At 37.1% G+C, this 110,386-nt stretch overlaps 3 protein-coding genes across 6 annotated transcripts; all 3 read right to left on the reverse strand.

The window, feature by feature from the left end:
• Positions 1–1,063: 1,063 nt before the first annotated feature.
• akt2 (v-akt murine thymoma viral oncogene homolog 2) lies at positions 1,064–34,718 on the reverse strand. The gene is made up of 14 exons (XM_077248307.1): positions 34,134–34,718; positions 18,674–18,829; positions 18,375–18,503; positions 12,610–12,721; positions 12,079–12,226; positions 8,838–8,969; positions 8,689–8,754; positions 8,526–8,594; positions 8,301–8,423; positions 8,002–8,130; positions 6,239–6,453; positions 6,069–6,156; positions 5,153–5,255; positions 1,064–3,459 (listed from the first exon to the last, which is right to left on the reverse strand). The coding sequence occupies exons 2-14, from the start codon at positions 18,717–18,719 to the stop codon at positions 3,380–3,382; spliced, it is 1,440 nt and encodes a 479-aa protein (XP_077104422.1). The 5' UTR covers positions 18,720–18,829; positions 34,134–34,718; the 3' UTR covers positions 1,064–3,379.
• Positions 34,719–37,261: 2,543 nt separating this feature from the next.
• On the reverse strand, positions 37,262–92,661 carry vaspb (vasodilator stimulated phosphoprotein b). 4 transcript variants are annotated; one of them, XM_077248275.1, is made up of 14 exons: positions 92,060–92,661; positions 60,833–61,004; positions 55,067–55,247; positions 54,925–54,985; positions 50,822–50,964; positions 49,776–50,026; positions 48,019–48,167; positions 45,016–45,073; positions 44,405–44,432; positions 44,289–44,328; positions 44,029–44,085; positions 40,302–40,374; positions 38,482–38,539; positions 37,262–38,397 (listed from the first exon to the last, which is right to left on the reverse strand). In XM_077248275.1, exons 1-14 carry the CDS (start codon positions 92,062–92,064, stop codon positions 38,360–38,362), a joined length of 1,314 nt encoding a protein of 437 aa, XP_077104390.1. In that variant the 5' UTR covers positions 92,065–92,661; the 3' UTR covers positions 37,262–38,359. The 4 variants fall into 4 exon arrangements, with proteins under 4 accessions (XP_077104390.1, XP_077104392.1, XP_077104389.1 ...); XM_077248277.1 differs by lacking the exon at positions 44,029–44,085 and having other exon boundaries at positions 92,060–92,599; XM_077248274.1 differs by lacking the exon at positions 92,060–92,661 and having other exon boundaries at positions 60,833–61,012.
• An 8,371-nt stretch (positions 92,662–101,032) lies between these two features.
• On the reverse strand, positions 101,033–103,847 carry snrpd2 (small nuclear ribonucleoprotein D2 polypeptide). The gene is made up of 3 exons (XM_077248278.1): positions 103,737–103,847; positions 103,067–103,246; positions 101,033–101,541 (listed from the first exon to the last, which is right to left on the reverse strand). Coding segments are annotated over exons 1-3 (357 nt in total). The 5' UTR covers positions 103,739–103,847; the 3' UTR covers positions 101,033–101,366.
• Between the last annotated feature and the right edge of the window lie 6,539 nt (positions 103,848–110,386).

The raw sequence follows: 110,386 nt of genomic DNA on the forward strand, positions 1-110,386 counted from the left end.
TAAGGTTAGGGTTTAGTGTAGGGTTAGTGGTTAGTATTTGTTGTGTGGGAAATCAGCACTGTGACGGGCATGACCAAAGCAATCTTTAAAATCAACTGCAATTCCAAGACTCTTCATTATCCAGGACAATATTCAAATAACCATAGGCCTATAGGTTATTTTACTTGAGATGTAATGACTGTCAGTAGATTTTCATACAATAAGCAAATTTATGTTTAAAATAGAAATTTCCATAATTTTTTTCAATTAATTATTTTGGGATTTATTATTTTAAACCACACATTTAAAATGACAAGTTTGCCATGATCGTGAAACCGTTCTTAAAAATGAGTTGCTGATGGTGACAAAATTAAAATTAGAATGATACAAGTTTACATTTTGATATTTTTGTTTTACTTTGCTTGTCTAGTTTTATTTATGCCATCTTACGGGCCTCTAGTGAGCCCCCGTACCCTGGATGAGATCCACTGCTCTACAGGAACACCCACCAAAATATCACTGGTTTATTAAGGAGAGTTCCAGTCCGATCAAAAGCAAAAACTATGTCCCTGTATTTTTAATTTATTGGCCATAAAAGCTTTTAGGTAGAAATTATTATCCAGACCCCTGCTGAGGTAGAATTATCATGCAGTCTCATTGTTGTGGGACTAATCATGGTCAATCATGATCCCTCTATAAAGATTTTTTTTAATCATTTTGAAGGGCGTATTTTATCTCCATGTACAGGTAATTTGGCATGGTGATGGCGCAATGGATAAGACGCATGCCTTTGATGTGAGAGACCCAGGTTCGAATCCACTGTGAGACACCAATGTGTCCCTGAGCAAGACACTTAACCCCTAGTTGCTCCAGAGGCGTGCGACCTCTGACATACATAGCAATTGTAAGTCTCTTTGGATAAAAGCGTCAGCTAAATGAATAAATGTAAATTTAAATGAATACTTTTAAAAAATATATGTTTGAAGTTGAAACGTCTTCAATATGATAAATATTTGAATGATTTTGCTGTCCATTAGGTTAATTTCACACACTGTTTGGGTTAGTAAAAGAGGCAGACATACAGTTTTTGGTAAAAGAATTTACTTGCATGAATGTCCTAATAGCAAAGCATAACCCTTAGCACTCCGTGGCAAAAAAAAAAAAAAAATTTGCTGACATATTTCAAGTTTCCCCTAACGTTTGCATCCCCAGCACTAAAAAAGCAAACTGTGCATCAATGATGACATTCGTGATTGTTCATCACATTCAGAACAGAACAGTCGATGGTTAAAGTTGCAAAATAATTTCACTTCAAAGCTGATTTGTCCAACAGGTAGGTATATACACACACAAGAAAGATGGATGAAACCACTACAGCAGACCACTTCAGATCTTTGCCCCTCATGTCTCACCCAAAAGTTTCTTTTAAAAACTGTATTTGAGCATCATTCATGGTGTGAACGAGAGTGCACAATTGTTATTTATGTACGGAGCAATGTATTATTTAATGACACAGGCAAATGGAGCATCTAGCGGTCTCTCTCAGTCAAGGCAACAAGGGCTGTTTCAAAACCTAGACGGCCAATCGGGCATGATGCGTTTAAGACCCGTAGAAGCACTTCAGTTCGGCCCTGCTGTTGAAACCAGATTGTGGACCTTCCTGTATGAGTAAGTCTATGGAGGAGGGATGGTAATATATATCATGTTTAAACAAGAAGGATCGTCATATCTTAAAGGAGGTTTTTCATTTCCCGTTGCAAATATATACTGTGACAACCTTATTACACACCCACACATGCACAAATGAAGCACACACTCACACAAAATGGAAGAATGGACAAAAGAAACGAACAAACAAACAAACAAAAAGAAAACTTTACTACTGTAATATATATTTTATATATATTTTATCGAGACAATTTAATTTCAGGGAGTAGGTGAATGAAACAAAAAGATGAAAGGAAAAAAAAAATGATCCAAATAAAATAATGAATAAAATAAAAACAAATAGTTTGATGTTCCTTACATGAAGAATCTTTAAAAAGGCAAAAGAAGAAAATAACACCTCACACATCTAAGCGGTGTGTTGTGACAGCTTCTGTCTGGAGAAGCACGCCTACATTACACATCTGGAGATCAAGTAGAACATTTCCTCTCAGACATCCTAACCATTTTTTTTTTCTTTTCTTACTACACTAATAAAAAAAGGAGAAATGAAAAAAGTGTCAAGGCTGCGACAACAATGAAGTGGCACACAGTTACGCGTTTCCACCGTTTGCTACTTTAAGCAGTCAGTCACGCTGACGCAGTAGCTATTGCAGTTAAATAACAGGACAAAGGACATTAAAATCCTCTCTTTTTTTTTTTGGTTGTTGTTGCCTGTACGTTTGTCTCTAAACTTCAACATCAATGCCTGCGAAACTGTTGAGAGAATGAAAACAACATGATGGAGAGTTTCTATGATACACTGACCTTGGAACATCAAGCCTCTGGGGCAGCGGATGAAAACTGGAAAAAGGCCGCTCCAGAAAGCCGGTTTCAAGGTTCCCGCTTGGGGAGGAAACCACAATCTCCCTGTTAACATGCTAGAGATGTCTTCCTCTCTCTTCCCTTTTAAGCACAAACATTTTCACATCTATAGTGTGTGTGAGCCTCCCAAACCCCTAACAATCCCACCCAGGTCCACTACTCAACGTTATGCCCATGTACAAAAATTGAAACAAAAAGACACAGAGTTTAAGAAGTAGATTTGAGAACACACATCCGTCCGTCCGCACACGCACGCACAGCATTCGGTACGCTACCCAGGCAGAGAAACAGCACTATTACTTTCGGTGTTACCCCATCATCGGTCCTCCCGCTGTAAAAACACTATTGGTAACAGCTAGTTCCAGAAAGAGCACTTGTACAATTGCAGAAATATGGCTTTAAAACTGTAACAATCAGTGGGGAAAAAAGTCCAAATTGTTTGATTTCTTTTGTCCCCACAAGATGATTTAGAGTATGTTCAATATTTGTGTTTACAAGAGGCTTTAGTCCTGTAGTCCAGTGTTGAGTGTGAGCGTGTCCTGAAATCTGCTGGTGCTGAGCTGTGTTCTCGATGGTACTTGATTGGTTGAGATTTATTCAGTGATTGGTGGATCGTGTTGCAGTGTGTAGTGTCAGGCTACGATTGGCTGGATGGAAAGCCAATCGTAAACCAGGACTGACCAGAGGGTACCACCTGTTCGGGATCATTCACAGATGCCGTACTCCCACCTAGAACCCGCTTCCTCAGAAGGCTTGGGTTGCTGGTGGACGTGTCCTTGTACAAGATTGCGTTTGTGTATGTGAGGGGCGTCCGGTTTGCTGGTAAGGGTGAGAAAGTGGTGGGGAGGGGAAGGGAGGGGGGGTGGTGTGGTCACTCCCGCACACTGGCTGAGTAGGAGAACTGCGAGAAGTGTGTACGTGTATCTGGGTCCTCCGCATCAAGACTGTCATCTGCAAGCAACGGAGACACAGGCCAATGGAAAAAAACAAATCTGTTCAAGTCATTTATTCTATTCATTATTATCCATCACTACTATTATCTCTGTCTAAATGTAAGTTATTGATCTTGTTGTGAACAAATCATCCGTCCAGGTTTCATTTTTTAAATAATGTTTAACCCTATAAAGCCTACAATATCTTATTTGATACGCAAATTTCGAAGGCCTCAAGAATCAACATGATTGAAACTGCTGAAAAACCTGTTGTACACAATCTTCTACATGCTTAGTTTTGTCTGATTAATAGTTTATATTTTAACAACTAAAAGGCTTTTAGTATAATAAACAAAACTGAGTTGTAAAGGTTTTTTAATAGACCTATATTTCTACACCTTTTTTGTTTATGTTTGTACACTTATTTGTTGTTAAATAGTAACATGGTGAAATAGTCTATAAATAGTCCATAGTTATTTTATTCTAGCTATTGAGCTATGCACATAGCACAGCTTTCCTGAGGTAAACATGACACAATTTATTGACTTCTTTCCGCTTTTGATTACATGTGACCAGAAACATTTCAGTAAGTTGTTCTGTATCTTTCAACATGCCTTCTGAACTTCATTCATGTTTATTTGCTTTTGAATCTCAGGAATTTTTCTGAGGACATGTCATCACAACATCCAGCATGATGCGTGTTTTGAAACCAGGGAAAATATAAATGTTGTATATAAATAAGTTAGTATTGTGGTTTTATGTAGGAACGCATGAACGTTAATGTAAAAATTCAGATTCTGTTCGGAGTGAAATCAATTGATTTTTTTCTCTCCGTTTTTTACGCCCCCGACAGCGAGTGATCCATTACACCATAAAGAGCACCAAAACTACATTTATTCTTTGAATTTCGTGATAAAAATCAACAGAATTTGAAAGCTGAGACAGACCTTCTATCTGCATTATCTAATGGGATATTTCCGATAAAAGGTAACATATAGCCTATAAAGCGTCAAGGAGTACAGGAGGTGATGCAAACAATATCTTATTCATTACAAATATTATTAGGAGAATATATATTGTAAGGAGTGACAACTGATATTTATACACATTTTATGCAAGGAGTGTATTATACTGTTATAAAGATCTAGCTGATTTACATAGCAAGGTATCAGAATTGCATCTTAATTTTTGGCCATAAAAATATCAGCAACTGGACCAAATTCCATATTTTTGCTTCGTTTGGGTCTCTGAATAAAACTGACGTGTTTATGAATCTGACCAAAAAAAACTATAATTTGGGTTGGGGTTAAAGATTTAATAAACCATTCTATTAAAAAAAAACAAAATAGGTAATTTCTGACCTAATTCATATGTCAGGGTTAATTAAATTGTCATAACTGGATCTTCCGGTGAAAACGACAGACTCTGTTGATGTATGCTGGACTTCTCCAATCAAATAAACCCTGCACCTTTAACCCTCCACTTTTGGGTGCAATGTCCACCTCGCAAAATCCAATAAATAACCACCCTACATTTTTTCTTTTTCGATAATTCATTATACATATAATACGTAAAATAAAAATTTATCTCCATCACTATTTGGAGTTATTTTCCAGAGTGTCTCCTCCGATGTTACTCCTTTTCTCAAACGCACTGAAGAGTTGTGACTCCTCTCATGCAGACAGGCAGTGAGGAAGGACTGAGGTACTCACATTGGTCAGGTGGCGTGACAGTAATGGTCTGTGCAGTGAACTCGTCGTCAAAGTAGCGTGTGTCTGTCTCTGAGGTCACTTGTGGCTTGAAGGGTGGGATGAGCTGCAGTAAACAGGAGGAGAGAGGCGAGTCTGAGAAAAAAACTCTAGAGAGCATTGGGTTTTCTCACATCCCTCATTAGCCCCATGCAAAAATCAGCATAAATGACTGTTCAATGTTAAATGTCTTTTGAACTACAAATAAACATGTTTGGTTTGAGGGTAAAGCTCTTCTGATCACAATGCAATCAATCACGCTGATGCACCCCATTTGAACACCAACACAAACAAGATTTGAGAGCATTTGTCAAAGACGTTGGGTGAGTCTCAATCAGCTCCCTAGTTCAGTAATCAGGGCACTGAAAAGGGTGTTGGGCATTTTAAGGGCAGTCTCATTCCTTCCAGGGCACAGAAACATTCTCTCCCTAAAAAGTCCCACAATGCACCGTGAAAACCAAAGAGTCAACTCACTACACATAACGACACGCGACAGATGTTTTAAAAAATACAAACCATTATTTTTCAGCATAAACATACATCGGTAGACAGATAATGAACATAATCTAGCTAACTTTTTTAATTTATTTACAGCTGTAATGTTGCAGGTAATTGTACAAGCAAAGTATTTAACATAAAGTTCTTTAAATAACATTACAAGTTATGTCAGAAAGATGTCGCTGGAAATGGAGTCATCAATGTCCCAACGTGTAGTGAGCCAGCTTCCTTTACTGTCCTTACCAGTGCCTGAATTCATGAACACGATATACTGATTCACCAGTTCGGGAGCTGACTGAGATGCACCCATTAACAGTGTACTCTTAACTTGTGATGAATTCATCCGATGAAACGGTTCTCTCACTGTCTTAAACTCTTTTACCTTCTTTTGAAGGACATCTTGCCAGTTCATGGAATTGAAGAACTTGTGTGTCATCACTTCTTTGGCATCTTCAGGACTTCCTCCAAGCCTTGAAAAAAAACAAATTCACGTTATTAAAACATACACAAAATCTTCTTTACAACAAAAGTAGAAACAGGCGCTCTTCTAACCTCTGTTTGGGGTCTTTCTTAAGCAGGCCGGCCAGCAGGGCCTTAGCCTCGGGCGAGAGGTTTCTAGGAAAGCGAATCTCCTCCATTAATATGAGCTCAAACAGACGCTCGTGGTCCTGGTTATAGAATGGCAACCGACCACACATCATTTCATACATGACCACTCCCAGACCCCACCAGTCCACCGCACGGCCATAATCATTGTCTTCTAATACCTACAGCAAAGAATGTAGAGGAGATGAAAAAGGGAGCACACACACATATACATATATACACACACACACACACATATATATATATATATATATATATATATATATATATATATAAAAAGAAGAGAGAGAGAGAGACATTACATTAAAGTATTACATTAAAGGTGCAGTTTGTGATATTGACAGCTAGCGGTTGAAATGGGTACTGCAGTTCAAATTCTAAATATTGGAGAGAGTTGTTTCCCCCGCCCCCTCAGACTCCACGCTCATGCGGGTTGCCAGTTTGATGACACGTGATGGGAGCGAGCGCACTTGACAGTGAAAGCAGAGGAGACTTACACACTAATTTGAAGAGTTGATTTATCCACGTTTTGATATGCTACCGCTCGTAGAGATTTTTAGATGGATGCCGAGGGTTTTTTAGGTCTGGTAGAATTTGCGATCTCTGACCCAGCTTGTTTGCTGGCTTCCATTGCTGCATTATGCTGTGTTTTCCACCAACTGGCGACATAGTCGAAATACTATTGGGCAAACTGGCAGTGTGAGGTAACGCACAGACCAAAACAAAAACAGACATTCCAACACGGAACGCACATTTCAAAGTAGAATAACTGCCTGTAGCATTGTTTTTCTGAGAAAAGATTAGTGTTGTCAAAAGTTGAAATTTTAAAACTGTGACGCTTTGAGCACTGTTGAGCAGAATCGTAAACGCCTCTAATTGGCCATTTTCTTCATGCGCACATCGGATATGTCTGTGATTGGCTACAATGATCAACGATGAGCACTGAGAAATTATAAAATGGGAAAAGGCCTGGGGAATATGATCAGGCAAGAGCTAGGACCCAAGTTAGCATTGGAGAAGCTTTCCGGCGCTGGAGAGACATTAGAGAGTGGGAAGGCCTGAAAACAGATGCCGAGGTTGCTTCTTTCTGCTCGATACTTGACTAACATTGGTTTTGCTATGATGATTAACAGAAACAAGATATGATGTTGTTATAAAAATATCTGTAGTAACGGGACAGTCTGATGTGCCAGCTGATAAGACATTGACTGTGCTGCATGGTGTTATTTTGGGGGCGGAGCAATAAAGGGAGGGTTGTGTTTGTTTGGGTGTTGAATTTCAGAATCAACAGTGTTTCTCAGAAATTGTATATTGCACCTTTAACAAGCGGTAAATTACTATGTCAAATACTGGAAAAAATTTTATGAAGGCTGGATTACTAAAACAGCACCTTAAACCATAATTTGCTATTTGGATATTGGTTAAGATTAACGATGAAAGCTTACGAAGATTACATTTTTTCTTTGGAACATGCACTGATGAACTGTGAACAATGAGAATACACCGGGAATGCACCATTTTTAAATATTTTAAATAAAACAAAATCAAACATATTGTGCCTTAAAAACACTAAAAAACATTATCATGCGTCAGAAAATGAGTGATTCAGAGATGAGCCTGATTTAGTGTTTTTTCCATTTTAATCTGGTACCAAACTATGATCTATAAATTGGTTGAGAAAATATGTTAATGGAGTGAGTTGGCAGTACCTCAGGAGCAAGGTACTCTGGGGTCCCACAGAATGTCTTCATGGTGGCCTCATTAGTAATGCCCTCTTTACACAGGCCAAAGTCTGTGATTTTTATGTGACCATCTTTATCCAGCATTAGATTCTCCAGCTGCAGAGAAAAACACAATTCAAACAGAATTAGGAAATCTGTCATTAGTGGTAAAAAAGGAACACAGACTTCATGCCTTTGTGGTTTATGACACAATTACATGACATCCTTTCCCAACACAATTCTAAACTATTTTCACAATAATTACACAGCACATAAAAGTAGAAAACCTTTAGGTCCCTGTAGACGACATCTTTAGAGTGTAGATACTCCAATGCTGAAACGATTTCAGCCCCATAGAAGCGAGCTCTATCCTCCGTAAACACACGCTCTCGAGACAAGTGGAAGAACAGCTGGGAACAAGTAAAAAGGAGACAAAACAGAATTTTAAAAGAGACCGAATGGTGAAGACTTTTTTAGTTTGTTTTTGTAAGGGGTGAGAGGATGTGACAAACCTCGCCTCCATTTGCATACTCCATGACAAAACACAGACGATCTCGTGTCTGGAAGGCGTATTTTAGTGTCTGTAGCCAAAAAGATTGAACATTTTTAATTAAATCTAAAACCAAGATAAATGTGCAATAAAAAAAAAAAGAAAAAAAAAAGAGATGGACATACTGTAAGGAAGGGGTGCCGTGTGTTCTGCAACACTCTGCTTTCTGTGATTGTGTGTGCGACCTCGTCCTGAAACAGACACACGCACACCACCATTATTATAAAACAAATAATTCATGAGCATTTTAAACTTTGATTTGTGAGGTGCCCACCTTAGCAATGATGACCTCTTTACGTAGAATCTTCATGGCGTAGTACATGCCAGTAGCCTTTTCCCTCACTAGAATCACCTTTCCAAAAGTGCCTTTACCCAGCAGCTTTAAGTAGTCAAAGTCACTCATTGTCTGAGGAAGAAAAAATAAATCAAGTTAAAGTTTATTTCATATGAATTAATTCAGTTATAAAACTGAATTGAATTACAGTGATGCAGATCTGAATCATTGCATACAAAAACAGTTAAATGAAATAAACGTGCCCCATTATGCTTCTTCGGATACTACCTTTCATGCAGTGTGTAATATAGCTGTATGTGAATTGTGAATGTAAAAGGTCAGCAAAGTTTCAATCCTGAACGAGCTGTCAGTAATTCCAGTCTTATGGCGCTTTTCCATTACCAGTATCAGCTCAACTTGGCTCGCTTTTCGCTCCGTTTTCCATTACAGATAGTACCTCCCCAATAGTAACTGGTCGTCATAGCGACGCCACAGGAACTACCCGCTACCCACACACACACACAGGACAATGGAGTGTATGCTGTTTTTGACCCTCGGGATGTGGCTATTTCTCACAGCAAGAAGACAAACGTTGTTTCAGGAGAGGCTGAGGGCAGCAAAACGAAACACTGCTGAGAAAAATAGCTCCGTCTGGCACGTGCAATGATGAAGCAGTGAATAGTGACGATTCTCTCTGACCAATCAGCAGTCTGCAGTGTTTCACGTCACATTTTAGTGTCGCCTCAGCTCGCCTCAGCCCGCTTAGAACCTCGCCGGAGGTGATACGAAAAAAAGTACCCGAAAGCAGATACAGGTACAACTTCTACACAGTGGAAAACCAAACAAAGGGGAGTCGAGTCGAGCTGGTACTGTGTAGTGGAAAAGCGCCATTACTTCTTGCATGAACCTACATAGGTTTGTAACATTTGCATAATGCTAGCCTTAGGGCTGTGCATCAGCAACAAAGTCCCGATACGATACATATCCCGATACAGGGGCCAAGATATGATATTTATCACGATACGGGTCTGAACAAAATTTTACCTCCTCTTTCTCAGCAAGGATTTGGTAACATTACTGTTTTTGAAGGACTAAAACTCACCGCTTCAGTTAGAGAAACGCAGCACAGACTGAGGTAATTCTCTCTCTCTTTAAGGCCCGTAATTAAACACGGACTTGAAGTATTACACTTTTCTGTGAATAGAATATCGAAATGGAAATCAATAAACTTCAAGCTTACTGGTGTTTTCAGAAAGCCGGTGCTTTTATCCACAGTGGAGACAGAGCGTATGCACATGGTTGCCAGGTTGAGAAAAATAAGTAAAACACTTAGCAGATATTTCAGTATTGCGCAAGTGTGAAGCTCTGATTGTGGGATTACGTCTCTTTATATCAGGCAAGCCCAGTTATGTTTCTCTGTGGGCCGGATTAAACCTTGTTCTAGCCTATATATTATATTATATTCATTAATTTCAGCACATTTCCAATCGGTTTCAAACACTACTCTTGTATTCAAATTAAGCGCAGTCCACTGCTGTACACATGCTGCGGAATTGATACAGAAGCAGCTCGTATCGACTAGCAGTATGTGACGATACATCGTTGTATCGGTCTTTACACGCATGTTCTTCATTGGCTGCCCGTGAAGAACGTCTACTTTGACCTGCCCTCAAACACTGTAGATGTAGATGACGGCTAGAGGTGTTTGGTTTATGCTGTAGACATGACGAGACGGTGCCGTTTTCTGCACTGCAAATCCACGTTGCACGCACTTCCAAAGAATGACAAATCATGGCAGTTTCACACCACAAGTTTGCGTCAGCGTAACTACATCACTGCAGCTGCAGACTCGCGAGAGTATGCACAATGGAAGCATTTGTACAGCGTCACAGCAGCGGCTCCAAAGCTGAGCATTTCTTTACAAAGACCACTATAAATTTGTTTTTAGAAGTTGGTCATTTATAAACTTGATAGTCTTGAAAGTTTGTTAACATGTGTACAACATTTGCATGTAAATGGTAAACCTCAAACACCCAAGAAAGCAGCTCCGATCATGTCGTTTATTGTCATACTTCAATATAGAATGTGCTGTTCCTCTTGAAGGCAGACAAAATCACCATTTCAAACAATGGGCAAGTTCTCTCAACGTTTTTTGTTTTTAATCATTATATATATTCAACTTGTAGAATATTTGTAATAAAATTGACATGACGATTAAGCCATTTCAACTTAGGTCTAAATTTTCTATTAAAAATATGCGTGTAATGATCACGGTTTTCTTTTCTTGTATGTTTTGTAAGTGATCTTTTGTAGTTGTTGTCATAAAATCCTATTAAAATACGATCAGAACAATTGACACTCCAATTCTTGTTAAAACACTAGACATGCTTATTCCGTGCATTGATCACTTTTTGAGTGAAATCATATTTATTTTGTCGATCAAATGTGTGCTTTCACTTTAATTGAGTGTGAGCAGTGGAGCAAAATTAGACTTGGCAGCGAAACCCTTGCTTCACTGCTGCACACGCGACGCTACTGCTTCACGCTCACGTGTTGCTCCTTGTGTGAAGGCACTCATTTATTAACATGAACGTCTAAAAAATATGTGCTGCTCAATGAGCTTGAGGTGAGAAAAGTCTGTCACGCTCGAAATGATACGGTAAAATCAACGCCATTGTTACTGTTCGCATTACTATGTATGCTAATGCTGAGGAAGCCTCCGGAGCAGAAATTCAGATATGGTAATGGCCTCTCCATTTCCGAAATGCACTGTACTCTGAAGAGTAGACCAATCACAACAGAATGGGCCATCTGACCAATCAGAGCAGAGTAGGCTCCCGAAAAGGATCTGGATCCTTGATTGAACCGTTTCAGACACTGTGAGAAAAGAGATGATGCTGCAATGTATATTATAAAAAAGTGTTTTTTTACCTCGGATGCATGTAAACTTATTGTAGGAGACTTCCAAAAAATTAGGAACTAATTTTTACTTAAAAAAAATTATATATCTTGTGCATTACATGGCTTCTACATGATGATAAATGGATATGAAATATTGATATAAGATAAAATTCTATTGTTTGACAAGAGAGAGTGCAAGGTGACAGACATGAAATTAGCACAGCTATGCAGGAAATTGGTTGCTTGGGACAGCATTCAAATGAGGCAGTTACTTAAAGAAAAGTGAATCATGTTACCCAAACAACCAGACTGTGGCTACACGTAGAGGCACGGCACTCACCACTTTGGTGCGGGATTTTGCGATCGCAGCCTCCATCCCCTCCAGGCTGTTGTCTCCAGGGGAGCCAAAGTTGATGTCCATTGGCTCCTCCTCTTCCCGGGACTTGAGCCCATTGGCCACAGCCTGGATAGCACGAATCCACTCCTCTCTGCATAGACATCAAGATGAAATCATATTAGTCATTCATTAAATCTAAGTAGCAAAGTAGGTTAGATTTCCTCTTGTTATTTTGTGTGATCCTACACTATTCTCATGTACCCGATTACTATCCTTTTGGAAGACTTGGGCTTTTTAATGACCTAAACAACTCCTATTTCCACCTAAATGTTTTTCACCTACTTTACGGTTAATTTTAAGCAACGGGCAGAGAGTAATATCCTGTTTGGATTGGCAAAAATCCAGTTAATACAACCAAATATGCTTTCCCAGTAAATACCATTCAACATATCCTTAAGCTTTTCTCTCTCTTCCATTAATTCAGTCATTCCAAAGACACTGATTCTAGCAGGACGCTCCATCTCATCTCCTCACCTTTCAGCATTGCTATCCACGTGGAAGGTGCGTTCAATAACAGTGGTCCACTGCAAGCAGCGGATGACAAACGTGTTCGGCCGAGGTCGTTCAGTCTTCATCAGCTGACACTCTGCAAAGGATTTTACATTTTTAAAAAGTTTTTTGGGGGATTTAAATTTCTTGAATGGGTCAAAAAATTCTAAACACCATACATTAAAAGTGAACTGTGATTTGAGCTGTGCCTCTTGCCGTCTTAATTGAGAGGTTCTTTTTGACTGAATACACGGTTTTCCAGGTTTGGGAGATTTAAACACCAGGCCAACCAACATTGATTGAAAAAAATAAAAAAAGGTTACACTTTATTTTAAGATATCCGTCTTACCGTGTAATTATATATTTAAGTACTGAGTAATAATAATTAACTACAAGAACTTACTACAGGGTTAGGATTAGGTTAGTTCCATGTAATTAAGCACAATTTATAGTAATTACTATAATAACTAAAAGTGTGTAACAAAGACTTTCAAGAAAAAATATAATAATGAAATAACTAAAACAAGTAATTTTTTTTTAATGAATTTTCATTTTTGGTCAAATTGTAGTTTATAGTTTGTTTTTATACTTTTTCAAACATTCGTATTTACACTTTAGTTAAATGTGTGATTTGTATGTTAAATGTGTAATTTCTGTGCCACTTTTGTCAAATTAAAGTCTATAAAAAGGTATTGTTGAACACTGACTCCATTTCCTATTGGCCAGACAAACTAATAGTTTTTGCCATAATATACCACTATCCTGTTAAAGTCACCATGAAATCAAAATTGACCATTTTGAAAATACAAAATACAGCATTTACTAAATGAGTTATTCATGCACATTTGTTTTTTAAATTCGTGTGCCCTTGTATTCTTTTATCAAAATAACTTCCCCCTCTCTTTTTAGGTGCATATATATATATATATTTAATCGCTGGCAGATTAAAATGGCTCATTTGAATTCTGTCGAAGGCATTCAGAATATGTGTGCTACCCAAATAATGACTAAAAGTAAGTCTTTGAGAAAAGTTCGCCACGCATAGCGATGTGAATTTCTGCCAAAAATGCCATTCGACAATAGAGGAGCAAAAGTCAAATATCGTTCGGGAAAAAAAACGAGAAGAAAAAAAAAGCACTCTCACAATGACAGAAAGGGAGGCCAATTTCATCTTTAGCGATTTGTCATCAAACAAACTGTTTATTAATTGAACAAGTAACATGTTTTCGTTGTTTTGTTTTTTTTACATAGTAGGCTAATTGGAAGAAGGCAAAAACAATAAGCACGACGTATAGGCTGCAGGCCGTTTTTGCATCGCCAAACCAGATGCTCGTTAGATCAAAAAATAATGTCATATGTCATAATGATTTTATGTGAACCTGCCTTCTCGGGATGGCGGGTGTTCATTTCATAAACTGTACACAATGGTAACGTTATCTTATTTAACCTGTTAACCTTTGCCAATGCCCCGACACTCTGAAGTGTTTTTTGTAGCCTATAAATTAATGTATACGTCCAAAAAATGGATAATGTCATACTTTTTAGTAGTGCTATCGTGGCGTAATAATCTGTTTGGTTGTAAAAATTTATTACCTGAATGAAATGAAATCGAATGTATCGTCCTGTGGAATCAGTCATTCACAGACAGCATACGAAGATGTTCAACTAATAAAGATCTTCATCGCTGGCAAAAATATGATGCATTTGCAGATTTGCTTTCACTAGACTAAACTAGATCCACGGTCACTTCATCCAACGCTCTTGATGTACTTAAATCTTCCTGTTACGAATCCGAGTCGAGTGTGATTGAACGCCCTTCAGACGATTCAGTTCGCGAGGAAGTAACGAGTAACGAGAGGAACGTCACCCAACGTAACATGTAAAAGTATACACCTTGTGTCCCTGACAGGAAAATACCCTGCTGCGCGATCTGTAACAGTAGGCGCGGCATCAATTATGTCAAATAGCCTATACTAGGCTACACATGGAATTGCGCGAAAATATAACGATATTCGAAAAAGCTATTTTATGATCCCAAACCAACTTTGAGAATAGATTAACAGCGATATTTTTATATATATATATATATATATATATATATATATATATATTAATGCGTTCTTCCGCAGCGGCGCCAAGCACGTCAGAACAAACAGAAGACAGGGTGTGTGTGTGTGTGTGTTCATCTGAGCCTCATTGGTCTGTCACTGCTCGTAAATGTCAGAATATTTGAGATGACCAATCAAATCAAAAGTAGGCGGGCTTTATGTTCGCAGCGCGAATTTTAGCAGAGCGACTCATAGACAGGAGCGACTCGACGCGCTTCAGTTTACAGTTCGGTCAAGTGCGAGATAAGATGTAAGTTGCTAAACTAAACATTTCCTACTTGACAGTTTTTTTAGGTCACAAATGTTAAACGAATCACAAAAATAATCAGGCAAACTAATAAACTTTGGTCTATTTTTGCCATTTTGAACTGAAAATACACCACTATGTGACGTGACTCATGTAATGTGACGTTAGCCTAATAATTAGTTTACTGTCATTGTGAGGGGACAAGACACATTAACCGGGTACCCGCCGGATCTTAAAAGCATTGAAAAATAATCTCAAATTAAGGCCTTAAAAGCCTTGAATTTGGTATACAAAGTCTTGGATTTCGTTACAAAGTAGGGCTGGACAATAATTCAATATCAATATATATCGCGATTTTTTTTTTTTCGATAACAGTGATATGATTTTTAAACACATTTTCGATATTTCAATATACATAGCAGCATTTGTCACTGACTGACGTTAGGCGCGCAGCCGTCAGAAAGAGCAGAACACAATTGGCTTCTTTCCTGATGACGTACACCACAGACGCGCAGCCACTGCTCAGAGCAGCGGATCTCCAACGCGGCAAGTTTCAGCCACAGAATGAGCGCCCCTGACCGCAATGCAAATGTGAGTGAACGACAAGTGAGGAGAAAGCAGACGAAATAGTTGATAAGAGAGGAAAGACTAATTCAGTGGTATAAATTCAGTGGTGTTTCTGTGTTTCAGCGTGCTGCAAAATGTGCAGGAGTGTGACTGCCGAGTCCGACTAGCAGCGGGAACACATCAGACGAGAATCAGGAGATAGACTGTGCCGATGCGCGCGTCCGCGACCAGGAACGTCGCGTCCACACTCTAAAAAAAGCTCACCGAAAGTTCTAATGAGCAGGTATCGCTCCCTGTGAATGTCCTGACGCGCACACACACACGCACACGACGCGCAGAATCCAGTTCTCTTTCTTTAGCGCTTGAATAATAACACACACATTTATGCCAAAATGTCGGTTTTGTCAATTGTATCCTCACAAGAACAGTCTAAATGAGTTAAATAAAATCTTAAATGAAAGTTAAGAGTAGCCTAAATGAGAAAATTAAATGCGTAAGATCCTCTCATCAGCGACAGATCTTAAAGGGACAGCAGCCAATTCTGTCTGTCAGTTAAGTTAACCGAAGAACAAAGGGGAACAGAGCAAATTACTCACTGATCTTGTCTAAAGAACGTGTGTAGCTTTAATAAGGATTAATCTATATTTAATTTATAATTTATGCAGTTCAGACTATTTGATAACCTTATTCAATTTCTGTATACTTCAGTTTTATTTACACACAAAACATTAATGGTGAACATTTTTGACTTTATAAAATGATTATCTCAAGTCTTGAAAAAAGTAAGACATATTTTTGTTATACATAGTTTAGTAGCCTACTTTTATTTTTGGCAGAATTTATCATTATAATCAACTTAATTATTTCCTGGATTTTGTAACACCATAGTCCCTAAATTTATGTAAATGCAGGAAATGGGATTTAAATCCGAAAAAAATTCCCCCATTTTGTGTACCAAATGTTGCACAAATGTTATGGCTAATGTAAATTTAAAAACAGAAATGCATTGCCATTTTACATATTACATTGTCATTTTGCATATTACATTTCAAACTGAATATTGCTACCCACATGCTTTCATAGTCTTGTAGCAGGTATTGAGAAGAGAATATTATTGTTATGATGGGTTATTTCATTGCTTCATGTAGTTTGTTATGGTGCAGTAGCGAAAGACTCCAGCAGATTTCATAGACTTGGCAAATTCATTTTTCAGAAGATTGTAGGTACAGACATCTGTTATGGGCGTTCTTGGCAGTTTTTCTGAGGCTTTTATATTGTTCATATCGATATCGGAATTATCGTATCGACCGAAATTAAGAAATATATCGTGATATAAAATTTGGCCATATCGTCCAGCCCTATTACAAAGGTATTATATATTTTTTGCCTTTACTAGGATTTACTAGGATTAAGTTCAAACCATAACAAAATTAACTGTTACAAAAAGTTCATGCAACGTTGAGTGCACCTCGCACTCCACGTCATAGCAGAAAGCGCGAACGCGTGCGCACCGTTACTATCGTTACTAGGCAAGTGAGTTACAGAACAAGATAGTAACGTTAGCCAAGCGTAGTTTGTCGTCTGAAATAGGAAAGTTTCAGTTTAATCCGCTGTGGCCACAAATGCCAGAATTCAATATTTTAACCCCCAAATCAGAGCTTTTTTAAATTGAAGTGTCATTCAGTCGGTCTGTGTTCTGTCACGAGCCGCTTGCGCTGTTTGTGCGAACCAAATGCAGGCTGATATCCAGAAGTGTTTTTAATGTTGATGCAATGTTTCCCGAATTTCGCAATTTCAAATGTGACATTGATTTTATACAACAGTTAAAAAACAAAACAAAAGGGTAACAATTAAGTGATTTACTACATTTAAAACAGTATAGTCAGGCTTATTGCTCTATTTTGCAACGAAATCTGTGGCTTTGAATGAATCGTGAGATTCAATGGATGACTCGCACATAAAGACAATGAGTTACCGCCTTCTACTGGCGATTTTAATAAAATATTTTAATAATATTAAACGATTTTTTACATTGCCTATTTTTTGAACATTGTTTTATTTAAGGAATTATTTATTTTTTAAAGGTATTACAAAGGTAAAAGAAATTAAATGGAAAAATTGATTAAAGGGGGCAAGTATTGTCCCTTAATGGAAAAGGTGTGACAGCAGTCTAAGTGGAAGAGGGGTACGGCACTCTAAAAAAATTGGAGAACCACGGAACTAAGGAAAAGGGATATGTAGAATTGGTGCTACTGCTAAAGAGTTCAGTGTCAATAATTTCTCATAGTCTTAATTGAATTGGCCTAGAGAGAATAATTATGACATTTTCTATCTAAAGACTACATATAAAATAGCTACCAAAAATACTTAAAGCTTGGCTAAAAGTAATGACTAAAAGTTGACAAAAAATGCAAAGACTTTTCGTCAACTAAAACTATGAAAGACAGAATGACTCAAATGTGACTAAGACCAATAAGCATTTTAGAAGATTAAATCAAAAATGGCTGCCAAAATTAACACTGGCCTACACACACGTGCGCGCTACAAACTATACTACATCATTAAAAAGATATAAGACTCAAGTTTCAGTATTTGTCTTAATTTGTGTCAGGAGTTATGCAATTCCAAATACCCCCCCACCACCACCTTAACTAACACATTTTCTGCGGGAAACCCTGTATACATATACATATATACATCCCTTGCCTTAGCAACAGTTTCTGAAAATGATAATTGGCAAGTAAGAAATAATAAACCAACTAAGGGAGCCATATTTTAGAAAAGTACAGAATCTGGTTTGCATGAAGTGAGGGAGCACTGTGACAGACCTGCGACAGAAAAGTTGTTAAGAGGCGGTTGATTGTGGTCTGACGTCTCAGGCTTCTCCTTGTAGCCGATGAAAGAGCCATCACTCTTTAGGATGAAATACCGGGGCCTCCAAGTCTTAATATATTCACCTGCGGACAGGAGGAGGAAGAGATACAAGGAAGTAGATGGCAAGAGGATGAAGTCATCACAGGGGAGAAAATAAAGAAAAAGACAGACAAGGAAGACAACAAATCAGTGTTTACAATTCAAATATATGATACAGAATGTCCTGATGAATGAGTAAGCAAGCAGTGCTCACCTCTCTTGTGGAGCCAGCCCTCTCTGACGATGCTGACCTCGTTCATGCTGGGTTAGGGGTGTGTGGGGCGTAGGGCAGGGTGGCAGGGAGGTTGGGGGAGGGGGAGCGTCGAGTCTCGGGTCAGGCAGACGTTCAGTACCACAGAGCCAGACTCACCTAGGATCAAGGCAAATAAACTAATGTCAACCATAAAGTATGACAGAAAGCACCACAGAAGCACTTCTATTGCTTATGTATAGCAAATAGAATTTATGAGCAACATTATACCCCATTGCCTTTCGTTCTATGACCGTCTTTATTCCACAGAATAAAGAAAATTATACAGGTTTGCAACACCATTTGGTGAGCAAATGACAGAATTCTCCTTTTAGGGTGAACGATACCTTAATAAAAGCGTGAATGCGAATTTATGTTTGTTATTATTATATTATTAATGTGTCCAACATGGTTTCTCAACTGGTTTGGCCATGGGACCCATATTTCCCCATAGTCATTAAGCTACGCCCCAAATTTTGAATTGAAACATAAGGACACTGATCCTGATGAATTGAATAAACACCATACCCAAATCCTTCCCAGCTAACACACGGCATACAAGTTAGGTCATTTATTGGTACTTTTTGGTAATTTTATGACTTACTACATGCTCGTCATTTCATTTGGTCTTTTACAGTACACTGTGCACCTCAACATTGGCGCGCAATTAAAGAGTGCGTGATTGAGTACAGTATAATGTCTGACAGGAAAGTTAAGTTGTTGTTTTTTAAAGGCCCTGTTTAGACCTGGTATTGATGCGTTTTTGTTGATCGGATCACAAGTGATTGATGCTAAAGACAGGTGTAAATGGTCAAAAAACTTGTCCAGTTTCGATCCACTTCTAGAGGTAGTCGAAAACACATTTGACCGAATTGCTTTCGTAGTGTAAACTCATGTGGTCAAATATGTAAAAGAGAGACTGACCTAAACATTGTGAGAAGTGCACTTGCCAGACGCACAGGACTTAAACTTTGTTGGTGGTCCGATCGACCAAAGCTCATCTTAACACCAGATGTAAACAGGGCCTAAGGGTGAGAGACTTTCTTTTGTAACAAATTACGAAAATAACATTAGAATAATGGCGCTGACATACAATATAGCCTGACATCTCATACTGAATCAGGACAACGCATTTTTCTCAAACGCTTTACTTAAACTACAATTGAAAGAATCAACAGCGTTCACACACATCTTTCAAAATAAAAGTTTTGCTGCATCAGAAAATCTTTTAGACTTATGGGTTTTTTTGTTGTTGTTTCTTTGACTACACACTCCGCGACTCACTCAAAACGGTCTAGCGACCAAATTTTGGGTTACGAAAGACTGTAACTAAAATTCAAAAGACTGTAAAATGAAAGATTTTACACAAATGGTCACCTGACTACAGCTACAGGAATGCCACCTGTTCAGAAATGTTTGTAATGTAAACTTGACAAATGCAGCATTCAGCACAACAGACAAGCCTCCATCTCAAAGGATTACATTTTTAACAGAAGAGGAACAGCTGAATTCATCTGACTGAATAAAACAAAGCATCTTGTACACCATACAATATTGAACTCTAACTGGGGGTAGGAGAAGAGGGATGATCATGACAAAGAGGTGAGTGCAAGACTTACTATGGAAACTTTCATTGGTATTATAACCTGCACTAATGAATCTACAGTGCCAAGTCATCATTATTCACATAAAACTGTCTTTACATGTGGGATAAAGTGCTGATCAAGGATCAGGGTCAGATCCTGATGGATAACCAGTTTTTTGTCTTGCACATCTTGAAGATGATATTATGAAGGCTACGGGTTGAAAGCGAATCACCAGCTTTATTTTAAAAGTGCTTATGTGTATAATGCAACATTCACCTCACGTCGGCCCTGAACTCTGTCACTGAGTCCTAAAAAGAACGAGCAATTCGGTTCAAAAAGATAAGATAGGCTACATTCATTTGTTATTAGACTTTGTAAGATGTCCAATTCTTTGAAAGAATAATTTATTGAAGCTAATAGCTATATGAAATCAAAATATGAGAATTTATGATGATATATATACATGTTATATATATATTGTGATTATATGTATACTGCATTTGTTCTAAAAACCCTTAATTTGAATTTAGAAATGTGTTTAATTTACACTTGGGATGAAAGTGCAAAATTATCACGAAACCTGCATTCCCTGTTCTTATTTGCAAGGCTTTTACTCTGATAATATATGTATAATGCAAACGCTGTGATTTTTAAATCAGAATACGTGTGAAGAGAATAACACAGACATGGGACAAGGATGAGCCTCATTTACCACAAAGTGTTTTTAAACCATTTCTGACGGGGAAATGTGACAGTGTTATTCTATCACCATGGAGATGCCAATTAAATCTGCAGTGAAGCCAGTCTGATCCACAGGTGACCACGCCACTCTGTACACCGAACAAGACAAGACACCTGCTGTTTTCAGAATCAACATTAGAAAGAAAACGTTTTGTTCTGCATAAAGCCATGGCATGTTCAAAATTACAATTTGGGAGAAGAATTGTTCATCCATATGAACAAAATGTAATTGTCACTTGTACGCACAGGGCTCGACATTAAGCCTTTTCATGTGCTTGTTCTTCAGACAAGTAAATCTGTCATTCACTTATCCGAGTAAAAAAGTTGCTTGTCCGGATTTTTTTTTCCATGTGTTAATTTATTCGGAAGCAATATTCTCAACAGTTTTCAATCAGCTTTGATATTTAAATCGGCATATTGTAATATCTGCATCTTTAAAGGGCATTTCCTCCCCCAATCTTATCAAATGTATGCTTCATCTTTCATTTTAAATTCCTAAATTTGATCAATAAATTCAATTATTTAGAATAATAAGCCACTATATGGCTGTTACCCTAGGTAGGGCTGATCAAATTAAATAATTTACACTGAAAAATTACAATTGCATAAAATAATGTTATGAAATTGATTTAAATATACAAATAAGAAACGTTGGAAAGAATGACACTACTTTTATACATAACACTTAACCGCCAGTAGGTGCTGGCAGGCGACCGTCTTATTGAGCGAGTCATTGATTCGTTCAATCAAACGATTTGTTAAAACGGCTGATTCATTCAAGTATGAGACAGATGTTTATGAATGGGTCATTGAATCTTTGACTCAACCGATTCTTTCAAAATGCTGAATCATTCAGTAATGAAAACAGGTTGAGTGTTCCTGTGAGATGCGCCGTGGTTCTGCTGTGATTTTGTTTGGAACTATTTTCGCTGCTGAAACAGAACAAAAACAGCCAATATTGCATCTAAAATGTAAGTTACTTAATTTTAACTGTTTATTGAACTGTTGTAGGAAATCAATGTCACATTTTCAGTCGTGATGGTATTCAGGAAAAATAATTGAGGATGCTTAACATATGTTAAAAAAAAATTAATATAAAAATTTTATAGGCAGTATGTTGTTAACTGAGTGTGTGTGTGTGCTGCGCTCATTTGTGTAGATTTCTCAGAGAGGCTGCGCGAGCGTCAACAGCGCAACCATACCGCCAGTAATACATTATCCACAATCGATCGCAACTTACAATAAATGTAATAAAATCAGAATCATTCTCTCGGTTTAGTGATTCCCTAGTTATTTGTTTATTTTTGTTATTGATGTTCTAATCAGGCTACTTGTCCGGTCAGGCAAGTAAAATTCACTTTTACTTGTCCCTTCAAAAAATCCACTTGTCCCGGAAAAGCGGACAAGCGTTAATGTCGAGTCCTGACGCAGAAGTTGACGGTATTGTGGATGGTTGCCAAGGCATTGCTGGTAATTCTTTTTAGACTTCACAATGCCTATTTGGCAATGATTAAAAACTACTGATAAGTTCTTTAGTGCATTTACTTTATTCCTTATTAATATTAGCGATGCACCAATACCACTTTTTCTAGAACTAGGCCGATACCGATACTTTCATTTTTGGTACTCACCGATACCTGTATTTTCACTGCATATGTAATTTTTAAATATATTAGGTAGAGGTAACCAAAAGAATATTGAATCATATTCATTGATTTCATTTGTTTAGCAAATACATGTATCAAATATATAGTAATAAGTAATTTTCATGCTTAATTATGGATTAAAATGTAGCCTATTGTACAAGCTTCTGTTACTTTCACTGTTCATTTTATTGCTCTATCATATTTGATCTATCATTTAAAGGGTCATGAAATCCTAAACCAATTTTTCTGAGATTTTAACAGAGGTAGGCCTGTGTGTGTTGAACACCATTGAAGACAATCTTAGCATTGTCTATAGACCTTTCCAATGACAGACATGTCAAACTGTGATAATGCGTAGTAGATGAGAGAGCCAATTATGGAACGCAAGTGTTTGTTTGTGGTGCAGATGTTCAAGTGCGTTGAATAAGTTTCCCCGCGATGCTGCCAGGGCTAGACTCTGGCTCCGGGTGGTTGGTTGGCCATCAACCACCTTCACATCTAAATTATATGTGTGCAGCAAAATAAATTCTCGAGAGCTTCGAGAACTGGAGAATGGTGGACTTTGTTGACCTTGTTGACGACCAATGCAAGTTACGTCTTACGAGTAATGCGGTACCAAGTCCCGAGGACTTTTCTTTCCCTTCAGAGGTATGTGTGTGTCTAAAATGTAACCCTGATCGTTTTACTTGCCTTTTGTTAAACAAGCACTCGTTATTAAAATTTTTGATCTTTCGATAATACCGCAATTGTATGCTTTATTGTGACAATCGATAGGCATTGGCCACTGGCGATGACAGTTCCCCCCTCTCACCTGTCGTGCTACGATTTTTTTCTACTGGCTTGGTTAGGTCAGTGGTTCAACTGTTTAGATGCCAGTGATTTATCAGGATTTTCAATTACAATTTTGATACTCCAGCAAAAACTACTCTAAGACAAGTAGAGTGGCAGTAGGGCTGGGTATCGAGTTCGATACTTTTTAGGCACTGACAGAATTGCCTCGATACCATTGAGTATCAAAAAATGTCTTGTTGTTGGGTACCAAATTTCGATATCTAAGGGGTTAATCTCGTCAACGTCAGTGAGCCAATTAGCATGCAGCATGATTGGCTGTGGCGAGGCATCATCAAGGAAAAACAATAGTTTACGCTGGTTACGCCCAGAGACATAGCTCACACGTGAGGCTGTAGTCTGTAAGCGTCCCAACCCCCATAGATTTAAAAAATGTGGAAAAGATCGAACGTGTGGCTACATTTCACCAGGCTCGATGCCAACAGTGCGCAATGCAATATTTGCGACAAGATAATTGGCTGCCAAGACCAGCAACACGACAAATCTGATGAAGCACTATGGTAAATGGACTGCATTTATATAGCGCTTTCACAGACCCAATGGCCACCAAAGCTTTTTACATATTTGCCTCACATTCACCCATTCATACACCGACGGCGGTGTCAGCCATGCAAGGTAGGGGTGGAACGGTACATGTATTCGTATTGAACCGAATCGGTACGGGCCTCACGATTCGGCCATGAATTAACACGGAGAATACATGGTATAAAAATAAATAAAACTTTGCGTGCAAATTAATTAATGTAATGCAGAACTACAGTTAGATACGCGGGTCCTTTAGGGACACCTAATCTGTTGCCCTGCTAGGTTTGTTTACTTTAGCCTGCCTCCGCAGCGCAAGCCTCCGCTGACCGCGCCTTCCCAAATGGACGAGGCATTTATACTTTGCGCTCGCCGGTGTACTATTCTTTGAAACGACAGTGTGCGACTCGGTGTAATTGTCCTCTAAACCATCAGGAATCGGCGGTAAGAAGTAAGGTACACTCGTGAATGTTTATTTTAGTACTTTAGTACTCTACTAACACTTTAGGACACCCAAACCACACTAATAAAGAATCATGTAAAGCAGTAAACCAGATTATTCCTTGTGACATTAGAAAAAAAATGGATATGAGAACGTAACCTACAACTAAATTAACGTTATCTTACATATTTTCTAAACATTTTTATTTAGTTTTGTGAACCTTTTTATTAGGCTTGGGCGGTATCCAAATTTTGATACCGTCAAACCTCCTCCCTATTTTACCGGGGTATACGGTATTACCGTGACTAATTAAAAATTATGACATAAGGCTCAGACAGCGTCACCAAACTGTTGGCTTGTGCCTACACCGTTCAGAAACTGAATACCAGATCAGGCAAAAAACAAAAAAAAACAAAAAAATCAAGGCCAACCCGTGCACGTTGTGTCTAATACAGTATTCATTTTATTAATTAATTTTAGGGATGCACGATATATCGACCATATATCGATATCGGCCGATAAATGGTCTTTTTTGATGTTATCGTTATCGATCCGATAAGAAAATTTGGCCGATATATCAAAGCCGATAGATAATAGATTATTTACTTCAGTTGAGAGATGCGCGCTGTTCGCCATGATGGTTCTGAATGATTGGATTCACTTCGAAAAGGAAGATACAGTTCAGTGCAACATGTGCAGCACAAATCTGTCACATAGGCTTCATAACATTATAATAAAAACGCCTGTAAAAGAATGTTGTGAATTCTTGTTCGCCAGTGTTTCAGCGCGACGAGCGCGTTGTTGTGGAAAGAGCGCATCTATGGAGTTAAGCCTTCATGACAAGCATAGTTCTCTTGAGCATTCGCAGCATTCTGTGCCATTGTAAGTTGTAATATGTTTATTTTGTGTATATATATCTGTATTATTATATATATTATATATATTATCCTATATTATTAATCTAATATAGGATGCGCTTGGTTGAGTTAATGAACGATGCAGTAGCGCTTCATTGTACCGGTGATCATCTTTATAGCCTATTTAGCGTGCGCGAAGCTCAAACAGCAATGCACATTCCTAACTATAATTGGGACTGTCATATACATGCCATTATAATGAGAACACTATTGTAATAAAACGTTGTGAATTCTCTGGGTTTAGTTGCCGTGTTTCAGCGCGTTGTTGTGGGAATAGCGCGTCCAGAAAAGGGATTACAACATTGTGACCAGCACAAGTTCGATTGTGCATTCACGTCATTTTGTGCAGATAAGTCGTAATATAAAGTTGATGTAAAATAAATATCTGATTAATCTCACATATGATGCGTTTCGTGGATTTAAACAGCCTGCTAGAAAAGTTCTTCAGTTTCCCGGTGCTCGTTCTCTTCAGCTTAAGCACGCGCAGATTGAACAACAATGCAAAACATTAAAAGCTATGATTGGGACTGTCATATAATTATAATTGTATTCACTATTGTAATAAATTTGTAAATTCTTTGGGTTTGCATTCTTCAGCAACCGTTGAGTTGATTAACCTTCTAGTAAAGCGATTTGGTTTAACGTTCGTTCTCTTCAGCTTCAGCGCGTGCAGCTCACACAGCAATGTCATTTGAAACAGTAGGCCTAACTAAGCTATTAAAGATTTTTACTATCACTGTAATATTAAAAATGTTTAATTTTTTTCAAAAATATTGTGTTATAATTAATAACTACCATTATTTTGTTCTCGTATTATTTTCATCAACGATATGGTTTGATAAAAATAATTTCCTTATTGTCCGTGCAGAGGCGATTCCATTTTATTGATCCATTTTGTTTCTTTATATGCAGCCCAATGTTATCCAATGACTTGTTTGCATTATTTAGGTATTTTATTTTTTGTTAGGCAATAGATTTTTTGATAACACTTTACAATAAGGTCTCATTTGTTAATGCATTAACTAACAGAGAGCAATAGCCTTTGTTATAGTAGTTAATAAAATATGTGTGTTAATGTTAGTTCACAGTGCATTGACTAATGTTAACAGATACAACTTTCTTAAAAATGTCTTATAAAATTGTTGGTTCATGCTAACTAATGCTAACAAAATTAAACCGTATTATAAAGTCCAGGGCTTGACATTAACTTTTTGAGGCACTTGTCCTTCGGACAAGTAAATTTATGTTTCACTTTTATAATTTTATCTAGGGCTGCACGATTTGGGGACAATGTCATATTCCTATTATTGAGATCAATATTGCGGTTGTGATATGCGATTGCGATATAATAAACAAATGGTTTCATGAGTCAACTTGTTTGGTTCTAAACCAAATGCACACACAGATTAGTGATAATTCTGAAATTAGCAATAACAACTAAATGATTGATAACAGCTATAATGATCAATAAGCCATTGATGTTTGGATAAAAATGAACTGTCTAACAGGTAGGACATATACAGAAATTGAATAAAGTTATCAAACAGTCTGCGCAGCATAAATTATAAATTATATATAGACTACTCCTTATTAAAGCTACACAAGTTCTTTAGTCAAGAGCAGTGAGTAATTTTCTCTGTTCCCTTTGTTCTTTCATTAACTTTACTGACAGAACACTTTATTGGTAGCTGGCCCTTTAAGAGCAGCCGCTGTGGACAGAGACGCGGATCTCACACGCGCCTCATTCTCTCACGAGTCACAACTCTTTATGTCCATCATAAGACTGCTCTTGTGTTATGAAGATACTCGACAAATGACATTTTGGCTTAATTGTGTGTGTTGATGTTCGTTCAAGCGCGAAAGAGAACTGTATTCTGGCGCGCGGTCTGTGCATGCGCATCATACTGGTGCGCGTCTTTCTGCGAGTCACATTCAGGACATTCACAGGCCATTCACATTCAGGACATGTCTTCGTTTCAAATCTGTAAAATTAAATCTGTAAAATAGACGTAACGAGTGGCACATAACGTGAAGTAACATGGCATTTTATTTTGTTTGAAATTTAACTTGTCCGGTCGGACAACTAATTTTCTCTTCTACTTGTCCTAAAAAAAATCCACTTGTCCCGGACAAGCGGACAAGCCTTAATGTCGAGCCCTGTATTATAAAGTGTTACCATTTTTTTAATAAAGAAAGTTGCTCATAGGAGTGTAAAATTTATTTTAAAAGTTAAGGAATCTTACACTGGTTCAAACTAGGCTATACTGTATTGTATATGTTTGATTTATGTTAAAAGTGTTTGAGACAAGGCTTTTAATGGTGAGCCTTTTGTTTATGTATATACAGGCTATCAAAGTATATACATTTTTTAAATTTAGATTTATCGGCCAATATATCGGTTATCGGCTTTCAAATGTAAAGAATTATCGGTTATCGGTATCGGCCAAAATGTTCATATCGGTGCATCCCTAATTAATTTAAATTAAATTAACAAGCGCATTTGTAAATCCGGTGACACGCGTCCATTGATTTTTATTAATACAACTTTTCTGTCAGTGTCTGCTGCAAAGATTAAGTTGAGGATCGCCATCTCCTAGTGAACGCGCATATATAGAGAGAAATGCAGATCACAGATTACATAATCAGAAGGTATAGGCTAGCCTTTTTCTTTTCGTTTTGAAATGTTACGTTTAAAGAAATTGACGATTGATATCTCCGTAGTGAACGCGCCTATAGAGAGAAATGCACATCATGGATAATCAGAGAGTATGCTGCCTATATTTCTTTTCCTTTTGAATTGTTTCGTTTAAAGAAATTGACGAATCGCCATCTCCATAGTGAACGATAGAGAGAAATCCACATCACGGATTACATAATCAGAGAGTAGGCTAGCCTATTTCTTTTCGTTTTGAATTGTTTCGTTTAAAGAAATTGACGAATCGTCATCTCCATAGTGAACGATAGAGAGAAATGCACATCATGGAATACATAATCAGAGAGTAGGCCTGCCTATTTCTTTTCGTTTTGAATGGTTTCGTTTAATGAATTTGATGATCGCCATTTCCGTATGAACGTGCATAGAGAGAAATGCACATCATGGATTAAATAATCAGCGAGTGGCCTATTTCTTTTCGTTTTGAATTGTTTCGTTTAATGAAATTTCAAGCTTTATTTAGATATAGGCCTATCTGTCATGTCTGTGAGACATACACTGAGTTTCGGTTAATTTATGATGAGATTTCAATGCAAGTGACCGCGGCGCGCCAGCGCACGATCATGTCATGATTATGTTGTCTGCTTTATTTGATTCTTATTTATTATTGGTTGATAAAAAAATGATTAAAATTAAGATACAATTTATACAAAACGAAATTCACTTTAAAGAAAGGCCTTTTACAAAATGAAACTTAATTAAGTGGTCAATGTCTGACTCCCGATGCATCCCATCTTACTCGTGCTGTTCAGTTTTCATTATCAATGTAAAAAAAATAACATTATAATATTTTAACAAATATAAACTAATGCGCTTATTTAATGAACTCGGGGCAAAATGCATCTTCGCAGCGGTGAGTGGGTGGTTGTTTCGGAGATGCGACATTAGTTTAGAGGTGTTTCCATCTCTCGCGGTCACCTTTTTTATTGCAACATTTACAAATTGCCTCGTCAGTATTTACTACCTCTCCCTTCTCTCTCTCTCTCTCTCTCTCTTTCTCCTCCACACTGTCACTTGATGACAACTACATAAGCATTTTTAGGCATTGAATAAATTATATTTATATATTATATATATGTGCCGGTAATGACGGTTTTGAAACTGATACCGTTGCTATTTTAATACCCCGCGGTATACGATATTACAGTAATACCGCCCAACCCTACTTTTTATAAAACATGGCCATTTATTTTTATTTAAAGGGCTTATGTCTGCTATTGTTGGCTCATTTTGTTAATGTAAGCAACTAATTTAGATGCAAGAACTGGGTGTAAAAAATAATAAAATAAAAATAATTGCCTTCTGCATTTTTGTTTTGTTTTTCCCTTCATTGTACCGAACTCATACCGAACCAAGGTATGAACCGAACCGTGACTTCTGTGTACCGTTCCACCCCTAATGGGGGGCACCATCCAGCTTGTCGGGAGCAGCTGGGGTTCAGGTGTCTTGCTCATGGACACCTCAACACTTGGTCAGGTGGAACCGGGGATAGAGCCACCAACCTTTCGGTTTGTAGACAATCAACATGAACCACTGAGCCACTGCCACCCCACTAGACAGTGCAGAGAAAAAGATTAAGATCAGACACTGGAGCAGACAGATCAGACAGAACTGGAGTGTGTCAAACAAATCAAAACTTAGCGTATAGGCTACCTCACACACAAGAGAATTAGGCATATAGAAAGCTTGAAATGTCTACTTTTAAATGAACCAATTCAAATCGAAAATAAATAGGCTACTCTCTGATTATGTTATCCAAATGAAAAGTGCATTTCTCACTATAGGCACGCAAAAGTTCACTATACTGCAGAGATGACGAGTCAGCAACGTCAACTTCATCTTTGCAGCCAACACTAGTTTATTAATAAACAATTAAAATATCTCCCAGCCATTTTTTCCCCAACACATTCATTAGGCTGCTTTTGCCAGTGCTTTATAGCAAGCTTTATGCTTGAGCTTGAGGATGAGGCATATATTCCACCCCCAGTGGCCTATGTGAGTCTTTGAGTGTGTAAAAAAAAAAGACAAAATGAAAAAATAAATCAAAGAGTCGGTAATACAATAAGAACAAATAATCCAATTACAAATAGCACAAATAAATACAATAAATACAATAGAACAAAGATAAGGAAGTCTGAGACGAGGCTTTCTGGATGCACGCTTCGGATGTTTGCACAGGGTAAACTTTTTGTCCTGTAAACAGTTATGTAATAATGTAGGGAACCACTCGTTATACATAAATCATGCAACAGTTCAAGTTTTTAGTTAGCCTACATATACGATTTAGTTTCTATCTAAATGACACATATGTGCCGAGTGAACGATCAGCAATCAAGAGTGAGCGCTCGCTCTTTCTCTTTACCATCAGTTAACGTTAGTAATATGTGCCTTGTTTTACCTTCTTTGCTATTGACATATCCGACAGAACTACAAACTTTCCAACGATGTCCGTGAAAAGTACTCTTGACAAGCTTGCGCGTCTGTGCAACTGTGCGCTCAATCCACTCTGCGTTTTGTTTATTAGCTAAGTTGCGCACAGCAGCTATAGAAGTGTAAATTTCGCATTTGGGATGAGATTCAATTAGGGATGGTAACAATAAATCAATGATCAATTCATTGTCGAAAATACATTTAATCGATCAAACGTATTGATCGTCGATTAGGCAGGTTCATGCTCCAGGAAGAGAGCGTCCACAACATGTCACATTCTGAATAGCACGTAACTTAGTTCAAGTTCACTTGTGATTTCGCGTCATTTTGTGTGCATTCATTTGGTGAAGACTGTGGCGTTTTGAGCAGCATTTGCACACCCTGTCATGCTGTTGGCTATATGCCACTGCAGTAGATGAATATTGCAGTATTAAGGTAAAAGATTAATCAATCGTTAATTTAAACAATCGATTATGGGAATTTGTGTAAATTTACATCTCTAATTCAAATGATTCGTTTAAATTACTGATTCATTTAAGAATGTTAAGGAGTTGTTTATGAATTGATCATTGAATCTTTGACTCGATCAATTCGTTCAGAGGGCTGAATTATTCAGTAATAAAAACATGGCTGTGTTGCTGTGAGATGCGCTATAGTTTTGCTGTGAGATGCACTATAGTTCTGCTGTGATCTTTGTTTGGACCAATTTTCGCTCTGAAATAGAACAAAAAGAGTCAATATTGCATCTAAAATGTAAGTGACTTCATATTAACTCCCAGAGTTGTTGCATGTCGAATAAGAAAAATATGTAAAGTTTTTAATAATAATCATAGCCTATTAGGGCTGGGTAAAAAAATATCGATTTCTCAATATTAATCGATTCTCATTTTTACGAACCAATATCGATTCTTAAATCTCAAGAATCGATTAGTCATCCTGTTTTTATTTGATGAATGAATGGAGCATTGTAGCGCAATAATCTTTGTGATTTGTTACTATTGATATGAATTAAAGTCTCCAATTTCAAAATTACGTCCATTTTATTACGAAATTCAAAAGCATAAATACCGTTTTGGCACTCTGGCGTGAGATCGCTCTGGCACTGCTCAAGAGAAGCTGATGAAGCACATGATCTTAATACCAGTTACAGCGCGAAATAAACATGAATGAGCATCTAGAAGTGAGTTAAAAGATAGAACAAAAGATAGAGAACAACTTAACGAAATCCGTATCATGTCACGTCACATGAAATCGCTCAGTGTTTCAACCGTGGAAGGACGTCAGTTAAACGACTTGTAAACAATGTCATGTAACGTCACATTTACCTCAGAAAAACACGTGACCATAAACTAGTTAGTCAGCTAGAAAAATTAACTCTAGAGAGGAGAATATATTCATTATTATTTTTATAATTATATTATTATTATAATTATATTAATTATAATTTTTAATGTTCTTCAATATTAAATGCATGTTTGAATAAATCATGACAGCCACCATTAAAATGTTTATAATTCATATTACTTTTTTTGTATTTGTAGCTATACAATTTTACATGTTTGTATAGCTACAAATCAGTTGATTTTCACCTTCAATATTATAGTAGGCTAATGAACTGACTACATAGTTTACAGCATTAGTTAAGAGATTTGTTTTCCTTGAGAAAATTTGCCATGTATTGTACATGATATCCAAAACAATCAATATTGAATCGGAATCGAATTGCAAGCCTGTGAATCAAAATCGAATCGAATTGTGAAATTTGTGTGTATACTCAGCCCTATAGCCTATATATTTTTTGTCTATTATCAGCAGTTTCACAGCATGAGAATGTCTAAATGTAATGTAATTTATATTTTCTAAAAAAAAATATTAAAAAAACTCCCTGCTATACTTTTGGAGTTATGAGTCTTTACTTTTGTGTGTGGCAAAACAACTCTAAAAAATGCCTTCAGGGCTTAAATTGCATGAAATATTAATCTAAGAAGCAAAACTGTGTAAGATAAGAGGTATTGTCAACGAATCAATCTTGAATGGTCTTTTAATGATCAATCTGCCATAGGGGCAAGAAATAAATTAACTCCAGCTATATTATATGCAAAAAAAAGTGTAATATAATAAAATATATATATATTTATTTTTATTTTTTTATTTAAGCAATGTGGTCAAAAGTCCAAAAAGCCCATCTCCGAGTCGCTTTAATTTTCGGTGTCTTGATAAGGCTCCTATAATGCAAGTCTGTGGGATTTTCTGCTAAATTTTCATATAGCTGATCACTCAGAAAACACCTCTCCATGCCTCAGCAAGACGCATATTTTAAGGGATCATTAATGTTTGTAGCACACATGGTCCAGGACAAAATGTATACTATGGTTTAACATTTAGTGTAAGATGTTTGTTCAGACCTCTAACCCAATATAAACAGAAGTAACTGAAAGCGGTTTCTCTGCTTTTTCTATCATTGTTGTCGTGAGGTGAGTAAGATCAGTCTGTGCCAGAGGAGTTTCCTGGCATAGCAGTGCCTCTGGCACAGATCTGGCATGCTGTCCTATCACCATGGGCACAACACTGGATTATCCCTGCAAAATAAAATCCCCACCTTGTGACGCCCCTGCTAGTCCATTACACAACTGCTTAACACATGCACTGGCATTAAAACACACTGACTGTCTCTATCGCTGGCATATACGTGCCGTGTATCTAGTGTGCGTGTATAACAGTTGGTCAGTGGTCTGACTGTTCCTCTTTTTCAACAACTCTCTCACGCGCACATACGCACTTTGAAGTCCACAAGAGAAAGACAAACAAGAGCTGTGACCATTTCAACAAACTAATGATTACACATTTTCTGTGCCGAGTGGAATAATTCCATACTGACCCCTCTCAACCCCAATAACCTTCAGGCCTCATTTACACTCGAGCACTAACCTGGTGGATGCATTATTTCATATCTGTCAAACATCTGACCACTTCAAACTTAAATAAAGTTTAAATATTTTACACACGCAAACAGAACTGAACTCCACGTGGAACAGCATGGCAGCTCTATTAATAAAACCAAAGCGGCATAAATGTGATTGATAATACAGCATGTACAGTGAGTTCGTCCTATAGATTCACATCCATCTGTGCAACGTGTAAAGGGCCTGATCGATAACATACTCTTCATTTACACTAATTAAGCTATTATTTTTTATTTACCTAAAATAATGAGGATTTTCGTCAAGACACAACAATGTACTTACAAGAAGATAACATGCAGAGACCCCGCGAGAGAGAGAAGCATACGCGCCAAATGGGTTTAACTTTACATTGATCTATAAGCGTTTTTTTATTTATTAAACTGATTTGTAAAGGGAAACGGAGAACAACCGTGTGTTCTAACTGGGGATGATGTTTATCTATCCAGTAAGTTAAGCATAAGAAACACATATTCGTAAAGAGATTCCGTCTGGTAATGGAAGTTATCCCAATGGTCAACGGCACATAACATTTAAGTGCAATTTAAATATAGAGACTCGGGCTAGGCTAAACATCACGCTAGCCATCAATCATCGATGCACGCTTTAGACCCTTACCTCCACTTTTATTCTCCTGCGTTGTTTTGGTCAACTGAAATGTAAAAATCCTCAAAAGCCCATGTAAGTGGAGTGAAACGAGGGTATTTCGAGACGTGAAGTGTGTATTTATTCCTCTCGCGAGCCGCTGTGTATTGAGCTCTGCCAATGACCACTCAGCTGCCCCAAAAATAACAACACCCAACCGCCCGATTATCCTCACAAACCGCCCCTCAGTGGCCCAAAGCACGAGCCCGGTCGCCCAAACTCATCCCACAGCGCTTATATGACGCGTTTAAGACTTTTAAAACCTCGTCGTGCCCGTCCTTTGTAGGTCTGTGAGCGATGTTACGGCGGTGGTAGTGGTGCTGGTATCGCGATTAGGCCTCCGTCTAGCGACTCAACGGGAGCACAAACAGGAAATGACCTCAGCTCACGCTCGGCGAGACGTCACATGCAACGTCCGAAATTTGAAAATGTTCGTTTTTTGTGTTGCTGTATGTCAGTAATGTAGTAATATCGAGGTTGTGATTTTAGAGTGAATTGTCCGGATTGTTTTCAATAACACATACATTTACTCTGCATGTGCCCTCTGCTGCTTAATGTGTCACACTCACAGTCGTTCACAGTTCCTTTGCAATATTCATTTTTCAAAGTTAAAGCCTTGAGGTTAAGAGAGAATAGTGTACTCCTATATAAGCATGGTTTCATATTGCCTAATTATAAGAATTTGTGGGTAATTTTATAAACAGTAAATCTTCACACACACAAAAAAAAACCTATGGTGGCCTACTACCATTTTGTTGCTATTTTTGAAGTGCATTGGAGGATCAAACAATTACCAATTGTAGGCTATATGAATATGGTAATAATTCGGTACCATGCTGTTATCAGATACAATTATTGTTCCATGGTAGGCCTACCACCACAGTAGTTTTTCAAAAGAGGTAGGCTACATAAATAAATCTGCTGAAATCTGTGCAAAAAATTGGTCGCTGGTATTTCCTGCATCACAGCAGAATAGAATAGAACAGAACAGACAACAGTTCCGGTCCTCGTTTTTTCTGCAAGTTACAGGTGGCAACAAGTAACCGTCTTTATGAGTGAGTCATTTAAGTATTCACTCAACCATTTGTTGAGAACTATAACACAAATGTCCATAAAATGTACAAGACATGGTTACAGCCTTGCTATGTAGTAGGAAGAAGTAGTAGCCTACATGATGTACAAATTCATAGTATTCATAAATGAGTGGGTGAAAAGTACCCAACAATATCATTATTGTTTTAATTCATGTGCCCTTGTAATCTTTAATCAAAATAACTTAACCTCCCTCTTGCAGCGACATCACTTCTCTGATGATGTGTTAACTGGCGTGAGGGTGGGACAGCCTGTCATCAACCTGTGAGATTACAGCAGCAAACGTCAACGATCCAATCAATTCCCAATGGACAAAATCAAGTCCCGCCCTATATTTTTTTATTGTTCGAGAAGCTGTTTCACACAGATATGCCTCACAATAGGGAAGAAATGATGATCGCAACTGTCGTTCATGCTGACTTTAATGGGCGCTAAGTAAAACAAATTTGTTTTATTGCTTATTTAAAACAATACCTACGTAGAATGTATGCGATTTCGGACACAGCCATGAGTGATTTATTGAATCATTCATTCAACCTATTCATTCAAAAAAATATGATTCTTCCAGGAATGAAACACCATTACTGTGTGTTGCTTGGAGACTTGCAATAATAAAGGCCCATTCACACCAAGAACGATAACTATAAAGATAACTATTAGCTCTTGTAGGGCGGGGCTTGATTTTGTCCTCAGGAATTGATTGGATCATAGGAAGTTGGGTGTTGCTAACTAAATGGTGGCAGATCCTTGGATAGGCTGCTCACTGAAGAGCTATGGGTGAAGCGTGAAGTCCAGCTCCCCCTCTCTGGCTGTAATTTGGGCATAATGGGTGTAGCTAGAAGGTCCAACCACACCCTAACCCTACCCAAAACTCTATCCCTCCACCCATTAGATCCACTGAGGTGGAGCTGGACTAGGTCATGCTCAACCTATGAAGTCCAGAGAGGTGGAGCTGGACGTCATGTGGGTCTGAAGTGAGCATTACTTGGATCTGAATGCTAGTATGCAGTCAGTTGTGGAGGATTTTAGTCCCACCCTCTGCCGAGAGATACATCATAAAGAGAACTGGTGTCGAGGGCAAGGGGAGGTTAATATTTTTGATTACCGATTACAAGAGCATATGAATAAAAAAAATAATAATAATGATGTGCACAGATAAATTAATTTAAAAACACTGCAACATCCTGTACAAAACAAAGAAAGATTTGTCCATTTTGATTTCATGGTGACTTCAATCCAATCTACTGTGTATTTGTTTCACAAGTGTGTATGTTTATACTGAATGATCCTATTCACGTAACACAATATGTGTTTATTGTTCTTTTAATTACCTTCTTTATTTCCATATGACAGGGCCTGTGGAAATTGGAAAACATGCGTGACAAAAAAACAATTTCTAAAGAACAGATATTATCTGCAGAATTGTAACATTTGTGTATTGTTATTGCGCTCAGTTTGGCCTGTTGTTGAGGTTATTCTAATCCTCTATTTTAAAAATCAAATGTGTTTATCAGGGCTGGCTTCTAAAAGCAGAGTGAGATAGCGGTTGTTGACAACTCTACTTGGGTCCATTCATAACAGGAAACAACAGCTCATTATCCTTCTGCTGTTGCTCTCTTAGCCACAGCTAAATAAACATTTATATAGTCAAAGAAATTGTTTCCTGGATTTCATAACAAGTTTGTTTTTATTATGTCCAGTATGTGTGATGACTGCAAATATGTTTCCTTAACTCAAGAGTAAGGTTTACTCCTACTATATATTATTGCGTTGCTCATTTAAAGTTTCACTTCAATCTTTCCCTTCGTATGTGTACATGCTAGGTTAACCTGTATTATCATATCCATTTTTGTATCTGAAACACCCCAAACAATTTAATCAACAGAGAAACCAGACAATATCCTAATGAATAAGCTAAATATGTTCTGTGACAAGGCTAAATAATGGATTAAAATTGTTTTTCTTGTGATATGGTTATATGGTGGTAATAAAAACGAGGCAGACACAAGTGCAGTAGAAGAAGCATCTGTATTTGACTATAAAGACATCTAATCCAGTGTCTCTACGCAATTTTCTTTATATATTTCAGTGTAAAAAGCCTATATTCTATAGAAAAGAAACAAAAAAGATAACAGAAAACCGAAAATAACAATCTCTGAAAAAGAAAACATTATAAATCACAATAAGTCCCCATTCACCATTTATTTCAATTAAAATAGAAACATTATCAAGTTTTCTATCATTTTCCCTCAAAACAAATATATATACCTTATATATTTATATGTATTTTCCAAGGCAGTTTGGCATGGCCAACAGACAAAAATGATCATGGCCATAGTATTTCATATCGCAACACAAAGTTTAAAAACATTTCAAATGAGGGCTGAAGCTATGGAAACAGTTGTTTCGCACCAACGGATAGTGGCGGTCAGGTGACCACATACAAGATGGCACCGATAAACGGAGGCAAGTGCAGCCATACACGCAAACAAGCAACCACACACACAAAACATGACGCTCAGAGCCTCAAATGAATGTGTTAAATATGCTATTGTTTTCCCTATACAGAAAAAGAGGTGCTAAATCAGGCCTGACATGAAAATCTCCCAGCTGAAAGCACAAGAGTGGAACCTGACATGGTGGTCCGGTCACGTGTGGTAGATACTGTGCGTACTGCAGGTCTTTTTCTCCAAGATCTGTCTCGTTTTTGCCTCCTTAGTGTTGCATCATAACTTGCCGGCTCTGCGGATCTGTATATGGCCAATACAGTCACTGGGATAAGTGATATGCTTTATTCCCTGAATACAATAACCTTAGACAAGTTTTACGGTGAGCATTTATGTATAACAGGAATCAAGTGTGAGGGTGACGACGTGTACGGTATGTAAATCATTAAGTGGAAAACTAAATATGTAAAACTAAATGTGGAGAGAAAAGAAATGGATGAATGTGAAAGAAAACGATGGCAGGTAAAGGTACAACAAAGCTCATCTTGGGTTGAATTGTAATGATTTAGGGTTAAGTCCCTTGGTGATTATGTGTGTGTGTGTGTGTGTATCCCTGGGTTCTCAGGACCGAGCTATCCCTTCCCATCCATTTCTGTGGGACTATGTAGATCCTCGTTTCTGTAACTCCTGAATAAAGGCTGTGAAAGAACAGATGTTATAATACAAAAATAATCTTCATTTTAAACACACCAGGGACAGCAATGGGAAAAACTTGTTCTCACCTCCGATGATTTCATTCTTGACCTTCTGAAGCTCTTTTCTCACCTCCTCTAACAGTTCCTAAAGAATCAGATAAACACATAGAAACAAATTTATGGTAATATCAAGGTTATTGGGTTGTCGAAATACAAAACTTTCAGTAGTCAATACAAATTTGAATAACACAGTAAAAATTAAAATGCTAAAGAACAAACTCATTTATTTAAAGTCGGCATGAAATGACAGAGTGAAATGGCTTCTTAAACAAAATAAAAGTGTAGGGCTGGATTTGATTTTGCCCATCAGGAATGAATTAGATAGTTGAATCACTAGGGTTTGCGATTGCTGTGATCTCATTTGATTGACAGGTTGTTCGCACTAGTGAACACTCATGGGAGAAGAGAAAAGAGATGTCAGTGCAAGAGGGAGGGGAAGTTAATTTTATGAGCATGAATTTAACAAAAATAATGACGATGCGTACAGATAAATCATTTATAATCATTTATAATTTCATGGTGACTTTAACAAATGTATTACTAAACTAATACCAGTCAATATTTGTTTAACCAAAATAAACTGTATAACAGTTTTTCGCAATTAAATAAATAGATAATTGAGTTTTTTTTTTCTTCAGTAATTTAATCAAGTAAACCATCTGAGAGCTTTTGGTTACCGAATGAACTTTCCAATTTATTCTGACTCCTTTCACCCCGCATTGTTTCCCAGCACAATCAGTGGAAGAAGTCACCGCCACCGGACTGCTCTCTCAACCACATGGAATATAAATATCACTTAAACTAGTGGTTCTCAAACTTTTTTTCACACAATCTCTTCTCTGATGACGTGTTTACTGGCGTGAGGGCGGGACAACCTGTCACTCGCATGAGATCACAGCTATAGCAAACCACAACCATCCAATCAATTCCCGACAGAAAACTCAAGACCATTTTTTGTCCGAGAAGCCGAGAGAAAAATCAAGAGCAAGATCAAACTTAATTATTTACATTCTATGCATCCATTTTTTTTATCCATTCATTGTATTAATTTAGTAGTTTGATTAGTTTATCTCACAAATCCTTCAGAGTAGTCAGCTGACAAACTCCCAAAAATGTACAATATTTGTTTTTATTCAACAATCCTCATTGATTGGTCTTTATTGTTAAGATGAAATTCCTAAGCTGGTGCCTCAAGTTAAAAGCATCCGACACTCACCTTAAGTGATGTGACCAAAATTCACAACTTAATATAATTCATTCAATTAACAATTCACTCAACATAGTTAGTGTTTGATCAAAAACACAGTAACAACGTGAAATATTATTACAATTTAAAATAACTGTTTTCTATTTAAATTAGGGTTGGGCTATATGGCAAAAAAAAAAACATATCGCTGTAATTTTTTGGCAGCTGATATACGGCTATACATCTTGGTAGTTTCTACTTTTTACTATTTGGATTAAAAAAAGTTTGTCTTCATTTAAAAAATTTTTTTTTACATCCTGCCCAATGTTGTCCTACAAACAATGTTCATATTTAAGGCTATACACTACAAATATAGTGTATGTAACTATGTAGGCTATGCTATATATTTTGTGTTAAAAGATAAATAAATCAGAATTGCGAGATATAAACTCACAATTGAGAGTTATAAAGTCAGAATTGTGAGATATAAAAAGGTAATTATTACTTTTTTTCCTAGCGATTGTGATTTTATATCTCACAATGGAGAAAAATGTAGAACTGTGAGATAAAAAGTTGCAATTACCTTTTTTTAAATCAAGTTTCCATGTTTTTTTGACATTCGCGTATGGCTAGCTATTTGTTTATTGACTTCAATTCTGACCTGTTTAATTCGTTCCATCTCTGACTCTCCTTCTCCACTGTCTTGCTCTGCTGATTGGTTAACAGGTTTCATCCTGAAAAGACAGAAAGACAAGTAATTAATAAATAGGTAAAAAGAGGAGGGAAAAGGGAATAAAAAAAAAACGGAAAGGAGAAAGCAACGGCCTGTACACCATCCCAAACGGCAATAGACCAGCTTAAAAGAAGTCCAAAATTACTTTTAGAGTTATTTAGAGGAAAAAACCCTACATCAAAGTCTCATTCACTTCCATGGCTTCAACTGGAACAACGTCACTGCCAAAAAACTGCTGTTCACAAATACGACTGCAATTCATTTCTATAGCCATGTATTTACTTTGAAAAAGTCGAAAGTGAATAACCATCCTTTACAGAGGTTGTGGGCAATATTAGCAGGAAAAAAGCAAGGATACACACTTAAAAAATATACTGGGAGAAAGTGATAATGTGCACCTTTGAACATACAATTTTTGGCTGTTAATTCTAATCTTACATACTAATTTTTTATTTAATTATTATTTTAATGCAGCAAAGTGATGCTGTGGTTTTCAAATTGAAGTTATGGATGTGGAGAGAGCTTTAATACAGGCTCTTACACAGATCTCCTGGAAACAGAAGTAATAAAGTAAGTAACATGAAGTCCCCTGTGGAGAGTAAGAGAATAGCAGCAGAATCAAAGCAATAAACCCAAGCCTGAAGATAAATGTAAAGACCCTTAAATAAATCCTGTAATACTGTTGAAAAAAGCATGTACTACTGCAACAGTGTAGCACAGATCTACAGACACTACAGAAGGCCAAAGAGTTTTCCAAAGCCCACGAGTTTAAAGACAAAACCAGCAAAGATGAAGCCAAACAAGATCAGAAACTCAGATCCAGTCCAGTCTCATGATGGGTCAAGTTAAGTCCAGTCTCTCTGAACAACCAACACTGTGTGTGTGTGTGTGTGTGTGTGTGTGTGTGTGTGTGTGTGTGTGTGTGTGTGTGTGTGTGTGTGTGTGTGTGTGTGTGTGTGTGTGTGTGTGTGTGTGTGTGTGTGTGTGTATGTATCTATCCATACTTTGGTGACAAAATTGCTGTCAATCTGTTTAGAAGTTACAAGTTAGCTAAGTCGGGTCCCTATGAACTAATTTTGGGCATGTTCTCAACAAAAAAAGTGCTTCCTAAAGTAAATGTTCCTTTTCATAGGTTCACTTGACACTGTGTCTGTAGCTGACACTATGGGAACACTCGACAGGTGTGACAGTTTTCTGAAGCTCATACAGAATCTCGCAAATTCATTGGCTAATGGTGCAAGCGCTGCCCTATGAGGTAGTGCTCTACTGAAGCAGCATCTCATTCCCTACTAAGGAACCAGGGTTACATATGTTACAAAAATGTTTTATAAAAAAAAAAATGAAGTTTGTGTTTGTAGAAATTATAACTAGTTGTAAAATGAATAGGTCTATGCAACATTGGTATATTCCCAGTAATACAACAGATATAGAGTACCCTTTAAAAGTTTGAGAAATTAATATTTTTATTAAGCAACTATGCAATAAAATTAGGGGTCGTCAAAATGAATGTGTTAACGGCATGCAAGTAGTATTTTCTATTTTATAGCAGCTTCAGACAGCATTTATGATACTCAATTATGCAAACCGCTTTGTCTAGTATCCTCACAAGCATGAGTTAAATGAGTAAGTCTTAAATGAACATAAAGAGTTGTGAGGCGGGTCTTAAAGCGACAGCGGCCTAATAACAGTCAAATGCAACATTTATTAGGGCTGGGTAAAAAATATCGATTTCTCGATTTTAATCGATTCTCATTTTTACGAACCGATATCGATTCTTAAATCCCAAGAATCGATTAGTCATCCTGTTTTCAGTTGATGAATGAATGGAACATTGTAGCGCGCATCCCATCCAATAAACGCAATAATCTTTGTGCTTTGTTACTATTGATATGAAACAAAGTCTCAGATTTCAAATTACGTCCATTTTCTTACGAAATTCAAAAACATAAATACTGTTTTGGCGCTGTGGCGTGAGATCGCTCTGGCGCAGCTCAAGAGAAGCAACAGCGCCGAGCACACATGATCTTCTCTTCCGCCTTAATATTACCAGTTACAGCGTGAAATAAACATGAATGAGGATCTGAAAGTGTGTTAAAAGATAGAGTATAACTTATCGAAATCCTTGTTGTCACATGGAATCGCTCAATCATTGTTTCAACCGAGGAAAGACGTCAGTGAAACAGCTTGTAAACAATGTCATGTAACGTCACATTTACCTCAGAAAAAACATATCCAGTGACCATGAACTCGTTAGTCAGCTAGAAAAATTAACTCTAGAGAGGAGCATTTTGCTAAATATATGCACCATATTACATATGCATTTTATGTTATTTTATAATTATTTTATGTTTTTCAATATTTGATGCATGTTTGAATAAATCTGGCAAGTTTTTATGACAGCCACCATTTAAATATTTATATTTCATATAACTTTATTATTAGAAAAATAAATAAAAGTGTAATTGTTTGTATACAAATCAGTAAATCTTTACCTTTAATATTAGGCTATAGTAGGCTAATGAAACAATTTTAATGATACAACTGACTCCCATAGTTTACAGCATTGGTTAAGAGATTTGTTTTCCTTGAGAAAATTTGCCATGTATTGTACCTGATATCCAAAATAATCAATATTGAATCGAAATCGAATTGCAAGCTTGTGAATCGAAATCGAATCGAATTGTGAAATTTGTGTCCATACCCAGCCCTAACATTTATTATAATGGGTTTATGTGAAGATTGTTTCAAGTTCCATTAAATTAAAAGTTATTATTTTTTTTAATTTGAAATTTGAAATCTTTCAATTATACTGTAATGTTGAATGGCTACAATTGATTAATAGAGGCATCAGTAGCAGTATTGGTATCGATTTTTCTGGCCTTCAGATGCAATTAAACAAATATTTCAAATATACTGTCTTTATGTTGTTTCTATATTAATTTGGAGATTAAATATTTCAAATATTTTAAAAACTTTAATTGTTAGGTGCAATTAATCACGATTAATAACAGAAAAATGTTTGATTAATTAGTTCATTTTTTTAATCATTTGACAGCACTAATCAAAATGATTAAAAGTGGCAGTAATGACTTTTACATTGTTAAGAAAAATTTCTATTTCAAATAAATGCTGATTTTTTAACGTACTATTCCAAGAATCCTGGGAAAAAATTTATAGTTTCTACAAAAGTTTTAAGCAGTACAACTGTTTTTAACATTGATAATAATAAGAAATGTATGGAGCCCTTAATGGGGCATAGAGATGGAAAAAAATGAGATGGGAGGAAAAATGATGTCTTATAATGCTTTTGTGTTCTCTTGAGAAACGTGAAACAGGAAACGGGAAACCGTCGCGAGAGAACGCAATGCATTGAAATATTTGATTTCCTCCCATCTCATTTTTTTCCCCATCACCATGTCCCTTTAGGGGTTCAGAAGAACTGTTTCTTCAGCATCAAATCAGCATAATGGCTATTTTAGCAAAATGCTAAAATATCAGCTTTGGAGTAGTAAGGAATAAATTGCATTTTAAAGTATTTTGAAATAGAAATGCATGCATTGCATGTTTATGTAAATGTGTGTGTGAAAGCAGGGGAACCAGGGGTGCTGACAGTGTTAGACCATAACCAGATGAGAGCTTACTGTAGTAAAAGTACCTGGTAAGTGGGCTAGTGGAAGAGGGTGATTCCAGACTTCTGGGTGCCGAGTTAGTCCTGTTTGAGACATGTACTGTATATATATACTTCACTTTAAACTACAGGGCCCTATGGACAGACTTACTGTCCATACTCACTCAATAGCTGAAGTTCTTCAAACACCAGACTAACGGAGATTCAGTTCTGTTATATGATTTAGACAAAAGTTTTCAATTCAATATTCAATACAGTTCAATATGCGTCTGTAAATGAGTGTTTACCTGGGCATGGTGGCAGATTTTTCCCATGGTCTCCTAAATTCTGTTAATGAAAAATCACAAATAAGAAAAGACTCTAAATGTCACAAATATCAATCACAAATGCATTGTATTCTCACCGCCTGGGCCTTGACTGTCGGAATCATCCTGAAGATCAACAGGTAAAGGAATAGAAACAGACCGAGAGTAGAATTAAAGAGTGTTTCTACAGCATTCAGTAATAGTGATGGTGTTTCAAGTCTAACTCAATTTTACTTATTTACATTTATAGTAATAGCAGCTATATTTCATCTCAAGTCTATGGAAAAGCTCTATAAATCTTTTGAGAGTTTTGCATGCACTTTAAATAGTTGATCTACAGTAAATTATTTAAAAAAATTGCAGGATTTTCCCCTAAAAACTAGTTAAGCACAAATCTCGCGTCACAACCTATTTCATTGGTCAACTGAACACAGTCTCCTGTTAAGAAAATTTCAGACTTTCAGAAAAATTTAGATAAATCTGATCCCGACAACCAGTAATGCTCTCTATCAGAATATGCTACACTAAGGTTATGGTTATGTTTTAGGGTAGCATTGTGTGGGCAATCAGGACCGTGACTGACAAAACTAATGAAATATTTAGAATCAGTGTGTTTGTGCTTAACTGTGGGAAAAATCAAGCAAATACTTTCTTTGGGAATTGACATATTAACCCATAATGAGCCTCAGAAGATAGAAAGCGTTCTTACATTACTGGGCTCTTCTGCTTTGGGAGGAGGCTTCTCCCCTTTATCGGTTGCTTTTCTCCTGTGTCAGCCGACACAACGACAACAGTTTAAAAAAAAATAACAATCAGTCATTTACAATGAACACACAAGCCAAAGAAATATCATGGGTTATTTACAACTTAATATCTATAGATAGCATCAGTAGCAAGTCTGTAAAATAAAATGAAAGACGCATTAACAGTAATAAATTTGGTGCAAGGATGTGGAACTCATGTTCGTGTCACTCCAAAGCAAGGCTTTCATTCATCATTAAGACAAATTAAAGACAAATGAAGAAATGAAACCTTGAATGAAACCTGAGAGTTTTTGTGGATCAATGTATGCGAGTAAAAGCCTAAATTAAAGGGATAGTTCACCCAAAAATTAATTTACTCACCCTCAAAGCCATCCTAGGTGGATATGACATTCTTCTTTCAGACGAATACAATCAGAGTTATCTTTTTAAAAAAATCTGTCATATAAAGCGATTGTGTCTCTTCAGAAGATTTAGATTGAATGTATGGATTATATTTAGGAACATTTGTAACAAAAAAGGCGAGTAAATTATAGTTTTCATTTTTGGGTGAACTAACCCTTTAAGGGGGGCATTTGTCAATTTACCCTAATAAATTAAATATTTATTTTTACAAATATCGCTCTCGTCTCAAATTATTTGTATATATAGGCTATATATAGTTTCTATAGATATAATCAACAACTTTAAATGAATTGTTTTATATTTCTCCATTGTTTTTTGTCTCCATCAATTGTCATTCGCAATGCTTGATGGGATTGAAGTAATTTCCCTCATTATAGCCGTTAAGTATACAGTCTTGTACCTTTTTTTTTGGTCTGAATTTCAAATACTCTTTGCTTCAAATCAAAATTTGTGATGTTAGGATTCACATCGTAGCTAGTTGGCGTAGTTCATGGCTTATTATAATGCTTTAACAAAGACTTTAAAATCCCTATGGGAAAAAAATAATTGGAAAAATACTTCCCGAACCTGAGCTGCTGAAACAGTGGATGCACTAAAGTACTCTATAAAGTTCTGCACCTCGAATTACAGGAATTATGTCAGTAATGCAGAACAACAAGTTCTACCACCTAGTCATGCCTCTTCATGAAATATCAACAACAAAAATATATATATATATCAATATCAAAATGCTCAAATATTAAATATTTTTGTAATGAGCAAATTCATGCAAGTGCTTCACATTTCTGCTATTAAAGCCTCCAGCCCCCTTTCAAGGTCATTACGAAAGTACTTCGATCAACAGCCATCTTGGTAAAAGCCCAGGATGTTATTTTCTAATCACGCAAGAACATCTTTTAGGTTAGTCAGGGAAAGACAAAAATATCCAAAACCAACTAACAAGACTAAATTGCAATAATGTATTCCATCCGTCTAGTATGTGGTCACTTTATGCATTTGGAATTAATTCAGACACTGAGAATCTGTTCTTATTTAGAACTGGTTCCACCTTTAAATAAATAAAAAATACCAGAACCAAATGTCTTTTGGTTCTTGAACATGCAGAATCGAATCGGTGGAACAACGCTTCTACTGAATCAATGTGTGAAACATACACTGGCTGAATAAATGAGTCTGGTTCTTTTTAGTAAGTCTAAAAGAAAGCGTGAACAGTGCAGCCCAGGTCAAATTACTCTTATGAGCTGGCTGAATGAAAGAAACACTATTACTACATTTTTGTATGTTTAATATTTTTATTATGTATTTATTGCATTATATGTATCCGCATGTAGTTAGAACAAATGACTGGATTGCATTTATGGCGCCACTAAAAAGGTCTGTTAAAAGTGATTAAATGTATCTGTAAACAGATACCTTTTGAAAGAGCTATATGGTATTTATTTCTAATTTGTTATCTATTGCTCAAATGTGAAATGAATGAATCAGTTGCTAACAGATTGCTGATGGAGGTAAATACAAATTAAATTTTCAAAAACAAAAACAGAAGCATTTTTAACAGAACTGCTAAATAAATGGAATTGGAGTCAGGGGGAGCCTTGAAGGTTAGCAAAAAAACCACAAGTAAGCGTAAGAACACTGCAGAGAAATGGATGTCAATGGAGGAGAGGCTTCAGTACACTGAATAAACTGCTTATGACTCAATAGCCAATCGGCTACTCTTCAACATATTTACCATTAAATATTCAGTTTGGATTGATCATTTTGCAACAGGTAGGATTCTGTTTTGCTATCAATATCCACAAACAGCGTTGAACTATCGTACAACTCTGACAGCAACTCAATGACGTTGAAGCAATATTGTGTTTGGTTATCAAAAGGCAAATGTGATCCAAGTTGGCCGCCGTTTCATCTCATGGTAGAGCAGCAGTTTGATATCTTTCCATTTTAGAGAATCTTTTAATGTGACAGCTCAGTTCCTGCCCTTTTTTACAAACTGAGATTGAGCTGATTATATTGTTATATCACGATTATATTGGTCAATTTTGTATTGTAATCACGATTATTTAACACGATTAGAAGTGGGTGATATGACCAGAATCTTATATGAGCTTGCATATCTTGCATAATTTTTTATATAGTATATTTTGTTGGAAATAAGGTTCACGACAGTCACATTACATGATTTGACTGATTAGGACGTTAAGGTGGGGAGAAAGTGCGCTGCTTTAAAGGAAAGGATCGGAATGTGGCAGAATAATCGGTTTATCTCAATTATCATGTTATCATAATCGTTGGAGGCCCAAATTAAAATCGAAACTTAAATTCAATTAATCGCACAACCCTAATCTGAGCGACGGACTGAAATTATTATGGTAACTGAGAGCCTGCTACTCATGCATAACATCATCATTAGGCTGTAAACAATTTGAAAAATTCCTTCAAACTCCTTAAAACTGAGACATGTTCCAATGTTAACGGGGAGGTACGTTTGTGATTACACATTTATCGTATGGTTTTGAATTTTTTCTGATCATTTTTCTACTGACCGTCGTGCTAGAATTGCGCTCATCTCTCCCATCAGGCCTCCTCCTCCTCCTCCTCCGCTGGGCAGAGATACACTGCTGCGGCTGCTGTCTGCTTTAGGCGCTGCCGCCACACTGGCCGCAGCACTGCCTCCTCCAGCAGCAGCCTCATCCTGCAGGGGGAAGCACTGAGTCAATACCAGCAGACAAAATGGGTAACACTTGATTTTACAGTGTCCTTGTTACGCATGTTACATGTACTTACCATAGTAATAACAGTAAATTAGGCATAATTACATGAACCTAACTCTCAACCAAACCCTAATCCTACCCTAACCCTATAGTAAGTACATGTAGTTAATTAATATTACTCAGTACTTAAATATAGAATTACACTAACAATGACACCTTAAAAAAAGTGTAACCGCAAAATGTTATAGGAGTTCAGTCTCAACATTTAAACTACTGAACAAACTGAATAACATGTACATTTGTTTGTAATTTCATCTTTGTGAATGGATATCTTCATTATTCATTGTTTCACTGTATTCAGGGGAACATTTAGGCCTGTTCACACCAAGAACGATAACTATGAAGATAATTATATTAGCATCCACACTGATGCACCCATAAAGTTCTTATAATAGTGCGCTGTGGTTACGTCATTTCCCGCTTTAAATGCTTTAGCTCATCAAAGTGGAGTGGATGCTGATTGGCTGTCAATGTTTTTTTCGTTCATCAGTTGGGAAAAAAAAAACGTTATGAAAGTGAATCCAACAATATCTTTCCTCTGTGTCTTTATCGTTATTGTTGTGGTGTGGACTTACCTATTCTCATTCAATTAGAACATTTATTAAAACTGTATAGTTAACGCAAGTGTTACCATCCTTGTGTAAACGGCCCTTTATGCTCTTATTTCACATCTGGCTTTGTATGTGATTGGTTCAATTCAATTGACATTTGTTTGTATAGTGCTTTTCACAATACACATCGTTTCAAAGCAGCTTTACAGAGAGCTCAGACAGAAAAGAAAGCTGGGTAACACTTTATTTTACAGTGTCCTTGTTACATATGTTACATGTAATTACCATAGTAATAACAGTAAATTATGCCTAATTACATGCAATTAACCCTCAACCAAATCCTAATCCTACCCTAACCCTATAGTAAGTACATGTAGTTAATTAATATTACACTGTACTTAAATATTTAATTACACTGTAACAATGACACCTTAAAATAAAGTGTAACCGAAAGCTGTTATCATAGGAAATGTACATATACAAAATCACAGTTAGTGAAACATGTATCAACTTAATGTAATAATTTAAGTAAGAAACAATGAGCTCATTGAAGTAATGAATACTTGTTAGTTAACAAATGATTATGAAATTTAGAAAAATGTAGCATTGGTGCATGTTGATTCAGAGTTGGTTGTCACCTTCTACCCTATTTCTATGATCTACATAATTTTTGTAAACCTTTAGTAAACAAGTTTTAGATTTGCCAGTAATTCATTCTCTGTTTCTCGATTTTCTACTTCTACTTAATAAAAATTCCTGGTCTTTCAATTGTGCATGCATGATTCAAAAGGGCACGTTATTCCAAGAAAAAAGAAAAAAAGTGTATCATTAAAATGCAATAACCTGCTCGTCCTCTGAAAGGAATTTCATTTTCGTGTGACTCCACCAAGGCCATAAATAATGTTACAAGGAAGTGACACATTATTTCAACCTCTGGAAACTCTCTTATTGTGATTCTCATGTCACTCATTGTCTCACCTTGGCCACTTTGCGCAGTTTGGCAGCTGCCAGAGCAGCAGCGAGACCCCCGCCACCTGCTCCTCCTTCCCCACCTCCACCTCCTCCAGAAGAGGGCAGAGGAGGAGCAGGAGGAGGTGGAGCTCCTCCTCCTCCCATTGGGGGAGGCCCAGGTGGTGGGGGGGGTCCAGACGGAGGGGGCCCAGGGGGAGGTGGAGGTCCAGGGGGAGCCGGAGGGCCTCCAGGGGCCAGTGGTGGTGGAGGAGGAATGACTACAGTAGAACAACAGCATATGATTTACACACACACACAAAAAAATTACATTTAAATTAAATATGTATTAGCTCAGAAATAGGGGTAGAGAGGTTTGGTTTGTAGGGGTGAGAATCGTCATTGGTCTCGTGAATCAAGCAGTCCGATATATAAACTCCCTTTTTATTTGATCTGCTCCAAGAAAGTACACAATTTAAGTCTGAACACAGCAGACGACAGGAGCATTTAGAACTAATAAACACTAGTAAATACTAAAAACGCATGAAACTGTCAAGTAGTGTACTGAAGTTACAATAATGCTAACACACGCACACACACGCTGTAAATGTTAAAATAGTGGGAACATTATGTATCACTTGCTTTTGTGTTTCGCCTCCCTCCGCCATTTTACACTAGCGCGACGAATCACGTCAAAGAAGCGTCGGTAGGCTATAACGGCTATAATCGATTATGATCTATCACTGCATCTATATGGAATCATCCGCATCCCAATGCATCGTAGAAAAAATTAATTTCAACACCCCTATTGGTTTGACAAAAAAATTTTTTATTATTGGTATACATGTATAATGTTTTATTTAAAATTATAAAATTAATATTATTTTTTCAATTTTAAATAATAATATTACATTTTTAAAAACTGCTGATTCTACTGTAACCTGATTGTTAAAGCAATGACAACAATGACATAACATCACTGTGCATTCAACAGAAAAAAAGAAAATCTCTACTCAGAAGACAGCAATAATCTATACACAGAGTTTCTCCGTTGAGGTGAAACACTTTCTACTGACCTGGAGCTGCTTGCCGTTCTCTTTCAAGTCGTTCTCTTTCTTGTCTTTCTCTTTCAAGTCGTTCTCTTTCCTGTCGTTCTCTCTCTTGTCTTTCTCTTTCCTGTCTCTCTCTCTCTAGCTGCTCCAACCTCTGCTGTTCCAATCTGCAGGGGAAAAACATGAAGAAGGCATTGCAATTATTTTGGCAATTTTAAATTACATTTGTGAGTCAATAAGCGAATAATTAAATCATGAAAAATGTCAAATTAAATAAATAAAAAATGTTTTTGAAATAATTTGAATATAATGCATTCTTCCAAATGAAAGTCAAATCAAAACAGAAATATTGATAAATCGTCCACATTGCATACATCCAAGTGTAACGGATTATCGAAGAAAAAAAATAACTATTCACAAATAAAACCTATAAAAAAAACACATAGGGTGAAAATAGATCTTGATTTGACACTGTTGCCAATGCCGTCACTGGGGTGAATCGGTGGGATGAAATTATTTGGTGGGTTTACATATTTTGAATAATTCTGAGACCTCTTAAATGAGCCTGTATATATAAAACAAACGTACACGCATAAACATACATACTCTTTGAGGCACTTAAAAGACTGCAATGCCAAGTTTCAAGTTAAGTCAAGCCTCTCTGAGAGCCATTCAAAACATTTCAGTCAAGTCAAGACATGAGTCAACAGGCTCCATGTTAAGTCTTTATCAAGGTAACCATAACAACAGACAGAGAGAGAGAGAGAGAGAGAGAGAGAGAGAGAGAGAGAGAGAGAGAGAGAGAGAGAGAGAGAGAGAGAGACTGACTGTAATGGAGTTTAATGGACCTTGTGGTAAAGGAGTCTGTGATTTAGTCTTAGTCTTTAGTCTATTAGCATAGATTATGTTAATATTTGATATTTAAAACACTATTATTACCACTATAAAATTGCTTTAAAAATCATTTACTGTACAATTCCCATATCCAAGAGTGTCAATTTACAACTTTATTTACAGGCTATAAACTGATCTAATAAACTGACTAAATGCATTCATATTCAGCAGACTGAAATTGTATTAATAATTCTGTAATTCAATTTCTTGCCAGTAGCAGCGCAGCAATTGTAGTTACTTTAAACCAACTTGTGTGAAATTTTGCAGTCAATTGTCTATTATCAATAGTGTAGAACTCACACAGAAGTCACTTTCAAATTAAGCAGCTTTCTGTTGGTCAACGCAGCAAACTTGCATAACCATCTTGACCTCATTGCAAAATCTGCATGGGGAAATCTTTTGCCCTCACGTAAAATTCTCAATCGTGTGGATTTCAATTGAATTCACTGAATTTCGCCAACGGCAATTCACAGAACAATAAATTTGGCCACACCTTTAGGCAGCAATATTTCCCAGCAGAAAACCTTTAACCAATCAAATAATGGCAAAGTAACCTAAATTAGCTGTGCAGTAGAGGTCCATAAACAATTTAAACACTGTGGATTATTTGGTAATTCAGTCGTAGTTTCGACGCAGGCATTGCAAACCGACTTTTATGATATGGATCTGCCAACAACGCCACAAACAAGTAAGTAACATGTTTATTCCAATGCCTGATCTGTGATCAGTGATTTCTGATGTGTTGCCTAATCAAGTTCGGACAGATAATCTTTCTCTCAAAATCATTCAATACTCTTTATGCATCAGTAAATCAAGCCAGTGACTAAAAGATCAACTTCACATCGTTTCTCTTAGCAGGATGATTAAAGTATATACAGAAAGAGATCAAAGAACGATCCTGTTCCAATCGCCCAAGCGGTCAATCACACAGCGCGAGTTTATCTGGACACTTGCCAAAACTCGTTATGAAATCAATGACACTGTTACGCTGCACAACGAAGCTCTTACTGTATTTGAATATTGTTTGCATTGTTATTTGGTGAAAGCATTCGTGAGGAGCAGAAATTACAATGATAAGATCAACAGACTGCCTGTCATCTGTTCAATGCTCATCACTGCAACCTTTCATGTGATGGAATAGATCCAAATACTTTAAAAACTTCTCACGATTCGTTAATTTTGATAGCTATAATAGTAAAAACATAGTCAAAGTATTTGAGAGATTTCCATATGTAATGCTAGCCATTTCGTATGCAAACATGTCAGCCAATCACAGCAGTGGGCGTTTACACTGAAGTCTCACAGCAGACACGCCCCTTCAAGCAGAGCGTTTAAATCAGAGGGTAAGATCAGGCTTGGAAAAAATCCTTTTTTTCTAAATTAAGACAATTTTTGATGTAAAAATCATACTAACATTATAAGGGCACCCCGGGGAACATTATAAAATAATCCAGTTCATGACCCCTTTAATAACTGTGTAAAGTGCACCAATAATGGAATAATTCAGTTCATCTAAAAAACAGCTCTGGTGAAAACAGTGAGGTCATTGTCCAGGTCAGTTCAGTTCTCATCCAATAGCGTAAGTGCATTAAAAGTGCCTTGTGTAATATCCGCAAAAAAAATCAATTCATACTCCACATTCCATACCAGATGGGGGCAGTCTACCTCCAGAAAGTGAACTGATCTACTCTAGAGTAACAAACGAGAAACAGCATAGTCTCTATGCTCCGCCCCTACCTTCACAACGACCCTAGAGCCATAGCCGAAGCCGAACCAACTCCTAATAGAGGACGTTTTGAGTCCAGAGGAACATTGGTTGAGGTCAAGTGATTTTTAAATGACATCTTCAAGCTACTCCCCTTCATCAGTGAATGTTCATATTCGTTTTGTTCATATTACATTTGTATTGTTAGTTTGAATTACATTAATTTGACAGACAGCATTCGCTGCTGTTGACCAAGCTAGCGCCATTCAGAACTGCCAATCTCACAAATTCACCGTCACCGATTCTGTCAATGTTATTACGCAATTCAAACAAAAAATACCGTTTTGGCGCTTGTAAATGTTAACGTTACACGACAGATCCCTAGCGCACGTGAACCGATCATCTCTAACGTTACTAGCTAATAGTAAAAACACACGAACACTGTTGAAAAATACAGTATGTTACAACTTACCAAAATGTATTCTTCATACATAATACCGACCAATCATTTTTTTAATCAGCGTGCAGAGGTCAATAACATAGCTGGAGAATAAATATGTCAGATTTACCTCAGGAAACCAATTTAGTAAACATAATATAGCTCACGTAGTTCTCATTACACCTTTCAATGTAGCCATCGCTAACTTTAGAACTTATATCGAACAGCTTTCGATACATTTCTATGTTATAACTTCCCGAAAAAACTAAACAAACATATAAAACAAACTTCTGCTCCTTTTTTTATCCGATTTTATTTGTGATTCTGAGCGCGTTTTTTTCCCTGCAGCGGGTGGTTGTGGTAAGTGTCTCTTGCCAAGGGCTTCAGCCATTCTTCCGCTCTCTTCCCTGAACTGAACTGTAGTAGTGGGGTGTACTTTCCACACGACTGACATCAGGTTCAAATACGCCCACAAGCCGTGCGACTTATTCGTGTATTGCTGTTTGGCTGGTGTTGCCCGCATACCGCCTCCCATGGCCGAAACTGTTATTATGACATCTGTCGGGCCGGGGCTAGTAATTTAGCATGCTAATTCAGGTTGACATCTCTGCAACACTATAACTTTTCATTTTTTTAATGACATCATCGCCCGTATTTCTTCTCATTCTTTTGAGCCGTGTAACTCATTTTTTGTATATTTTTAACTCAATTCTGACACATGGCACCTTTAAAGTAAATAATATTGCAGAATAATAATAATATTGCTTTTCCCCAACAAGATTTTAAATTTAAAAAGACATACATTTCATTTTTTTACCCTGTAGTATCCAGAAAGAAGAAAAGGGGCCTGACCCAGACTTTTGCCCCATCACTTCAGGGGCTCACGGAAAGCTAAAGACTGAGCGTTAATACCAGTAAATCCCTTGAGAGTGTGTGCTTTCTTGTGTGTGTGCGCATCTGTAAATGAGGTCAAAGATTGACCAAGGAAACAGCGAACAAAAACAAAACCACTTAATGAAAATAATGGTAAAATAAAACCTTTCAAATTCTTTGTTACACACACACACACAACAACAAATAAGTTTGTACCTTTTCTGTTGTTCCAGCTCTTCTGGTGATGGTCCATTGGACACGGGCCGTGTGGGGAAACCTAATGACAATGCAGTTGTAAAAGGTTGTGTTGAACAGATACACACTGTCACAATGGGGTGTAAATGTTAGTATACGTTACCTCCATCAGGGATGGAGTTGAGGATCTCGAGCGCGTGCATCATGCCATTGGCGAACAGCGCTGCATCTTCCTTGCTGCCAAAATTGAGTCCCCACACCTGCCGAGCGTCCCGCCATTGGTGGAAGTTTGGCGTGGCCTGATTATATTTTAATCCCTTTACAATTGGACAATTCATCACAACCTGTACAAGAAAAGACACACATGTCTAAATGTAAATTAAGCCATACATGCACACAAGTATAAACAAATTTCTCTTTTATTATTGAGTTTAATTATTCATGGATATTCGTGCATAATGTGACGAACATTTTAAAATGAAATTATTTTTTTAAATGCAATTCATATATATTATTACTTGAATACACTTCTTTTATGATGAACATACATTTCTGAATAATTTTCATTTATTTTTTGTTACTTTTGCAGGTCTCTTTTGTTGGCAAGGTGATGCAATTGTACTGCGAGTTAAAGGGATATTTCACCCAAAATTGAATATTACCCAATGATTTACACACCCTCAAGCCATCCTAGGTGTATATGACTTTCTTCTTTCAGACGTACATTTGGAGACATTAAATGTCATCCATCCATTATAAAAGAACTACACATGGCTCCAGGGGTTAATAAAGGCCTTCTGAAGCAAAGCGATGGGTTTGTGTAGGAAAAAAATCAATTTTAAAACTTTATAAACTAAAATAACTAGCTTCCGAAAAAAGGCCATAGGCATCGATTTATTGTGAAAGAGTACCCTCTGACCCGACAGTTCTGACCCGACTGGTTCTCAAAACAATTCCTGAAAAATCAGGACACATTCTTGTGTGCAAGAACTAAACAACTGAAGGAACCTAAATGCAAGGTTCTCAAAGAGCGTTTCGAAAAACAAAACAATTGTTTTAATTGAAGATACACAAATGTGAATAACCCTTAAAAAAGATTGATAAATGCAATTGAAAATATGGACTGCCATGGACTGTAGGCCTATGGCAAACATACATTAAACCCTATGAAATAATATTAATCTCTAAATTCACTTTTCTAAAAGAGAATTCACTCGTCTGCCACCATAAATAATTTCTCCTAAATTATCTACTTTTGGATGCTTTTATTTCAGTAAATATTAATATATGATTTTTTGCGATTATTTAAACTTTTTAATGAATCCAAGAATGAATACAGCATAAAAACAAAGACTACATGTCCAAGAACAAGGCACATGCATTTTAAACAAGATCTAGATTCACATATATTTAAATGCACCAAATGATTTGCTCATACTTAAAGTAGTTCAACCCCAAAGTGTCACATTTGTAAACTTATTTGTATATTCCAGCAAGAACATTATGCTTGTTTAACAGACTGTCCACGAGGGGGCTCTATCGCCACAGAGCACATGAGTGTGTGTGTGTGTGTGTGTGTGTGTGTGTGTGTGTGTGTGTGTGTGTGTGTGTGTGTGTGTGTGTGTGTGTGTGTGTGTGTGTGTGTGTGTGTGTGTGTGTTTGTGTATGTTTCAGGGATTCCTTATGTTATAAGAATTAGAATAAGAATACTAAGAATAGTAATAACAGAAATCTTTGACCTTGTGGAGATATTTTTTGGTCTCCATGAAGAAATCAGCTTATAAATCATACTAAATTATGTCGTTTGGAAAAGTAAAAAAGTAGAAAGTTTTCTTTGTCGACGAAACACTGAGGATAGAAGGTGCCCACTTGAAGACCCTAGAGATGTTCCCTACTCCGCTCAATCCAGAGGGTTGTTATGGGGGGACCGCACTGTGGTTGCAGCCGTTGTGTGTGCTGACGCGCAAATACACTACAGCTATTAACACCAGACAGAAGGAGATTCACGTCACCAGATGGAAGGAAGCGTAAATGGATGGAGAAGCATAGGTTACTGTAAAGCTACGTCTTAGTTGGTGCTTATCTTGGCGAAAGCCGAGTACAAATCAGCATGAAGTTTTAACATCTACTCTCGTGTAATGGAAATCATGTGCTGGATAGGTTTCGGGTAAGGATTAGGGGACTGGAAATATATTTTGTACAGTGTAAAAATCATTCTATGGAAAGTCCCCATAAAACATGGAAACCTGTGTGTGTGTGTGTGTGTGTGTGTGTGTGTGTGTGTGTGTGTGTGTGTGTGTGTGTGTGTGTGTGTGTGTGTGTGTGTGTGTGTGTGTGTGTGTGTGTGTGTGTGTGTGTGTGTGTGTGTGTGTGTGTGTGTGTGTGTGTGTGTGTGTGTGTGTTCGTCTTCAGTGAATGTGCTGACACTTCGTTTCTCTGTTTGTATTACAATCATGAATTCCATAAAGCAGAGCAGTAGAGAGAAAGGGAAGAGAGAGAAGAAAAGAAGAAAATGTCCAAAAAAGCTCAACATGCCATCCACACAGAAGCACCGTCATCAAAATACACATAAACCAACTAAGAAAGCAGACACTGATAAACAGTGACGGAAAGAGATAAAAGTCACTGAGTCATTCAGACAAAGAAAAATGAGTTTGAGGAATCAGACAGATGGACTGTGGAGAGGTAGAGACATGGGAATGGGGGAGGAGGGCCTAACTGGCACAGGAAATGGTTTGGCTATCTTACAGGAAACAACATCTACTTTAGTAGTCATCTCTGGAGAGCATTTGTGAATGTGCGTATAGAGGGGGCGACAGTGCTGGGAGAGGGAAGAGAGAACTCAAGATAGAGGGATACAGGTGATGGATGGACTGTAAAACTGGGAAAAAGAGAAATTATTTCCATTGTGTCAGTTAGAGGAATATTTCACCCAGACGTTTAGTAGAATGTCCAGGCTGTTTTTTTCTATTTGTTGAAAGTTGATAGATGCTGAGGATGTTAAGCTTCAAAAATGACAAAACAAAAAGCCTATATGATTTGTGCACTATATTCAAATGGGACAATTAAGTAAAACAACGTGAGTTTTAAGTCAGTTTTTAATGAAAATTATGTGGCAACATTATAAAAATCTAAATTTATTTGATGAAAAATACAGTAAAAACATTACATTTGTAAAATATTATAACAATGCAAAATTCTATTTTAAAATAACAAATGTAATATATTATTTGAACATATTTTTTATTATAATAATTTTTATTATACTAATAATAGTAATGTTTTCTTTCAAAAAAGAAAGAACGTGTTTGATCGGTATATATATATATATATATATATATACACACACACACACACACTCACCAAAAGGATTATTAGGAACACCATACTAATACTGTGTTTTTGACCCCCTTTCGCCTTCAGAACTGCCTTAATTCTACGTGGCATTGATTCAACAAGGTGCTGAAAGCATTCTTTAGAAATGTTGGCCCATATTGATAGGATAGCATCTTGCAGTTGATGGAGATTTGTGGAATGCACATCCAGGGCACGAAGCTCCCGTTCCACCACATCCCAAAGATGCGATATTGGTTTGAGATCTGGTGACTGTGGGGGCCATTTTAGTACAGTGAACTCATTGTCATGTTCAAGAAACCAATTTGAAATGATTGGAGCTTTGTGACATGGTGCATTATCCTGCTGGAAGTAGCCATCAGAGGATGGGTACATGGTGGCCATAAAGGGATGGACATGGTCAGAAACAATGCTCAGGTAGGCTGTGGCATTTAAATGATGCCCAATTGGCACTAAGGGGCCTAAAGTGTGCCAAGAAAACATCCCCCACACCATTACACCATCACCACCAGCCTGCACAGTGGTAACAAGGCATGATGGATCCATGTTCTCATTCTGTTTACGCCAAATTCTGACTCTACCATCTGAATGTCTCAACAGAAATCGAGACTCATCAGACCATGCAACATTTTTCCAGTCTTCAACTGTCCAATTTTGGTGAGCTCTTGCAAATTTTAGCCTCTTTTTCCTATTTGTAGTGGAGATGAGTGTTACCAGGTGGGGTCTTCTGCTGTTGTAGCCCATCCGCCTCGAGGTTGTGCGTGTCGTGGCTTCACAAATGCTTTGCTGCATACCTCGGTTGTAACGAGTGGTTATTTCAGTCAAAGTTGCTCTTCTATCAGCTTGAATCAGTCGGCCCATTCTCCTCTGACCTCTAGCATCAACAAGGCATTTTCGCCCACAAGACTGCCGCATACTGGATGTTTTTCCCTTTTCACACCATTCTTTGTAAACCCTAGAAATGGTTGTGCGTGAAAATCCCAGTAACTGAGCAGATTGTGAAATACTCAGACTGGCCCGTCTGGCACAAACAACCATGCCACGCTCAAAATTGCTTAAATCCCCTTTCTTTCCCATTCTGACATTCAGTTTGGAGTTCAGGAGATTGTCTTGACCAGGACCACACCCCTAAATGCATTGAAGCAACTAACATGTGATTGGTTGATTAGATAATTGCATTAATGAGAAATTGAACTGGTGTTCCTAATAATCCTTTAGGTGAGTGTGTATATATATATATATATATATATATATATATATATATATATATATATATATACATACATACATATACACATATATATAAAATGCACGCATTTTCTATTGACCACCGATTATTCCTGTAAATACAAAACTGTAATTGTCTTTCAATTAATTCTTCCTTCTGTAACAGATGCAAAGATCATCCACATATAAGGTGCAGAATATATTGGATCCAATCATATTAATAATGCCATTCATTTTAATACTGAAAAGAATGACCGAGAGTATGCTTCCCTGAGGAACTCCAAGGTCTTGTTTGGCTCAATTTGATAAAGTGTTTCCTATTTGGACTCTGCAATATCTACTAGCCAAAAAGTTGGAGATGAAGATGGGAAATCATCCACTAAAACCCATGTGATACAGGTATTTCAAAATACCATACATCCAAGTTGTATCGTATGCTTTTTCCAGATAAAAAAAAAAACTGCGACATTTTGTTCTTTTCTAATAAAACAATCTCAGATGTATGATTCTAATCTGACAGTTCATCCAAAGTGCTCTTTCCACGTCAAAAACCACACTTGTAGTCACTTTTTTGTTTCTTTAATAGCAGTATCCAGACAAGTATATGATTATTTGCAATCCTTTCCATGGTTTTACGAAGGCTACTGGTAAGAGAAATTGGCAGAGTGTTATTTGGATTAGTATGGTCTTTTCCTGGTTTAGGTATAAAAATTACTGTTGCTTCTTTCCAAGAAGATGGTATTTTACCAGACGACCAAATAAAATTGAAATTATCCAAAAGAAGGGATAATGTCATTGTTGCTTTGATCTTTAAAACTTTGCAGACCTTTTACATTAAGGTATTATTATAAAAAGCATAATGGGAAACTTTAAATCAGCTCAAGTGTTTTGATGGGGTCACTTGTATTTCCAAATAAATTCCTTTATGGAGCGCCTTTATTATATTTGTATATTTTTTTTGCTCATGTTTGATGCTCAACATCCCAGTATGCACACAGAATAGACCTCCTGGTAAATTTCTCTTTTTGTGAACTGTAGAAAAAATAATAATAATAATACAGGTCTGGAAACACATGAGGGTAAGAAAATGAATATTTTTTGGGTGAACTACCCCTTTAACAGCACAATATTAGACTGCAGCATGTGCTGCTGGTCTTTAACTGTGAAAAAAAATTCTTGAAGTAAGTTCTTGCAAACTATTTTAAAGTGTTAGCTTGAGGCAAAGTTTGGATTGATTTCCTTCCCAGCTACCCTGAATGTGTCACCTACCTGCAGTATTACCTTCAATGAAAAATGGTTTGTTTGTCCACAACTACAAGCTACATCTGTCTGATTGTAGATTGTTTACCTGCTGGTCGGTCTGCATTTTGCGTCCCACCACTCTGAAGGCGTTATTGCCTGGGTTGTGATAGATTTGGACCCTGCTGAAAGCCTGGGGGCCCGTGCCTGCTGGGACCCACTTCTTATTGCCATCATCGTAGATCATCACAGTGGCCCGCGCCTGACAGATACTTGACTCACTGTGCATATGAAAGAAAGAAAGAGAGAGAGAGAGATGACATTAAAAACATTTACAGCGTCACCGTTTTATATCAATAAAACTGCTTTTCAAACTGCGAGAAAGTGAAACAGAAAACAGGGGTTGGACACTGGGAAAAGGATGACAAACAGAGGGGGAAGAGAGACTGAGGCATAATGAACAAAGACACAAGTGTGGTTAAAATGTGCGAGGTAGGAGGAGAAGTCTGTCTGATCGAAACAAGCCCAACAAGTACCAACAATGGGGGCAGACAAAGAAAGGAAGTGCTCAACATTCCACTGCTCAGGAGAGAAAGCAGGTTCTAGAAACTTCAAACTGACCGTGTATCACATTCTCACACATTACATGCATGCATAAACAGAGCCTGTTCTTGAAGGAACAGTTCAAATGGAAATTCCAGGGCTCTACAATAAGGACTGCCCGATGGCCCGGAGCCACTGTTAAAGACGGTCTGGACAGTTGACGGAATTGTCACTGTCCCGATCGGGCCAGTACTGCATTTCATTTGCAAATGTTTAAGTTTTACAGTTTATGCATTCAAACGATATTAAAGTGCCCATATTATGCCATTTTAAAGGTTCCTAATTTCGTTTTGGAGGTCTCCTACAAAAGGTTTACATGCATCTAGGGATGGGACGGTATGAAAATTTCATATCACAATTATAGTGACCGAAATTATCGTGATTATCAATATTATCACGGTTTTGTTAAAACAAGATGAAACTGTTAAAAAAGAACTGATGCTCACACTGAAAACATTTCAACAAGTTTAATATTTGAGAATCAACAAACAACAAATAAAACAAGCAGCTCAATGCACTTTTTAAAGCAAGATTCTATTCTGCGGCATTTTGATTTTCTTCCTTATAATGACCGTCGTCAATAGCAACATATTATAACAGCGCACATCCATGTATCACAACGGACACGAGTTCTCATTTCATTCAAATACAACTTGTCACCTTGCGTCTCCGTTTTTGATTGTATTGAAAATGAAATCAGAGTTGATTTATTGTTTACAGAATTTGATAATATTGTTGTGATCATATTGTCTGGACGAGTTTTGTACGCTAAATGGATTTAACAGCTAAGAATAGAGAAATTAATCTCTATTCAATAATTATGTGGTAAAAAAAAATCGTACAATATACATTATTATCTCTTAAATGTCACTCTTAATAGTCTTGTTTGAACTTATTAGTTCGACTTTGGCTCAAAGCCACTTGCTGCGAACTTTTCTTAGCGAAAGCTTCAAGTTTATTTCAAGTGAGTGAGATAAAATATGTCAACTCAAAACAACATTTTGTGCCCAATTATTTCCCAGACGTAGTTTTAGTATTGAGATCAAAGTTAACTTGCCATGCGTTCACTACAACAGTGGATGATGGTCACACAAGACGACTCGGCAGATTGGAAGTGTTTACCTCTATCACTGCGACTTTTTTGTGCATGTTCTGCAGACAGAGTGACCATCCTCGATTAAGTTTCCCTCAGGATTTTTGTAAATGCCAAAATACGACCACACCTCAGATTTGGTCCTCTTAAAAGGCTGAAAAATCTCCCGAACACGGTCACTGCCTTCCGCCATTCCTTCTCGAATAAAAAAAAAAAAACAAAATTGCGCGCCTGTTGCTGGCTGGACAGGATTTATAGTGAGTTATTAAAATCGCGATAATCAAACACGGTTTTAATGATAATTGAATTCTAAACGATAATAATAACCGTCAGTACATTTTATCGTGGTTTATAGTGAAACCGGTAATCGTCCCATCCCTACATGCATCTAAGGTTAAAAATCAATTTAATTTTCTCATATTGCACATAACCTGCACATAACATTGCACATAACCTCATTTCTCAAAGAGTCTGATAACGACTTGTTTGAAGCATAGACCGTAAAAAAGAAGATTCAGTCACTTTAAACCTGATTGGTCAGACAGCCCAGTCTGTTGTGATTGGTCCACCACTTATAATGCTTGTCTGAAATGAAATGCCCATTCCTATATCTAAATTTCAGCTCTTCCTCAGCAATTGATAAAGTGATATGAACCGTGACATTGGTGTCGGGTTTACCGTATCAATTCCAGCACGAAACCTCCTTGATCATATTTTTGGAATGCATGTAAATTGAATTTAATTGAACAGAATCTTCTCAACATGTCAACAACACGAACCGAACTCTAAATCCAGGCCTCAGTTACAAGTACAGTGTTTGAGGGCGGGTAGAAGTAGACGTTGTTCATGGTCATCCAATGAACACCATAGATGTGCATTATGCAAAAAATTGTGTTACATTAGGGGCTTATAGAGAGCCTAAGTCCCTCCCCTTCCGGGGGACCACCATGGGACCTTATTTCGGAAAAATATTGTATGGTAGTCAATGCCGAGAGACAACAAATATTTGGATCCCGTTTGAACTGTGCCCTGAATTACACATATGATGTTTGTCAATTTAAAAGATACATTTTAAAGTCAAGAGAGTCGCAGTTTATGTAAAACTGTTGGGTATAAGACTGTGTAAATACGTAATTACAAAGACTACAAACCTAAAAGGCGCTCATGTGACGTCTTACCTTTTCTCTCAATGAATGAAGCTAACTTTACTGAAGCTAAAGTCTGTCACGTTAACGTTATAATCGCAACGTTACGCCGTCATGCCTGTGTGTTTTGTACCAGACTGCACACACACACGAGCTTGGTGACGTACATAGTGCGAGACGAGAGATGTAGTTCATTGAGTGATTTTCACATAAAACTAAATGTTACTCTTCTGTTTTATGACAAACTGTGACTTTCTTGACTTTCATAATTATCTTTTAAATTGACAAACATCATATGTGTAATTCAGGGCACAGTTCAGACGGAATAAAAAGATAAGTTGTCTCTCGCCATTGACTACCATACAAATTTTTTTCCGAAATAAGGTCCCATGAGCCGGAAGCAGAGGGGAGGGACTTAGGCTCTCTATACACAAAAGTTTTCATAGTTCCTAACTATTGGCAGAAGTACCTGATTTAAGACGTATTTGCACTGCAGGAACTAGGAATTATTTTAGTTACAGGAACGCCTTTTAGGGGGACAAAATTAGCTCCTATTTCAGAGTAGGGTCTAACCCAGCACAATAGGAACTACCAGTGACATAAGTGTATGTTGATTGGCCAAACACACGCCATATGAAACACCGGGAATTTATAAAAACTCCATGAACTAATTCCATTTAAATGGAAAACAATGATAGATGGACCGATAGCGAAGTCCAGGCATTTCTCAACCTTTATGTAGGGAGTTGTTAAATGCTGTGCTTAAATGACATCGCTGTCGACCGGCTTGCGTCACTTCTGAGAGCCTACTGGAAGTGTAAATGCAACCAGGAGAATTGCCCTGTGGGGACGGCGTGGCTAGTTAACAGGGTTCCAATAACTACGCCGTGTGAACGCCCCTATTGTAAGTGAAACTGGAATTGCTAATTACTTGTTTTGGCAGTTTTTAACAGAATTGATTCTTTTTTTCAAGGAGACAATGACATTATTTGTCATGCACTTTGATCTTTAAAACATCGCAAACCTTTTACATTCACAAACAGCTATATTACACACTACATGAAAGGTAATATTGGGAAAAACACATAATAGGTGCACTTTAAAAAGATTAAAGTGCAAAAAATGCGCTCATGGACTAGTTGATAGACTGCTTTCTGTGTGCTATAACTGAATAGCTTCTGTAGCTTTAATAAGAATTAATCCATATTTAGTTTATTAAGTGAAGACTTTGCAGTGTCATTTTGCATTTGATTACTATAGTATTCAGGTAAGAAAATCCAAAAAGACTAAAATTTAATACCGTTAGACTCACCTGAAAACCTTAAAGCACTATTTCATTTGCATGTTTGTTCTATTGCATGTATTTGTGCTATTGCTTGTAATTTGTTTGTTTGTACTTTCTTTTATTACTGACAGTGTACATGTCTTGGATAAAAAGTCATAATGTTTGAAACACTATATAATAGTTAGGTTAGTTGTTTTTGTTGTGAAATAAAAAATGGAATTGAGAATTATGAAATTTCACTGGTATCTAAACATTTTGTGTCATAAAATTATATATAAAAATACCAGGTTACATGGGACAAAAGCAACAACAAAAATTTTGACAGGGCAAGTAAAAATCTGGGACAGTAGAAAAAATGCTTAGCGTTCAGCCCTGAATTCTACTTCTATTTACTCAGTCAACAAAAGAGGAGAGATTTTGACTTAGAATTTAGAATAAGGATTTGGAACAACATGAGGATGAATACAAAAATGACAGTTTTGCCTGAACGAAACCATTTAGAATTCTGCTGACAGCGGATGGAAAAACACAGCTGGATTTGTCAGTCACAAATATATACAAATAAGGACAAGGATATCATCAGGCAAGGGTTGTGATGTCATACTGACATCATCTTACTCGTAGTGTGCGCATGTGGCGGCACATTTGTTCCTGAACTGTTTATAGTGTCTCTAGAGAAATAAATCGGACACAAACAGGCGGTTCAATTTCAAACTCAAATGCTGCCGCAGCACTGGCTCCATTTACACATTCGTCCATGCTTATTAAAGGGTTAGTTCACCCAAAAATGAAAATTATGTCAGTAATCCCTCACCCTCATGTTGTTCCAACCCCGTAAGACTTTTGTTCATCTTCGGAACGCAAATTAAGATATTTTTTAGAAAATCTGAGAGCTGTCAGACTCTTTCACAGGGTTCTATGTAATTTCATTCTGCCGGCCCAGTTAAAATAGTCCAAGTAACTACAGTGGCTCAACCTTAAGTTTATCAAGAGTCGAGAATACTTTTTGTGTGCAAAAAACAAACAAAAATAATTACTTTATTCAACTATTCATTTTCTTCAGTGTGGGCCTCTGATGCGAGTTCACCAGAGTGCCACGACACATGCGCGAGAACTGAGAAGATGACCCTCACGATCATTCGATGGGAAAGTGTGAAAGGTAAACCATTCATTTTGCGGCATTGTTAGGGCACTTTTACGTTTTCTCGTTGGTTTCTCACGATTCGGAGATCCAAGAAATGCACACTTTGGGGCCATTTTAAACACTACATCTGCATCATCTTCTCAGTTCTTGCGCGTGTGTCGTGGCACTCTCGTGAACTCACGTCAGAACTAAAACAGCTTTTATTGAAACCATGCTCCCAAAGCAACTCGTTTCAGATTTTGTCTCAGTATGACGTCATAGTGCGACGAAAAACCGTCTCTGCAGAACAGTGTTAATTTCGTTAAGGAAAACTATGAGGAAAAATGTCCGTTGACAACCTTTTTTTCCCTGACTAAGACAAGACGATGAGAGACGACACTCACGTCATTTAACGACAACACATGCAATATCGTTGACGATAAGAGATGAGACTGAAATGTGTTTAAAAAAAATTTAAAACTTGTTTTTGTCGAATAAAGGAGGAGACAACATATTACAGACTGTTTAAACGAGCGTTCATGCTTACGGTTGACAGATTTCAATTATTTAAACCCCAAGTCAGAGCTTTTCTGTTAAAAGAACACGTTTTCTACCTGGTCTTTTCAATAGTATCTGGCAACCATGCGCACGACTACATATAAAATAGCTACCAAAATTAAAGTCGGTAACTGCAGTTTGACTTAAAGTAATGACTAAAAGTTGAAAAAAAAAAGCAATGACATTGTCAACGAAAACTATGAAAGACAAAATGACTAAAATGTGACTGAGACCAATAAGCATTTTCGTCTGAAGATGAAAACTAAGACTAAATCAAAAATGAATGCCAAAATTAACAATGCTGCAGAAGATCAACGAATAATTCTACACCCACCAATCTGCCCATATAGTATGAGACAGACGCAAACACAGGACTACTCTAGCAACAAAATGATAAAAACGCCTTAAGGATTACAAGACATTTTTCAGTGCCCAGTATTTACATCCTTGTGACTATTTTTAGCAAACTTTCAGATCACGTCAGTAATGGGCCGTTTTTCACCGAGCGCAATGCTATGGTACAGTACAGTAGCCTTCGGTATGCAATTATTTACGTTTCCACTGTCAAAAGTTGTAAATTGTGCCAAAATGCCAAACAGTACCACTTTTTGGGTACCCGTTCGTTGGGGTACCTATCACAGTGGTACGGTACCTAAAGGGTGGAGCTAGACTCACTGCAGAATGTTGATTGGTTGAGAGGGAATCGTCACTTGGGCGCGCTACAATGGGAATTACAACATAAGAAGTGCCATTTTTCAATATACAGTTGAAATATAATACTACTGTTATTGTGTCACGAAATGTAGTTTTAAGAGTTTTTCAGGAGAGAATGTAGTTGTTTAAAGCTTAAATCTGTGGTTTATTTATAAAGATTCAAGAAAATTTGATCCAGGTTGTGAGATCCATTCTAGGCGATCACCGGGCTCTCGGCGCTCATGTACCCCGCCTGGAACAGCCTTTCCTCGGCTAGTCATTGTGACGTTTGCTGCTGACTCGGACGTCTATGTAGTGGTTAAACATGATTTCTATATACATTTTTGATTTATTATAAACATATAATTCGTCTTGTGTAGACCTAACGGGCGATCTTTGGTCTTGTGAATCTATAATTTGATCCCTGGCCAATCGTTTTGGCTGAGGGCTAAGTGAAGTTTTATTTAACTTTACCATTGCAAGGTTAGACTGGAGCGCTGACTTTGTATGTTTGTCTGAATTGTTTGCTTGCTTTCTTATTTGTATAGCTTCTTGTACATTTTACTTATACTTTTATAAATGGCTGTTATTGATAAAACTGAAATTTAACAAAAAGAGACTGGGCTGAGTTTGTCATTTTTAATTTTATAACAGTGAAGATCATCACTTTAATGTTGTTTACTGCAACATTGGTTTAGTACAAATGCACACATTGCCTGGACCATATTGCCTGGACGTTTAATATTTTAAAAAATTTAAACAAAAAAGAGGCAGGGTTGAGTTTTATACTTCTTTTTTATTATAAATAGGGTATGGTTTTGCATGCAGTGTATATAATCAATATGCGTTGCCTGAACCACATTTGTGTGGCTATAATGTTTAAGATTTCTTTAAATGAAAACAAAAAGAGGCAGAGTGGTGTTTTATAACGTAGTTCGTTTTATTGTTGCCTAAAATGTACATACAGAGATAACCGGAGTAGCAGAGCGAGTGGCGCTTTCAAAAACGCTGCTGTTCCATTTGCAGAATTACCGGATCTACACCAAACCCAAGTAAGGGTACTCTTGGCAGTGGAAACACAAGACGGATCAGGGTTTACCGTCCCGAATCGTACTGTACCGTCCCGTACCGCTCAGTGGAAACGAGCCATAAAACACAGTTTGTGTTCGCTTTTGTGACAGTTCAACGCAGGCTTTTCAGAGACAGAAAATTATGATGCAGTGATAACTATTTTGGCTCTGACAGTGTTGCAACACACAAGTGTGAGTAACAGTATTTTTACCATGAGTCACTATTGTTTTGTCAGTAACAGATGGTTTGGTATCTACTCACTTTACTGAAAATTTGAATGATGAATACAAGTATGACAAACGAAACATTTATTCATAATTTGTTTACATAAAACACTAAGCTATCCTTTTAAACTATACATTTAGTTCCTCCAAGTACTTAAACTTTATTTGCAACCAAGACATATAAAGCACATGTAATATGCATAAACGTTTCACAGTTGGCGAATGTTTTTAACTATGTTTTGAGACAAACACCTTTCTGTAGCGTCTTTGTTTAAACACTATTATAATGTAATAATTACCACACAAATACAGAAGGAATAAATATAAATAAAGATGATTGATTAGCACACTGTCGTAGATTGGAGTATCCTTAGTATTTGAGGTGTAGGATTGTTGTCTTCCGATTTGGGATCAGACTCTGGCTCAAACATGTATGCCTGCCATTTTTCAGCATTGGAAAGTTTCAGAACAATTCCACACCAGTAATGGCAGGGACGTTGAAATGTATTTTAACATGCAAAACTGATACCCTATCATAGCAGTGGGCGATTATTTCCAAGTCTTGAATGTGGCACGCCTATCAGAACCAAGTGTTTTAAAGAGTGTCAAATGAGAGGGTTTTAAGGAGAGGGTTTGTGATGTAAAAATCTTGCTTACATAATAAGTGGACCTCAAAGAACATTATAAAACTTTTGTTTAATGCTTTTGTGTCCCCTTTAAGATTGTTGCCACTCCTCTGTACATTTTATGTACCCTAAGTATACAAAATAAAATAATACTCTATCACCATCTAAATTATTTGACAAAATTATAGCTTGCCTAAAAAAAAAATGTTCACATTTATTTGACACTGCTGTCTAATTGAAGACAATAATAATAATATTTGATAATATTGGATAAAAAGTTTATTATGGGCAAAACTGAGTGACATTTATTGACTTAATAATAATTATAATAATTATATTAATAATAATAAAAACAATTAGTAATTTCTGGGGGGGGGGGGGATCTAATTATTTTCACACAATTTAAAATGCTTCACTATGTGTTTATATTATCATACATTAAAAATATATATTTTTTAAGATCTGGGTTCTGGGACAAGGGTAACAAAATAGAATCTATTTATAATAGGCATTTAAAACTAGAAAGAAAAATATATGAAGCCATTCTAAAAAAAACATATCTTCAACATTCTCTCCCCCCTCATTTCCTCCAAACTGTGATATAATCTCCTCTTCCTGTGACATCACACTGAGGCCACAGCCCACTTCCTTCTCCAAGAAATGCCAAATAAGGACTGAATATATGGTCTGCCAAGTGCATGTATGCAGACACACTTCAAGCCCAGATGTTGATTACTACTGGAGGAGGGAGCTTTGGTTAACCAGATTGAAGGAAAGACGAGATAAAAGAAATCACAGAGGAGATAAAGAGGATGAGGGAGATCAGGATGAACTTGGCTCAGACTCTACAGACAGCCATACTGTTATGGGAAATACATAAATTTTTAATATGGGAAGGCCGAGCTAGAACTAGGAACGAAACAGTGTGTACAGTGAATTATTAATGACGAGGAAGACACACTCTGTACGTAAACAATTGCCTTCATTAACAGATGCAAATGCAAACTGCTCATCAAGCGTTCACGACAGTGACTATTCGTTAAGGCACTTTGAAACAGATGAAATATATTTAGAATTAATATATATAATAAATTGTATTGTAATAGATATTGTTTAATTTCATCAGTATTGGCCAATATAGGATGTTTAATTGTTTCTGCAGTTTTGACTGATAACCATGGGTGCCAGTTTAGGGTGGCAACATATTGTTCATCCTGAGTTTTAAAGGGTAAATTACTTCAAGTGAAGCTGGACCTTTTTTCGGAAACAAGATGGAGCAAAGCAAGTCCCAAGGCAAACATAGAAACAATTCAATATCAAACCTCTTTATCATCCAGAAAGATTAACTGGCCATGTCCAATATTTGCCCATGTTGTTTTAGTTATGCTTTTAGTAATATCCTTTATGCAAAGTTTGAGACTGTTGCTCTATATATATCGATATCGGCAATTCAAAACAACATACCAGGCCGTCACAACTTTAAAAATACACTACTCCTACGCATCATGAAAAAATGGCCCTAGTAATGAAGGAGTTAACAGGAAACTGCTGAGCACGGCTGAAGAAATGTCTGTATAAGGCTGTTCAGACAGCTGCCCTTGAACACTAACAAGTAGAGTCAAGCCCACTAATCGGTCTCAAACTCTCCCTCCCTCCCTCCTTTCTCCTTTACCATCTCAAATATGTTCTGTTCCCCTCCACTCAGCTGGTTCTCCATCTCACCAATGACACAAAGGCAGAAGTTAAGGGCTAAATGGTGACTCACTGAGGATAAAACACGCAGGCTGGCAGATGGGTTTTTGGACAAAAGAAGAAAAGAATGTGAACTCAAGGGACCTGTGGGATTTTGAAGGGTCTTTCTCTCAGCAGAGTGTGTCATGCTTTATAGCCGTTTAGATCAGCTGTCAAGTCTTGCTTACACTGTTTTAACTCTGTGTGGGTTTTAAGTAAATTTCAATAAATGCTCCCACTCAAGACATCATCTGGTCAAACAATTATGGAATGGTAGAACTAGAATTTACAGCTTTTGATGATATATAAGAGGAGGCATGAAAATAACCTACTGGCAAAGTCTTCAGGGAAATTAATGGACAAATAACAAACATTTTTAAATCATTCAATATTAACTATATTGCTTAATTTTTATTAGCAAAAACTATATTTGCCATAAATAAATAGATTTCTACCAAATACTCGAAGGTGAGGAGGATTCATCCGTCTACATTAAAAATGGATTTATTGGAAATATTTTGAAGTTGAAAGAAGAAACTGTTTTCATGATCGACCACTGCTGTCTTTTCCAAGTACTCATTTTTGGATACTTGTCCTTTCCATGGTTGAAATTCTAAGGTCACTGGTTCAAGCCCATTACTGGAAGAATTATGTTGAGCAAGACAACCAACACCACCATATCAGAATGATTAACATATGAGAACCATGGCATTTACAAGCTATTTACAAGAAATAGCCTATATGACAATCGCATTGCACATCCAAAGAAACAAGGTCCTACTGTGGTAATGTTAAAAAAAAAATGGTAGTAACATGGAACTTTTAGATGTCAGATTATGACAACATAAGTTGCATTAAAAACATCACATATCTGGAGCTTGCAAAACAAAGATATTTTTTGTTAGATGGTACCATGTGTGATTCCTTTGTCAGAACCAAAATAAACGAATTAAAAACCAATTTTAATAATGACAATACAGTTTAATTGGTCATTTAAAACTGAACTTTAAATGAAAGTCTGTGATGCCCGTCAAAGACTGAGATGAGACAAAGCTAAAGAGCTACTTGCTTTGCTCTAATGTCTCTCTTTTCTCACAAGTCTCAGCTTGTTGTTTGAAGTGCTGCTACAGCTTTTAAAGTTTTTCTCTGTAAGCAGAACTGAATCAGGCAAGAGAAGTTACCTTAACAGTAAAAAGCAAAACAACCCAAGCACAATTCTAAGCGGCTTTTTCATTCCTTAAATAAAAATGCCATTGTATGAATCACTCATTGAAAGCCTGAGTACACTTCATTTTCCACGTTCTGCTCTGTTTTGCGCACAGAGCGCGCGAGTCTTTCAAAGTATGCTCCTTTGGCCGTGAGCGCGGGAAGACGCGTTCGGCGCGTGGGCACTGTCTAGTGGATTTTGTTTGTTTGGATTTTTGGGCTGCACGCAGGACTGCTGAAGTATACTTTGGGCTTTACTGTTGATTAATGTAAGAAAAGATAGAGGGATTGGGTTTTAATTAATGGGAGTTTAGTAGCCCTGTTCTACTGAACGAATCATCCTTGGTCTTTATTATCATAGTCTGGTTCTCACCACACAGTTTTTGTTGCCCTGTTTCCACCTGGTTTTAAATGTGTCTACTGTGACCACTTCTGTTCAGATTTCATCACAACAAACCCCTCTTATTTTCTCACATTCTACATCACTTTTGCAGAAGTGCGAGTACTACACACAAATATTATTGACTGAACGAATCCATGTTAACTGGACCACGGGCGAATGAAAAGGATTAAGAAAGCAGCTGCCATTTCAACCATAAACTGTGTATTTAGCACAAAAGCAAAGTTTGTATTGCTTGTTTCTTGTCCTACAAAGATTACGTATTAGGTCAGTATTTGGAGAGTAGGCAGTCTTCTGTGTCCGTTTAACCCCATTCGACCAAATGAGCATCTATACTATGAAAGCAATTCGGATGAATGCGTTATCCACTACCTCTAAGCGGTCAAAAGTGGACAAGCTCAAACACTTTTGACCCTGTTTACACCTGTATTTAGTGTTGTTCACTTTTTATCAGATTGACAAAAATGTATCCTAATACCAGGCATAAACAGGACCAGAGTTGCCATGTCTCGGTCAAAAGAGATTTCTGAGGACCGATGAAAAAAGTTGATGATGCTCTACCAGGCTAGACCGTTACAAACACTTTTCATAGGTCCATGAGGTCCATAGGTGCTCCATTTAATAGTGATTATCCAACAAAAACACTCCAATAGCAAGATGTTTAAAAGAAATCCAGGGTAACATCTAATGATGCACCGATCGATCGACCAGAATCCGCAGATTTTCCACATGATTGGCCCGTTTTGTTGCCAGTGAAACAGGCAATAACATCGGCTGCACGTTCTCACTCTCTTCTCTCCGATGGCGAAGTGGGACACACCCGCCTCCTCTCACTCACTCGTCTCATCGGTAAAAAGTGCTTGTATTGCGCAGTTTTACTAATTCCTGCAGGTTTCACCCTCACACCAAAAGCACGCGCAACACTGATCTATATAAGTGCCGTGCACAAGCCGCCTCTCGAACAGCTTGGGAGTCGCAAGTACCAAAATGAGTGGCGTACCTTAAACGGTTAAATACACACAAAATTATGTTAAAATACCCGTCTTGGTGAGTATTCAGTTAAACAGTCAGTTTGGAAATCGAATTAGTTGAGAAAGATAACGCAAGTTGTGTAACAGTAAATTGTATCCGTGCATAAAGCTCTTAAAGTGACAGTAGTCTAATTTTCCTGCTGTTGTCTGTCATGTCAATTATAGAACAAAAGACATAGAAAATCAATATCTGCTCTTAACTGAATAACTTTTGCAACTAATTTCATTAATCTGTATTTAATTTTTTCAATGAAGACTATCCAGTATTGTTTTACACTTTATTACTTGAATTTCTGTAATATTTCTTAACTAAATATACTGTATATCCACTGGAAAAAATTGAAGCCGTGTTTATATCATCTCATTTATTCTATTGCATTTATTTATTTTTTGCTGTCGTTTAAATTTGTCTATTGGTTTTTATTTTATTACTGTCTTTTAACTTAAAAATTTTGCATTGAAAAAATTATTGGCTAATCCCTGATGATGCAGGATCCAAATCCATGGCAGGATAGCAAGGAGCAAGTCACTGCAAACACTGCATTCAGAAATAATGGGAACGTGGGTTTTGTAGGTGGTTAAAGCAGAAGAATGCCATGTTTTGGGAAGGCCTAGTCAAATTCCTGATATGACCCAATAAAAACTTTGTGGAAGGGCCTGAAGAAAGCAGTTCATCCTAGAAAGCCAACCTACAGTTTCCCACAGATACTAGAAGCATTTGGTTGTTTTACATAGACATGTATTTTTGGTTCATTTTGATTAAGTGAAAATATACAACATAAATTTAGATCTCTGTGAAGATGAAAATTTGGATAAAGATCTCAAATGTACTGTAGGTCATAGCCTACTAATGCCAAAAAAATTCTTAAGAGGAAATTAAAATTCTGTCTTTACTTAGGTTTCATATCGTTCCAAACCAGTATGACTTGGAATACACACAAAAAATATATATTTTAAAAAAATGTTTCAGTGTTTTTTGTCTATTTAATGAAACTCAGGGGGGTCCAATGTTGTTTGGACCACAATGTTCTTGAAAATATCTGCATGTTCTACAGAGGAACGTAAGCTATAGAGGTTTGGAACAACATGAGGGTGAGAAAATAACTCAAGTTACATTTTGGGGTGGACTATCTCTTTAAAGGCTCACAAGTTTTCTACCAAGACCGAATATTCCCCATATTATAAAAGTGAATGGGGACTGGTGCTGTCAAACTCCAAAACAACAAATCAAGCACCATGATAGTAGTTCAATATAACTTGTTAAATAAGGTTGGGCGGCATGACGATATATCATGGCGAAGACTTACATAACGTGCAATTCGAAATAAATTTTGCTATATCATTTATATTGCGGCATGTTAGAGAGAGAAAAACATTGATGAAGGAGCAAATAAAGAGCGGGACATCTTTTCTAAAAAAGCTACACAAAGCAGAAAAGAGAACAATTTTGTACTCAAAATTTTGCTTTTTTTTTTTGCAATAGAACTTGGGTGCTGTCTTTACCTAAAAAAAAAAACCTGACTCATTACTCTTGACTGAATCACTTCTTTAGTTTAATGAAGACAATGGACTGTTTTATTTTATATTTGATTATTTAATTTCTGTACCTGAATACTAGACCTTGGCTATCTTTGTTCTTTAATATTTTATGTCTTGTTTCTTGTAATTAGTTTTCTTTGCTGTTATTTTTACTGACTTTTAATTTTGATATCATAACCTAATTTCCTGCAAAAAATTTGCACGTTAACATTTGAAGCCGTCAAATTCAATCTTTAACCATTAGATGTATCATATTAGATTTGATTAACATTGATTTGAACATCAAACATTATTAATATTGTATAAACATATTGTATGGAAAACAGAGGCCAGGACATTCTTCAAAATAGATGTTATGTTCCACAGAAGAAAGTCATACATGTATGGAGTGATAAGAGACTGAGTAACTGATGACAATTGTAATTTATAAGTGGCCTATCCCTTTAAAACACTGCTTCCTCAAAATGCAGCGAAAGCTCTTTGAAGCAGTGACAGAACAAACACATTCCTCCTCCTCCACGTCCCTTGCTGGCACTCCGCATGGCCATATTTGGCCAATCAAACACAGCAATAGGTTTTTCCTCTTAAATCCTTTACAGGTTGGTGCACATCCCCCCCTGACAGCTATTTGTCCTGGGAGAGCCCCCTTTCACGGGGAAGGGGAAGTCAAGATGAGGCAGCCAATCATTCCGCTCCCTGTTGTCCTAACATGCTCATCTGTAATACTCCAGGGGAGCCTGTAGTTAATATCAAAGTAGACTCAGTTAAAGAACCAAAAAGGCAAATGTAATATTAACTCTAGGAATTTAATAACGCAGCAAATGCGATTCATTACTGGAGATCTGTTGGGGATGAATCGTCTGGTCTGGACATGCTGATCTGCAACAGAACGGCAAGAGGCACGGCCAACACTGGGGTCAGGCACCAGGCATCCCAGGACACCGGACCAATTTATCTCAGGCTGTCCATATGACTGCCGCACTTAATCTCATCTAAAATGAGAACACTTGTATTGTAGACTAAACAATGATTCTCATTCAAATAAGGCCTTGTTTACACCTGGTATTAAGAAGAGTTTTTGTCAATCCGATCTCAGGTAGACGACGCTTAATACTTTGAGTCGTCCACTTTCGACCACTTCCAGAGGTAGTCGAAAACGCATTCGATTTCGTAGTGTAGAAGCTCATGTGGTAAAATGCATTCAAACAGCCACAAAAGACTGCCTACTCTCTTCCTTTTGACCTAATGTGTAATCATTATGGGAAGCACGGTGGTCAGACAGGATTTAAACTTTGTCGACTGAAGACAAAGTTTGGATAGTAGACAAAAACGTACCAAGCACAATGTTCTCTCAGCATTCCTGATTTCTTACACACACTTTCAGTGTGGACTTGTGGCTATCAGACCAGAAACAAAAGCTGCTCTACATAATTTTTTTCTGTCACCACATTTAGCATTAATATGTAAATTGCGCAAGAAGCCCATACATTTACCCACACATAGACCCCTCCCCTCGAAGAAATCAGAGCAGAAGTGGTCGAAACTAAACTAAACTACACTACACTACACTAAACTCAACGTTAGTTGATGAAAATTTTTAATTAATTGGTTAGTCGCAGAAAAAGAAAATCCACAGGAAGTGGCGAAGTCATGAAGTCCATGATCATTAACACAGCTGGTCCATGTGGAAATTACAGTATTTCGGGCAAGTAAATCAAATGTTCACCTATCATCGACCTCAAATATGGCTTATCATTTGAAACACGCGAGTAGTAGCCTAATGTTGGCAACTTTACATGGCCGCTCGCTCTAATGTTAACCTATATAAATGCGAGTTATTATTTGTCACATAACATACGTGTTCATGCAGAAATCACTTCCACATTTTCCTGATAACAGCGAAAATAACTTAAAATACAAAATTTTGGTCAGATAAGAGTAATACATTATTTGAAATAGTAAAGGGTCTACTTTATTTGTCTAGTCTTGGAAATCACAATTTTAATTTAAAACATATGATGTCTAGGTTTCCATATCCAGGGCAGCCTTGTGATGGAAGTGATGCCACACAGATCAACATTTTTGTAGTGATAATATAGTCCTATTGAATTTCTTAGCATCTGTCTAGACCAGGGGTCACCAACCCTGCTCCTGGAGAGCTACTGTCCTGCAGATTTTAGCTCCAACCCCAATCAAACACACCTGGACCAGCTAATCAAGCTGTTCAGGGTTACTTGATAATTACATGCATGTGTGTAGGAACAGGGTTGGAACTGAAGTCTGCAGGACAGTAGCTCTCCAGGAGCAGGGTTGGTGATCCCTGGTCTAGACACTCAGAGACATGAGATCTATGCTAATAAAGACTAAATCACAGACTCCTTTACCACCAAGTCCATTAAACTCCATTACAGTCTCACAGTCTCTCTCTCTCTCTCTCTCTCTCTCTGAATACAGAGTGTGTGTTTAAAACAGTTGTTCTCTGCAGAACAGCTGGTTGTTATGACATCACCACCTGTGCAAGTGGGTATCAGTGTTGTGTTGTCTGGATTCATGTGCTGAAAAAAATATTCTTCAAAACAAATAAGTGTAATATGACGGCTAAAACAGAATTAAGGGCTATTGTTTGTGTAAAAAAACACTCAGGGCCTACAACAACTTCCTGCTGTTAAGGAACATATCAATACAAGCCACACCAGACCCCAGTGAATAAATTTGACTGTTTTAATCGGGAGCTTTGTTGGCACCATGAGGCATCAGCTTTCATGTTCAGCTGTTCAGTAGATTTAAGAGTCGGTTGGTTTCCTGGATGTCTCTATGTAAATCCGGCTCTAACGTTTTTTGTTTTTTTTGCTATTCCCTGAGCAACACATTTCCTTAATAAGAGGGGTTAGATTTACATGCATTAAAATTTAAACTATGACATCTAAAATGTGCCACAAATAACTTTTAAGTTAAATTTCCCCCCTTAAAAATATCAATCTCCTCTCACAATGATTTAAGCTGATGCGTCAACTAACCTATTAAAAGTACTGTGAATACAGAATACAGTACTGTGAAAAAGTCTTAGTATTTTCACAAATAAAATGGTTAAGTCAGTTATTTATATCTTTTGCTGTAGTGTGTCATGGGACATATCAGTTTACATTTCCAAACATTCTTTTTGCCATTAATTGTAAATATCCAGTGAGATTTATGTATGCACAAGGAGTCTGACAACAGCCATCATGCTCCACATGGAGATCTGATCTCACCATCATCGAGTCTGTCTGTGATTACATGAAGAAACAGAAAAAACAGAGACTAAATCCAGAAAAACTATGTAACGCCTCCAAGATCCTTGAATAAACCTATCAGCAAAGCTACTTGAAAAACTATGCGCAAGTGAATCTAGGACAAAAGCTGTTTTAAACGCAAAACTATTACTAAATAAAAATATATTAAGCAATATAAGCAGCATTATTGTGGTCAGTCATATTTAACTGTAAAATAAAATCCAGTATTTAAGAAAAAATAATAATATAATAAATATAGCTGGAAGCAACAATTTAAAGGGGAACTTGGCAACTATTTCACCTGTTCTGCTGAGAATGGTGACTTTCCTCGCTCCCCCCAACGTTCCCAGGTGGAAAACCAATCTTGCAACATGAGGATTAACGTCCCGGTAAGTTGGAAATAGGAAGTCTCGTGAGAAGCGAGAACGAGCGAGAAATACGAACTGCTTTACGGCAATTAGACAAACACACACGCCGCCCTCAATGTGTATGATGTATTCCCCACCTCGGTAGACATAGCTCCACACAATAAAGTTGGCCGGCTCCGATAATAACAAATGCACATGAGCAGCGGTAGAAAGGGGGAGGAGGGGCCGCAAGTGAGTTTTTTTATGACAGTGTTGTGAAATAAACGCCCCACAGCTGTAGGGGGAGCTCGTTGAGAAAATATGCGACAACAAAAGTGAAAATCAGCGAAGAAATGGCTAGAGTTGCCGAGTTCCCTTTTAAGGGGTCACGTACAAAAAGGCACGAGTAATGCAAGCATGGCACGGAGCATCAGACCAACTGCAACAATGCACAATTAAAGACATTTTAGATTATTTTAATCAAAATGGCTGAAAAGTCTTAAGTAGAATCACTGGTAATATAATTTAATTGTTTATCACTTTTGACCAGGTGTGTCCAAAATTGATGAGGTGTGAAGTGGGGTGACAGAAGCCGAGTTTCCATTACCCTTCAAATTGCGCAAATTGAAACTGTGAATTGAAAATACACCCAATAGAAACATAAATTTAGCTAAAACACCCATATAATCGCAAAAAAGTTTTTACACTCGCATGAGGTGATTTTTCAGCATTTACAGGTCACCCGGTCTATGTAAAATTTGATCATTCTTTAAAGATGACGTGGTATGCTTGGACAGAAGACGAAACATTTGAGTTCTTTATTAAATTCATAAAAGACAAAAGTATTAAGGGAATACTGGATTCTAAACAACAAAGAAATGCCACAATTTATCAAAACCTTGAAGCAGATAGGACGGAGAAACACATCATATGCGGCCGCTCCCAAGTATAAGGGGCTTTCCTTGCCATTAATGCTTGGATAAAGTGCCAATGTCTCCTTCGATTAAAAATAATGGATAGTGCAGTGCTCTATACGTAGGCTACATGTAAACCTACCAACATCCATTGCTATGATTTTTGGAATGACTTATCGCGAGGGGAAAAAATTACGTTTTAGTCGCATAACATTGGTTAATGGAAATGCCCTCATTTTGCAATAGTTTTTTATCGAGTTGTAGAGTTGTTTTTGGCATCATGCCATCAAAAATGTTGCTTCATTAAACAATATCGGTTTGGTATATCAACACAACAACATAACTTTTTTTTCACTTGAATCTGGCATCATAATTGGTATCACTGTTCTTGTTATGACTCACGGAATCTATCGGTTTCAATAAAATATGCAAAATAAATCAAAAGCTATTAGCATTTTTTTAAATTTCATTATAATTTTCATTACTTTTCTCTGCCCTAAAATTTGAGTACCTTCAAGGCATCATGCCAAAGACACATACTGAGTTTCATATTAAACTGAGTTTTATTTAAAAAAAAAAAAAAACATTTTACAACAAAATGCTAAAACCGAAAATGACGTCATAGGGTGCATTCGAATCGCTTTACTGTGATAACAGGAAAATGATTCAATGATGCAAACAGTTCATTTCATCTGTACAGCGGCTTTAAAAGAAAATAGAGTCATTGTTCAGCTTAAGTCAGTTCAGTGTTGATTCAGTTCCGCTGTAATGATCTTAGTTTCAGTTATTAAATTTGTTAATTTAAACTAAAGCAGTTCTGCAGAAAAACAGTAATGTCATCATCATTGTCAGTTCAGTTCTCATCAAATAGTGTCAGTGCAGTCAAATCAATAATATAGTTGAATATGAATATCAGATTCACGCCAGTATGGGGACGACGAAACTAGTCATAGGTCTGTGCAGAGAACTTGTCCGGTTCTTGTGCCTTTGCTTGATCCAAATTTACCATTAACACTTCAGACTGACCTCTTTCTGTGTGCCAAATTTCATAACTTTCCTGCAAGCGGTTTTATAGGTGGAAAACTGCAGGGAGTCCTTAAAGCTTCTCTTTTGTTGACAAAAGGGCTTCCTATTACAAGTTTGTAAAGATGGAGAATAGTTATTTTTTACTTTTATTTTTACACCCACAAATGTTTCAGAAAGAATGAAATGGATGGATTTTGCCAGCATATAAATCTAGTGGATTCTGTAAGCAACTTGTGGCAATGCATGCACCTAATCTTGTCCAAGGGCTGTTTCACCAGCCATTCAAAAGCAATAAATCCGGATAATGAACCAATCAGCAACTGGCGAGGGCGTGACAGAGCCTCTGTAAGGAGGCCAGAGGCCCAGCTAAGCAGTGTGACTCTGGCCGAGTGCCAGGATCCTGTGAGAACAGAGGCCAATGAATTGGAGCAAATACACACGCCACAGGGTGCAGGGCGACCCCTACTACTGATCTAACGTGTTAAATAGTTTTCAAAGGACCTCTGAGACATCATATTACATTTGAATACAGAAAGAGAAGTGAGATTCTTATGGGGGACTTTTTTAGTAATATTATTTTTAAATTAACGTATTAACGCAAGTCTTTCAAGGATTTCCACAATTGCACAAATCCAAAACGGGTTCTCCACAGTTACTGTAAGAGCGTAACAGTGACAGCCCACTTTTTGCAAAGCCTTAGTTACAGAAGTATTTTTCATATAGATATAAAAAACAAACAAACAAAACAGTACCATACACAAAACCAACCAGCTCTGAGATTAATTATAACATTCTATTCAAAGCACAAAAAAGTACAATACTGTGAACTTAAATTACATTATCAAATCAGAAATTATGATAAAAATATTTTTTTAAATAGAATTACATTTTATTTATATTATATTATGATAGTATTATTTTTATGTTTATATGAATAAAAATATACAACTATTACCAAATAAATAGTCATATTTATATAGTATATGAGGAGACTTTATTTGACTGTAATCTTTTGACTGTTAGCCTTCTCTTTTGTATCATGGGTTGTGTAGTTCTTTACCAAAAATCAGACATGCATTTATAATAAATTAAATTTTGGCTTCTGCAGAATAATCAACTCTGAACAGCCCAAATTTTAGGTCTGTCTTAATTGGCTTTGTTAATAGCAAAAAGCAATTCCTTATAGGAGAAAAGGAATTACATTTCTACATCCAGAACATAACTGTTGCTTTCTATTGAGCCCTTACAAAGGACTCAATATAAATAGCTCAGTTGTTACAAGCAGCATTGATGTAAATAAGCCATACATTCAAACATTTCATATTTTTTCTAAACGTGCAGTGATTGCTATAAGCATTGAGATTTGCATGTCAAGATCTGACTTCGTCTTATTCAAGGCAGATATTTTTCATATATGTTAAGCCATTTCAATATGTAAAGGCTCAGATCAATACGCATTTGAGCTTTCAATGGCTGTGGGTGATTCATGGTTAGCATAAAGGCTGCAAATCGAAATATTTATGATGGGCCAGCACCATAAAAAATACCAAAGAGAATCAAGACATGTTGAGGCAAGAAAGGCTGTAATCACACAACCAAGTGTGCTTCATGACGAACAACACTTGAAATGAAACGGCCATTTATGGTTTTGCTCATAACACAAGACTTGTGTATGATGATACACAAGTGGTGTATGAAGGGTGTATGAAGGCAAGTCCTCAACATAAAGAATAATTAATAACGATCCATTGAATTATTGAAAATTACTGAATACTGCGCATAAGGCTCTCCACAGTGTTAGGCAGTAGTTTCTCTACAAATAGCAAAGCCATTACTTAGTAACTACTTCAAAAATAGCAGTGTTACCTCACTACTAAGAAATGTAAAGCCATTTATTACTTGAGTAATGTCTTCTGGTTCCTCTATGGTAGGCTGCAAGGCTCTTAATTTGGAGATGTAATATGTAATGTGGTCCAGATTTGTAATGCAGTTGAGAACTATTTTTCAACAGATGCACAATCACAAAATGAAATAATCAACACTTCAGGATGTCTGTTAGCCAATCAGAATCAAGCATTCAACATCACTGCGGTACAAGTCCTTTACGTTTGTCCTAAGATCTTTTCTTGGCAGCAACTATTTCCTGCAAATGTTTTTCAACAAGGATTTACATTCAGTGATGTCCACTAAGGGTTGATGGAGAGTAGAGTTGGGCGGTATTTCGGTAATATCGTATACCGCGGGGTCTTAAAATAGCAACGGTATCAGTTTCAATACCGTCATTACCGGCACTTATATATATAATAAATAAATATAATTTATTCAATGCCTAAAAATGCTTATGTAGTTGCCATCAAGTGACAGTGTGGAGGAGAGAGAGAGAGAGAGAGTGAGAAGGGAGAGGCGGTAAATACTGACATAGGCAATTTGTAAATGTTGCAATAAAAAAGGTGACCGCGAGAGATGGAAACACCTCTAGTCTAACCTAATGTCGCATCTCCGAAACAACCACCCACTCACTGCTGCGAGGATGCATTTTGCCCCGAGTTCATTAAATAAGCGCATTCGTTTATATTTGTTAAAATATTATAATGTTTTTTTTTTACGTTGATAATGAAAACTGAACAGCACGAGTAGGATGGGATGCATCGGGAGTCAGACATTGACCACTTAATTAAGTTTCATTTTGTAAAAGGCCTTTCTTTAAAGTGAATTTCGTTTTGTATAAATTGTATCCTAATTTTATTTAATTTTTTTTTATCAACCAATAATAAATAAGAATCAAATATAGCAGACAACATAATCATGACATGATCGTTGCTGGCGCGCCGCGGTCACTTGCATTGAAATCTCATCATAAATTAACCGAAACTCAGTGTATGTCTCACAGACATGACAGATATCTAAATAAAGCTTGAAATTTCATTTAACGAAACAATTCAAAACGAAAAGAAATAGGCCACTCGCTGATTATTTAATCCATGATGTGCATTTCTCTCTATGCGCGTTCATACGGAAATGGCGATCATCAAATTAAACGAAACTATTCCAAACGAAAAGAAATAGGCTAGCCTACTCTCTGATTATTTAATCCATGATGTGCATTTCTCTCTATCGTTCACTATGGAGATGGCGATTCGTCAATTTCTTTAAACGAAACAATTCAAAAGGAAAAGAAATATAGGCAGCATACTCTCTGATTATCCAGGATGTGCATTTCTCTCTATACGCGCGTTCACCACGGAGATATCAATCGTCAATTTCTTTAAACGAAACAATTCAAAACGAAAAGAAAAAGACTAGCCTATACCTTCTGATTATGTAATCCATGATTTGCATTTCTCTCTTTATATGCGCGTTCACTACGGAGATGGCGATCGTCAACTTAATCTTTGCAGCACTGACAGAAAAGTTGTATTAATAAAAATCAATGGACGCGTGTCACCGGATTTACAAATGCACTTCTTGCTTATGTCATACTTTTTAATTAGTCACGGTAATACCGTATACCCCGGTAAAATAGGGAGGAGGTTTGACGGTATCAAAATTTGGATACCGCCCAAGCCTAATGGAGAGACCAAATTATATACAGTATTTGACCACCTGACCTCTCCCCACAAGCCATAGCTCTAGATATGAGAGAAGAGAAAATAACTTTAAACATTAGCTCATTTCTGTCAGTGTATCATCCATCTATTATTACCAGCCGAAGTTTGCCAGTTAAACATGCACTCTACTTTTCTCTGTCAACCATAAACTGATATAAACTAAATTTGATAAGCTATGTTTTTTGCCGACATCCCAAGTGTCGATCTTGCTGTTAAACCATATATTCTTGATTTTCCAAGATTCATTTTTTCCATACAATCCCTGTCAATATAATGTAGGGGAGCACTGGTCATGATTTTCATAGCTGATACCATTTGCCAATTGTTTTCCTCTTCAAGCAAATTTATTTGTTGTTTATTTGCGAAGCTATTTTATTACTGAAAGTTGCAGGGCAGCATTAATAAAGTTTTCCGATCTCCGTTCTCTGTGTGCGAGTGACGTATGTGTGGCTGTGTGCGCTTCAACAGCGAGCACATTAATATAGAACAGTTATTAAACTGACTTGGAACACCTTCCAACCAATCAGAATTGAGTATTCAGACAGACCATGGTATAAATTTATATAAACCCCCACCCCCAATTCATTATTTATATTTATTATATATTAATATACCTTGCGAACAGTGAGCTTGCTGTGCCTGGTACAGTATTTTCTCTGCTCTCCTCTGGCTTCCGTTAACGTCCAGTTTACAGACTTCGTAATATTTCCACACAAATAATATTTGGGGAAATAGGAAATGGGCAATGCAGTTTGTGTGCAAGTCTGGAACAAAATCAGCCAACAACAACAAACAACAACATTGATGATTGATTGATGGCCAGTTGACCGGTGCATCTCTAATTGTCATTTCAAGTTTCTATCTCAGCCATCATCTTAATGTTCTGCTTTTACCCAGCACTCCAGTTCCTTACTGTGTTCTTAACTTCTTATAAACATTAAGGATTTGCATTAATCGAATTGTATCCTGAGAGCTGAGGTATTCATATCAAACAATAACTGCACCTTCTTTTAAGTCACATTAGTGATGGAGTAAACTGCTAAGTAGTAGCAGCAAGACTACATATAAACTCCATCCAGTGAACTGAGGGCAAACAACTGCTCTGACTTCGCTGACAATCGCAGTGGTCGACCAATATATCGCCAAGGCCGATATATCGGCCGATATTTGGCATTTTTAAAATATCGGCATCGGCCGATAGGTTTTTCTGATTAGCATATGTGTTGGAAGCGTGACTTTTATTTTGACGGTTTAAAGCTATTCGCAGGACTCCCGCAAACTAGAAATATCTATGAATACAACATATTAAAACTAATAGATTTCTATTCATCTGTTGCAGAAAAGCAAGAACAACAACTAAAAAAAAATAGAAACGATTTACAGGCCAGAGTTTCTATTCATAACATGTTTGCAGCGTTGAGCGATGTAGCCAATCACAGACATGTGTGTTGATTTCTTGAACGGAATGGCTAATCAGAAGCAATTAAGATAGACTCCCCTCACTGCTCAAAACTTTTTTCTTCAGTGCTGAATTCTGTATGCTGGCAAATCCTCTAATTATAACAAACAAAGTGTGGATATTATGAAAGATTCATTGTGCAGTCAGGTTCATTGATAACAGATTTGTGAGTTCGCGATGAACTGTCAGCTTTTTAGGATTTAGACTATTAAGGGAGCGCACTTTGCGCGCATTCAGTCATGTCAGACCATGCACGCAGTAACTGCTTGCTTTTATGTTAAATTAACAGTGGTTTGTGTGTTAATACATTTATTATTTTACTCATTATTATTTATTTTTAGACTTGTTAAAACAAGCAGAGAAGAAAATAAAAACAGTCTTCTAACCTGTGTTCTAAAATAGTCTTCTGTCTTCTTTTCTGGGAGCCTATAGTTACTTTTGCGGTAGAAATATCGGTATCGGTACTCGGTATCGGCAAGTACACAAATGTAAATACTCGTACTCGTATCGGTTTGAAAAAAAATGGTATCGGGCCATCCCTAGTCGACCACTAATCAATCCATTCAATAATATTCAGTCAATACTGTGAAGACCCAGAAGAATGTTTTCCCCAGAGCTGACCAACTGTCACATTCATCCATACAACTGACAACATGACTTTACTTTGCTGTTTCTTAGTGCTAAACCAATATTTCAGCCAAAATTCTGGTCAAAACATTAGCTAAGGGTGGAGGGGTATAAATGTTTCAACAGGTAAAGATTCTGCAGTACAATTAATACCACAGTATTTCCACGGCACATTTTATAAATCCAAGCACTAACATATTTTAAGTACAAATAAGTGTAAGTGTGCACATCTTGATCCTTACTTTCAAAAAAATAAGTATTTTCTGACTGACACGCACCCGAAACTGATGTATTGGCATTGGATTATTCATGAAATCCACAAAAAATTTCGGCAAATGAGAAATTTCATCCAAAACAGCAATTTTCGGTATCTGTTGAAATGGTTTTGCAGGGCCGAAATCATTGACCAAAACAATGATGTTTAATTGAGGGCAAGTGTTCATATCATTTCAGTAATTTTGAATCATCTCATTTGAAGATGTTTAAATTGATGTTTATATCGATGTTATGTTATATTAGCCATCAGTCTGTTTTCAAGAAATCTGTCTCAGCCGTTAAAAAGCCCATTTTAGTTGACCCCTTTGTTCTCCTATATCATTTCAATATCTAATGGTCTGTAATCACCCAGGACCATAAGAAATTAAATACCGGCAGCAGAAGGACCACACTGCAGCATCTGGCATGGGGCGCGAAGCCACCAGTGCCACCCTAAACCCTTTAGCCTGTAGATGCACTAGAGTGGAAGTCATTTAGATAAAGACATGCTGGGCGAGTCCCTCACAGTCATCAGTCTGATAACAGCAGTGAATCACAGAGCTACCATTAATCAGACATGCACTTCCAGGATGACAGGCTGTGACAGAAATACACACAGGAACAAACTGGACTGATTACACAGCAAGTGTCGAAAGCCAGCTGCGGACCACCTGTGCGTTTGTGTTTTCACAAAGTTGAAGTGTGCCATTTCAGCTCCACTAGGGGCACCAAACAGAACTGCAAAAACAATGTTTTCAATTTCAAAAATGCATGTGCCGTTGCTTAGACAAAACAGACAATCGCCATAACAGCTACACGCCATAACAACTCCACTCCACTTCCTTTTACACTCCTTAACAAGTTTTTCCTCATTTTGACTTGTTTGGGATGCGTCTTCCTCTATATATTTTCACATTACTCATTGTTTCTACAGTGCTCTAATGTGTAAATATATTATAAGCAGTCCACATCACTAATAGTCATGCAAATACTGCAGTTGAAATGGTAAAGCAATCAGTCGAATCAAAAAATGTTTTACTGTATAACAGAATTTCATTCTGTCCCTGTCACACAGTAAGTTTGAAATATACTAACTGAGGCTATGTCCACACTACGTTTCACGCCCACACGGCGTTTTAAACGGAAAACACTCCCTGTCCATTAGCAGACCTGCAAACTCCTCAGAGTAAAAATGGTGACAGTGTCGCGCTTGGGGGGGGTTGTGTGATCCAAAAATCTTAATTTTTGAGATTTTAACATGCAAACAACACATTTCTGAGCGCTTTATTAAACAGAAATTTGCTGTTGGTGTATTAGCCAAAAACAACATGCTCTCCAGATTGTAAAGATTGCAATCTCCAGATTGTAGATTGCTCTGCAGATCTAAATAGCCCTATGTTGTTAGAAATTACTGTTTACCAGGTTTTAGGTCATTTCCTTGATTTAATTTTTTTATTCTTTTTTTAAATTAAAACTAAAATCATAAACTATAATATTTTTTTTACTTTGAGCAATTCTGGAGCTCTAATTGACTCTTCTTAGGAGCATATAAAACAAAACAGCTCCTTGGAAAAAATGAAATGTAATATTGTAGTAGTTATAAACAAAGGTTTATTTTAGTTCAGATTAGTTTGAGGGCAGCAATTGTATTCATAATGTCAAAATAAAACCGACGTAATGTTACTTGAAGGCATTATAGCCTACTATTCCTGCCAAACTTCCATGGTTGCAGTTAGTGTTACTACAGTAAATCCATGGTGAATGTTGCTGATATGTGGACACTGGATAGTTCATTCATGGCACAATGTTTCTTCCTGGTTTCCACGTCAGTGCTGTTTGATCCGTTAATAACGGACATATGTGAATGTTTCTCACTAAATCTCGCAGGAGTCGCAGCGATGTTATTACTTCTGTGGCAAATTCAAATGCTTCCTTTACTGGATCTCTTATTAGCGCTGTGTAGTAACAGTATCGCTTAATCAAGATCGGCTCGCGCTGCTTTGGTCCAAACTGAGAAACGGTCCGTGAACCACACAATAACGAGCAGTTTCATTTCGCTTCCATTTACGTTTGCCATTTGATGTTGGGCAATGTTGTGCTGGCTCAGGAGGATTATGAGCGCGCTTACCACGCTCAACGCACCTACATTGGAAATAACGAAATTTTGGTCGGCAGGAAAAATGGATAAACAACCTATGCATGCGTGCAAAACACAAATGCTTGGCACATAAAATAAATGTAATTTATCGCACCTCTCTGCAATACGGATATCGCATATACTATTATCGCGATGACGATAATTTTTCGATATATTGTGCAGCCCTAATTACAGTGTCAAATATACAAGAAAAACGTGGGCTCGTTTTATAAATGTTTAAAAAAAAAATATTCTCTCTTTTTTCGCATTCTCGTCTTTCTTTTTTATATTGCATGCGCATAAATTCGCTGGCGTTCACGGCAGATCACAATAAATAAACGCGTAATCGCTTACTTTAATGTCCTCCGTGTTTACTTCCGAATGACAGCGAGCTGCGTGACATCTTCTTAAAGTTTTTTTGCATATGCGGGTCAGTCCAGGACCATGATCTGTTCACAATGGAATCTAATATTGTCCACATTTAAAACAACAATGTGAACAGCTATACAAAAAAAATCAGATCTGAGAAATAATCTGAATTGAGCACTATAGGCTCGCAGTGTGAATGTAGCCTAAAGAGGACCATGTATGTGTTTGAATAACTCTGGAACTTTGATTGTTCTTTGTAATCTTAACCCAGGGTTCCCATGAATTCAATACTGGGCTTCCCAAATGACAAGGTCAGTTTGAGAAACCATTGTTACATTGGGTGGCCTGGCAAAATTCAAAATGAGGCGCTAACCGCTCCAATGCATTCTGATGTTGACGTTCCACAACATGACAGGACAATAAACTTGTAAATGTGACAACATTCCATTCTTCATCTATTATGCAAGCAGACCCGACACAGTAAACTCATGGTTGTGGGCGCGTACTCGGCACCTTTAGCTTGAACCCAGCAGGCCTCCCTGAGCCAAGTTTCCTGTGTGTCACAATGGCAACATGGCATGAAATGTCACCCTTCAACATGTTGGCTGATAACGTCGCTGAACTGAAATTTGCATAGAAATGCATGGCTGAGGTTTTAGAGCGTATATGCTTATTTAATGCATTCTTATTTTGGTGCGAGACAGATCTAAGAGTTGCATTGATGAAAACCCGTCAGGCAGGTTGCTGTTGTTGTTTACATAGCAAAATGAGTGTTTTACATTCTCAAGATGTTGGAAGAACATGTCGGTGGCGCTTCCCTATTTTACACAAAACTGGATGGTTGCACAACACAATAGGAAGTATCTGTCCACTTTATAGAATCTGGAAAGCTCTTTCCTCTTGCCTTGTGTCACTTGGATTCCTTGTGATTATTTGTTGTGTTTATATGTGGTGTGTTATTATTATAAAGTATATTCTAGCTGTCTTTTTTTTTTTTGCTTCATTGTACAGTCCTAAAGTCTGAGAGCAAATTGTGAGAAAAAATATAAAACAAATCAATGTTGTTTTTTAAATAAACATATAATGAAGAAATATTTAAGATTTTGTACTACAGTATTCTAATCTACACTATTTGTGACATACAGACCATTAACTCCTTTGTACAGATGGTCAGATTTCTTCGTATCAATTCAATCACAAAATAAAGCATTTCGAATCATGCTACAAGATAACATGACCATCAGGTTTTGTTTATGTCAGCTTGAGTGAAAAATGTGTAGTGTTTTTTTTTTTTCTCAAATCTGAAAAATATGTGTATTTTTGTTTAGCTTAAGGCAAGACACTACAGGCCACAAAAACATTTTTTTATGCATCAGTTTGAGATTTGGGGTTTCAAAATAGTGGAAAGAAAACATCCAAAATAAACTTTTAATTGTTGATTTTATAGCACTTTATCAATGTGTGTCTGTAGATTTCAATTACATGTATTTAAAGGCTGTTTTCTCAAAAAGAAATCTCCACTTCAGCAGCTCTTACATATACACCAAATTTAACACTTTCATTCCTATCCATATTCTGAATGTTTTTACAGAGAGGTTAATTCATATAAAATTCACCTGATTTTATACCTAAAGAAAATGGCGGAAATGTATTGTTTTCTGGCTGAAATGTATTGTTTTCTGGCTGTTTTTCACTCGTGTCTTGTCTTAAACTAAACTAAAAGTGCCCTTGAACTCTATAACTGTAAAAGAGCTCAGGCCGAAGCAGGATGTGGAATTATCAGGCTTCAATGCTCTATACATGGCGCAAATGTAGGTTAGTTCCGGGTTCTGCCCTGACCGTCAAATTACAAATCCAACTATGGCAAAGGATTTAGTCTTGAATATTAAGTAGGATATTTGACGTTCGCTACAGGGTGAATGTCCCGTGACCTAGTTAATATTCATGAGCTGAACCTTCCCCACAGTAGGATTTTTGAATTCGCGCCGCGGCCAACTCCCAGAACAGAAGGAACAGGGAGGGCTCACAAAAGAGGACTGGCTACGTGTTACAAAGGGCCAATTTACCGGTTGACAGCTGCATTTTCAACATGCACAATAAACAACTTCGTGCACACCGCCTGGGGATACAGTTATCGATACTAGTTCGTTTAACTCTGTGTTTTGTAAAAAGTCATTAATGTTATTCAAAAGATCACATCTAGCGCACAAAGCAGGTGCACCTTATTTTAAAAACTACTTTCAGTTTAGGGAAAATCGATTTATTTTGCTGTCTACAGAACTGTTCTCCTTTATCAGAAAATGTAAATAAACTGTATACAATCGTGTTTACTCAACCTTGCACTGTGTTTGTACAGTGAACGACTAATTATTGAAAAATAAATATTTTTTAGAAATGTCAGCAATAAAATCTTGCTAGTCTACTAAATACATTGTACATAGTACAAGGCTAGTAAGTATTATCGAAAAAATTGTTTTTAGAAGGATAGGCCTCTCTAACCAAACATATTTAGGCTATTTAAAATATATAGCTTTAGATTCCAAAATGCTGTGTTTTTACAATTAATTACATTATTCGTTTGACAGAACGTTTAAAATCTAAGTGTTAAAACGGAAAAGGAACCCATTTTGAAACAAACTCATTCAAACTCAAAGTGTCTCCAGAAAAATCAGTGCAAAATGGTTAATAAATGTTCAGCTCCATTCAGCAGCTATAGAGCAACGCGATAAAAGAAAGAACTCTTTGGCTGTCAAAGTCACGCAAAAACGGACAAGCTGGAGTGTGTAAACGCTCCGAAAGGACACGCTTGCTCCTGTGATGGTCCCCCACCTCCAGTAGGTGCGAGTAACAGGACAGAAAGTGAGTAGGCTAACAGACCGAAGTCCCACATGCGGCCTCAGTCATTATCCATACTCAGCGTTACATTGTAGCGCGCAAAACTAAGTACAGTACACACAAAAGCGAGGGCAACAAATGTGCTTTGACGTGCTTTACCTCATTGTTCGACGACAGTGCAGATTCCCTTCAGATGTAAAGCCGAACTTCCAGAGGCGAAAACCCAAAGAGAAAACGACGAGATCCTCATGGATAAACCCACCGAGGGTTTTGGTGTTTTTGTTTAATCCGTGGGGAGAAGGATAAGCAGCACAGCTCGATGATTTCCTGGTTGAAGACTGAAGGAGGGGGTTGGAGGTGAAGTGTGGATAGAGTTGCTACTGGAGCTGGGCTTGTGTCAACTCTAATCAGTATCCTGGACTCATGTCTCGCTCCGAGCAAAGTCTACACATATTCCGTCTCATGTCCACGTCTCCATTCGTGCGGCTGTTTGTAAAAAAAATGGAAGCGGTTTTCGATAAACTCCTCTTGTTCGCCGGTCGGTCTGTTAACGCTCATTCGCGACCGAAGCCCAACCTGCTCCTCAACTCTGAGGAAAAGCTTTCATTCCTGTCTGTCTGTCTCCCCCTCCCGAGCTGAAAAACAGGCAGAGATGCTCCACTCCCTAGCGGCCGAGCTCCATTACTCCAGCCCTGCGTTACAAAGCAAGATCAGCTGATGGGAATGATATGATGAATGTTGCCTATACTTCGCTCTGACTGGAAAAAATGTAATTTAATCTTCCATCTTTAAGTGTGTGGTAGGCCTACGTCACTATTCCCGCATTCTGTAATATTCTCAACTGTGTATAGGAGTGGGTTTTATGCTGTGTTCATTTAAAAAAAAAAAAAAGTACTTTATTGCAGTGATTTTTGACATCTACCGTGATAATACCATACAGTTTTAACATTTCATATAATACTATGGTATGTGATTTAAAAAAAATATATTGGATATTTAATTGGTCATAATTTATCTTATTTTTATATTTATATTAAGTGTTAGAAGATCAACAGTAATGTTTAAGTTTCAAAAACGAATCATTTAATAACAATAGATCTCCATAACAATAACTCTCAGTAGATATCCATTTTCATTTACCTACATCATAATGATGTGATTCTCAAATTAATTTGGTCGCATTTAATTATTTAATAACTATTTCAGTTTGTTTAGTATTTTTAATATAGAGAAATCTGTCAATCGAGTTTGATCTATCTATCTGTCTGTCTATCTGACTGACTGTCTATTTATTTTTATAGTATCTATCTATCTATCTATCTATCTATCTATCTATCTATCTATCTATCTATCTATCTATCTATCTATCTCTCTCTCTATCTATCTATTTACCTGTCTGTCTGTCAAGCTAGCTAGCTTTATTCAGCTTTGCATGTTACTCAAAGTGCTCAAAATCATGGAAATCAGGTAGCTTTTGAAAGATTACATTAATTGTGATATAGGTGTAGCCTATATACAGTAGCCTATACAATTATAAATTAAAGTGATAATATGTGTCCACACAAGTCATTTACATTAGAAAGGGAAAATTTAGCAAAATATCTTGCATATGCAAAGATCAAATATCTAATTTGCTGGGGGGGTTTTTTTAAACATGGAAGATATCCAACCATGTGTCACATCTGCCACCTTAGTGGCTGTCCCTCTCTTTCACACACACACACACACACACACACACACACACACACACACACACACACACACACACACTGACACACACACACACACTCTCTCTCTCTCTCTCTCTCTCTCTCTCTCACACACACACACACACTCTCTCTCTCTCTCTCACACACACACACACTCTCTCTCTCTCTCTCTCTCTCTCTCTCTCACACACACACTCTCTCTCTCTCTCTCTCTCTCTCTCTCTCTCTCTCTCTCACACACACACACACACACAAATAGTTTGTCTTATGTCTGGAGACCTATTAAAACCCCTTCAAAATAAAATGCCAAAGTAAATATGAATATGTCTGATTATAAGCCATCCATAATCCTGCTGTGTGCAGTTTACATCACATACAGTCATGTTTTAAAGTAAACATTTGAAGTAATTATGTAAGCCTTTGATAATTACATAATCAGATTTTCGGCCTGTCAGGCGTGCCATTTTGGTTCAGAGGAGAACACTTGAGAAAAGAGAGATGTACATCTATCAAAAGACCCTTTGTACATCTGTAGAGTGTGTTTGTGCATGTGTAATGTGCATTGTATACATCTGACTGCTTTTTATAAGCGTCCTATCTAAAAGGAAACTAGTCAGTTGTAATTTTAGGCTCACCCCTCCTCCGTTGAGCCACTTTTACAAGCTCCGATTCTGGCTCTGCTTGCATGGCACAGATTCACAGGATAGAGCCTCGGACTCCGTGGCCTATAACATTCTTTACACTTGCACAGTCATGCTTTCAAACGCAGACTGCATTCAAACATGAGACAAACAGAGCAATGCATTAAAGAATAAAACACCACCAGTAGGATCCTATGCATTTGTGAGTGTGTTTACCAGGGGCTGACAACAAGCAGGAAATTGTAAAGAATTTCTTAAGGCATTCTGGACGGAGGCCAAACAGCACTGACCTATGACACAAAGCAATGTATGAGCAATCACTATTGCGCGTGCAAAACAAACATACAATTAAAGAAGAGTCTAATTCTTCTCCTTACACTTTTTTTTAACAAAGTCATTTTCAAAGCCATTGTAAATGTAAATGATACGTGGTTACATCACGTCACCTAGTGGACAGTCTTTGGCTGTACATTCACAGTGTAAGTCATTTAGTTGTTTACCACTAGATGGGGATGTAAGTACATAGATGGCAGAATACAGACACAACAATAGCCGACAGAATCTGTCTCTGTCTATCTCTATCAGGAGGTGATATCACCGAGCTCACACATTCACCAGTGTCAAAAATGCCACTAAAAGTGACAAAGTAGGAAATTTCCCTGTTAGTGATTTTCTCGGTTTTGTTATGATAGGCCTATATTTTTTCACCAAATTGTTTTATGGCTTTAGAGTCTCTGCAGAACTTAGTGACCTTGTAAATTTATTGTTGCTGAAAACATTTCTGTTGCTCATTGAATGTGAAGAAAAAACTCAAACACATTTAAAAAAAATACAATTGTTATATTAAAATGTGCTGTGACTAATCAACATGAACAGTCCTTTGATAGTATCTATATCGTTCTGTCTGTCTATCTGTGTTCGATATTATCTATCTATCTATCTATCTATCTGTTTTTTGATAGTAGACTATGTATCTATCGTTTTGTCTGTCTGTCATTTTTTGATACTATCTATCTATATATCTATCTGTATATCTATATCTCTCTCTCTCTCTCTATCTATCTATATATATATATATATATATATATATATATATATATATATATATATATATATATATATATCTGTCTGTCTAGCTAGCTTTGCATGTTACTCAAGGTGCTCAAAATCATGGAAATTAGTAGCTTTTGTACGATTACCTTTAGTTGTGAAATATAAATGAATGTGGTATCTATAAAGTGGCAATGTGAGTCCACACAAGTCATTTAAATTAGAAAAGGAAAATTGAGCAAAATAGCTTGCATATGCGAAGATAAAATATCTTCAAATTTACTGGTAGCCTATTCGGAAACGGAAGATCTGCAAACAGCATGAGCAGTCATATAAACATTTATTCTACAAAGACAAGAGCTTCTTCCTCCAGATTCAACACATAATTCAAATTCTTTAAAAAAGGTAACGTTTGTTTCGTTTTAATGTACTTTATACGGTCTATTTGATTTATTATGCAATTTGGTCATATATATTTTAATATTAATAAAATATTAAGCATAATATAATAAAACATTTCAAGGATAGAAATCGATTTTTTTTATTATAGTATCAAAACACGTTTTAAAAAATTACTGATTCTGCTATAATGTCTAAAAGGGGGGTGGGGGTCCATGTTTCCTTTTTTTTTTCTCTCTCTCAAATATTTTTTTTCAACACGTTTGTAAATATTTTAATTGGGGATTTTTTTTTTATGTTTCCTTAAACTAGGCTACAACACAAGTAAGTTAAAGAGTTTCATAGATATACAACTGTGCATATCATGAATGAGCAGTAACTAATGTGATGTCCGCACAAACAGACAGAGAGACAGCGTGAGCGCGCGAGATGAAGTGCGCACAAAGTGAGAAGCCAATGAGTGCCGGTGTGTTCATCATGACTGCGCTGTCACCCTTCGGCTCCCCGGTGCGCACCTGATCTCGCGGCTGCGGAGCTGCTTGGAAACAAACTGCGGAGTCTCGAGTTACCGTGCGCGCGATCGATGGCTGATGTGAGAGCCCCGCGCGCCGGGCGACAGTATCGCGTTGCGCGCGCGGGGGAGACTGAGTATCGACGCGTGACCGATCACTATCATAATCACACTTCCCCTCTTATCGCCTCAACTTGCTGAATAAAACATAGAGCTTTCCTGCCAAGAGCAGTCACCCCGACCAAACTTATTCAAGTTCATTTCACACACTCTGAGAAAAGAAAAAGAAGAGAAGGATGAAATGGGAAAATCCACTAAAAGAATGAACTTGGAAATTGCTAGTATATTCCACGAACATTTACAAAGAAACGTCAATGAATTAAACCTGAAATCTTCATTTTATCGTTAACAATAAAATCATGTTTTATAGTGGGGTTATTCCTGATATGAAGCATCTTCTGAACTCTCTAAATTTAAAATGAATATGCTAGTGTTGTAGTTTCAAAAATTAATTTTTATAAAATAATAGCAGACTTTCATAAATATTCTCTGCTCGGGCTCAAGAACGTATAACGTACACACGCATGAAAATGTTTCCATAATTTCCATCAAGTTCAAAGCCACATTGAGGGATTTACAAATCAACCGATAGTATTTTCCCACTACTAATGATGTCAGTTTTTGAGAATGGTGATGTCGTTAAGGAACGTTTGCAACATGATGTTTTTTTTAACATTTCCATTAGAGAAATGAAATGAATAAGATTTGCCTGGAAAACGTAGCCTAATGACGTTTTTCGCGAGTTTGTATTTTATGCAGTAAATGGAGACATATATGATGGGAATATGTAAATGCATGTAGTGATAGCCTGCTAGAGTTGGAGGCTTAGAGCTTCACATGAATGTTACTAAGAAGAGAAGGCAGCGATATTATTTCGTTTGTTTCAGAAAACAGCGAAATAAGTAAATGTTCCATGAACGATTTCAGGACACTTTTCTATTGATTTTCTCTCATAGATATGTGATAGGCTTTATCCAATTTCTGGAGCTTGCATCTAACCCATGCTTTCTCATTTGTACTCGCATACCTATATATATATATATATATATATATATATATATATATATATATATATATATATATAATAGATCCATCATTGATTTGAGCTCTGCATTTTAACACAAACGTTCCTTTCCTTTCAAAAATGTACATGCAACATATAGTTTCCCCTAAAATATCAGGTATTGTTTAATAATTATTTTTAGTTATAATTTTAAGAAAACACTTTCTTTTGTAATGTATACTTTTTTAGTGACTAATACCAAGATTCCACATTTTGTAGGAGACATTCTGACTTGTATGCCTTCATATAAAACTAATCAATGTAAATATTTTATTGTTACTAAAAGCAGAGGCCCCAAAAGACACTTGAGAATGGTAAAAATTCATCAAAAGTTGCATTTTTTTTTAAGAAAGAGCACACGTTCAAATGTAAAGTTTTACAAAAGCATAATTTCAAGTGATAAAACAAGAAGTTATAGAATAGAACAAATAGGCCTAATTATATTTTATTGGCTTTATTGGTATTTGTGCTTCATTAAAGAACCTTTAACATCTATAAACCTTTTCCATTGCACAAAAGGTTCTTTATTTTTACAATTTATTTTAAGAACTTTCATTGAAATGTGAACCAAAATGATTCTTATTTTGCTGCATTTTTTTTCACAAACCAGCTAATTTTTATTTTATTTTAAGAGTGTTTGCAATATTAATACGATTTGTAAAAATGTAACATGGTTTAATACGCTGACAATTCACTTTGATATTTTTAGACCTGTAAATCACAATAGTTATATTTTGCAAAAACAGTTTTAGTCGTTTTAGCAAAAAAAAAAAAAAGTTTTATTTTACCCCACTGCTCAAATGGAAGAATATTGTGACACAATATTATTAATTGTTATTGATTATGTTAATGTGACGAATTACACCTCTGTCAAGAGAACTGACTCTGAACATTTGTTTGCAAATGATGCCACATGTTTTGATATTTTGTATGTAATCCAATGAGAATCAGAAATTTAGACAATGTGGCTTCAATATACAAATACTTTTGGGACCAATATGACATGGCAGGTTGAACTATGTAGTTTATCAGTTACTGCAGTGCCAAATGAAGATGTTTTGGAAGTTTAATTCAGATCTATATGCAATAGTGAGGGTGTTTTTAACTGGACCATCAATGATCTGGCTTTAACTGTGCCAAATGCAAAAAGCCACGACGGATCATTTTCCAAAAGTTCACTTTTTAGGTGTGTGCTATAGGTGGATTCTTCAGAATATTACATTATCTTACATTATCCATTGCTTTACGGCATTATTTCTGCATAAAATAACATAGCTATCAAGAATGTGGATTAAAATAACAGACATTAATATGCAGTAAGGTCAGGAAAGTTTTTCTCTTTCTAGCCACATATTTTACAGAAAAGCATTATTCACTGCTGAGCGATGAGTTTTCACTATTTATGTCTTAAACGGAACATATCAAACCATGATCCAATAGACAATTCCCCACAAAATGACTCAAACATGACCAAAACATTGCAGACCTAAACCCCTAAATCTCAGTTTTGACAGCATGATGATAAGATCTCAGGCTGAAGCGTCACCTGTAAGTCATGTCTGTAGTATTCCGAGCTTCAGGCAAACCCACACGCAGATCCAGGTGCAGCGGCCCGGGGGAACATGGAGGACAGCGGGACGAGCGTCTCACACTGGAGAACAACAGCACCTCAGGCTTGAACTCCGCTCAGGAGCCTGGGAAAAGCTCATTAAGAACAGACACACTGTTAACGGTACAATACATCATTTTTCTATACCCTTCCGTAGCTTTTGATACTATAGATACCAATTTAGCATTTGTGAAACTGTATGATACTATCTCTTACATTTTTTTTAAAGAAAAAGTCTGGTTAAATGCAGTGTTCCTATGCAGGATCCAGGGATAAGTTTATGGGATTTTCTTTTCCCCCCATCCATTTATTGTTCCATAAACTCAGCACTAAGAAAATAAATTAACTTTTTCTTTTGAAGTATCTTTAATGTTTGGGGTCAGAACAATTGTATCCAGAACAATATTTCCTATTTCAATATATTTTAATAATTTTTTAGCATTACTCCTGTCTTCAGTGTCACAGGATCCTTCAGAAATCACTGAATACAAAGCTCAAAAGAAAAGCATTATTTGAAATGGACAATTTAATAAAACATTATAAATGTCTTTACTGTCACTTTTGAACAATTGAATGCATCCCTGCTGAATAAAAGTATTAATTTCAATAAATAAATTTTTTGACTGAGTTTTAAACCGTGGTTTATATTTAGATGTGCTTATAATATTAATAAAGAGATTATTTTCTAATCAAAAATGTATAAAATTAATAAAAATTTAAATATTTTAACCTAACACATATTAACAATTTATAGAACATATCTAAGAACATTCCATCAATATACATTTGTTTGATATAGTTTAGCATTAAAACACACAAAAATGACTGAATAAACACATTTAATAAATATGACACCATTGGATCACAATAACCCAAACTGATACACAGAGTTGGATTTTCACCATTCCACTGAATATTTAAGTAACCTGACTGAGTGATTTTCAGACTGTCCTCTCAGGTCAAGTCCTGAGATAACCCTTTTGTCCATGTAAACTTTTAAAACACACATAATTAACCCTAGATTTGTTTTGGTTTTTTACCGTGATAAAGCCCTTTCAGAGAGCTCGTCCTAATTTTCAAAACAAAAATTGTGTCATTTTCAGAAACATTAGCCAAATCCTTTTAAACAAAAATGAATGGTTTAAAATGGCTTTTAGCATGAGGGGTCAGCGGAGCCCACTGTGGAGGGCAGGGGTGTGAAGTGACAGTCAGCACATCTGGTCACATTAATAATGCAGAGGCCTTTAAACGGCAGTTTGTCACTTATTGAGTGCTGCCTGCTGAAATCTACACTGACACCCAAGCTGCTGCCAAGGGACTCTACCAAATGAGAGTCGGATGAAGGGAGGGGGGAGAGAGGATGAGAGGAAAGAGGACAAACAGCAACGTGAAACTTCTGATGGACACTTTCTGCTTTGTCTGTAAACGGTTAAAGGGGTCCTATTATGCTTTCTTACATTTTCAACTTTCTTGAGTGTGTAATCAGCATGAAGTTATGAAGCACAGTCACTCCAAAGGGAGTTATTCTCTTTATCAGTGCAAACTGTTTCTGAACTCCCTGAAACGCCTCCATTGTAGTCTTTGAGATTTCTTCCTGGAACAAACACGTCACAGTATTCCTCATTTGATTAATTCCCACCCAAGGCATATGCAAAATATAATGGCGAGGCCTGGTTTAGAGGTGTTGAAACCTATGTTTATGGTAAGGGTGATAATTCCTAAATTCACTCAAAGCGGTGGGCCAATCACAACACACTGGTCCAACCGACCAATCAGAGCACATTGTGCCGTTCGGAAGGAGGGGCTTCATAGAGACAGGAAATAAACAGGGCTGCGTGTGTCAAAACATCATGAGCAAAGTTGATTGTAGAGACCATTGGTGCCAATGGTTCTACGATCTAGTTAGGGTTATGATGCATTTGAGAAACGCAGCGCAGAGTGTTACTGACAGACTGGGAAGAGAGGTGCTGCAACAATTAAAAATGTGTGGGGGAAAAAACCCTATTCCAGTAGACCCCAAAAACAAAATCAAGACTTTAAAAAAGGGTATAATAGGGCCACTTTAATTTCTGAAAGAATCATACAACAGATTATAGAGATTTGAATATCCAAAAGTTTATTTAGAAAACAAGCACACTTTAACATCAAAAACAAACAAAAATATTCAAATGGAAACTTCTTTGTTTCTTTTCTTTGACCAAACAATCTCTCATGATGATGCTAAACATTTCCCAGCAAAATACATTTGTTACAGCACAAGACAAACTGTGTACTGTCTCTTAAGGGCGAAATTATGTTGCTCAAAGGCCTAATAAACACTTTAACAGGTGCTGATAAGTCAAAGGGAGTTCAGCTCGCAGGTGAGCTGGTGTATGAGTGTCCAGGAGATTGCCTGTACTTGAACAGACGTGTTCCACGTCAAGTTTATTTCCCGGTGATGAGTGGGTTCCTCAGCACCACAATGACTGAATCGCCTCTCAGGAACATCTTTGAGATGTAACGATCCTTGTTCACTGGCTTTGACTTCTTCTTGCCCTTACCGCTCTTGGGCACCTCTGTCCACATTTCTTTCACATTCTCCAGAACCATGTTGCAATGCCTGAAAATCCAGAGAAAAGAGACAGTAGCATTCGTTTACATGCACCCAAATAATCTGTTCTGATTGACGGTTCAATTGGACTGAAAAGCCTTCATCTAAATGCCTCAATTGATCCGACTGATTGAATGAAATTTCGATCAGACTGAAATGGGTAATGATCCGACCAACACTTTCTTTTTAATCCAATAATTTTCTCAATCGGATTTAAAAACACCTTGCCACCCTCTTTCCACTTCTGAACGTGGCGACTGGTCTGAAGTTTTGGTTGGGATACACGCATGTAAACAGATGTGTGAATCAGACTGCAATGTCAAGGGTTCATTTAAACCATTGGTTCCCACACAGGCCTCAAGATGACTTAAAATGATCTAAAATAAGACAAAACAACTAGAAATCGAGATATTTCTTAGTATTTGAGGGTTTTTTTTCTAGTTATGGAGGGGCTTCAAATATTGTTGTGAAAATGAGGATGGCCTTTAAGTCAGAAAGTTTGAGATCCACTGATATAAACAGAACTTTCAAAATCTGAAATATGATTGGATTCCTTCCGATTGACAAAATTAGTGCCTATTGAAAGTCCATATCATGGAAACTTTGTTGAACAATTTTATATATACATGAATGGTGTGAGCCAATTAATTTTTTTTAGTATCTACACACATATTTTACAGTAGCGGTTTCATTGCAAATGATTTTATACTTCCACAGAGATTCTGAAGTGTCCATTCGATGAATACTTTACTATCCCGTGAAGGCACGTTAGATTATTTGTGAACGGAAGTGAAGTAACTGACACACTATATATAGAGCATATTATTTTTAATGGTCGCGATGTAAATTCAAATGCATTACCTACGCAATTTCGGACGCAGCTTGTGTCTCATTCAACCACATATTGGGTGGCCTTATATTCGGTTTAAAATAACATTTTATACAGGATATTTTATGTCAAATAATGCGAGGTCTTTAATCTGGGTCTGTGTTGTGTTTGAAGTGGTTTTGAGGATGGCACATCTTGCTGCACGTACTTCAGGCGAGAGTGTGTATTTTTCCAGAACGTCATAGGTTTGCAAAGAGTAATGAAAGGCTGTAAAATAAATCCCTTATTTGGAAATATTTGTGCATTTTATGCAAATGACTAACCTTGGGCACTTGGTCACTCATACAGAAAACTCCAAATCCATTATCATTATAACGAGGTTAAGAACTTAAGAAATTCGTGAGTGAGATGTTCCCCTGTGCATACAAATGACTAAATCCACAGAATTATTAGTGAATGAGACCCACTGTCTTGGCATATTTAAAAGGACACAAAAGCTTTTGTGTTATGATGTTGACACTGAATTTAATAGTGCTTGAAATTTATATTTTATTATTATAGTATACTTATGTCGAATTTTTTCATTTGCATTATTCTTGTATTGCATGTAAAAATGTACTAACCAATGGCAACTCGAGCTTTAGTGTGTCGGTAGAGGTCTGCAGTGTATATAATAAATCCAACAGAAGGCTTCACATCACATACCTGTCAAATGCTTTGACTCTGCCCAGTAGCTTCTTATTGTTGCGGCAGTTGATAAGAACCTGTGTGTTGTTTTTCACAGACTGGGTGAGGACTGAAAGTGGACCGGTGTTAAACTCTTCCTCTTCTCGCTTCTGGAGCTCCTCTGGAGTCATCTCAGATTTAGGCTTGTTTAACAAACTCCTAACAAACCATTTCAACAGTTAGAATGTGTGGATGAACAGGTATCATGAAGATCACTCAATTTACACCATATATAGAGTTAAGTAAAGTATATGATGAGTTACCACAAGAATATAGAAGTTAATCTAGCAATGTTTTTAGGTATAGAGATCATATAATCATACGCACTCAATTAAAACGTAAGTTAAGCTATAACGTAATGATTCAGAAATTAAGTGCGCAAAAAAATGAAGCAATAACACTAAATTAGAGAGAAAGCCAATATCCAAGCAATTTGACAACGCTTGCAAAACAAACACATACATAACAGTATTACTTAGGACGAATCCTAATCATCGGTACAATAGTTCATTGTAGCTGCTAACATTAGCATTAGTCTTGCTAAATTACTTTTTTTAGCGGCCATAAAACTATAAACTGGCTATTTCTGTCCCAGCAGTACAACCCAAACATTTATCGTAATATACGGTGTGCAGAAGAGTGAACTTACATGTTTTAGTATGTTTCGACTTCTCAAATGTCTTCAATGAAATGAGCAACTGCACACAGGCGCCTCACGTTTCCACAACGTTAAAGTCACTTCCGGGTGTGCTGTGCCGCCTTACTCCGTTGGAAGTTCCGGTTCCGGTTTTCTCCCGCGAAGTAAATAAACTTGTTTTCAGGTTTTTATGTTCATATAGAGTTGTAGTGATGAGTTCATTATAATTAATCGTTTTAAACTATAATATTTAAACAGGGCTAGTTGTCACACAAGGAAGCGGTCTCAAAGGCTATCTCTCAGCAACTATTATGTTTTGAAACTAATGTTTTTTACACAAATGTTTATTTGTTCTAGCAGTGGCTTGTATGTTGATAGCAATCATCGAGTTCACATAGATCTTGAATTAATCTATTATTATTATTATTGTTATTATTATGAATGTGTTATTTTTGTGTGAATTCAGACCAACTAATTCCAATATCATCATAACAAGTTAGGCTAATTGTATTTTTGTTATTGTATCATTGTAACTGTCAAAAGTTTGGAAACATTACTATTTTTAAAGTGCCCTGGATTTTTGAAAATTACCTTTCATGCGGTGTGAAATGCAGCTGTATGTGCAAAACAGTATGCAAAGTTGTAAAGCTGAAAGTGCATCATAAATAAAGTTAGTTTATCTCAAAAGAAAGAATCGACTCTGAACTGCTCAAACGAGTCGTTTGGAGTTCGAATCTATTTTCTCGAAGTTCACACGTCACAACTTACTAAATTTGCTAAATAACTTCTTCCAATGTTTCATCTTTGGACTCGCGCTCAGATTGATATGGTAAAATAGACGTCATCGTTCCATACTGTCTTTAGTTTACGGTGTACAATCGCAGAGCTGTAGGAAGCCTCCGGATGGAGCATATGGCAATAGGTGTTTTTGTTTTTGACACGCGTTGTAAACGGTAGACCAATCACAACAGGCTGAGGTGTCTGGCCAATCAGAGCAGAGTAGCTCGCAGAAAGGAGAGATTTAGAGAGATTGATTCATTCATGAAGTCTTTGAGAATCATTTAAAGGTGGGGTATGTGATTTGGAAAACAACCAGCATTTTGAATATACACAATTCAAATGGTCCTACCATCTTTCCTCCAACGCCGGCTCTGACTCCACCCATTCGAAAAACATGGACGCGCAATCATGCACGAGCGAAAACTCAGATGCGCGAGAGATTGTAATGACGATTGTAATTGACGAATTTACTGTCCAATGATTCCAGGTGGTCTTGGAAATGATTGGCTGGAGTTTTTCCATCAAGTCCTGCCCGTTCCACAGATGATTAAATTGCTTAATTTTCATTTCAGTGCTTCTAACTCAGTGGCTGTAAGTGGGTTAGGAATAGGATTTCAAGTTATTTTGAAAAAATGGACAAAAAAGAGAATCACATACCCCACCTTTAAAAATGTGGTGATGTGATCATGTTTATTATGAGAAAAAAACGTTTTTTGACTTTTGATGCATGTAATCCTGTTGTTGGAGACCTCCAAAACAAAATTAGAAGACTTTAAAATAGCATAATAGGGGCACTTTAATGTTTTTGAAAGAAGTCTCTTCTGCTCACCAAGCCTGCATTTTTTGATCAAAAATAGAGAAAAAACACTAATATTGTGAAATATAATTACAAATTAAAATAATGGCAATGATTAAAGCTCCTTTTTTCCTCAGAAATACTGAAGCCTGATTCAATCACGCAGTGAAACTGCATGGACATATGGCGCTGCAGCCCGCCGAAATTGGCCGAGTAAAGGGTATGAGAAGGGTATGGCTCGTCATGTCTTCCAGCCAGCAAATCTCCTTCCCGGGAGCAGTTCTCGATTCGGCCCAAAGGCAGGCCTGGCTCATGCCAGAGCATCTTCCAGAGTCTGGGTTTCACTCCCCCTCAGAGCCTTTCAGAGAATGCTAGGCCTAAAGGCGGCCGCATCATTGGTAATTCCGCTGGGCCGCTACGCATGCGGCCCCTGCAGTATTGGCTGAAACCCCAGTTTCCAGCCCACGCTGTATCAAGGTGGACCCAAGCTGTTTCATGGCCCTGGCCCTTTGGAAGGACCCTCATCTGTATCAGACCGGCGCAGAGGGAAGGTGGTCTCAACAGATGCGTCCGACACGGGTTGGAGAGCTCTGTTCGAGGGCGGGTCGACATCCGGCTTTTGGTTGAATCAGTGGTATATCAACTGCCTAGAATTGCTGGCGGTTGTTCTGGCCCTCAAAATCTTCCTACCAGACCTGAAAGGGCACCATGTCTTAGTCTGCTCGGACAACATGGCAGTGGTGTCCTACATAAACCACCGAGGTGGACTCAGATCGAGGCCTCTGTACAAACTGGTGAGATGCCTCCTCTTATGGGCACAGTGCAACCTGCGCTCGCTAAAAGCAGTGCACATGCCGGGCAAGTTGAACCAAGGGGCAGACATGGTGTCCTGGGGCAATGTGTCCTCACGGGATTGTATGCTTCATCCCCAGATGATTCGCATGATCCGCAGGGTGTTTTAGGGAGGGAAAAGGTCGACCTCTTCGCTTCAGAAGACAAATCACACTGCGTAATATTCTTCTCAAAGGACAGGGAGTCGCTGGCCCACGAGTGGCTTAGCCTTCCCCTGTATGGTTTTCCCCCAGTAGCGCTGCTCCCTCAGGTCATCAGACGAATTAGGGAGGACAGATGCGCAGTCCTTCTCCTCTTTGGCGGAACCAGTCATGACTCCCCGACTTGATGCATCTGCTTACAGCAGCTCCCTAGAAAGAACCTCCTCTCCCAGGCAATTGGGACAATTTGGCATCCCCAACCCGAATTATGGGCTCCTACATGTCTGGTCAGCTATTGAATTGTGTTCCCATAGTGTCTTAGGATGCAATACAAGTGAACCATATCGATAGGGAATGTACTCGGTTACTAATGTAACCTCGGTTCCCTGAGATAACGGGAACGAGTATTGCGTAGCTGGCCGTGCTACCACATTGCACAACTAGGTGCTCACCCTTTTCAGTCGAAAGATTCTGAACATTATGGCAAGTTTTGCCAATTTATATAGACGGGTAGCCCCAGCCATTTCGGCGGTCTGCAGCACCATAGGTTCGAGCAGTTTCACTGCGTCATTCAATCAGGCTTCAGTATTTCAGTTTTTCCCATTCCCCGTTATCTCAAGGAACCGAGGTTACGTTAGTATCTGAGTACATTTTCTATTTTGATATACTAAAAAATATCATTTAATTCTGAAATGCAAAGCTGAATTTTCATCAGCCATTACTCCAGTCTTCAGTGTCACATGATCCTACAGAAATCATTCTAATAATCATTCTACATATTTTATAGATATTGCCTACATATTTTACTTTCTAAAATATTTTGCTGTCATGAAATAGAGCAGTCTGATCTAGTGATCTGCCTCATTGAAGTATTCATGTATAGATAACAGAAGAATGTGTCTGGCCTCTTAGCCGTGGTGTGGGGTAATATTCACAGGGCAGGGGTCAGGTCTGTAGACCAAACAGACATCTCTTTGTTATGTTTCATGACTGACAGGGAAGACGGCTGTATGATGGGGTGAGTTTGTAAGACAGACAAAGATGTGTGTCTGTACGGTGCTGAGACTCCAGGGGATTGGTTTACTGCTTAGAGACAGGCGGGCGCCTGCGGAGCACAATCCCACCCATGTGATTTCACAGGTTGGTGAGTTTGCTCGGGATAATCGCACCCTATAGTGTGGAGATTTGAGGATCATGTCTGTGGAATTGGTTTACAAAGCTTAACCATGGTTAGGAAATGCACACTGAGTCCAGAGTTATTCAAGTACATCGGCTTATGTTTTTACCTCTCCAGATCACTTCCTTCCTTCATTCCAGACTGGGTTCTCTCTCGACTTCCACCATGCATCTTTGGAGTCTTACAAGTGTTCCTTATAAACAGAAAACAGAGTGCAGTTGTGCTTAAAAACTCTTTAAGTTGTGCTTTAGACCTCTTTTGACAAGACCTCTAAGACATCTATGGGCATCCTTAATTGAGGAAATGATACATAAACATTTATTTTATTTTATTTATTTATATTTTATTTTTTAAATGTAAAATGTTTGACCTTGGTATTAGTCAATTCGGTTAACTTTACAGTAAAAAAAATAATGCAAGCTGTGGTTGCCAGAAATTTACCGTAAAGAATATGGTAGTAAGATTGAACTTAAATTTGAAAACCTCCTTGAAAACACAAGTGGTAAAGAGAAAACCACATGATGAATCAAAGTTCATCACAACTAGCTAAGCTAATATATAGAAGGTGCACGGTGTCATACACACAAATACTAACACCATCATGGCAACACACGGTACGAAAATAATTCAATTAACATTAATTATACAACATAAGATGCAACATAATACCCTAATGTACATAACTGATAAGAAAAAGTAACCGTTATTTCAATGAAACAGCATCTGTTACACAGAGAATTCTGGGTACGTCAATTTAGTTTTTCACTGTAAATTATAAGATGACTTGTTCTTTTTCCAAAAGCTGTACATTTAACAGTAAAGAATAAAAAAATCCATGAAACATTGCATTAGATAACTATTATAGATTAGAATATATTATACTGTGCAGACTCACCCAAATCTTATCCATTAAAAAATGTATGCATATACCATATATATATATATATATATATATATAGGGCCTATATATACACACATTAAGTTAACTGTAAAACTGCTTTAGAATGATATTTAGTATATAAAGCATATAAAGCATTACAGAAATAAATTTCAATTAAATTGAAAAATGTCACCCTCTGATGTAGAAATACAGAAAAAAAGTTTTTCTATGATGGGTAGGGGTTTGGTTAGTGTAAGGCGATAGAATATACAGTTTGTATAGTATAAAAACCATTACATCTAGAAGCCCCTCAAAGATAAAGCACCAGATGTGTGTGCGTGTGTGTGTGTGTGCGTGCATGCGCGTGTGTGTGCTGTGTGGTCTCACCAGCAGGTTTCAGTGGACACCTAATATTCCAGCCTCAGGGAATCACGTGGAGAAGCACATGCTCAAAAGTTTTATCTCCGTTGTTTGTTTTGTAGGCTGTAAAGTGTGATCGAGGGGTGTAGAAATCATTAGTCAAGCCTGTCAAAGGGAGGATATTATTTATTACACAAATTAAAGCAAAATAGTATCAACTTACAGCAGCCTTTGGGCATCTCTTCACCTATCTATTTGTTTTCCTCTCACTCTTTCTCGTCTCACATCCGGCTCTCGTTCCCCTGCAGACTAATTACACGATTACTCAGCAGTCATATCAATATTATGGTTATCTTTTGCATCAGAGATTGTAGTTTGCCAACAGTTTCCAGTAAGGTTACAGTTAAGCACGCCTGAAGTCGCCTGTGTGTGTGAGAGAGATTGGTGAAATAGCATCGTGTTCTCATAAAGCTCTCTTTGTTTGATGAAGAAGAGGCTCCAGAAACCTGTCTTGAGAGGCGTCTTCACACATCTGTGTGTTCTTCTCTTTTTACCAGGTGATATTGAGAGGTGAGGTGAAGTTCACCATTGTATAATGAGATATAATGTGAAACTATAACTGTGCTGCTACAGTAAATCATGTAGCGAATAATGAATCATGGGTCTTGTAATTTTTATTAAAAAAAATAAGGTGATAATTAAAAATATTGTGTATATTTTATTAAGAAAATTGTGGTTCAGTGTTGTATAGAAATTATTGAGAACATTTCAGTAATAAAACAAAGAGATACATTTTCCTAATTTGTTTAAGGAATCAGTTTTGAGGCTTGAATTTAGGAACCAATTAAGCACATAAAATTAAGGGAAAAAGGCAACCTATTTATTTGAAGAGAATTTTTGAGAAACCTTTGAGCAGGTTTTATTTAGAGACCCCAGTTAGTTCAACTTCCCAGCATGCTTTGCATATGGCTGGAAATGGAGAGTAAATATTGATATTAAGTGTTATTTGATTGTTTGTTTCTTTGAGGGAAACATCTGTTAATGTTTTAATGTTAAGTTATGTTTGACATTTCTATTATGTTGAAGTTCTGATCGTCATTGTGCAGATGAGTAGGGCTTATGGTTAGGTTGTGAATTATTTCCATGCATTATTACTTTCTGAATCATCTTGCTTTGTTCATTGAGCAATAACTTTGCTCTAATGATGACAAGTCTTTAAATTATACAATATAGCTCAAAAACAAATGCACTAATTCACACACTTTTGAGAGTCAAGTTGAAATAAAAAAGCATATTTCACTCAAAATATTAAATTCATTGTGTCATAGACTAAATAATTTAGGGGATTGTACATGATTTATTCAGGTAGATTCCATGAAAGAACTCAAGCCTTAAAAACTACTCAAAAATATTATGTGTAATATTGTTGTCACCATTTTTACAGTGGGTATGTCAACACAAATAAATAAGTAAAGAATATAAATAAAATAATAACAATAATAATATTTGTTATAGGTACAATGCACTTATTGTGTTTCTGTTGTTTTGCAAACAGTGTTATTTGAGATACAATAAAAGTATTTATTAAAGGTACACTATATAACTTGTTTGTACAAAATAAACAATATTTAGTCAATACATCATAAATCCTTCTTCCAAAAAGTGTTTTTGTCTTGA

This window comes from Siphateles boraxobius, unplaced genomic scaffold, assembly GCF_051911475.1.
Source record: "Siphateles boraxobius isolate OS27281-9 unplaced genomic scaffold, OSU_SipBor_1 30, whole genome shotgun sequence".
NCBI classification, from domain to species: Eukaryota; Metazoa; Chordata; class Actinopteri; order Cypriniformes; family Leuciscidae; genus Siphateles; species Siphateles boraxobius.

Coding starts and splice junctions, on each gene's coding strand:
- akt2 (XM_077248307.1), bottom strand. CDS start 18,719: ATGAACGAGGTCAGCATCGTCAGAGAGGGCTGGCTCCACAAGAGAG. Junction 8,755..8,837: donor AAGAGGTCATCATTGCTAAG/GTGGGCACCTCA, acceptor TGTCTGTTTCAG/GACGAGGTCGCACACACAAT. Junction 3,460..5,152: donor TGTCACGCCACCTGACCAAT/GTGAGTACCTCA, acceptor CGTTGCTTGCAG/ATGACAGTCTTGATGCGGAG.
- vaspb (XM_077248274.1), bottom strand. CDS start 61,012: ATGCACAGTGAGTCAAGTATCTGTCAGGCGCGGGCCACTGTGATGATC. Junction 54,986..55,066: donor CAACTCCATCCCTGATGGAG/GTAACGTATACT, acceptor CATTGTCATTAG/GTTTCCCCACACGGCCCGTG. Junction 50,027..50,821: donor AGAACGGCAAGCAGCTCCAG/GTCAGTAGAAAG, acceptor GTTCTACTGTAG/TCATTCCTCCTCCACCACCA.
- snrpd2 (XM_077248278.1), bottom strand. Junction 101,542..103,066: donor AGAGTCAAAGCATTTGACAG/GTATGTGATGTG, acceptor CTGGATTTTCAG/GCATTGCAACATGGTTCTGG.